At 35.6% G+C, this 140016-nt stretch overlaps 19 protein-coding genes and 3 long non-coding RNA genes across 35 annotated transcripts in view; 16 read left to right on the forward strand and 6 right to left on the reverse strand.

The window, feature by feature from the left end:
• Positions 1-4120: 4120 nt before the first annotated feature.
• Positions 4121-6021, forward strand: LOC6640227 (probable cytochrome P450 6a14). Its single transcript, XM_002063184.4, has 2 exons — positions 4121-5249; positions 5313-6021. The coding sequence occupies exons 1-2, from the start codon at positions 4136-4138 to the stop codon at positions 5726-5728; spliced, it is 1530 nt and encodes a 509-aa protein (XP_002063220.1). The 5' UTR covers positions 4121-4135; the 3' UTR covers positions 5729-6021.
• Positions 6022-6338: 317 nt separating this feature from the next.
• On the forward strand, positions 6339-7902 carry LOC6640226 (probable cytochrome P450 6a13). The gene has a single exon (XM_002063183.3). The coding sequence runs from the start codon at positions 6351-6353 to the stop codon at positions 7833-7835; it is 1485 nt and encodes a 494-aa protein (XP_002063219.1). The 5' UTR covers positions 6339-6350; the 3' UTR covers positions 7836-7902.
• A 1203-nt stretch (positions 7903-9105) lies between these two features.
• Positions 9106-10901, forward strand: LOC6640225 (cytochrome P450 6a22). The gene is made up of 2 exons (XM_002063182.4): positions 9106-10336; positions 10395-10901. The coding sequence occupies exons 1-2, from the start codon at positions 9271-9273 to the stop codon at positions 10826-10828; spliced, it is 1500 nt and encodes a 499-aa protein (XP_002063218.2). The 5' UTR covers positions 9106-9270; the 3' UTR covers positions 10829-10901.
• A 176-nt stretch (positions 10902-11077) lies between these two features.
• Positions 11078-12660, forward strand: LOC6640293 (probable cytochrome P450 6a23). Its single transcript, XM_002063181.3, has 2 exons — positions 11078-12175; positions 12245-12660. Exons 1-2 carry the CDS (start codon positions 11086-11088, stop codon positions 12658-12660), a joined length of 1506 nt encoding a protein of 501 aa, XP_002063217.1. The 5' UTR covers positions 11078-11085.
• Positions 12661-13364: 704 nt separating this feature from the next.
• LOC6640292 (probable cytochrome P450 6a23) lies at positions 13365-14976 on the forward strand. The gene is made up of 2 exons (XM_002063180.3): positions 13365-14463; positions 14533-14976. Exons 1-2 carry the CDS (start codon positions 13374-13376, stop codon positions 14946-14948), a joined length of 1506 nt encoding a protein of 501 aa, XP_002063216.1. The 5' UTR covers positions 13365-13373; the 3' UTR covers positions 14949-14976.
• Positions 14977-15624: 648 nt separating this feature from the next.
• Positions 15625-17279, forward strand: LOC6640291 (probable cytochrome P450 6a23). Its single transcript, XM_002063179.3, has 2 exons — positions 15625-16722; positions 16789-17279. The coding sequence occupies exons 1-2, from the start codon at positions 15633-15635 to the stop codon at positions 17202-17204; spliced, it is 1506 nt and encodes a 501-aa protein (XP_002063215.1). The 5' UTR covers positions 15625-15632; the 3' UTR covers positions 17205-17279.
• A 290-nt stretch (positions 17280-17569) lies between these two features.
• Positions 17570-19158, forward strand: LOC6640290 (probable cytochrome P450 6a20). The gene is made up of 2 exons (XM_002063178.2): positions 17570-18662; positions 18728-19158. Exons 1-2 carry the CDS (start codon positions 17576-17578, stop codon positions 19156-19158), a joined length of 1518 nt encoding a protein of 505 aa, XP_002063214.1. The 5' UTR covers positions 17570-17575.
• Positions 19159-20435: 1277 nt separating this feature from the next.
• On the forward strand, positions 20436-26186 carry LOC6640289 (cytochrome P450 709B2). Its single transcript, XM_047009966.1, has 4 exons — positions 20436-21522; positions 21585-22014; positions 24536-25632; positions 25692-26186. Exons 1-4 carry the CDS (start codon positions 20436-20438, stop codon positions 26120-26122), a joined length of 3045 nt encoding a protein of 1014 aa, XP_046865922.1. The 3' UTR covers positions 26123-26186.
• A 1043-nt stretch (positions 26187-27229) lies between these two features.
• On the reverse strand, positions 27230-28881 carry LOC6640442 (probable cytochrome P450 6a21). Its single transcript, XM_002063175.4, has 2 exons — positions 27749-28881; positions 27230-27684 (listed from the first exon to the last, which is right to left on the reverse strand). Exons 1-2 carry the CDS (start codon positions 28836-28838, stop codon positions 27266-27268), a joined length of 1509 nt encoding a protein of 502 aa, XP_002063211.1. The 5' UTR covers positions 28839-28881; the 3' UTR covers positions 27230-27265.
• Positions 28882-29620: 739 nt separating this feature from the next.
• LOC6640440 lies at positions 29621-36063 on the reverse strand. Its single transcript, XM_047009967.1, has 4 exons — positions 34953-36063; positions 34467-34884; positions 30224-31395; positions 29621-30155 (listed from the first exon to the last, which is right to left on the reverse strand). The coding sequence occupies exons 1-4, from the start codon at positions 36052-36054 to the stop codon at positions 29737-29739; spliced, it is 3111 nt and encodes a 1036-aa protein (XP_046865923.1). The 5' UTR covers positions 36055-36063; the 3' UTR covers positions 29621-29736.
• Positions 36064-38436: 2373 nt separating this feature from the next.
• Positions 38437-40280, forward strand: LOC6640439 (probable cytochrome P450 317a1). The gene has a single exon (XM_002063172.4). It carries the CDS (start codon positions 38600-38602, stop codon positions 40163-40165), a length of 1566 nt encoding a protein of 521 aa, XP_002063208.3. The 5' UTR covers positions 38437-38599; the 3' UTR covers positions 40166-40280.
• A 5-nt stretch (positions 40281-40285) lies between these two features.
• On the reverse strand, positions 40286-61333 carry LOC6640438 (KN motif and ankyrin repeat domain-containing protein 1). Of its 5 annotated transcripts, XM_047010181.1 has the most exons (11): positions 61167-61333; positions 57313-57356; positions 50722-51032; positions 49461-49968; positions 44420-44814; positions 42928-44363; positions 42074-42532; positions 41765-42011; positions 41489-41701; positions 41162-41362; positions 40286-41093 (listed from the first exon to the last, which is right to left on the reverse strand). In XM_047010181.1, exons 1-11 carry the CDS (start codon positions 61316-61318, stop codon positions 40923-40925), a joined length of 4137 nt encoding a protein of 1378 aa, XP_046866137.1. In that variant the 5' UTR covers positions 61319-61333; the 3' UTR covers positions 40286-40922. The 5 variants fall into 5 exon arrangements, with proteins under 5 accessions (XP_046866137.1, XP_046866135.1, XP_002063207.2 ...); XM_047010179.1 differs by lacking the exons at positions 50722-51032; positions 57313-57356; positions 61167-61333 and adding an exon at positions 50059-50364; XM_002063171.4 differs by lacking the exons at positions 49461-49968; positions 50722-51032; positions 57313-57356; positions 61167-61333 and adding an exon at positions 46664-47176.
• On the forward strand, positions 57936-58429 carry LOC124460031. The gene is made up of 3 exons (XR_006953988.1): positions 57936-58098; positions 58186-58227; positions 58298-58429. It is a non-coding gene; the product is annotated as an uncharacterized LOC124460031 (long non-coding RNA).
• A 20946-nt stretch (positions 61334-82279) lies between the features above and the next one.
• LOC6639937 (alkyldihydroxyacetonephosphate synthase) lies at positions 82280-87963 on the reverse strand. 3 transcript variants are annotated; one of them, XM_015178765.3, is made up of 6 exons: positions 87916-87963; positions 84497-84936; positions 84315-84401; positions 83067-84255; positions 82899-83003; positions 82280-82834 (listed from the first exon to the last, which is right to left on the reverse strand). In XM_015178765.3, exons 2-6 carry the CDS (start codon positions 84610-84612, stop codon positions 82445-82447), a joined length of 1887 nt encoding a protein of 628 aa, XP_015034251.1. In that variant the 5' UTR covers positions 84613-84936; positions 87916-87963; the 3' UTR covers positions 82280-82444. The 3 variants fall into 3 exon arrangements, with proteins under 3 accessions (XP_015034251.1, XP_002063206.1, XP_023037749.1); XM_002063170.4 differs by lacking the exon at positions 87916-87963 and adding an exon at positions 87824-87897; XM_023181981.2 differs by lacking the exon at positions 87916-87963 and adding an exon at positions 87573-87601.
• Positions 84982-85690, forward strand: LOC111519840. Its single transcript, XR_002724503.2, has 2 exons — positions 84982-85361; positions 85418-85690. It is a non-coding gene; the product is annotated as an uncharacterized LOC111519840 (long non-coding RNA).
• A 1620-nt stretch (positions 87964-89583) lies between the features above and the next one.
• Positions 89584-93991, forward strand: LOC6639936 (protein lap1). Of its 2 annotated transcripts, none has more exons than XM_023182039.2 (6): positions 89584-89734; positions 89878-90190; positions 90273-90408; positions 91171-91460; positions 91518-93326; positions 93383-93991. In XM_023182039.2, exons 2-6 carry the CDS (start codon positions 90038-90040, stop codon positions 93557-93559), a joined length of 2565 nt encoding a protein of 854 aa, XP_023037807.1. In that variant the 5' UTR covers positions 89584-89734; positions 89878-90037; the 3' UTR covers positions 93560-93991. The 2 variants fall into 2 exon arrangements, with proteins under 2 accessions (XP_023037807.1, XP_002063205.2); XM_002063169.4 differs by having other exon boundaries at positions 89881-90190.
• Positions 93992-97360: 3369 nt separating this feature from the next.
• On the forward strand, positions 97361-100822 carry LOC6639935 (fas apoptotic inhibitory molecule 1). Of its 2 annotated transcripts, XM_023174778.2 has the most exons (5): positions 97361-97670; positions 97895-98082; positions 98172-98237; positions 98340-98612; positions 100481-100822. In XM_023174778.2, exons 2-5 carry the CDS (start codon positions 97945-97947, stop codon positions 100670-100672), a joined length of 669 nt encoding a protein of 222 aa, XP_023030546.1. In that variant the 5' UTR covers positions 97361-97670; positions 97895-97944; the 3' UTR covers positions 100673-100822. The 2 variants fall into 2 exon arrangements, with proteins under 2 accessions (XP_023030546.1, XP_002063204.1); XM_002063168.4 differs by lacking the exon at positions 97361-97670 and having other exon boundaries at positions 97876-98082.
• A 2126-nt stretch (positions 100823-102948) lies between these two features.
• Positions 102949-124302, reverse strand: LOC6639934 (atypical protein kinase C). 4 transcript variants are annotated; one of them, XM_015178763.3, is made up of 10 exons: positions 124196-124302; positions 122397-122697; positions 122200-122320; positions 106896-106946; positions 106706-106791; positions 104896-105855; positions 104638-104832; positions 103399-103514; positions 103150-103276; positions 102949-103091 (listed from the first exon to the last, which is right to left on the reverse strand). In XM_015178763.3, the coding sequence occupies exons 2-9, from the start codon at positions 122595-122597 to the stop codon at positions 103189-103191; spliced, it is 1818 nt and encodes a 605-aa protein (XP_015034249.2). In that variant the 5' UTR covers positions 122598-122697; positions 124196-124302; the 3' UTR covers positions 102949-103091; positions 103150-103188. The 4 variants fall into 4 exon arrangements, with proteins under 4 accessions (XP_015034249.2, XP_046866138.1, XP_015034250.1 ...); XM_047010182.1 differs by lacking the exons at positions 122200-122320; positions 122397-122697; positions 124196-124302 and adding exons at positions 109297-110284; positions 111064-111531; XM_015178764.3 differs by lacking the exons at positions 122200-122320; positions 122397-122697; positions 124196-124302 and adding exons at positions 109297-110287; positions 111064-111531.
• Positions 124303-125356: 1054 nt separating this feature from the next.
• Positions 125357-138759, forward strand: LOC6639933 (ras-specific guanine nucleotide-releasing factor RalGPS1). 3 transcript variants are annotated; one of them, XM_002063166.4, is made up of 8 exons: positions 125357-125562; positions 133109-133197; positions 133257-133564; positions 133627-133954; positions 134019-134470; positions 134535-134741; positions 135042-135152; positions 137544-138759. In XM_002063166.4, exons 2-8 carry the CDS (start codon positions 133138-133140, stop codon positions 138151-138153), a joined length of 2076 nt encoding a protein of 691 aa, XP_002063202.1. In that variant the 5' UTR covers positions 125357-125562; positions 133109-133137; the 3' UTR covers positions 138154-138759. The 3 variants fall into 3 exon arrangements, with proteins under 3 accessions (XP_002063202.1, XP_046866139.1, XP_015034209.1); XM_047010183.1 differs by lacking the exon at positions 137544-138759 and adding an exon at positions 136896-136917; XM_015178723.3 differs by lacking the exon at positions 135042-135152.
• Positions 135867-136381, forward strand: LOC124460032. The gene is made up of 2 exons (XR_006953989.1): positions 135867-135940; positions 136002-136381. It is a non-coding gene; the product is annotated as an uncharacterized LOC124460032 (long non-coding RNA).
• A 463-nt stretch (positions 138760-139222) lies between the features above and the next one.
• On the forward strand, positions 139223-139706 carry LOC6640052. Its single transcript, XM_002063165.4, has 2 exons — positions 139223-139395; positions 139487-139706. The coding sequence occupies exons 1-2, from the start codon at positions 139286-139288 to the stop codon at positions 139686-139688; spliced, it is 312 nt and encodes a 103-aa protein (XP_002063201.3). The 5' UTR covers positions 139223-139285; the 3' UTR covers positions 139689-139706.
• Positions 139707-139866: 160 nt separating this feature from the next.
• LOC6640051 overlaps positions 139867-140016 on the reverse strand; it is a 3982-nt gene continuing 3832 nt past the window's right edge. The window contains exon 7 of the mRNA XM_002063164.2: positions 139867-140016. This exon is cut by the window's right edge and continues 230 nt beyond it. Coding sequence (XP_002063200.1) covers positions 139902-140016 — 115 coding nt within the window. The 3' untranslated portion in view covers positions 139867-139901.

Raw genomic sequence — 140016 nt, forward strand, 5'->3', positions numbered from 1 at the left:
TACTTATGCTAACTTTAAGAAACTTTAGGGAGCAAGCTTAAACTTTATAAGATGAATTATAGTGAAACTTTTAATCAGAACAGCGACTCCAAATATCTTATTATTTAGTTGATTCAATTAGAAACAGTTTCAGTCGTTTTAAATATGTAAAATTCTGTTTCATGATAGAGTGCATATGCCTTATGGTTTTGTATATTCGAACCTTTTGCTATGAAAATTTCTCGTAATTACACCTGCATTTCGCCATCTCACGTTGATGTCTTCTCCTTAGTGGTACAGATTGTTTGTGTGTGTGTGTTTGTCTGTGTGTGTGTGTAGGTGGTGTATAGCAGCTTGGACAGGAACCGACACTTTGACCTTTTGGCCACAATGTTCGCTCGTTAGTCAATGTTCAGCAATTTGTTATGAATCAATAATAAATGTAAATAACATAATAAGTGACTAAGAGCAACAAAAACAACAAGACGACAACTGAGAATGATTATGTTGATGACGAAGATGATGATGATAATGACGATGTTGATGATGATGAGGGCATCATCTTTGTGCAAGAAATAAAAGAATTTCCGTGAAGTGAAATATAGCAAAACGTAACGAAAACACGCGCTCATTCAATCTAATTTTTCCGCCACATCATGGCAGATGTTTTGTTCACCAAATTGAGCGAAAATCAATGGCCAATGGCAAATGGTATGGTCGAAATTGTAATCTAGGTTTCAGAGTCATCAGCGTCCAGTAGGAAAATTACGTTTACTTCCTTTTTCTCCTTTTTTTTTTTATCTGTCTGTCTTTTACTTTAAAAGCGACATCAGCAAAAACCAAACAAAAAGAACAAAAAGTTCACTCGAAATACAAATGCTTTGTAATTTAACAACTTAATGGAGATGAAGCTGCCGGCAGTCAGCCAGGTGCTCTTCCACCTGTTTGACCAAGTTTTTGTTCTACATAGATCCCGATTACTGTTGGCCTTCTGCCAACAGTAAGTTGTTGGTCTCTCAGTGTGTTAGTCGGTTAGTTTGTTTGGTTCATTTTCCTGGCTAATTATTCCATTTGTTCTTTCTTTATCTTTTTTGGATTTTCATTTGGAATTGAGCCCCTCAAGGGTTAAAGTTAAAGTTAAGCATATTTGTTGTTTAGCAGTTGGCATACCGTGACTGCACTACACAAAATATACACAACAAAGAACTGGCAAAAAGCAAAAAAGTTGGCAAGGCCATCGAGACATATGTATGTATGTGGAAGTGGGTGACTTCTATTAAAACTTGGCCGCAGTGATGACTGTCAAGCTAACATGGGCATGGGCTGCGAGTGAAAGTTGAATTTGTACACAAACTTTTGTTTGAATGAAAATGCTAAAGAAATAGTTCAACTGGGTTTAAATGCATTTCAATAATTTTGTCACACAACACTGAGCCATGTGCTGGCTGCCACATACACAAGTGGTAGAAGAAAGACCTTTTTTTTCGCCCACCCCCCAATCCTCGAAGCCTCAACTGGGGACAGTCTAACGACCAATTGCTTTTGGCGTCTCATTGGCTTGATTTGTAATTTTGCTGGCTTCCAATTCAATTTCATTTATTGGTAACAGTTTCTTCTCCAAGCAGAGCCAAAGAGACATATTATATATCTGTACTGTATCAATATATAGATTCTATGAAATTGCCACACATTGCCCGCTATAAATTACCCGAATAGAAGAAATGTCTGTACGAAAAGTTATTTCCCGTTGTCGAGAAAGAAAAAAAAGTAAAGGAGTTGTGTTTCACTATAGAAAACTCAACCAATTTGATTACAAACTTGACCAACTTTCTGTTTATATATAAGTGTTAGATTGTGTTTGCTTTTCCCCCCAGGCATTGTTAAGGGAGTTGAATGATTTTTTGTTTTGTGGGGACATCACGCTGAGAATTTTTATGCCTCATACTTCATTGCAAAGTTGCTATTTTTTTTTTGGTTATGTCGCGAGTGGGGGGTATTTTTATGTCCATTAGCGGCATAAAATAGACCGTAAGCATTAGGGAGCAAAATCCTTTAAGTATCGACCGAATCACACATACGAGTTAAGCAATAGAAGATATTCGTTCTCACCACAGCTCTGAGGCTCATTGGTGTTTTATTATTTACCCGGAACCTCAGCTTCTCATCTTCTTTCCTCTTGCACGTGCCACAGCATCCGCTAATGGAAGGGGGGGAAAAGCAGAGCCTGAAGCCTGTCTCAGGAGTAGACTCTTTAAATTTCCCGTCAACACTGGCCATCAACATTTGGCATTTAATGTGCCTCTAATCGCTTTCGCATAAATTTTCTCGAGATTTTCTAATAAATTTGTTAAGGCTGTGGATGGGGGGAGGGTAGTAAATAGTCAAATGGGGCTCACGATTTTATGTTAGTTTCATTGACTTCTGCATGATTCGATTCTGGAATCACTGGCTTCAAGTTTAATTAAAGCAAAACGGCAAAGAGTACAGAGAGCCAACAAGAGCTGCAAATCTGAATTTTGCTTTGGCCTTTGACATTTCAATTAGGGGAGGCAAATAAGACTAGGGTTTAATTGAAAAATTGCCACTAGAGGGGACGGCTAGGGGAATGATTGGAGTAGCACTTAAAGCAAATATTGGATTTTAAAGGTGCCCAAGGAATGCCATAGTGGATTGAATCCAAAGGAATTGATAGGCTGTGAGGTAAACAAAAACAAGTCAAATTGGAAATAAGAAATGCAATGCAGTAAACAATGAGATGTGGCAAACGTTATTCGATTCTGAATATTAAATGTGCAATCTCATAAATTGTGGCAGCTTTGAAGAGTTAACAATAAGATTTTTAATCTTTCTTTTTTGGAGCATTAAAATTTGAATGTTGCAAAAGTTTGAAATTTTCTTATGACAGAAATAAAAAGCAATATTTTAATTAAAGCATTTGTCGAGACACACCTGCTACATTTGGTGAATATTTCTAAAAGTTCAAATAGTTGAGATAGAATTGTATGACTCAATATATTAAAAAAATATATTCTAACTCTATTTTATTTAAGGAATGTTTTTCATAGTCTATTATAAATGGATCATTGAACATTTAGTACTTGCTCTGCTTTATACCAATAACTGACTCTATAGAAACCTTTCCAATCATTTTTAATTAATGGACTAAATTACGAATCCAACAAAAGGCATTCTAAGGCAGGATAAGAGTAGTGTATAATATCTTATTTTGGAGACTTTTCCAATCGGGTTTTTTCTGATTTTCTGTTATATTTTTCTCTTTTCTTTTCGAATTCGAAATGTCTTTAGCACTCGACCTTTTTCTGTGTCCCACAATAGTCGAAACATTAACTTTTAGTTTTAGATCTTAGAAAAATAACTCCTTAGCACTTATGTATGTCGCTTAATCTAGAAAATGTGGTAATCCCCTACACCGACTTTAAAGAAGCTAAATAAAAATCGTGACCTGTTCCTGAAACATTACAGGGATTAAAAGAAGAAAAATATATCATTTTTTAATGACATAAATCAATAAAAGAATCTACATATTTCAGATGATTCTGTGTAGAGTTTTTCTAATGATATATAATTCGACCAAAAAACAGAGCAGCATACACATTTGCTCCGATAAATTCAATTGCCCTTGATGTAGCCATAAGCAAAATAAGTTCAATGGGTATGAGTAGAGATTACGATATTCAATACGATATGCGCCATATAACAATATAACAGATTGTTGCTCAGCTAGAATTAAGAGTAGAAAGAGAAAAATATGCCTCTTTTTGTTGCCTTATTTACAACGATTAAAAATATTCTCTCAATATTTGGAGAGTATAAAGCAAACATATTTGTTTAACAAGCTTAAATTCTTTCGAACTGTTTACATTCTATCATAATGATTAAACAAATTCTATACTCTTTCAAGCATGAAACGGCATCAATTGAGCGAGCTTTTTTCTCAATATCTCTCATTTGTTTCTCTGCCTTGCAATAAACAAAACATTTCATTATACCAAGCTATTTTAACATCAGAATACATCATAAAAGTATAAAATTAGACTCTTATCTATGGATTCTCCAGCTTTTTTGGCTTTAAAATTGGATGAAGAGCGAAAAGTGAACTCAGTAATCTTTTGACGTTTGATCAAGTGATTCCATTATGTGGTTTACTATTTTTCTTGTTGGGGCGGTTGTGGCTCTTGTGTATCACTATTTCCACAACACCTACAGCTATTGGGAACGTCGTCATGTTCCAAATGAACGGCCACTACCCCTCATTGGTAACATGAAAGGGATCGGACGAACGAAACATTTTCGTGATGTGAACCAGAGAATATATGATACATTTAAAGGCAAAACTCCGATTGCTGGAATGTTTTTGTTTTTCAAGCGAGCAGCTTTTATTATCGATTTGGATTTCATTAAGCAAGTGTTGATAAAAGATTTCACCGTGTTCCATGATCGTGGCGTCTTCAGTAATGTGGAAGATGATCCCCTAACGGGTCACCTCTTAACCCTGGAGGGCGATGAATGGCGTTCCATGCGTAATAAACTATCGCCTGTGTTTTCCTCCGGCAAAATCAAGCATATGTCCAAAGTGGTAGTCGATGTCGGTCGTCATTTGATTTCCGTCATGGAGACGGCTGTTAAGGCAGCTGCTGTCGATGATGGCGATGTGGAGATCAAGGAATATTGCGCCCGCTTCACCACCGATGTCATTGGTAGCTGTGCCTTCGGTCTGGAGTGTAATTCTCTAAATGATCCCGATGCGGAATTTCGTAAGAGGGGTCGCATGCTATTCGAACAGCCTCGTTACAGTCAGCTAGTAACCTTGTTTATTTTTACAAATCCCAAACTGGCCAAGAAATTGCATTTGAAAGCACTTCCCGATGAACTATCCTCATTCTTTTTGAAAGCTGTACGCGATACTGTGGACTATCGTATCAAAAATGGTATTAAACGAAATGATTTCCTCGATCAATTGATCGAGCTTAAAGCAGCGAACGAGGAGTTGGCCAAACAGTCCAAAGGCATTGATCTTACACTTGGTTTGACTATCGAACAAATGGCTGCCCAATCGCTTGTGTTCTTTGTAGCTGGTTTTGAGACTTCTTCAAGTACCATGGCCTTTTGTCTCTATGAATTGGCTCTGCATCAGGATATTCAGCAGCGTTTAAGAGATGAAATTGAAACAGTTTTGAGTGGAGTTGAGAATCAAGAGTTGACTTACGATGCCATTACGCAAATGACTTATCTGGATAAAGTTTTAGCAGGTGAGTAATAACAAGTTTTGTCCAATATACCTATGCTACAACAATTTCTTCAAATCTTTTTAGAAACTCTACGTAAATATCCAATATTATCTCAACTAATACGAGAAGCCAGACAAGATTACAAATTCCCAGAAAGCGAATTCGTTATCGAGAAGGGCACTTCAGTTCTCATACCCGTACATAATATCCATCATGATCCTGAATTGTATCCCCAACCCGAACGCTTTGATCCCAGTCGCTTTGATCCAGAGTTGGTGAAAAATCGCCATCCTTGTGCCTATCTACCCTTTGGCGATGGTCCACGGAATTGCATTGGCTTGCGTTTCGGCAAAATGCAGGCCAAGATTGGTTTAATCTCTTTGCTTCGTAATTTCAAGTTCAGCGCTTCAAAGAAAACTGAAATTCCATTGATATTTAGTAAGAAAACACCTACTTTATCTACGGAGAATGGCATATATCTTAAAGTGGAACGTATTTAATTGCTCAGCGCTCTCTAAAAGTTTTAAGTTTATCACATTTAAATGGGTTAGAAATTTTATTTAAAAAAAAAATTTTGGAAAAGCTAACTTTTTTATGAGGGTTAATATTCTTGAGCCAAAAGTTTAATAAAAACATTTTCTGCTGAATATAGATTTCCTTGTCGTGTGTCCAAGATTTTTATACTTAGTTTTACTTGTCTTGTGTTGTATTGTTTTCTGTAATACTATATAACCCATCTTATCCTATTTCGTAACACAAATAAATAATTCAATGTTTTACTGCACCTAATAAATTGAGAACTTAACTGAAGTTTTCCATTTTAAACTAATAGGTCTGAATCCGATTTGTGGCTAATATTTCTCTTAGCCTTTTCACAGTTTTGTTTGTTATGATATATTTTCATATATAAACCGCAAATAATTCCGGTGGTTTCTGTTGAGAGAGGGAAAGATATAACATAAGTCAACTTAATGAAGCGGTTTTTATAGTATTGCAAGCATACATGAGTGTGCAAATTTGTCAATAAACAAATTAATAGAAATTGAAAGCTTTCGAGAGAGCAAGTTGTCGTAAAAGCATTGCCAAGTATTTTAGTTGCATTTTATTCGAGCGATAGACACAATGTCTGTGATTTTATTACTTCTAGTTATCAGTATAATTGGGCTTATCTTTGTCTGGTTACATCAACACTATGGCTATTGGCGCCGCAAAGGTGTGGCCCAGGAGCGGCCTCTGTATTTCTTGGGTCACATGAAAGGCTTTGGTCGTAGTCTACACTGGACGGATATCAATCAGAGAATCTACGAAAAGTTCAGTGGAACTCAACGTTACTGTGGCTTTTTCACTTTTCTAAGTAAAGCTTTATTTGTAATGGATCTGGATTTGATAAGGCATATAATGGTCAGTGATTTTGGCAGCTTCGCCGATCGGGGTCTCTTTCATAATGTAAGAGATGATCCTTTGACTGGAAATCTACTGTTTCTTGATGGTGCCGAATGGCGTTGGCTGCGTCAGCATTTGACTCCAGTTTTTAGTTCAGGTAAAATGAAATTTATGTTTCCCACCATGGTTGAAGTGAGCGAGAAATTGATAAAAGTTTGTCAAAGCCAATTGGGTGACATGGAAGCCAAGGATTTGTGTGCACGGTTTACCACAGATGTTATTGGCAGTTGTGCCTTTGGCTTGGAATGCAATAGTCTCAATGATCCCGATGCACTATTCCGTCACATGGGTCGTTCGGTGACAGAGAAACCTCTGCACTCTGGCATAGTGATAGCTTTGATGTTTGCTCAGCCGAATTGGGCCAGAGCATTGCGTTTGCGACTCTTTCGACCCGAGGTGAGTGAGTTCTTCCTAAACACTGTGAGTCAAACACTGGAGTACCGAAGGCGAGAGCATATACAACGTCCGGATCTAATGCAGTTGCTTATGGAATTGAAAGCAGAAGATAAAACCAGTGATGGCTTATCCTTCGAACAAATAACAGCTCAAGCTTTAATGTTCTTTCTGGCTGGTTTTGATACCTCCTCAACCACTATGTCGTTTTGCCTCTACGAACTGGCTCTGAATCCCACTGTTCAGGAGAGACTTCGTCAGGAAATAATTAAGAAATTAGGATCAAATCAACAGCTTAATTATGAGATAATACAACAAATGCCTTACCTAGATCAGGTTATATCCGAAACTCTACGCAAATATCCCATTCTGCCGCATCTGCTGCGTCGCTCGACCAAAGAATATAGTATACCCGATTCGGGGCTTAAGATAAAGCCCGGCATGCGAGTAATGATTCCTGTACATAGCATACACCATGACCCGCAGCTATATCCGGAGCCAGAGGTATTCGATCCAAGTCGCTTCGAGCCGGAGGAGATTAGGAAACGTCATCCATTTGCCTATTTACCCTTCGGGGAAGGTCCACGCGCTTGCATAGGTGAACGTTTTGGTAAAATGCAAGTGAAAATCGGCATTATTTCGCTGATCAGAGATTTCCAATTTTCCAAATCGGAACGTACACAGATTCCTCTTCAGTTTTCCAAAGTCAATTTTCTTATTGGCAGCGAGTCTGGAATACATCTGAAAATGGAAAGACTATCAAATATATAATTTATGTATATACCAAATTAGTAAGAGCCCAAAGAAACAAAGATAAACTTTTAAATAAAGCATAAACAAATTGCAGTTATTTTTATACATTTCTTTTTCCTTCGTCCATTCGTTGTTTTTGTGTATACCCTAACAATGGGGGGTATATGAACTTGGATGTTTAATTTATAAAATCATTAGGCAGGTTACATATATTAAATATGCACGATATGATAAGATCCTTAAGACTTCTGACGATGTATGTCTAGATTTAATAGTTAAAACCTTACGTATCTGTTAATTATGTATGATTGTATCGAACGAAAATAAGATTTTAAAATCAAAATCAATCAACTTGAGATTTAATTTGATTTTTGTATTTAAATATCGAATAATTATTGATTTCTGCATCAGGTTTAAAATATCTAATATAAATCTAATATAAATTATATGTATTTAAACCAGATTGCAGAGTTCCTATCGCTTGAAAATATGTTTTTTTTTTCCTTTATCATTATGAAACTTATAATTTGTGTGTTATGTTATACCAATTTATGGATTCAACTTACTTTACTTAAATGCATCACTCAACTTGAGCACTTTTATCTCTGCACTTTGAACGCTTCAGATTAAGTTACATTTATTCAATATTAAAATGCAGACTTTGATATACCCTCTAATAAAAGAAAGAGGCTTTCCAAATTAGTTAATTATTAATTAGTTGCACAAGACAAAACCTGTCGCTTAATAGTCCATTTCGTTTTTCTATATAACTTGGCTATTTCGATTCCGATTTTTATGAAATTTGATAAATTGATAGATATTATTTATACATGTATATTGCGTTAAGTACCGAGGATCGAAACTAATTTTTTTTAAATCCGCGAAAGCAATATACTTAATCAGTGTATTTACTAAACCGACGCATTTCAACTTTAATAAATCCGATCTCAAAGCTCATTAAAACGAACAACTGAACTCAACTTTTCGAATCACACTGATCAAGAATATATATTCTTTACTTTGCAGAAGGTATACGAACTTCGTTCAGAAGTTATCTCGCTCTTCTCTCTTTCATTGCTTAAGATGATGAGCGGCAATCAGCTGTTGTTTACTGGCATGCCGTTATATATAAAGTTTGCTTTGATCAAGTTCATGGTCGGCGTCGCTCTCTCTCTCTTTGCTTGGGGTATTTACTTGCTCTCCCACACACAACTAAATCAGCATCGATATGGAGAGAAAGAGACAAAGAGAATTAGATTGAATTCTAGCGATGTTTCATTTTGATTCCATTTTCCAGTTCGAAATTATATTATTGTATTTAATTAAACGAGGTTATCAACAATTTGCTTTTTATGCTTTGCTTGTTTACATTCGTTATTGCACTTTGCTCTGGCCAGCCAGTTCGCATCTTTAAGCAGTTGTCAGTTGAAAGTGAAACGCTGTGGGATCGAGAATGCTGGATGTGATCGCTTTGTTATTGATTACATTGGCCATTGGCTTTTGGTTTGTTCGTACCCGGCTCAATTATTGGGCACGTCGGGGTATTGGCTATGTGAAACCATCGTTTCCCATGGGAAATATGCAGGGATTCCGCACTACAAAGCATTTCAAGGATATCATAACTCCCCTGTACGAACTCTTCAAGGATAGCGGGGCTCCATTTGCTGGAGTATTCATAATGCTACGTCCCGTGGCTGTGATTTTGGATCTGGAACTGGCTAAGCATATATTAATTAGAGATTTTGCCAATTTCGAAGATCGCGGCATGTATCACAATGAGCGTGATGATCCACTTACGGGGCATCTGTTTCGCATCGATGGACCCAAGTGGCGACCCTTGAGACAGAAAATGTCCCCCACTTTCAGTTCGGGTAAGATGAAGTATATGTTTCCCAGTGTTTGCGCTGTCGGTGAGGATTTGGCTGTGGTCTGTGGTGAACTGGCCGACAATGCCATTTGTGGTATACTGGAAATAACAGATCTAATGGCTCGCTATACTACGGATGTGATAGGACGCTGTGTCTTTGGACTGGAGTGTAATGGCCTTAGGAATCCAGAGGCTGAGTTTGCTGTCATGGGACGAAGAGCCTTCACCGATAGACGGCATAGTAAACTGATCGATGGTTTCATAGAGAGTTTTCCGAATTTAGCTCGCACTCTAAGAATGTGTCAAATCCATCAAGATATTACCGATTTCTATGTGGGCATTGTTGAGGAAACTGTGAAAATGCGTGAGGAACAAAATATCGTTAGAAATGATTTTATGAATCTTCTTATCGAAATGAAGCAACGTGGTGAACTTACGTTAAAGGAAATGGCAGCTCAGGCATTTATATTTTTTGCTGCTGGATTCGATACTTCCGCATCAACACTGGGATTTGCCCTCTTTGAACTGGCAAAACAGCCCGAATTACAGGAGAAGCTCAGGCAGGAGATAGAGGCAGCTCTACAGCTCCATAATGGAACATTTACCTATGAGGCTATGCAGGAACTACGCTTCATGGAATTAGTAATAGCAGGTACGAATAATAATCCAGTGATAAGTCCGAATTTTCATTAATAACTTCTTCCATGCAGAAACTTTGCGCAAATATCCCGTTCTGCCACATTTATCACGGATCTCACGTCAATATTATGCTTGCAAGGGGAATAAACACTTTTACATTGAACCCGGTCAGATGGTCATCATTCCCGTCTATGGCATTCATCACGATCCTGCTGTATATCCAGAGCCACATAAATTTATACCCGAACGATTTCTGGCCGATCAACTGGCTCAAAGACCCACAGCTGCCTGGCTGCCCTTCGGTGATGGTCCTCGCAATTGCATTGGCATGCGTTTTGGTAAAATGCAAACTTCCATTGCTCTAGTTCAACTCTTGAGACGTTTCCACTTCAGTATCTGTCCACGGACTGACCCAAAAATTGAGTTTGTTAAATCAAATATTTTGTTGTGCCCTTCAAAGGGAATTTATTTAAAAGTTTCAGAGAATGATAAATTATCGAAGTAAGCATGACAAGGACACAATACGTTTAACACATAAAAATAAACAACCACGATAAGAAACTCGTAATTGTTAGCAACCACAACTTTTTTTAATCAGTTTTGGAAAGGCGATTGCTATTAATTTCAATATATACAGGGCAAATTGCAATAGTTTCTTCTATGCAAATAGTGAGAGAGCGAGCTTTTGCAGGCATTTTTGATTCGTATATAAACAACTTTTGACAACATTAACTATCCAGAATCAAACGAAATATCATCGAAATGGCATTGGTTTTGGCGCTCTTCGCGCTTTTAGTGTCGCTTCTATTGTTTTCCGCCCGACGACGTCATAGCTACTGGCAACGTCGCGGTATACCCCACGATGTACCTCACCCAATTTGGGGCAATATGGGCGAATGGCAAAAGACGAAACACTTCTCCTTTATATTCAAGGACTATTATATCAAATACAAGAACTCAAAGAGTCCCTTTGCCGGATTCTACTTCTTTTTCGGAAAAACTGCCGTGGTCACCGATTTGGATCTGGTCAAACGTGTGCTAATTAAAGACTTCAATCATTTTGAGAATCGTGGAATATTCTATAATGAAATTGATGATCCTCTCTCAGCCAGTCTGTTCAGCATTGAGGGCCAAAAATGGCGTCACTTGCGTCATAAACTGACACCCACGTTTACGTCAGGAAAAATGAAACATATGTTCCCGATAGTCGTAAAAGTGGCTGAGGAAATGGAAAAGGTATTTAGGGAAAATATAGGAAGTGCCAAAAATGGAAAAGTTTTGGAAGTCGTTGATCTAGTTGCACGTTATACATCCGATGTAATTGGCACTTGTGCATTCGGTCTGAATTGCAATAGCTTACATGATCCTGACGCGGAATTCGTCCAAATAGGTAGGAAAGCCATCACTGAACGACGCTATTACGGTCTTCTGGACTTCTTCATATTCGGATTCCCCACATTGGCACGACGCTTGCATCTAAAGTTTAATGTGCAGGAGGTCAGTGACTTCTATACCAGGATTGTAAGGGACACAATTAACTATCGTCTTAAGACCAAAGAGAAGCGTGGTGACTTTATGGATAGTTTAATTGAAATGTATCAAAAGGAACTGGAAGGAGATTCAGAGGAGGGACTTACTTTCGATGAACTCTTAGCCCAGGCTTTCATTTTCTTTGTGGCTGGCTTTGAGACGAGCTCGACAACTATGGGCTTCGCCCTCTACGAGTTGGCTCAGCATCAGGATATACAAAGCAAAATAAGAAAGGAAGTCAACGAAGTTTTGGCTAAGCACAGCAATGAATTCACCTATGATAGTATCAAGCAAATGAAATATCTCGAGCAAAGTGTTATGGGTAAGTGATTACCAAGAAAATCAAACTCTTTGTTGGGACTATTTATCGAATATATGTATTTCTCCACAGAAACTCTACGAAAATATCCTGTTCTGGCTCATCTAACACGTCTGACCAACACGGATTATACGCCCGATGATTCAAAATATCATATAGATAAAGGCACAGTTGTAGTTATACCTGCTTTGGGTATCCACTATGATCCCAGTATTTATCCACAACCTGAGAAGTTTCAGCCAGAAAGATTTACCGAAGAGGAAATTCAAGCTCGACCTCCTTGCACTTGGTTGCCATTTGGAGATGGCCCTCGAAATTGCATCGGTCTGCGGTTTGGTCTCATGCAAACATGTGTGGGTCTGGCTTACTTGATAAAGAACTACAACTTTAGTGTGGCTCCAGAGACCCCAATACCCATGAAGTTCGTAACTAAGAACATTCTTATATCAGCCGAGAATGGCATACCCTTGAAAGTTGAAAAACTGTAAAAAATATTACAATAGTAATTCATTTGAAAAAATTATTAGACCTTCTTGTTGTTTATTTGGCGATGAATGTTCGATGGTTGTGTAAATAATTATCTTACTCTGATGTGATGTTTCTACATCAACGCTGGTTTGCCTTCTTTAAGCTTAGACAGGAAATTAAGGCAACTCTACACAGTCATAGTGAGAACTTCGATTTCTTGAGACGTTTTCACTTCAGTATCTGTTCACGGACTGGCCGAAAAAATGAGTTTGTTAAAAGAAATTCATTGACAAATTGCAGAGATTGAAAAATTATCAAAGTCAGCATGACAAGCACTTAAACAACCACTCAGTTACTTATTTCGAATCTATGGACAGTCTGATAACAAATTCATAACTATTTCACCACGTTAATTTTTAATCTTTTTGGGAAATATTTTTGATTTTAATTTCAAAATATTCAGGGGAAATTGCAGTATTTTCTTGAATGCAAAAAATACTTTTCTGTTACCTTATTTCAATTTGCAACTTGTTTTAAATTTAATTTAAATTACTAGTTTATATGAAAATTAAACTTGGGTGTCTGGATGTAAGTATGAATGATCAGTAGTCAAGTAGAAATTGCTAAAAAGCTTTAACTTGTGCGAGAGCGAGCTTTTGCAGTAATTTCTGATTCGTATATAAACAACTTTTGACAACATTAACTAGTTAGTATCAAACCAAATATCACCGAAATGGCGTTGGTTTTGGCGCTCTTCGCGCTTTTAGTGTCGCTTCTATTGTTTTTCGCCCGTCGACGTCATAGCTACTGGCAACGTCGCGGTATACCCCACGATGTGCCACACCCAATTTGGGGCAATATCGGCGATTGGCCAAAAAAAAAACATATCGCGTACGTTTTTAAGGACTACTATAACAAGTACAAGAGTTCAAAGAGTCCCTTTGCTGGTTTCTATTTCTTTTTCACAAAAACTGCCGTGGTCACCGATTTGGAACTGGTCAAACGTGTGCTAATTAAAGACTTCAATCATTTTGAGAATCGTGGAGTGTTCTATAATGAAATTGATGATCCTCTTACAGCCAGTCTGTTCAGCATTGAGGGCCAAAAATGGCGTCACTTGCGCCATAAACTGACACCCACGTTTACTTCGGGAAAAATGAAACATATGTTCCCGATTGTCGTCAAAGTGGGAGAGGAAATGGAGAAGGTATTCCAAGACAAGGTGGGAAATGCCAAAGGTGGAAAAGTTTTGGAAGTCGTTGATTTAGTTGCACGTTATACATCCGATGTAATTGGCACTTGTGCTTTCGGTCTGAATTGCAATAGCTTACATGATCCTCAGGCGGAATTCGTTCAAGTAGGTAAGAAAGCCATCACTGAACGACGCTATTACGGTCTTCTGGACTTCTTCATATTCGGATTCCCCAAATTGGCACGACGCTTGCGTCTGAAGTTGAATGTGCAGGAGGTCAGTGACTTCTATACCAGGATTGTAAGGGACACAATTAACTATCGTCTTAAGACCAAAGAGAAGCGTGGTGACTTTATGGATAGTTTAATTGAAATGTATCAAAAGGATCTGGAAGGAGATTCTGAAGAGGGACTTACTTTCGATGAACTCTTAGCCCAGGCTTTCATTTTCTTTGTGGCTGGCTTTGAGACGAGCTCGACAACTATGGGCTTCGCCCTCTACGAGTTGGCTCAGCATCAGGATATACAAAGCAAAATAAGAAAGGAAGTCAACGAAGTTTTGGCTAAGCACAGCAATGAATTCACCTATGATAGTATCAAGCAAATGAAATATCTCGAGCAAAGTGTTATGGGTAAGTGATTACCAAGAAAATCAAACTCTTTGTTGGGACTATTTATCGAATATATGTATTTCTCCACAGAAACTCTACGAAAATATCCTGTTCTGGCTCATCTAACACGTCTGACCAACACGGATTATACGCCCGATGACTCAAAATATCATATAGATAAAGGCACAGTTGTAGTTATACCTGCTTTGGGTATCCACTATGATCCCAGTATTTATCCACAACCCGAGAAGTTTCAGCCAGAAAGATTTACCGAAGAGGAAATTCAAGCTCGACCTCCTTGCACTTGGTTGCCATTTGGAGATGGCCCTCGAAATTGCATCGGTCTGCGTTTCGGTCTCATGCAAACATGTGTGGGTCTGGCTTACTTGATAAAGAACTACAACTTTAGTGTTGCTCCAGAGACCCCAATACCCATGAAATTAGTGACTAAGAACATTCTGATATCAGCCGAGAATGGCATACCCTTGAAAGTTGAAAAACTGTAAAAAATATAAAAATAGTAATTCATTTGAACAGATTATTAGACCTTCTTGTTGTTTATTTGGCGATGAATGTTCGATGGTTGTGTAAATAATTATCTCTCTCTGATGTGATGTTCTCTTTAAAATAGCAAAACAACCCGATTTGTATGAGAAGCTTAGACAGGAGATTAAGGAAACTCTACACAATAAAAGTGAAAACTTCCATTCCTTAAGACGTTTTCACTTCAGTTTCTATTCACAGACTGACCGAAAAATTGAGTTTGTTAAAAGAAATCCTTTTTGGGGATTGAAAAAATATCGAAGTAAGCATGACAAGGACATAAACAAACACTCAGTTAGTTGTATTATTTGGGCAGGCTGATAAGGAATGGATAACTGTTTCACTACATTATTTATTTAATCAGGTTTAGAAAGATTTTTGGTTTTAATTTCAAAATATCGAAGGGAAATTGCAATATTTTCTTGAATGCAAAATATGTTTTGCTGCTAACTCTTTAAACTTGTAATATGTTTTTGAATTATTCCATTTGTTTGTCTGGATATATGTACGAATGATTAGTAGTTGGGAAGCATTTGACAAATAGCTTTAAATTGTGCGAGAGCGAGCTTTTGCATTCATTTTTGAGAAGGTATATAAAGAACATTTCTCAATATTAACTGTTCAGTATCAAACGAATTATCGTCGAGATGGCGTTGGTTTTGGCGCTCTTCGCGCTTTTAGTGTCGCTTCTATTGTTTTCCGCCCGACGACGTCATAGCTACTGGCAACGTCGCGGTATACCCCACGATGTGCCACACCCAATTTGGGGCAATATCGGCGATTGGCCAAAAAAAAAACATATCGCGTACGTTTTTAAGGACTACTATAACAAGTACAAGAGTTCAAAGAGTCCCTTTGCTGGTTTCTATTTCTTTTTTACGAAAACTGCCGTGCTCACCGACTTGGAATTAGTCAAACGTGTGCTAGTCAAAGACTTCAATCATTTTGAGAATCGGGGAGTGTTCTATAATGAAATTGATGATCCCCTCTCAGCCACATTATTCAGCATTGAGGGGCAAAAGTGGCGTCACCTGCGCCATAAGCTGACACCCACGTTTACATCGGGCAAAATGAAACATATGTTTCCAATTGTCACAAAAGTGGCTGAGGAAATGGAAAAGGTGTTCAAGGACAAGGTGGGAAATGCAAGTGGCGGTAAAACTTTGGAAGTCGTCGACTTGGTTGCACGTTATACGGCCGATGTGATTGGCACTTGTGCTTTCGGTTTGAAGTGCAATAGCTTATACGAGCCTAAGGCGGAATTCGTTCAAATCGGTAGGAGAGCCGTAACTGATCGTCGATATTACGGTCTCTTAGACTTCTTTATCTTCGGTTTCCCCAAATTGGCACGACGCTTGCATCTGAAGTTAAATGTACAAGATGTCAGTGACTTTTATACCAGGATTGTAAGGGACACAATAAACTATCGTCTTAAGACCAAAGAGAAGCGTGGTGACTTTATGGATAGTTTAATTGAAATGTATCAAAAGGAACTGGAAGGAGATTCGGAGGAGGGACTTACATTCGATGAACTCTTAGCCCAGGCTTTCATTTTCTTCGTGGCTGGCTTTGAGACCAGTTCAACCACTATGGGCTTCGCCCTCTACGAGTTGGCTCAGCATCAGGATATACAAAACAAAATAAGAAAGGAAGTCAACGAAGTTTTGGCTAAGCACAACAATGAATTCACCTATGAGAGTATCAAGCAAATGAAATATCTCGAGAAAAGTGTTATGGGTAAGTGATTACCAAGAATTTGAGACTCTTTGGGTTTATTTAACGAATTTATGTATTTCTCCACAGAAACTCTACGCAAATATCCTGTTCTGGCTCATCTAACACGTCTGACCAACACGGATTATACGCCCGATGATTCAAAATATCATATAGATAAAGGCACAGTTGTAGTTATACCTGCTTTGGGTATCCACTATGATCCCAGTATTTATCCACAACCTGAGAAGTTTCAGCCAGAAAGATTTACCGAAGAGGAAATTCAAGCTCGACCTCCTTGCACTTGGTTGCCATTCGGAGATGGCCCTCGAAATTGCATTGGTCTGCGTTTTGGTCTCATGCAAACTTGTGTGGGTTTGGCCTACTTGATAAAGAACTACAACTTTAGTGTGGCTCCAGAGACCCCGATACCCATGAAATTAGTGACTAAGAACATTCTGATATCAGCCGAGAATGGCATACCCTTGAAGGTTGAAAAACTGTAATTAATTTTATTATTATAATCATACTTATGTATTACATATGCTCAGATTATTAAACCTATCCTAATCACCGGTAAAGCAATGCTTTTATTTTTCGTGGGAGTAAAGTTGAAATAAAAGTGATATCTGAATATTGGCGGCCGATTAGATAACTCAACCATAACGATTTTGGGTGCTTTTGACCGTGAACTTATTTAAACATCTTATCAAAAAGTGTGTGGCTTTCAGTAGCTCGTGTGGAGAAGATTTAAAAATACCAACTCCACTAGTCGATTAGTGAGGTGAAAAGCCATAGAATTGTTTATGGATAGATTTGCTAGATGTACTTATACATAAGCAGCAGTGTGGCAGTTTCTAAATTTAGTCTAATCGAAATGGTCGTGCTAATCGTATTGCTAGTCGGGGTCGTATCTCTCGCCATATGGTGGGTACGTGAACAATTTAGCTACTGGGAAAAACGTGGCATACCCCATGATCCTCCAAAGATTCCTGTGGGAAATGTGGCAGGAATGATGAGAACTATTCAAGTTTCGGATATTTTTAAACGTTCGTACTTCAAGTACAAAAACAAAGTCGATGGTCCTTTTGTCGGCTTCTACATGTTTTTCAAACGAATCGCCCTTGTTGTGGATATAGATTTCGTGAAGACTGTGCTAATAAAAGATTTCGAAAAGTTTCACGATCGTGGCATATTCCACAATGAAACTGATGACCCTTTTTCAAATAATCTGGTAACCATCGAGGGAGAAAAATGGAAGAATCTCCGTAACAAATTGACACCGACATTTACATCGGGGAAAATGAAGCACATGTTTCCCATATTCCTAAAAGTAGGTGAAGAAATGGTTCAAGTTCTTAATGAAAAAACCTCAAATGTACCTCAACCATTGGAAATCACAGACTTAGTGTCTCGTTACACGGTTGATGTGATAGGCAATTGTGCCTTTGGTCTTGAATGCAATAGTCTGCATAATCCCGAAGCGGAATTCGTCAAAATGGGAAATGCAGTCTTTACTCTGAAACGGCATGGCAGGGCTATGGATCTGTTTCTATTCGGTGCCCCAAAACTGGCTGCAAAATTGAGAATCAAGGTAACATCTCAAAAAGTCGAAGACTTCTATATGAATATCATAAAGGATACAGTGGATTATCGTATGAAAAATAATATCCAGAGAAATGATTTCATGGACATGCTGATCGATTTTAAGAGGAAGTACGATGAAGGCAATAAAGAGGACGGTTTGTCCTTTAATGAGTTGGCTGCTCAAGCATTTGTGTTCTTTTTGGGGGGCCATGAGACGAGTGCAACCACCATGGGATTCGCTCTCCACGAACTGGCTATCAATCAAGACATTCAAAACCGATTGCGAAACGAAATTGATGAGGTGCTAGCCAAAAATAATGGAGAATTTAACTATGAGAGCATGAATGAGATGAAATATCTGGAAAAAGTTATTGATGGTAAGTGAAAAAGTACTACAGGAGAAATGAAAATGTATAATCCAAAGTGTATTCTTTATCCGCAGAAACTCTACGTAAACACCCAGTGGTAGGACATCTCATTCGAAAGGCTACACAACGATACGTTCATCCCGATAATCCAAAATACTATATTGAGGCAGGAACTGGTGTAACAATTCCAGTTAGGGCCATCCACCACGATCCTGAGTTCTATCCAGAGCCAGAGAAATTCATACCAGAGCGCTTTGATGAGGAGCAAGTGAAGCAGCGACCTCCATGCTCCTATTTGCCTTTTGGCGATGGTCCCCGCAATTGCATTGGCCTGAGATTTGGTCGGATGCAAACCACAATTGGACTGGCGAAACTCATACACAATTTCAAGTTCGAGGTGAATCCTACTCTGACCTCAGTGCCAATGAAATTTAAATTTGAAACCATATTGCTGAGTGCCGAAGGTGGAATAACTTTGAATGTTAGCAAAGTAACAAAAAAATGATAAACCAAATATTAAAGCTTCCGTTTGACTATAAAATTTTACATATTATTACAATCTTTAAAGTACATACATCTATTTTTTATGTTCCAAACTCGCTTGAAGATTGTTGTTTGCTTGCTTTATTTCCCCCTTAAGAATTAAGTTATATTCATTAAAGCGTATAAATTCATTATATACAGGGGTTAGCTAAATGATTTTTAAGTGGGATATTTATTTAATTTAGATGTTAATTATGATAATTCAATAATGTGAGAATATTCTCAATTGGAAACTTAATCAGAATCTGCTGATTCCAGCTTAGAATCTGAAAAAATATATTTATAGGCTCTTTTTAAATCATGTCTCTATTCAAAGGATATCTTTCTTAAACTGTGAGCCCCAGTCAAAAATTACCTTTAAAATTTGTTTAAGATCATTCAGGCATTTACGTGAAATGGGAAATGTACATCAAGTCATTGAGTTCTAGACCCTCCCTCGAATCTTATCGACTCGTATATACAAATGGAATTCAACTATTATCAGGTATAGTCGGAGGTATTCGACAATAATCAAAATATCTTATCGGGGAGTTAAATACTTTCGACTAGCGTCTATAAGTGGCCTAAAAATAGGTTTTGTATAACTAGAAAATGTGGGCGTGACTCTTAAGTGATTTGGTAACAGTTTTCTAAGTATATTTTTGCTTTTAAATAAAATTTTAAAATCAAATATTTTTATCGCTTTTTGTCAATCAATGACCAAGATAGTAAAAATCATTTAATCTCAATTATTCTCAGAAGTTATTTTTAAATTAACCATTTATAAACAGTTTAAATTGTAATTTGCATATTTTGCTTAAAAGATGTGTATTTTAAGAAGAGAAATCTTAGAAATGCTTATTGCATAATACACTAATGTCCGTAATAATAGTTTCATGTATCTCAGTAAACTAAAAGCGTCTTATTTGTTTAAAGCAAAAACTAACACAGGATTTTAAATATAAATCATTTTGTAAAATTCGTTAACAAAACTTTGACCAGTGCTTAAACCATTTGCTAGCTCTAATCATTTACGTTAGACCGTTAAATGATTTCAATGTCTTGACAACAAACAAACATTTTTCAAAGAGTACAAAGAGCAAAAGCTGTGACTAATCGCATAACGCAATTGGCTGTCATTCGACGAAATGAGTGCTCTCTCTCTCTCTATATTTATGTTTGTTTGTTAGCGCACTCAAAATAATAGGCAGGTATATATAAGCGATTGGTGTAGCAAACATCACACTCAGTTAACTCGTCATGGTCGTACTCATCGCATTACTACTCGGGGTCGCAACCCTCGCCATATGGCTGGTACTTAGAAATTTCAGCTACTGGGAGCGTCGTGGTATTCCCCACGATCCCCCGCAAATACCATCGGGAAGTCTATCTGGAATGATGACCACAATTCATATTTCGGATATCTTTAAACGCACGTATTTTAAATATAAAAACAAAGTCAGTTCGCCTTTTGTGGGTTTTTATGTTTTCTTCAAACGAGCTGTCATTGTTGTGGATATTGATTTCGTGAAGACTGTGTTGATAAAGGAATTCGACAAATTTCACGATCGCGGTGTATTCCATAATGAACGTGATGATCCCTTATCTGGTAACCTGGTCAACATTGAGGGTCAAAAGTGGAAAAGTCTGAGACATAAACTGACACCGACATTTACTTCTGGCAAAATGAAGCACATGTTTCCCACTGTTCTGGATGTGGGCGAAGAATTGGTTAAGATTTTCAATGCAAAAACATCAAGTGAACCTCAACCTTTGGAAATCACGGATTTGGTGTCTCGCTATACGGCTGATGTGATTGGAAGCTGTGCCTTTGGTCTGGAATGCAATAGTCTGCATAATCCAGAAGCAGAGTTTGTCAAAATGGGAACAGTAGCACTAACCAAGAGACGTCACGGTAGAGCAATGGATCTGTTTCTATTCGGTGCTCCCAGATTGGCTGCAAAATTCGGGATCAAGGCCACATTACAAAAGGTCGAGGATTTCTACATGAAGATAGTTAAAGATACTGTAGAATATCGGACTAAAAATAATGTCAAACGAAATGATTTCATGGACATGCTTATCGATTTGAAGAAGAAGTACGATGAAGGCAATGGAGAGGATGGTTTGTCTTTCAATGAGTTGGCTGCCCAAGCGTTTGTGTTCTTTTTGGCTGGTTTTGAGACGAGCTCGACCACCATGGGTTTTGCTCTTCACGAACTGGCTATCAATCAAGACATTCAAAGTCGATTGAAAAAGGAAATTGATGAGGTGTTAGCCAAAAATAATGGAGAATTTAACTATGAGAGCATGCATGAGATGAAATATCTGGAAAAAGTTATTGATGGTAAGTGAAAAAGTACTGACCGAAAAAGGGAAAAGAATCAAAAGTATTTTCTTTCTCCACAGAAACTTTGCGTAAACACCCTGTGGTAGGACATCTCATTCGTGAGGCCACACAACGCTACGTTCATCGCGATAATCCTGATTACTATATTGAGCCTGGCACTGGTGTAATTATACCTGTTAGGGCTATTCATCACGATCCTGAATTTTATCCTGAGCCAGAAAAATTCATACCCGAACGTTTTGATGAGGAGCAAGTGAACCAGCGTCCGGCTTGTACATTTTTGCCCTTTGGCGATGGTCCCCGCAATTGCATTGGCCTGAGATTTGGACGCATGCAAACCACAATTGGATTGGCGAAACTCATACACAATTTCAAGTTCGAGGTGAATCCTACTCTGACCTCAGTGCCAATGAAATTTAAGGTTGAAAATTTGCTGTGGAGTGCCGAAGGTGGAATAACTTTGAATGTTAGCAAATTTGCTAGAACATAAAATATATCAAATGGAAAATACATTTCTTTAATAATCTTCACACACGGTACATTTAAAGTTTATCTTCTTAATTCTAAATTAAAGTGACTTATGTACATACATGTTCCATTATCAAAAATCTGACATTTCGCTCACTCTTCTCAGAACTACAATACTCTTTGGCCAGCTTTGGTCTCTTTTCGCGTACAATTCAGTCCGATTTTTACGACATTCATTAAGCCGATTAATATTGATAACATTTATTGCAATGTCACTTTAGATTATACTTAAGGTATTGCAGAGTAATATAATAATAGTTGATTTGGGATTCATAGAACGAAATTCTAAACTAAGTGGTTGTAAGTATTATCGCTCGAGATGGCACGACTTAAAAGATTGAACTGGTTTTAAATTAGAATCGTAATATATACTTAATGGTCATCTATGCTCACTTTTTAATAATACTTAAGTTTTGACGATTCTTATGTACCCTTTACAAAATTCATATGTACAGAGAATAAAAATTTATACTTAATTATGTTTAAAGTGCGCAAATTCTTTCTTAACTTTAGTTTATATTTGCTCAAAGCAAAGAGAGGCGAGTAAAGAAGATAAAGGAAATACAAAAGAGAAAAAAATAATACGCAAGAGATTTGAAGTCATTAAAGTTGTAGGCGAAAAGCGCTTAAGTCAAGCCAAAAACGATCCAACCGTCTTGTGAATTAAATCCAATTGTTTTTCTAATTTTCATTTTCCATAGACTTAAATTAAACTCTTTAAAACCCTTACACATATGTACATGGGAAATAAATCCCTAAATATGTTTGGCTTTTTCCTTTCCCAAAGTTGTACAATGTTGACACTTTAATCACTGTTTAACCTAAAGACAACTTTTAATAATTTGTTTCAATGTTTTACTCACGTACTTATATATTATACATCACATAAACAATTTGCACTTGACTTTTCCCATGGAGCGTTATTAATTAGTTCGTCATTAATTAAATAGTCAATAAAACGGTTAAAGCCCCTAAAAGTTTGCTAATTTTTGGCCAATCCGAAAATACACCTATTGCAAAGGTAAAAAAGTGTTATCTAAATACAAATGTATGTAGTACAAGTTGTTAAACCTATCCCAATCGCAGTTAACACAATGTGTTCACATTTTATTAACTGAGATTAGATAATGGTGGTCGAGCATTGCAGTACTCTTATCAGAAATTTTAGTAAAACGTCTGGAAATTATCTACAAACTCAGAAATTATCAATATGATTCGCGTGCAAGTTGTTCTCGACTATACAGGGGCGGATCTACCCAAGCCAGGACTTAAGACGCCCTAATATTTTAGGGAAGTTTTTTACAAATTAATAATAGGAACAAATAAATAGATAGGAACGAAAAAATAAATTAATTTAGGTGTGTCAAAGTTAATATACCCATGTAGTACTTGCCGTTTTAAAATCGTTAAAATTTCCATGAATAAATTTGTATACTATAAGATTTTTTGGTAAATTTTGACAAATTTTTGAGTAAGCCTACTTTAAAAAGATTTTTCTATATTTCATCCTCCATTAAGTAAGGTTTTCGAATGGTGGTTTCTATGGTAACAATATGCTATAGTCTGACGGATCTCAATTGAGTAATAAAAAGCTAAAATAACAAATTTCATTCAAGGAGCTTTCTAATTGAAGGCATAAAGTTAATAAGGACGAGGCTAAATCGATTTGGTTCGGATCAAGAATATATGTATATAGCTTTGTTACAAATATATGCCAACAATTCCAATACCCTCTATAAAAGACGGAAAACTATTGTGAATGCTCGAGCATGTACAATATGTTCACGACTAAAACTTATAGCGTGATAAAACTTTATAGGTTAATGAAACTTTATAGCGTGATTAAACTTCGAATAAAATTTTTGTACTACAACTATACTATAATAACTACAGTGATCTTTTTAACTATAACAATTTTGGGGTTTATTTTCAAAAATAAATTCGGATTATATACCGACATATATTCAAAATTTTCTTTGCAGCTTATTTTTTGGAATGTAATTTTATTACAGTTTTGTCACGATGACTAGGTCAATTCTATTCGTTTAGTCACGATGACTAGGTCATTTCTATTCGTTTTTGATAACAAACATTTCGAACATTTTTCCCAGTTGTAAAGCATTTTACAGTATATAACTTTTAGGTGAAACTTGGCTAATACGCAAATGTTAATTATAATGCTAAAGATTCCATAAGATAGATCGGTCTATTACAGAAATAAACTTTACCTAAAACTATAGAAAATCTATAAAACACACCAATTATTTAACTTGATTTACATTAAAACAACAATTCATTTCCGAGACTCATAACCGGTGTATACTGTTGAGTCAAACATTATTAATGACTTGCAGAAAAATACAATTTAAGAGTGGGTCCAAAGAGCGACAAAATTATCAAGAGAACGCATGAGCTGATATTGAAACGAAGTAAGAGAATTCGTGGGTATATAAGCAGCTAGTGTTACCTACCCAAAATTCAGTCTGTTCACAATGGCGGTATTAATTCTACTACTTCTTGGTGTTGTATCCCTCGCCGTGTGGTGGGTACATCAGCAATTTAACTACTGGCAACGACGAGGCATTCCCCATGATCCTCCCAAAATACCTGCGGGAAACATGGTCGAATTGATGAAGACAAGGCACATTGCGGATATTTTCCAACGTACTTACTTTAAATACAAAAACAAAGTCGATGGACCCTTTGTGGGTTTCTATTTCTACTTTAAGCGAGTAGCCCTTACTGTGGATATCAATTTCGTAAAGACTGTGCTTATGAAGGATTTTGATAAATTTCACGATCGCGGCATATTCCATAACGAACGTGATGACCCTCTTACTTGTAACTTGGTTGGCGTTGAGGGTCAAAAGTGGAAAAGTCTTAGGCATAAATTGACACCGACATTTACATCGGGTAAAATGAAGCACATGTTCCCAACATTACTTAAAGTGGGCGATGAAATGGTTCAAGTCTTTAACTCAAAAATCACAAGTGATACGCAACCATTGGAAATCACGAATTTGGTGGCTCGTTTTACGGCGGACGTGATAGGCAGTTGTGCATTTGGTCTGGAGTGCAACAGTCTGCATAATCCTGAGGCAGAATTCGTCAAAATGGGAAATGCAGCCATCAATGAAAGAAGGCACGGTAGAGCTCTGGATCTGTTTCTATTCGGTGCCCCCAAATTGGCTGCAAAATTGCGCATGAAACAATTGGTCCAAAAGGTCGAGGATTTCTACATGAACATAATTAGGGATACGGTGAATTATCGTGTTAAAAATAATGTCAAGCGTAATGATTTCATGGACATGCTGATCGAATTGAAGAAGAAGTACGATGAAGGCAACAAAGAGGAAGGTTTGTCCTTTAACGAGTTGGCTGCTCAGGCATTTGTGTTCTTTTTGGCTGGCTATGAGACCAGTTCGACTACCATGGGATTCGCTCTTCACGAATTGGCTCTTAATCAGGACATTCAAAATAGATTGAGAAATGAAATCGATGAGGTGTTAGCAAAAAATAATGGAGAATTCAGTTATGACAGCATGCGTGAAATGAAATATCTGGAAAAAATTATTGATGGTAAGTGAAAGAGAACTTAACAAAAAGCAAATGGGAAAGAACCATATTTTTATCCACAGAAACTCTTCGGAAACATCCTGTTGTGGGACATCTCATTCGTTTGGCCACGCAACGTTACGTTCATCCCGATAATCCTAAATATTATATCGAGCCTGGCACTGGTGTTATAATACCTGTTAAAGCAATCCACCACGATCCTGAATTTTATCCTGAGCCAGAAAAATTCATACCCGAACGTTTTGATGAGGACCAAGTGAAACAGCGTCCGGCTTGTACATTTTTACCCTTTGGCGAAGGTCCCCGCAATTGCATTGGCTTGAGATTTGGACGCATGCAAACCACAATTGGACTGGCGAAACTCATACACAATTTCAAGTTCGAGGTGAATCCTACTCTGACCTCAGTGCCAATGAAATTTAAGGTTGAAAACATATTGCTGAGTGCTGAGGGAGGAATAACTTTAAATGTCAGTAAAGTCATTAGAAAGTAGTTATAGCAATTAAAAGTGTATATAATATTTATTAATAAAAATTAAGCGTGAATAATTTATACGACGTTTCTGACCTATGCATTGCAATTACTCGTCTAGTTTTGAGATACAAAATCTCAACAAATGGTTGAAAAATTTAACTCTGATTGCGACTTCTACCCTTTCTTATGTAAATAATGTATCGTTCAGTTTTTTGAAAATGAAAATGAATTACAAGTTTAATTTTTTAATCTTTAATATAACACTGAATATATTCTAAAAGGTCTGACTGTTAATGATATTGCTGCCTAGTTGTAGTTAATCTAGCAGCTGGATTTGAAACCGCTTCCACTGCTCAAAGTCTGCGCCTCTATTAGTCCACTACGAATGGAAAAGTCTGACCTAGGTCAATTCAGGCCGAAAATTGCTTAACTACTTATAAATGAAAGGCATTGACTGGAATAACAATGTGTTCGCGATTTGATTTAAACGTTTTTCTGATTTTAAACGCCGCATCTGTTTATAGGTACCCACCATATGCTCTAAGTCGACATCTTTAAACGGCCTAAGATACTAATAGAAATGTTATTAAATTTTATATTTAACTCTCGATGCATTGGAAAGATTGCCATAGAAAAATATGACAATTGATGCTGTTGATTATTTGGAATTCTCAATGAGACAATTGAGTGAACATTGTATCATTTTTTTAGCATACTCAACATGACGAGGCAATATTAAAACCACAAACTGGTTAAATACTAGATATCACAATAACTGACGTAATGTTAGTCATGGGTAAAAATTCACACTGCGCAATAAGAGAGAATAACAGAGAGAGCTTTTGCCGGCAAATGATTACCCACAAACATTGATAAACAACTTTGCCTCTTCCACATAAGGCGAGTATTCTGGCAAGCAATTCCAAAAACAATTTGTATACTATATGCTTCTAAACATGTAGCATTTAGGAAATTGTTTAAGGTCATTCATCCAAAACAAACAACTTTCTCAATTAAAAATAAAATTCTCTCTGGCAATTAACATAAAATTATAACAAAACCAACCTATAATTATTGTCAGATATGATGTAAGCTCATTGTAAAACAAAAACAATTAACTGTGGAATATATGCATAACAAATGTTTATTTTTAGTTGGAGAGTTAAACTCGTTCCACTTTAAGATAAATGCCCGATTTACTAGCAATTAAAAAGCTATCCATTTGTTGTTCAATTGGAATTGGTGTGTCCTTGCACACAGAGAATTTAAAGTTCTTGATGAGCAGAGCCAGACCAATACGTGCCTGCATTTGGCCAAAACGCATGCCAATGCAATTGCGTGGTCCATCGCCAAATGGCAGCCATTCCACGGAATCGCGTTCCTTAACACGCTCTTCACTAAAATTATCCGGATTAAAGACATTTGGCTCGGGATAGTATTTCTCATCGCGATGCAAAGCTCCAGCGGGAATAAGCACGGGCATTCCCTTCTTAATCACGAATTTGGGATTCTCAGGGACCACAAAATCTTCAATACATTGACGATTTAGTAGAGGCAAAACCGTATATAGACGGAGGGTTTCTAGAAGAGAATAAATATTCGAGGATTACTCTATTTACTTTGGGTATATAAATCTTGCACTTACCCGAAATAACTTGATCGGTATAAACCAAATCCTTCATACACTCATAGGTGAATTCATTATCAGCCAAAACCTTTTGACATTCATCTCTCAAACGCTGTTGAATATCGGGATGTTGGGCAAGTTCGTACAAAGCGAATCCCATGGTAGTCGATGAGGTCTCAAAACCGGCATTAAAGAAAACAAAAGCCTGTGCTGCCACCTCCTCAATGGTCAGATTCATGCTTTCTCCTGTTGCTGATTTCATTAGGCGATTGTTTTTCAATTCGATCAATTGATCCATAAAATCATTTCGTTTTATATTATTCTGCTCTCTATAGGCCACAGTTTCCCTGACAATGCGCATGAAGAATTTCTCTATATGCTCAGGGGTCATTTTCATGTGCAAACGTCTGGACAATTGGGGAAAACTATTCAAGAAAGCTATGCCAATGGCACCGTGACGTAAATCGGTAATGGATTTGCGACCCATTACACGAAATTCGGCTTCCGGATCCTTGAGACTGCTGCACTCAATGCCAAAGGCACATGTGCCAATCACATCTGTGGTAAATCTTGCCAATAGTTCCTTAACTTCGATCTCTGAGGACTTATTCACCATTTCGCCAAACACATCAATAAACTCATGGGCCACTTTCAGTACGGTGGGAAACATGTACTTCATTTTGCCCGATGTAAATGTCGAAGATAATTTATTTCTCATGCTCTTCCACTTGTGACCATCGAGCAAGAATATTTGTCCAGACAACGGATCATCTTCTTCATTATGAAAGAAGCCGCGATCCGTGAACTTATTGAAATCCTTGATCAACACATGTTTTATCAGCGATGGCTCCAAAATAAATGCTGCCGGCCGTTGAAACCAATAGAAGCCAGCAAAAGGTCCAGTTCCTTTGAATTTATTATAGTACTCAGTCCATACCTGTGGAAAGGAGCGCGTAGTGCGCAATCCTCTTAAGCTGCCCAACAGCCAATGTGGTTCCTCACAAGCTATGCCCAGATCCTGCCAATAGTTGAATCTACGACGAATCAGTACAAACACATAACCAATAAGTCCAATCAAAGCTGTCACCAGCAAAGTGCAAACAGCCATTATACGAGTTTACTGTAATTATCGTTGGGTCTGTGTGTCTGAAACTTTGGAAGCTTGCTGCTATACTGACTATTCCACCGTTTTGGTTAGGGCATTATAACTATGAGAGAGTAAAAGCTTTTTATTGCCTCACCTATGTATGCATACGAAAAATGTGTCACATAAATGTTTGCAACAAATCTAATCACCGCTACAGCTCAAATTACTACTTATAAAGTATTTATTTATCAACGTTTTTTTTTTGGCAGAAATATCTATATATTTGTAGTCAAGTGCAAACACCTGCTTGTGGTCGATCTAATCACACTTTCTTTGTAAAATTCATTCACCATTATACAGCAAATTTGTATTTTTCTCTCTTCATGAGGTGACAATTAAATTATTGGGACCAGCCTTCTTTTTATCAACCATAAACCCGACCTATCCCAATAACAATCTGTTTTACTCCAGAGCTTAACAAATTAGGTTAATGATCTGAGACATTTATGAACTTTGCTCTTAACAATTCAGATACAATTAAGAAACATTAAAGCAAATGGAAATTCTCTCCCTGGAAAAGCAAAAATAATATTCAAATTTGTTCTTAGGCATCGTCATTGGACTCTACTGAAGGTATCTAATGACCTCAGGATGACTTTTGCTTATATAGTTGCAAGTAATCAACTTAACATAATATTTTAGATGACATTTTCAAAGAGATTATTTTGGAGGGTTCCTTAAAAAACTTGGAAATTTATGGTCAAATTAAGAGTTTGCCGTATTCCATGTGCCCGAAATTAGGATATTGTTCTTGATAAAATTTATATATGCATCACATTTAATTTTTATATCATCTTATCTTTGGCTCCAATAACTTTAAGTTTTCTCTATGTACAAACTTAACAAAAACTTTTCACCCTTAAATTGCTTCCACCTTTAGATTGATTCCACTTGTCATGCCCAGCGCAAATGACTTTGGATTAAAAACCAAGGGATCTGGAGTCTCTGGACAGGTTGAGAATTTGAAATTCTTGATGAGAAGAGCCAGACCAATACGTGCCTGCATTTGGCCAAAACGAAGACCAATGCAATTACGTGGACCATCGCCAAAGGGAAGCCAAGCCACTGATTCTCGATTGGCCGACTCTTCTGGTGAGAAACGTTCTGGTCGGAACTCTTCTGGATCGGGATAGAGTTTCGGATCACGATGAATAGCTGCAGCGGGTATAATTACAGATTGTCCAGCTTCAATTATGAAATTCGGATGTCCTGGCACTTCATAACGCTTCAAGGCCTGACGATTGAGATGAGGTACAATCGTGTAGAGACGAAGTGTTTCTATTAAAACAAAATACAAATTATGTTACCAAATCTATGTGAGCAAATCTATGCTAGAGTAAACTTACCAAACATCACTTGAGTCAAGTACTTGAGATCCTTCATGCACTCGTAGGTAAACTGTTGATTGTGTTTTTCGAATACCTCTTCCACCTCAGCTCTCAGTTTGTCCTGAATGTGTGGATTCTTAGCCAATTCGTAGAGAGCAAAACCCATGGTGGACGAAGAAGTCTCAAAGCCAGCAATGAAAAATACAAAGGCTTGGGCAATAACTTCTTCCATAGTTAGACCCTCATTGTTATCCGGATTTGAATTCTTTTTGTTTTTCAGTTCGATTAGGAGATCCATGAAATCGTTTCGCTTGATATTCTGCTTTTCACGGATTGCCACTGTTTGTTTAACAATTCTGGTGTAAAACTCCTCGACACGTTTTGCAGTGCGCGCCAACCTCAAACGTCTGGCGAGTTTTGGGAAACTTTCCATAAATGCAATTATAAGATTGCCATGACGTTTCTCAACTAAAGTTAACTTGCCATATTGCAAAAACTCGGCGTTTTCATCACGTAAACTATTGCATTCAATTCCAAAGGCACAAGTTCCTATCACATCAACTGTAAATCGACCCATCAAGTCGCGTATCTCCAAAACTGAATTCTTCTGAGACTTCTCGTGCATTACGGCGATAAATTCATTTGCCACCGATACCACGGTGGGAAACATTAACTTCATTTTGCCCGATGTGAAAGTGGAAGACATTTTGTTCCTTAATAGACGCCATTGTGGACCATCCAGGGTGAATAAATGAGCCGATATAGGATCATCTTTTTCATTATAATACAAGCCCTTGTCGGAAAAGTTTGAAAAATCCTTGATCAGAACATGCTTGACCAATTCCAAATCCGTAACAAATACAGCCGGCTTCTGGTGTACGAACAGTCCCACAAAGGGAACTTGGAGAGTCTTGAACTTGTTGTAGTAAGCTCCAAAAATGTCATGAAAATTATGTGTACTCCGTAATCCTTTTAAATTTCCATGCAGCCAATGTGGAGTTTCGTGTGGGATATTCCGGCGTTTAAAGTACGATAAATTCCGATATATATAATATGAAGCGATGGCGAACAAAGCCACAGCCACTTGAAATAGTAAAAATGTTAGTCCCATCTTAATGCCCCAGCACACTGACCGTCGACTACTGAGGAGTTCCCCGAGGCAAAAGCCTCTATATATACATATAGCGTATTGTTATCATGAAGGAAAAGCAATCTACATGCTCACAAGACAAAATTTTGGACCAGACAATACACGAGACTCGGCATGACGATGCAACTTTATGTGAAAGAACCAGTCTGAGGCGTTCCCAATAAGAGAACGTAACTCAGTTGCTTACTACTCAAACACGAACGTTATCACTAAACAGATTCTCGTTTCTCACGGGTTCACCATGAATCGGCATGATACGATGGCAAATACAGTGAAGCTTTAATAAGAAGTAGATGCTAAAGAAAGTTAAGCAATATTTGGGGTAGAAGCAAGGGCTAAATATTTTTTAAAATAGCCATGAATATGGTAAGTCTCATTCTCTAAGAGAAATTACTAGTCAAAAATCGGAATATTCATTTAATTATTAATTCTTACTTTTACTACAAGAATGTTTAAATACAATAGATAACCATTATTGGCTAGTATTTAAATAACAATTTATATTCTTCCACATATTTAAAACTAAACAATAAATAATCTAAGCAATTTAACTTTATTATATTTCGCACATCACCTAATGAACACTGTAGTTTAATACACAGTAGTCTTTGTTGTCCGTATATCAACTGAATTAAAATGTTTCCTTATTACTTTCTGCTAGTCATGTCAACATTAATTTACAGTTGACTGCGTCTTCGTCATATGTTTTCATTTGTGAATTTGGCAACACTTCGGATTACCCCCTTCATAGAGATTAGTTCTGAACTAAGAACAAAGTCTTTTTGAACTATGATTCAATTTCATGAGCGAATTTAGGCATGTATAAACAAAAACAATCAATTGAACAAAAACCGGTCGTTTAGCTGAGTTTGGATTTATCTCTATAAGATATTAGCTTGATCAACTTCTACCCACAGGTAGCGACGTAAAAAGTGCATGGAATTAATAATGTAAGCCGAAGTAATGAGTCATAAACTATAATACATTACATGATTTGTATCTATATGACTTGGTTAACAATAAATTCAATTTATAAGTAAAAAGAAATTAATTAAAGACAGAAATTGTAGGACGTGTCGAACTAAATTGGAGTAGTATTATTCTTTTGGAGCCAATTAAAATTATAATTTTGTTCATACACTTTATTTATTTTTCTGTTTGTTTAACGAAATTCCCTGAGACTAATCAATTATTTTCAATTACAAAAAAAAGTGTATATAACTTCGAGTAGGTGGCATATTCAAAGGAGGCACTTAAATTAATGCTATGTAAATGCACTTTATTGACTTTGCATACCATGCATATATTATAGCCGGCAATATGTAAGTAACAGACAGAAGGCAGTTTTTCGAACTCCATATAGTATATATATATAAAATCTTGATCAGCATCAAAAGCAAAGTCGATCTAGCCATGTCCGTCGGACAGACCGTCTAAGGAACTATTAGAGCTAGAACCACCAAATTTGGTATGTACTTAGACTCGTGTTGTGTGTAAAGGCCATCTAGCTTAACACATCAAACTTGGCATACATACTGGCTCAGACGTCGCGACGTGCAGATTTTTTTTGTTTAAAAGATGTACCATGCCCTAATTTGAAAACACCGATTCACTCCCACAATTCTTTTGACTATCAAAATCTAATTCGGTAAACTAATTAGTCTTAATAATATCTACCAACTTACCAAAATTTTTTTAAAATCGGACTGGAAATAATAAGATTATACATGTTTTATAACGACGGTCCATAATGACGGAGTTGACCGTAGGTTGATGGTGGCGCCACAGTGCTCGTATGTTTTTAAGAGTGAGCAAGATAACAAATGCATGCTATAAGGCATATAAAAAGATCTTAAACATATATGTATAAAAACATTTGGTCTTCGCTATTATAAAATATTTGTTCCACTTAATGCGTGGTATACCGAAATCGTATAGATGACTTACTTTTTTTGTTTATGTCGCCTAACTATTTTTATACCCTTGCAAAAAGGGTATATTAATTTTGGTCAGAAGTGTGCAACGCATAGAAGGAAGCATTTCCGACTATATAAAGTATATATATTCTTGATCAGCACGACGAGACGAGTTCATATAGCCATGTCCGTCCGTCCGTCCGTCCGTCTGTCCGTCTGTCCGTCTGTCCGTCCGTCTGGATCAACGCAAACTCCTCCTAGACCGTAAGAGCTACAGAGAAATTTTGCATGTAGGCTTGTATATACTGCAGGCGTTGTATATCTCGGATTCAGCCGGATCGGATCACTATATCATATAGCTCCCATACAAATGGCAAAGTCACGAACAGTGACTTTTCTCAATAACTTCGTTATTTTCTGAGCTATTGTCGTGAAATTTAATATTGGTGAGTTTATTACACATATAAACGACTATGCCAAATTTGATCAAGATCGGGTGACTATATCATATAGCTCCCATAGGAACGATCTTTCGAAAACAGTGACTTTTGTCAATAACTTCGTCACTTTTGACGCGATTGCTTTCAAATTAAACATTTGTTAGTTTAATATATCTGTTAATAATTGTGCCAAATTTGATAAGGATCGGGTAACTATATCATATAGCTCCCATAGGAACGATCGGTGGAAAACTGTGACTTTGTCCAATAACTTCGTTATTTCCTATGCTAAGATTGTAGGCCGTTCTTTCGGAAACATTAGCCCTTTTAGATTAAACGTTTTTCCACTTGGATGGCTATAGGTAAGGAAAAAGTGACCAAAAAAGTTGCAAGGGTATACAAACTTTGACGCGGTCGAAGTTAGCCCCGGCCCTCTGGTTTTTTTTTTTTTGTAAAATTAAAAGAAGATTACAACCAAAAGAAAACATTTCGTTCAGTCATAAACATCACTTTTATTGAACCAACTTTACACAATAGTTGATAAGAATATTCTTTAGTTCGCCCTCAACGAATTAACTTCGAGTAGCGAATGGTAAAAACTCATTCTGGGGGAATTGTTAATGAACAAAAAAAACTTCTTGCTTACAGTTACTCAGGCTATACACATTAAACTTACATAAAAAAAAAAAATAGAAACTAATAACTAATAATATTGATTTTCACGGGTTCGTGATGCTGGTGGAATTTAGCTTCTGGAAATGGCTTCAACTTTCAGCTGAATGCCGCCTTTAACGCCAAGAACAAATGAATTGGGATCATATTCCAAAGTTTTAGGAGTTTCGGCACAGGTTGAGAACTTGAAATTCTTGATAAGGAGGGCGAGACCAATACGTGACTGCATTTCACCAAAACGAAGGCCAATACAATTACGTGGACCATCTCCGAAGGAAAGCCAAGTCACTGAATCTCGTTTGGCACATTCCTCAGGGGAGAAGCGTTCTGGTTGAAACTCTTCTGGATCTGGATAAATTTCAGGATCGCGATGAATAGCTGCAGCCGGTATAATTACAGCTTGACCAGCTTCTATTACATAGTTCGGATTTCCCGGTACCACATAGCGTTTCAAGGCCTGACGATTGAGATGAGGCACAATGGTATAGAGACGCAGGGTTTCTGTCAGAATTAAAAAAGGAAAATCATATTGTTAAAAGATGAAACACTTTTATACAAAACAAACTTACCCGATATCACTTGTTTTAAATACTTGAGATCTTTCATGCACTCGTAGGTAAACTGTTGATTGTGTTTTTCGAATACCTGTTCGACCTCAGCTCTAACTTTATCCTGAATATGTGGATTTTTAGCCAACTCGTACAGGGCGTAACCCATTGTTGATGATGAAGTTTCAAAGCCCGCAACGAAAAATATAAATGCTTGGGCTATTACCTCCTCTATAGTAATGCCCTTGGATTCTTCTGCATGATCTTGATCTGAATTCTTCTTATTCTTGAGCTCAATAAGGAGATCCATAAAATCACTTCGCTTGATGTTTTCCTTTTCACGTATAGCCACTGTTTCTTTAACAATTCGGCTGTAAAAATCTTGAACACGTTTTGTAGTTCTTACCAATCCCAATTTTCTACCCAAGTAGGGATAACTCTCCATGAAGGCAAGTACTAAATTACAATGATTTTTCTCTTGAAAGGTTGCTCTGCCCATTTGCAAGAACTCGGCGTCTTCTTCACGTAAACTATTGCATTTGAGTCCAAAGGCACAAGTTCCTATCACATCGATGGTGAATCTGGCCATTAAATCGCGTATCTCCAGGACTGAATTCTCTTGAGACTTCTCGTTCATTACGGCCATGAATTCATTTGCCACCGCGACCACTGTGGGAAACATGAACTTCATTTTGCCTGATGTGAAGGTGGAGGACATTTTATTTCGCAGAACACGCCATTGTGGTCCATCAAGGTTGAATAAATGTGCAGAAATCGGATCATCCTTTTCATTATAGTATATTCCTTTATCGGAGAAATTGGAAAAATCCTTAATAAGAATATGCTTGACCAATTCCAAATCCATAACGAAAACAGCCGGCCTCTGATGTATAAATAGACCCACAAAGGGTACTCTGAGTTTCTTAAACTTATTGTAGTAAGCCTCGTAGATGTCATGAAAGTTGCGAGTACTGCGTAATTCTCTCAAATTTCCTTTCAACCAATGTGGAGATTCATGTGGAATATTTCGACGTTTAAAGTACGATAAATTGCGATGCACATAATACAAAACGACTGCAAGGAGAGCCACGACCACTTGAAAGAGCAAAAATGTTACTGCCATGTTGAGGCTGCCGATTAACTTGGACTAAGCAGTTGCTCTAACCACAACTGGTATATATAGAGTTGTTGTTATCAAACAAGCAATCCAATCTCCAATTAAATCTTTTTGAGGACAAAGTCTAATAGAAACTTGCAATGACCAAGCATTATTCCAAAGAGAGCTTCTCTCTCGATGATAAAACTCACTAAGCTAATAGTAAAACAGCTCAATAACAGGTCTTTGCTAAATTAAAATGCACTGCGAGCACAGTGAGTATTCGATAGTGTATATGCCAGAGAATATTCAACTGAATAATGATTAATATTTATTAAACAACTGAAGCCATTTGACTGACCATACAAAATTATATTTATCTAAAGCGATTGCAAACAAATTGGAAAATACAATGAAACAAAAATCGAACCATTTAAACGCAGCGTATTATATTCTTATAATACATATTTCGTACATCATACAATAATGACTGTATCCCGACGACTTTCATCCATTCTTGTCACATTATCAGTTGTTTGTCCACAGTTTTACATCACTCATTATTGTTTTATTCAAGTCATATCAACACGAAATTGATGTTTACTCAGACTTTTAGTAAATGTTGTCAAAAACTATATGGAATCACGCTGCACAGTGGTTCATTTAACCTAAGTTATTAGCAAAATTCTTGAAATTTTGAACTGCATACCTAGGTAAACCTGCATTTTTTGCAAATAAAATTGTTAAGATAAAAAGAAAAAGAATCATGTAATTCAAATTTTCATCTTATCAGCTAAATACTGTGGCTTAAGTTAAGCGAAAAAATATAATAATTATTTGTATTTTTTCAATATAAATATTGTCAAACAACTTAAATGATGAGAATTTAGTAAACTTTTTCAAAAGTTGGACTTATGCATATAAATTAACTAGTTTAAAAAGCAAATGGTTTTAGTTTCGGTCTAAAAAACTCGGCCTTTAAAAACTTACCTCAACTTTGACCAAACAAAAAGTGGAAAACTTTTTTAAGTGTTTACTTTTACATTTAATTTATTGCCAATAATGTATAATCTTCATTTAAGGTAATAATAAAGTAAAAGTTAATATAAACATGTGAAATAAAACAATTTGTTAAACTAAGAACTAGTCTTCTGTAATTTATATGTTAAAAATTAATAGAAAACATTTTAAGTTAATGAAAAATTAACTTTTTTGTGGAATGAAAAAATTTAAAATTTAATGAAAGCAAATAACGTTTAAAAAAAATTAGTAGAAAACATTTTATATTTATAAGTATCAACATTTATGTGAAATAAAAAAATTTTAAATTTAACGAAGGCAAATAATACATTTGAAATGAACCACTGTGCGCTAGAAAATACGTCAAATTCAACTTGATCTTCATTTAGCCAACAATCACTCTTAATCTAGGCTGGCAGCACTGTTACTAACCTTTTTATTCCATGATCATTTTTAGCAGGTCTGGCAAGGCTTTCTAGTTACCTCTACTCACTCACTTTAGTCTTGTTTGGAATATGATTAGATTTTATGACGCGGATTCCGATACGTAATAAGAACAAAAAAATAAACAAAAACAAACAACCAACAAATAATACAAGTTGACAGCTTTTTTTTCGGCTCATTTGGTTTTTTGTTTTCATAGTGGGCGAGCTTTTTATTTTTTAATTTTTGTTTTTTGTTTTGCCATTTAAACGCTAATTTGGCATAGAAAATTAACAGGAAATACATTGAAAGAAAAAGCTTGTAAGATAAACATATGTATTTTTACTATACCCATAAAGATAGTTAAATACAGACCCTTTGTTTTTTTGAACTTGATATAAATAATTTGGCTCAGTGCAAGCATGCCCCACCCCAATGGACAAAAACGAAATCCCAATGAGCAATTTTATCTACAGAACAGTAAAAAAAACCAACCAAATACTAATAAAAGTCTATTAAAAACTGATAACAAATGAAATTGAACTCTCAAGTGGCTAGAAGTGAGCAGGATGGGGAGTAACTGAGAGTGAGAATATTGATATTGGTTACACCAAGGCGACCCAGATGTTGGCCTACAATGCAATTGGTTACAAGTTTCTCGAATTTTTCGTTAATCATATGATCATTATTTTCAATTACCGCATAAACCCTTGGCACTTGGAAAGCATTTAATTGAACCACCAACATGTGGTACTTAATAATAATATTCATCCGTCTGGCTGGCCTCAGTCGAACGCCCACAAATCGTAACTTCTACTCGCAATCCATAAGCTTACAGTGTAGCGCACTCTTAACTGACAAAAAACAAAATACAAAACCAAAACCAAAACCAAAACTAAAAAAAAAAAGCTTCCAACGGGGTCTCGGAAGCGTATCGTAAATAGTCATTCAGTCGAACAACGCGTTTCGGTAATGAACGTAACGCACTTGTTGCCTAGAATACGCTTCGTGCGTTGCATTAGATCATAGTAAGCGACGAAAGGTTTTCGACGGTAATTTCGTTCAGTTCCTTAAGAATATAATATTTAAATATCGTATATATATATATATATATACAAGTGAATACAAAATGAAGAATATGTGGATAATATTTTTGATTATCGGTCTAATCGTACTATGCCTGCTGATTCTGCTAATTATGGCAGCCCGTTATCAGCGTGACTATTGGCGTTACCTGGGCATTCCACACGAAAGACCTAAAAAATTATGGGCCATTATCAAGCAATTGGTGACGCAGTCTTTAAGTACTGAAACTATGAAGGCGGCCCATTACTCGACTCTCTATACAAAATTCAAAGGAAGTGGTCCATTTTGCGGTTTCTATGCCCTGTTGCAGCCACGAGCTTTAGTCTTGGATCGTGAATTGATACGTCAGATAATGATCAAGGATTTCTGGAATTTCAATGATCGTGGCATGTATTGCAATGCCAAATCGGATCCATTGTCGGCCGATTTGTATGGTTTGCGTGGTGAGAATTGGAAGGAGATGCGTCAGAAGTTAGATCCCTCACTCGAGGGGGATCGCATGAGTAAGCTGTATGGCAACCTGTACGAAGAGGCTGAGAAATTATTACTCACGGTGAGCGCAACACTAATGAAACAACCGCATTCGACACTTCATATACAAAAACTAATGAGACGCTACATCCTATCGGCATTGGGGAATTGTGTTTTCGGCTTGGATGCCCAGCAGCGGCAGAAATACGATCTGGATCAATTCGAACAAATGACAGAATTGGCATTGAGTAAACGTAAACATGGCTATCTAATGAACCTGATGATGATACGTTTTCCAAATTTCTGTCGTATTTTGAGAATGCGTTTGACACCCAAAGAGGCAGAGACTTACTTTCTCAATTTACTTAAAGATATTGTGGAACAACGTGAACATTCTGGTGTACGTCGTCAGGATTATTTACAACTTCTACTGGACATCAAAGCCTTAGAGTTGACCACTCACACTTATGAGACGGACAAAGATTTGACGGCTCATTTGCAAAATGAATTGGCAGCTCATGCGTTTGTGTTTCTAAAAGCAGGCTATGAGCAAACAGCCAACACTTTATCCTACGTCCTTTACGAGTTGTCACTCAATACTCATGTGCAGACAAAAGTGCGAGAGGAACTCAAATTAGCCCTGCAGAAGAATCAACAAAATCTCAACTATGAGTGCATACAGTCTCTGACTTATATGAATCAAGTGATATTGGAAACCCTGCGAATGCATCCCATTACACCCTATATACTAAGACGTACACTGCAAGACTATCCAGTGCCAGACCATCCCAAATATGTGCTGTTCAAGGAGCTATTTGTTATTATACCCACTCATGCCATACACCGCGATCCAGATATTTACAGCCAGCCGGATGATTTTCAACCAGAACGTTGGGGTGGACCGCGAGATTCGCTGCGGGAGCAAGGCACTTGGTTTGGCTTCGGTGTGGGGGCTCGCAATTGCATTGGCATACATTTTGCCCAATTGCAAATACGTCTGGCCCTTGCCCTGCTTCTAATGGAGTATGAATTCACATTGAATTCGCGTAAACCTCTGCTAACCATCGAGGATGGCATAGCCTTACAATTGATACCGCTGGGTGTCATCGAGCCAGGCAATGAGGAGAGAGCTGTCTAAGCAAATTAGTCAATGAATTTACACAAACTGAACAAAAATCAAAACAAATGAATGGAATGTAAAAGCAATCAAATCGAAAATAGGTGAATACACACACACACTCAGTATGAATAATTTCAGTAAAATTTATTTTTGTTTTACCTTTTAAATCTATATTAAAGACATTTCCTTTATATTTATTTCTTTTTTGTATAATAATAATTATGAATTTATGTTGAAGTTTTTTCTTCGTGTTTTTTTTTAAATATAGTTTCACAAATAAATATTAAGTATATATTTGCTTTAATTACTATTAAATACAAATTGATTGATTTGTTTCCATTTTTAAGTATGTCAATCGGATTTAGTTTGTTTTGTTTGTGTTAAAATTTAAATCGTTTTTTGTTTTGTTCTTTTTTTTTTGCATTGTCGCTTTGCATTTGATATGGTTGATTGGTTTACAAAAATATGTCAGCTACTTGGAGTAGCCACCACAGGCTTGTTTGCAGTATTTAGTTGTAAAAAAAATTAATCATTAGTTATTTACTCGTAGATGTAAAATAAATTAAAAAGAAAAAAAACACACACATGTGTGTGTGTTGTTAACAACAATTTCTTTTTGTTTTTTTTTTCTTTTTGGAATGGATATTACACGAACTACTTCTACGTATACAGCTCTACTTTCATCTAAAAATGCTAGTCGAAAATTTCTATGATTAAAGTTGTTCAAAAATATTGTATATAATTATTTTTGTTAATTATTTTCATTTGATCTTGGCTATTTCTTGGCTTGATGTTGTTTAAGACTTTCTGCTGTCACTGGATCGGTTGTTGAAGAATCCCCACGATTTGGCAACTTGCTGCGCAGCATCTGCTCATGGACATAGAGCAAAAGTCCGACGTCACGATGACCTGCTTGCCAGGCAATTTTAAATGCAGTGCTGCCATCCTATAAAAACGAAAATATTATTATTAATATAAGATCGAAGGGTGGTTTTCTTTTCAGATAGTTCATACCACATCTTGGATAATTGAATCGCAGTCTGGATTTGATAGTAAATACTTTACAATATCCAAACGTCCATGTTCGGCGGCGCACATAAGAGCAGTACTTCCATCCTCATCCTGGATATTAATGTCGGCTCCATTACTTAATAACAAATTGACCATATCGCTATTACCATGCGACACAGCGAGCATCAGTGCGGTTTGGCAGTGCTGTGAGAAAACAAAATGTACCACAAGGACATACAGGATGCATTGTTTTGGAGAAGGGAAGTTAGTAGGATCGAATGGACGTGTTGCATGTCTTTTAGGTGTGTGTGGGGGCAGCACCTTACCTACCTTTTTGGCTCGTATATTGACATCAGCCATCTGAAACAGTCGCTCAACGACTGTACGATGTGACGGTTGTTTCAATTTCGCCAACGAGACGAGCATCACAGACGTGTATCCGGCGTTATTCATTTGGTTTACATTGCAAACCTTTGAATCCAGCAAAATGGATACCACATCGAAATTGGCATGCGAAACCGCATAATGCATAGCTGTATTGCCCTGAAATAATAATAATTAATTGATAAATTTGTTTATTTTGTCTTTTCTCGAATGTTGACTCACATTTTCATCGGTCAAATTCACACAATACTCAAGCAATGGCACTGATAGCGTTTCAAAATAATCTAAATAGTCTTCAACTTCATTGGGATCCGATTTACCCGTACTTGAATTACGGAACCAATTATCTTGTATGATTGCCTTGGATGACTTAAGGCTAACCGATGAGATGGGCTTTGAGCCCAACTTTTTGAGAAGCGAATCGTTAATCACTTTGAGAGCATCCTTAAACTCTTTGCTTAATACAGTTCTAGAAAAAGAGATTGGAATTAATTAAGTTAATATATAGAATTTGTTATTATCTTTACTTACTTTTGCCTTGGCTCGGATTGGGACTGGGCCAGCTGATGTAATTGAGCCTTGGTTGGCGGTCTCTCTATCACGGTGATCTGGGACTCTTCGCTTTGACTAGATTTCAGAGGCGTACTGGATTTCTTACGCGCCCCTTGAGCTATCTGTGCCTCCAGGGAGGGGGAGGCAGTAGCAACAGAGTGATCTGTTTCATGTTCTTCTTCCTTTTCCGGTGACTGTTGCTGCTCCGGTGAAGTCGATAATGTGTATGAAGCACTCATCAAAGGAGCTGGTGAAGCATCCCGAGACCAACTAATGCTCACACGTTTCTCTTCACGTACCACCAACTCATCATCTCCCAATTGCGAGAGATCTAACGAAGGCTGCTTATTGGACGGCTGTTTGATGAAACTCTGCGACTCTCCGGAGGAGTCCAGTGTCTGGAAGCTAGAGACATTTGGTGGCTTCTCCTGCAACGAACTACAAACAGAGGAAAGTTAATTTTATACTCAAAGTGAAAGACTCTAGTTTACAGACGTTAAAACTAAGGCTGAGCATCCGCTGACCAGCAGCGGATAACAGGTAAAGCCACTCAGACTGGAAAACATTGGCACAACCATTCAGAAATTAAGGATAAGCGATAAAAAAATAAATCAAAAAAATCCACAAAAGAAAAGCAACTGAAGCTGCCAAATGAAAAATCAAAACTGGGCCTGAAGGTCAATGGCAGATTTCACATTTGAGATTTTTTTTCCACTTTGGCCTGATTCGTTTTTCAATGCGCATGACTAAATGGTTTGTGTCTTGACTAAAAAGCTCTTTCTTTGACCCACGTACAGTGGGACAAGGTTGATTGAAATAGTTATGCGACTCACCTCATTAGCGCTTTTCTCTCCAATTTGGGACTGGGGGTGGTCGATGGTGTCACCAAAGTATAAGTATTTTGCCGCTTCAATTCCCTTCGCGCCGGACTAGGACTTGGGAGTTGCTTGGGCCTTGGTATACGCGAATCCGCCGAAGTGGAACGACGAGTTTTTATTGCCGGCGACGATTGTGTTCGACTGTTGGTCCTTGTAAAGTCTTTGGCCAATTCCTGAATGGCCTCCTTGCACGAGTCGCAGTAATTTGCCGCACAGGCTATGGATATATGGGGCTTAACTATATCACCACAGCCAACATCACGTTTATCCACTTTTTCGGTATTGCACGCCGAGTGGCTGGTTGAGCGACGTTCCACCTTTTTGGGCACGACCATCTCATCCGTATTACTGGCCGTGTGACTGATACTCAGCGGTTTTTTAGGCTCGGCGATTTGTTCGGATTTGGTAACACTTCGACTGAGACGTTGTTGCAGGTCTACAGTATCGGTTTGGCTTGTTTTCATTTGCACCACACACTGCACGGCAGCGGGCTTTTGCTCTGGAGTGACTTGAGCTCCGGTTGAACGTACTGTAGTTGCAGATGTTTGAGTGCCAGACGAATGAACATGCGTTTCAGGTGTCTGACAGCCAATGTGCTTGCGCTTTTTAATGGCACTTGAAAGGGATTCACTTTCACCCAAACTAAACGTGTTGCTACGTCCTGGCATTTGGGGAGGACTTGCAGCAGCTGCTGGCTTTGCTTTCTCCGCATTGATAAATGCCTCTTCTGGTCCAGAGGCTACACTACGTTTACTCACTGCACATTTCTCACAGAGCACATCATTTACACGATCCTCCGAGCTGGCAACGGAGCGGACTTCTGGCTTACAGCTGGTAAAGTTTTCCCTAGTCGCCGGTTTGACATTAACGCCGACATTGTAAGAAAGCTTTGGTCTCTCTGCCTTGGTTTGGCTACCCATCTCGCGTTGTTCACGTTGCGGTATATACATTTGGGTTCCCACTGAGATTAGCTTGCTAGTATTCTCTTCCTTTTGCTTACTTAACACCTGTTCGATCTTCTCCTGCAATTGCTGTTGCGAGTAGATGGCTTCAGTTTGTTGTGTGCCCACATGGCGGGTGTTCAATGTACTACTGCCCACTGCTATATCCCGAGTGGCTATCACTTTGGCAGCTGCTTGAATGCCCACATCCCGTCTTATAGTGGGTGAGGGTGAAGCAGAGTTGGAGGTGCTTCGTATCCTCGATCCAAGACTTTCGAGAGACACAGGACTAATACGCTGAGGGGTAAACTGTACAGGAGATGGCACCGTTTTGCTATTGCTTACACCACCCGGACTGGATGGCGAAGGTGTCTGACGTTGACCACGCAACAGCTCTTCGTTCTTCCTCACAAGCTGCTGTTTCTCTGAGCGCAAAGTAGTTAGTTCCAGCTAAAAGTAAAAGTGTGTTAGTCTGTTTTTATACCGTATAACTGGATCTTACTCACTTCCATATCGGGTATAACTTTTACTTGCTCCTCCAAATCCTTCAATCTCTTCAAGCTCAATGCCATTTGTTCTCTTATTTGATATAAGGCCTGAGCATCGGCTTGCGTCTGGCCTCCTTCAGAGTTAACTGGCGAGACCAAAGGACTCTCAACTCCGCCATTCTCTTTGCCGACTTTAGGCTTGTCCTGATATCGTCGAGGTGGCGGCGGTGGTGGAGTCGTTGTCTCCAAGCTTTGTTCCACCGGCGATTTGGCATTGGCTGCCACTGTGGCCTGCACATAACTTTCATATTGGACCTCCGCCGGACTGGGTCTTTGTTGCAATGGCAAAGTATTTGATCGCATAAACAAACGCGGCGTTGTCGATGGTGAACGATTGCCAGCTATACAAGAGTCTAATAAAACGAGAGGATATAAATTTATTATACATATAGATATTAGATTTTGTCGTTTACTTGGTCTTGCTCTATCATTTCCCTTGGTTAAAACAGTTTTAATTTGCAAACTTGCCATTAAAACAGACTATTTACAACTGTAAAGGCTCAGTTCTGTACAAATCAAAATTTAACAATTGTGCTAAAGTTCGCATATATTTTGGCACACCAAATATGCATAATAATTGTGAATATAATAATTATAGACAAAGGAAATATCAAGAAATTATGTATATACGATCTTGCCGATGTTTATATACTCTTACTATTTAATTTTATTTGCTCTACACAACAAATCATCTTATATAAATAGTTAATCTTGATCTAACTCATACTTATTAGCAAGTTGAACTTATCTGATTCCTCTCTATACTACTTACTAAGAACCAAATAATTGTTACTAATGTTTCAATTTGTTATTTTATTAAGATTAGGCAGAGCAGATTAAGAAAGAGGAAAAAGGCAATGGTTTCTCTCCTTTTTATAGTTGGTTATTCAAAGATATTTCCAGTGATAGGTTATAATAAAGAAATATGAAGATCTCCGGAATGAGATTGAAATATATTGAAAAGCAATTATACTTATTGACCTTAAGCCGACATACGAAAGGTGTAATGAAAATATAAATATTATTTTCCGTTTCGTTTCACATTGTTTCTTAAAACTATTTGATATATTAGTCTGATCTGGCTTAGTCAAATACTTTAACTACTAAAAACAGTCAACACAAAAGTACTAAAATATAAGACGACATTGTAAGCTGTTCAAATTAAAGATTTTTTCAGAAATAATTTCGAGATAAACTTGATTTAAAGGCAATTTTTTACTGCTGAACTTGAGTAAGCAATTAGTGATTGATTAAAGACAATTATGCGTCAGTCTAATTAACAATTTGTTCTTTAATTATTAAAAAATTTTTTTTTTAAATTTCAGACTTTTTGCTCAGTTACTGAAAAAAATGCAACAGGGATACTCAAAACTTACAAACCTCCAACAAAGATTAGTTAAATTGGCTCCACAGACTATCTGAGCTCTATCCATTTCGGCTCGACTAATGAAGCTGATCAATATAATATATGACAAACATCTTACTCAATTTACGATGCCCTCTGTGAGAGTATTAAAATGTCATTCTATGAATTGTTTTTTTTTTTTGGAGCAGGTATTATTGTTTTGGTTGCTGCTGTTGCTGATAAAACAAAGTGAAGAGGCAACTGAAATGTTACTTAATATTGATTTTGTTTATCACCAAGTTTTCGGCTTTGATTATTTAGCAGGAGAGAGGGAATGAGTAAGAAAATTGCTACTTGAGTTGAAAATTCTGTCTGGTCATACGCACAGTGCAAAGGCAATTACTCATCAGCAACAACAGCGACAACAGCAACAACGGCAACAACAACAAGAGCAACAACAGCAACAGCAACAACATTGTTGTCAGCCTTGCCCAAGTATTTTTACACATTTTTTTGTGAGTTTGCTGTTGTCACTATTACTTAATACACTCTTGATATATACATATGTATATACCATATGTTCTAGGCCTGTGCAGTGAACTTTTAGTCTAGTCAAAACAAAAACGAAAACGACAAACATTTCTATTTTTTGCCAATTGACAGTGCCAAGTTGGCTGAGAGCAGCAACATTAGCAGCAGCAGCAGCAGCAGCAGCTGTTTTTGTTGGGTTGGTCAAGGCAGAGAGAGACAGACACAGAGAATTAGTCAATGGCATTGACCGCTAGCATAACTAATTAATCAAATGACTTATAACTATAACCGTTAGCTAGTTAGGCTAATTGGAAGAGAGAACCTACAATCATTCCACCAACTTTTTCCAGAATTCGATTTAGTTTCCGCTTTCATTTTAATGGTCCTCTTGTGACGTCTTCGCTGTGGCAAGGTATCATTAGATGTGGCAAACATTTTTCAATTATGATTTCAGCTTTGCGTTAATTATATAAAATAAACAGATCAGATCAAAGCGGTTATCATTGGCGCTCTACAGTGACAGCAATAACAATTCGAACACGCGGCAAAACGTAACACTCACTTTGTATGAATTCATGTTTAATTTTTTGCAATATATTTAACATTATATCATTATCCATAGATCGGGTATCTCTTTTTTTGGAACGTTTCCTTTTTTTTTAAAAAATAAATTAAGTTTGTTTATTATTTTTGGAGATTTTCAAATGGTTTGCTTAGTTTTGAGCGTCGAGATTCGCTTTCCTTTTGGCTTGTCATTTTTGAAGTTTTTTCATTATTTTCATTTTTTTTAAAATGTATTATTTTTCTAGACTAGACAGACATTTTTAAGCGTTTCGTTCGAAAGTCGTCGTCAAACTGCTCTGAGATTTCTCACTTTGGCCATCAACAACAAAAGGCAAAGAGCAGCTAAAGCTAAAAATCATTTAGCAGTATTTAACCTAGCTCTTCTGTTACGTATTACTAACAAAATACAAAAACCAAAAACAACAACAACAAAACCATCGTGTTTTTCTTCCCCGAGAGCCATACTAGCGATAAGGTCGCCGGTTCGCCTCTCAGTAAATACAATTTGTTTTCTGTTTTCGTAGATAAGCTAAATGCACAATATTATTAACAAACGTTGATAATGTTTATTACGAAAATGACGTTACCACAACCTAAGGGGAGAAGTTCTTCTTTAAGGTGAGTCTTTCATGAGTCCATCAGACAGTCAGTTAGCATTTGAATATTATTGATTTTTTTTATTTATTTGTATTGTTTATTTGCTCAATCAATTTGCATATAATGTTTGGTTTTTGTCACGGTTTTCTAAATTTGAGTCAAGGTTATAAAATGTTTGATTTTCAAGTGGTCGAAAAATTTTCAATGCTTTTTCTATTCTGTTGGTCTTAATCTTATCTTAAGTAATTCATTATAAGTGAATTTCTAATTAAATCAAGTTTTAATTTTTCTGCCTAGTGTATTTTTTTTTAGTTTTTTTTGTTGGCCTAAAACAATATTTGATTTAATGATTTATGAGGCTCTGTGATAAAACGTTTTGGTTAACTCTTGTCTAGACTAAGCCTCAAGGTTGCCAAAAGAGAAAAGAAATCAAAAATCAGAGGGCTAGACCAGATTTTTGTCATATGGCGAACTTTTTATACTCTTATTGTATGAAGACTCAGACAGCTTAATATAATCTCTGTACTTGAAAATCAGAAATATATATATTTTAATAGACATTTTTTATGATAACTAAATCTAAAAGAAGTTAGTTTAGGTTCATAATGAGTAAAATCGAACTAAAGTCGATTTATCTATAAAGCAATCGAAAATGCATTTCATTTTATCAAGTTTTATCCCTGTTTTGGCTTCCAACTTCTTCTCTTAAAAGTAAATACTTATACTCTCCTGACAATTTATATTTGCCTAAGTCCACACACTCTAAACGCATTTTGGCAAGTTTTGTAGGGGTCTCCTCCATTTCAGCCACAAGAAAAAAAAAGGGGTCTGCCATATACCATTAATCAATGCCTAAGTAAATTGCCTGTTGGAGCTGTACGCAAAAAAAAAAAAAAGAAAACCCCTCAACAATTTGATTTGTTTGTCTTTTAAAGTTATATTTTTTTGACTTTTTTGCTGCATTTTATGGCAAATTTATGGCATAAACAAATATCAACAACAACATTTGCATGCAAATTGAGCGCCAAATGCGCATTTCAAATTGATTTCAGATATGAACGATCGAAAGAAAAAATATCTATATTTGTTTGCCTTGAAGTTCGCTGTAAACTTCCAATTGAGTTGCAAAAAAAAAGTAAACACAAAAACGAAAACAAAACTTGCATGAGTTTGGCATTTGGCTGGCAGAGTAAATTGAATTATGAATTGGCCCGAGCCGGAGCCATGAAATTGTTGTTCCCTTTGATCTAAAGTTTTTGCGTTTTGGCTAGGTGACAACTTCGTGAGCAATGTCGCCAGAGACAGTGGTACAAAATCAATTGAATTGTTGTAGAAAAAAAACCAGTTTGATATTTGAAGTAAATAAACATAAGTTAATCAAATTTTTAAATTGAGATTGGGATGAAAAGTTCTCTAAAAGTTCTCTCAAGGGTAGCCCTCTTTAATTTCAATTGCATATTTCTATTTCAAGGCTTAAACCAGTTGAGAATCATAATCTCAATCTTCAATTTGTATGTCATTCTTTAAAAAGAATGCTGTAACCAGTTGAGAATTATAACGTTGCAACTAATCGTTGCAAAACCGAAAGGCGTCACCAGACTAGTGTAATATAATATTGTTCTGTCTTCCTGATTATGTCTAATGCTAAAAGCATGTCAAGATGCAGACAACCTATAGCCCTGTGTGCCTCCACTTTTACTTTTACCATGCCCATTGTAAAGTAATTTTAAAGCAGTTGCCTTGGCAAATTTTTCACACTTTCGTGCGTAAAATAAAAAATTGTCACTTGTGCCGCAGCAGCGCTAATTGCTAAGAATAAAATGAAATGAAACGAAAGCAAAAGTAAAAGTCTTTCCAACGGATAGATGATGTCTCATCGTTGGGATGAATCATCATAGGGATAGGGAGAGAGAGCAAGAGAGACCGAGCGTAGACAAAAAAAATTATCTAGTTATGCCTCACCTGCAACATCAAAGTGACGATCCCAGGTAGCATGGCCCAAACGACGATCTCTCGTTGAGTCTTTGTAGGGATCCCGACCGTAACCATTGTTTAGATTGTTATTGTTGCGATCCATGGACATGGAGCCAGCATTATAGTTGTTGTTGTTGCTGTTGTAGTTGCCTAGCGCTTTGCGTCTCTTTACCGAAGTACGCTCCAAAGTACGCTCAAAATCGCTACACACTTCGTCGAGAGCTTCATGGAGGAAGGCTCGTGTCTCTGGTGGACTAATGGCTGGTTTATGCGACTGATAGACCGCAGCATCGCTCTCAACTCCCCCACGTAGCGATGAACAGGTGGAAGAGGCTGTGCCAAATGGTGATTCCGATCGTGGGGGAATGCTGCCATATGTGAAACGAGGCACAGAAGATGAACGTGGCCTGTAGCATGGCGTAGTAAGATATGGCTGGGCCACTCCCCCTCCTGCTGCAGTTAAGCGTGGCGAATCTGGTTCACTTTCATGTACGGCCTGCAAAAACGGTGACAAGTTAATCGCGTGTAAACTCAAAGGAAATCAAGTGAAATGATCAAAAGAGGACCACCCAAACTACCTACTCACCTCTGTTAATTTTGGCTCCACACGGGCATCAGCCTGCCAATCGCCACCGAAAAGACTCTCGAAGCCCAGCATAAATTCCATGGATTTTCGTGATCGACGACGATCACGTCGTCGTATTTCATCCTCGCTGGGCTTGGCCTGGGCCAGAGATTCACAGTAGCGCACAAAGTCCAGATCAATGTGATAGCCATATGGACAGCAATTGCAACTGCGTACTGAACGGTTTTTGCCAATTGATGATGCAGAAGGGTTACCAACTCCATTGCTGTTGTTGTTGTTGTTGTTACCGCTGTGGTCGTTGTTGGAACGAACTGCAAAAAAAACAAGAAAGGGGGAGAAGAATCAAAGATGAGTATCTTCCAAAGACAATCTAAATGTCATGTCACTATCAAGGTCACGTCTGTGCAGTGAATGCGAATGTCAATGGTGATCGATCGTGGGAATGCTGCCATATGTGAAACGAGGCACAGAAGATGAACGTGGCCTGTAGCATGGCGTAGTAAGATATGGCTGGGCCACTCCCCCTCCTGCTGCAGTTAAGCGTGGCGAATCTGGTTCACTTTCATGTACGGCCTGCAAAAACGGTGACAAGTTAATCGCGTGTAAACTCAAAGGAAATCAAGTGAAATGATCAAAAGAGGACCACCCAAACTACCCACTCACCTCTGTTAATTTTGGCTCCACACGGGCATCAGCCTGCCAATCGCCACCGAAAAGACTCTCGAAGCCCAGCATAAATTCCATGGATTTTCGTGATCGACGACGATCACGTCGTCGTATTTCATCCTCGCTGGGCTTGGCCTGGGCCAGAGATTCACAGTAGCGCACAAAGTCCAGATCAATGTGATAGCCATATGGACAGCAATTGCAACTGCGTACTGAACGGTTTTTGCCAATTGATGATGCAGAAGGGTTACCAACTCCATTGCTGTTGTTGTTGTTGTTGTTACCGCTGTGGTCGTTGTTGGAACGAACTGCAAAAAAAACAAGAAAGGGGGAGAAGAATCAAAGATGAGTATCTTCCAAAGACAATCTAAATGTCACTATCAAGGTCACGTCTGTGCAGTTGAATGCGAATTCTTGGTATACAGAAATGAAAGAAAAATGTATCTTTTATATACATCTTTTATTTTTTGGTTTCTTGTTGTTAGTCGCAGCAGCCACACCTGCCTGCTTTCTTGCCTGCCTCAAACACGTTTTTTTTTTGGTCTGAGGTAATCTGAGCACCCCAGACGCAGTTCTCGGAATGTATCCATAAGATACAGTCCAACCGCAAAAATACATATATATGTATGTATTTTTTTTTTATTTGGGGTGCCATATTTATGTTTAATTACGTCATAAGCTAACTAATAATGTTCAATTTAGATAACCATCAAAATTTATGTGATTTATTTTTAATGATTTGCGAGGATCAAAGCAGTTCTGAGCAAGTAATTATTATAATCACTAGCAATAATTTAAAAGAATGAACTTCAAAATGTTACAAATATGTATGTAATTGGTTGAAGATAACGAGATTATTATTCACAATAGCTCAGAGAAGAATAATTGGAGGATACTTTTTTTAACAACCAATATAAACTTATTAAGAACAAGTTAAGCTCAATTAAAAATGTACAAGAATATCTACAAATCTTCAGAACATTAAAGTTTAACAAGACTATGTAACAAGATTTTCGTCTATGGGTTGAATTATAATTCATGCAAATTATCCTTTATTCCTTTTCTTATAATCTTTTTCCTAACATAAGATGAATAGCTTATTCAACAATTTCAGGAAGAACGAAATTATGTGAAATAAATACATAAAAGACAACTTAGTAAGATAATAACTAATTCTCAAAAAATATAACATTTTCCTTAAGGAAATAACTTTGTGATCTTGAAATTAATTGATCTCTGACAACTTCCTTGCATTTTATTAGAAAAATTGTTTACTTTAACTTATTGGGCAAACTAAACTTAATCTTTAAGATATGGTATACATGTATATATGTATATATGATCACTTTCTTTTATATAGGTACTTCTTACATTTATTCTATATAGATTATCAAAGTTCATACTATATATCATGTTCCGTTGCAAAAAGTTACCACAGATAATAGATAGATCTTTAATATTATTAATGTGTTTTCTACCCTTTTTTTACCGACTTTTTTTTTTAACTTTAGAGCTTTTGAATCTAAATATCTAACAAATTTAGCAGTTTATAAAATAAACACAACGTGCACACTTTGGATCACTAAAATTTATACTATCCTTTATACTCATAATTTAAATTCAAACGATATTTACAACTAAATATAATAACATTCTTAGGACCCAGACAAAGACTAATTTCATCGACGACAATAAATTCATAAACAATTGCTAATTTTTTGCTTTAAAAGAGAAACGATAAACTCAAGTTTTCAACTTATTTGTTTATCTTAAAGATGCATTTACGATAACTTTTATATAATATTCATTTTCAAGGTCTTCACTCACTTTCTTCGTTTGGTTTTTTCGACTCATAAATAAGCCATAAAACACCCAACCAAAATATATTCCACATTTTTATTATATCCTTTTTTGCTTTTGTTTTGTTTTCACTTGGTGTTATTTCTTCAAGACAACAAATATTGACTAGGCTGACCTCAGCTCTACCATAAACATCACGGCCATCGCGTTAAAAGAATTCCGATTGTGAATTTATGCCTCCCTCAAATCGTTATGGACGTCCTCGACGATCGACCACCGCACTCTTAGTATATCAAAAAGGGGAAAAGAATCCAAATCGAATTTCTATGTTTTATTCATCATGCAGCAAAATGAAGCGATAAGATACGCAAAGCGGCGTTTTGCCATTTGCTTATCATCAAAACACAGTAACGAAAGATAAACTAGAATCAACTTTAAGCTTTTCAACTAGCCATCTGGCGCCATCTATTTGTTGTGAATCGAAACCGAAACAGTTTCACTTTTCATGACTTTTCATTGATAAAACTGAAAATAGTCAAAGTACGAGTCAAATGTGGGCGTAGTGTCTGGTTAAATGTTGTGAAAGTGTTTTTGTTGTTGGCCACGCATATTGATGAGCAAGCTCATAGACCCATAATTAACAACAGTCAGGGTTATGGCCATAGTCAGTCAGAGCAGCTTATCGGCTTAATTACACCCACGCCCACACACAAACACACACACGTTAACACAACCGCCTACTTAGTACAATCTTGCCACACTAATCAGTGTTTGAGGGCGTCACTCGTTTTGGGGGCAAAGAATGCGGTTTACTTAATGATCCCTAATTGGCACTTAACAAAAATGTTCTAGCAACATTTTTAGCAACAAGTCCAATTATAGAATGTGATAGGTAAGTGACTTCTTTTAAAAGGTAATGCATAAAGTGTCTATTATAACAATCACTATAATAGACACTTAATGCATGAATGTTACAAAAAGAAAGAAGACAAGTAAGTACGTTAGCACATTGGGCATTTCGAAAAATCTCTCTTTTGAGCAACAAAGTTTGTTCAAAATGTTTCTATCTTTAGTTAGCATCCTCTAAGGCGCTATGCAAATGTTTGATTCGTATTAAATACTAGAGCACTTAAGAAACGAATTGCATTATATGTTTGTATTAAAATTCTTATTCCCATGAGTGGGCGTACATAGATGTACTTATAGTTTTTAGGTTGAATTGGGTCAGAAAGGAAATTCGGCTTTGGAAATTCTCTAAAGAATTCCAAAATTTTTCTGCAATTTTTTAAAATAAACTAACTAAAGACAAGTTTCTATGACTGGGATTCAAAAACTTAAAAAATTAATCAACGATTTTAAAATGATTTCAAAATAAAAACAGATACTTAAATTCTCTATAAGTCCCTAGTCTGTTACTTAACAGCATTTTGGGCACTAAATTACTAAATCTTTACTGACTTAGCTTTCTCTTCGCAACAATTACTTTAAATCTAAAGACGAGTTTTAGGGTTTTTAACATTCACAATCTCTTCTTATTTTCTATATTAAAATATAATTAAAAATATGAAAGTAGCTACTTTCGGTTATGCCGAAAATTATATAACCTTGCTGTCATTAAAATTGAAATCTTATTGTAATTCCAGCTTTTTCACCGATTTTTATATACCTCTTGATGAATAGTGGTCCGATTCGAAGACGTTTCACAATTTATTTCAGAAAGGTAATAAAAAATACGAAATCGAACTGAGGGTGGGCAGACAGCTAGGTATTACTATATCGACTGAGCTGATCAAGACTACCTATATATACTTTATGATGTCGAAAACACTTTCTTCTACAAACATCTAACCAATTTTATTATACCCTCTACAAGAGTACACTAATTCTGCCATTTACACCAATTTTTCTCGATCTATGAAATAAATTCCCCTCAAACTTCAAGTTTTACATTATTTAGAAATTCATCCTCATTGCCTTATAACTAATTTGACCGATATTTTCCTCCAATTCGTTTCATTTCATCTTCATTCACCAAATGCTGTTTATTATTACTCGTCTTGATTTTACTGCAATCCCCAAGCCTTACTCTATATTTTAATTCGTGGGCGAAATTCCATTTAAACTATAAAAGTTAAACGGAGTCCAATCTAAAACCACTTTTCCGACCCAAAGACGATTAAGATTTTTATCAAATTGAAGTTCCCCTAGTTTCCCTGCCCACGTTTGCTTGATGTCAGCTCAGAAATTATCTCACCATCAGTCGCACAACTTTATTTACACAACATAACCCCCCACTTCCTCATCTCCCCTTCCGTCCTCTTCGTCAGTACCTGACACTATTTAGCCCTCTTTGCACGGTTCGAGCCATAAAAGGCGCCTACTTACAGTGACATAAATCGTGTACTCGACTCACATAAAAATTAAGAAATTAACCCAACTTCAAGCGAAAGACTTATGTATTACGAGTAAACACAAAATTATGTTCCAAGCTGGGCACGTTGTCATACAATAAAGGGGTAAACCGCCAAAAAGACGGCGGGGGCACGGCGAGGGGTGTCCACATTGCAAATGTAATAATGACTACATTTTTAGCGTAGGCAAAAACTACAACAACAACAAATTTAAAGATACAGAGAGAGATACACAGATGCGGCAAAAACGGCGGCGGCATACAAAATGAAGCCGGGAGCTTCATGAATGAAATGCCGAGTGACAAAAACGAATAAAACTAAAAGAAATACTAAAAACATACGTATGTATGTATATATAACATAAAATTGGAAACTGGTTGTCGGCCGGCATACTATATATGCGACAGATGGACCAACAGACCCGGGCCTGACTGACTGACACATGTGTAAATACAAATTTGGCTCATATGGCGACAGACGGATTGGGCGGGGGACTGGGAGGGACTCAGAAGGGGACTGGGAGGCTGAAACTAGAGGTTGTCGCACTGTTTGGGTAGGCGGTAAGTGCAGCTGCAGCTGCTGTTGTCCCCAACGGCTAATGAAGCTAACGGTGCAACACCAACAACAAAAACAGCCACAAATTACCGTAAAGCGCAAAAAAATATTTAATTATGCAAAACACGTGCAACGCTGTTCGATCTAATTGCATGTACCGACTCACATGACAGACGAACAACAACAACACATAAAACTACTACATACATATACTAAAAACTAATGAAAAGTAATGGAAAATATATCTCCATCTTGCCGAAAGGTCATTAATTAGATACTCTATCTTAGAGGCGAGTTGTGATTTTTGGCTTACAGATGGAAATATGTTTACTTCATGTAGGTCCATAATATTTAATTGAATCAATCGACCAAACTAGTGAGAAAGAATTGCCAAATATGTTGAAGTTATCTTTTTTATTTGGTTTTTATAGAAGAATATAATTTTTTGAAAAATGACGATCGAAAAGATGGATCCATGATAAAAACAAAATATGTCTACGCATACCTCATTCCACTTTTTTTAAATTGAACAATCAAAATATATGATTTATCAAACTAAGAAAAAGTACTTGAACTAATTATAAAATTTGTGTGTTTAATCATATCAAAAACGAAATCAATCAAATTATAAACAATTGCAACTCAATGTTGTTTAGATAGCGTGTAGTTCAAGGTCTAGCCCAGCCTTCTCTTAAGATAGTTAGGTTTAGGTAATTACCGCCAAAAGAAAAAATCAATCTGAGATAAAAAATACTAAGACTTTAGTTGACGGCTCTAAGAGCATCATTGTATTGTATATTTTTAGAAATCACATATCAAATTATATTTTATTTAATAAATATATTTTCAACTTTTCATTTACTTTTTCTGAGATTCAGTTACCAATTGTTTTTTCCTTAACGAAGAAAAAAGGCTACGACAATTTAACTACATTGCTATTAGCTTTATTATGTGTTTTTCAACAACTTGCATCCTCAAAGATTTTTCTTTGATTTGGCTTTTAATTGGCTCCTCTTTGACATTTTTCTCTCCGCATTTATGTTTTTATTGCCCAATTAATGTGGGGGCCCTTTGCGCCTTGCGGTTTCGGTTTCGTTTTCGTTTAATGACTTTTCAACGCCTCATGAAGTTTTGCTACGAAGAAATGGCTAATGAATTCGGTATAAATGTATATGAATGTTGGCTGTGTGCTATTTGCACGCAGTTTAATTGATTCAATTAACGCCAAATAACCGGCCACGCCCACATGCCTAAAATGAAACTGTCAACTCATATCCGCCTGTCATAAAAAGAAAAACAAATTGCAATCTGAACCGGATTTTTTTACCAACTTTTTCTTATTTTGGTTTTAATTGAAATTTGCAACTGTTGCCAAAACTGATTTGGCTTAAAAGAGTTCAACATTCCAGCTTTTGCGTGGGTTTGGCCCAAATGGTTTGGGCCTGGTCAGAGAAGGAACAGCACACACACACACACACATGAAAAGTGCGTTTTTGGTGTTGAAACTGGCGCCAATCTTTAAGCCAGGCGCTGTGACAAATTTTGTTTTTTGCCCAGCATAAAGTTAAGAGCATTGTTAACACAAGCACTGACAGTGGGTGTTAACCAACCAAAAAAAAAAGACACACACACACACACACTCACATATTCATGTGAGGGCGTCAAGTTGACCCACATCCACACATCCGATTCGGTTACTACTCGCTTACTGCCTGTAGAATGGCACATGTGGGCATATATACATTGATATGTGTAAAGTCATGGCTATAAAATAGCAACCCACGACAATTCTCCTTTTTATTTGCTAGTTTTATTTACTTACCATTTTCCTCAATGAAGGCGCGTTGACTTCGCAAAACCAGCGACCTGGAACATGCCAAAAAAGAAAACAGAAAAAGTGAGATTTTTTTTGCATTAGGAAACGAGTAGATAGCATTGTTTGTTGAAAGAGTTTTCCAAGATTAATTTTACTGGCTGCATAAAATGAAAGTGTTTGCTAGTAACATTTAAGGGTCTTTTTTAACTCTATTGATATGTCAAATTTTTTAGCATTAAAAGGTACTTAAAATAAACTTTTCAAAGACATCTTTGGTTCTTGAAACCAAAAAACGAATATTTGCCTTTATGGCTATGTAGAATAAAATGAATTTAAAATTAACATTAAAGCCTAAATGGTATAATCTTGAAGCGGATTGATAACAACCCTTTTTTAAATTTGGTATTAATTTAATTTAATTTGGTATTAATTTTATTTGGTATTATTTTAATCATATTTATTAATCCATATTCTGTTGAATAATTTGAAATCTTATTATTATTATCGTAAAGCTCCATTTCACAGAGTGCGGATGTGATAAAAAAGTTCCCTGAAGATGGGTGGTCGAAATATATCGGAAATAGAAACAGAAAACAAACTGTTTTTAAAATTTGTATTCCAAAGGATTGACCTCGAGCCGGCGAAGCATATATTATAACAATTGGAAAGCTGCAAAAACACCCATTATTAACAACCTTTTTTTAACTTTAATATTTTTATCTTTTTACTAATCCAAAATAATGTTCATTCAAAAAACGAAACAAAAATATTCTTGCAGTCGACTATCAGTAGGTACATATACATTCATGGTGAAAAGAATTTTATAATCCATATCCAACTAAAGGCCTTTTCATACTTTACTTGTCCCTACTATCTTAGAGTATAGATCTACAGACTAGGCCAAAATCATTGGGCTTTAAGGTGAGTTAAGATTATATTCACTATAACCGAAAACAAGAACTCTCTAAACAGTTTTTTTCATATTTTGTAGGATTAATCTTTCCGCTTTCTTTCAAACTCGAGGCCATTTTCGGAAAGCAAAAAAAAAATGAGAAGATTGTTTTTATAGCATTATTTTAAGCAATACAAAGTTCTCAGCAATCTTTTCTACACTCTGGAATTAAAAAATGCTGCCTAAAATCTTACAAGAGGATATTTTAGATAGTTGTAAAAATATTTCACATAAAATCCAAATGTATTTTTTATTAAAATTTCAACACTATAAAAGTTTAAATCGTTAAATTCCCAATCATCGATCACCAAAATTTTTATCGACAGATAAACAATATAAATATTGCAAAGTTGCAACATACACACACACACACACATACACACACACACAAATACTTATTAAAAGAACCTCAGCTCTAAAAAGAACTTGGCCAACACAATTGTAAATATTTATTTAGCCATTGACAAACTCTGACTGACTGTTCAAATACTAGGAACAGATTTTAAAAATAAATCAATGCAACTTACAGGGGCATGCCACCAAAAGTATGTATGTATATAAACTACTCACAAAACACACACACACACACACACTTGCTCTTAGAAGAAACATGAGACTCAGATATTTGGCGGTGATGTGGTAGGGAAGAAGAAGGAGGAAATTATAATAAAATATATCAAGCTGTCAGCATTTTGTTGTGAGTTCTTTTCACTATTTCGTTATGCTTGTCGCCCCTTTTGTTCTAATTCCATGTTGTTGTTGTTGTTGTTGTTGTCGTCGGCATTGTGGAAAGACACATCATATGACATCTTTTGGGGTCCAGCACCACCATCACCACAATAATCTGGAAAAGGGAGGAAGACCCCCATCATCCCTAGCCCCTTAACAACCAACGATCCCTCTCCATCCCTTCTCACCATACGGCACTCATTAGTGCATTTTTAGAAAATGGATTTTTCTTGGAAATAACATGCGTGAGGCATTTTTCCCGCCGAGCCGAACAGAGAAGAGCCGAGCAACGGAAGCTGCAATTATATTTTGTAATTTTGTTTACAAGGAAAAAACAACCTGCAACAAAAACATTTGCCATATCTTATTAAATTAATTGCTTGTCATGTTTGCTGATTTCTCATGTTTTCTTACTCGAATTTATATGATTCTGTCTCCCTCTCTCTCCATCTATCTCTCTTCTTTTTTTTTTTTAACAAATGAAAATTTTGACTTTGTCTGGCAATTTGCTGCCATATTTTTCGTCCATGCGTTTCGAAAATTTATGTAAAAATGAAAATTTATGCGTCAACTGATTTATGCGATTTACCAAAACAGAATGAAAGATCGAGAGAGACTGTGGAGGTGGTTAGACTGTTGCTTCCTCCCCCCCTTCCCAGTCAACCCCCTGCATCCCCTTGAGTTTAGTTGAGTTGCAACCAAGTGGAAGAAATGTTGCTGTAGCATCGCATCAAATATTTTTGGAGTGCAAGACCAAATTAATATACGTGTTTATGATTATGATACACGCATCTATATTCTCTATATGATTTTTCAGATTTTATGTTTTTCATTTTTCTTGACTTTTTCGTCTAGCCACAATTTGATGTCAGAAGGCGGGGCAGAGTCCCATTAGTTTTCTCTCTGTTTGTGTGAGATTGTTTGTGCTGAATTTTTTTTTGTTTTCAAAGTTGTCATAATTAGGAATTAAGCTAATTGGATTTGCTTCATGTTTTTCGGTTCTTGGCTGTTGATAGTTTTTGTTGCCTTTTTTTGATAATTTGAAATATTAAAAACCTCCCACATTGCAAATTCAAATTAAATGTCAAAATCATTAAAACTAAGTAAGAGGTGTGGCAGATTGTTGGTCCCATCAAAATGCTTTCCAGAAAAGATGAAAGAGAGAAATATCCTATATGACAACTTCGTTTAATTAGGAACTAAAAGATCTCACAGTTTGGCAAGCTTTTTGTTTAACCCTTTCCTTTCGAAGATAAGTATTTTGGCATTATTTAGCTAAGCTTAGCTCTGGTTTTAATCAATTCACATATCAGAAATGCATCACTGAAGATCTTGGTAACTGTTGATGGGAACAACTGAAATCATTGCAAAAAGTCAAAGCAAAAACTTAGTCAAAACTTCAATATCTTCAAGTTGAATTAACTACAAGCAATTGTTAATGGTTTTTTAATCCTCCAAACCGCTTACAAGTGGTGGAAAAGTGTTGTTCATGGAGTGTTTAAAAGAGTTTTAAATTACCAAACTTCTTCGTATAACATAAAACATATAAGGTGCGCGAAATAAGTAAGTGGGACACTTCGTTGCTATCTATACCAACTTATGTATGTACAAATAGAAATTTTGGTATCGCAAATGACACTTACACAAATCATATTTATATTAAAGTTAAAATTATATTCCCTTTGCAATTTTCACAAGAAAGCAACAACAACTTTTTGCTTCTGTTTCATTCTGTTTCATGGAGTTTTCGAAAGAGTTTCAAACTACCAAACTTCTTAGTATAAACATAACATATGTACATATAGAAACTTATGTTTTATGTTATACTAAGAAGTACATATAGAAACTTAAGAAATGCAAATTCAAAAATTATATCTACATTAAAGTTAAATTTATATTCCCTTTTGCAGTTTTCAAAAGAAATCTACAACAACTTTTTGCTGACAAAACAAAATGCTATTCGATGACTGCGCACTTGCAACTTGTTTTCAATTAACATATTGGCTAAATAAATTTTGTTTTTTAAGCTCATCTCTCACAATTAACACACTGGGAAAACAAGTTCACACCTATCAACACCTTCACCAATGACTGTTCAAGCTAGTGTGCTTAAAACAGTGTGTTTCTGTAGACTCTAGTTTAGTTTGGAGGCATTAACATTAATATCAATGATTATTACCTCCAAAAACGCTTGACGGCTTCCTGTTCGATGGGCGTCAGGTGCCTTATCTTCTCGGCAAACTTTGACTCATCATAGCCCAATATGAAATCGCTGGTATTGAGGCTCATGCCATCGACAGCGACACAACTTTTATCACTGAGACACTGCATACGTAATTCTCTAATGGCCTTTTATTGGATGGCATTCAATTAGTTAGCATTTGGTCATTTATACGAATATATATATTTTTAGCTAATTAATTAACTTTTTCAAGCCATTAGTGACCATGGCAACCACAGAGGAATTGGAATACATTCTTGCACTTTTTCTTTCACATATATATACGCCCGATATCTATATATATAGATTTATTTTTCTCTTTCTTTTTCTTGTAGCTGTAAGCGAGGTAAACGCTCCGCGCTCGAAAATCGCTCGAATCGAACTGAAATGAAATGCGTTGAAAGAGAAAAACTTCACGAGTTGCCGCCGCCAACAGCTGAACTTTATGCTATATATGTATGTAACTGTGTGCACAGATAGATGATGTATATATACATATAGTTTTATATATACCTATACATGTGTGTCTATATATTTGTTTTGGTTTTTTTCTTTTTGTTATTTGCTGAGCACCAGCAGCAGCGACAGCAGCAACGGCATTGGCAATCACAGAACTCCAAACAAAACTTGGCTTAAATTGACACAGAGAGCAAAAGACAGACAGAGATGGCACGAGGCTTATCGATATGATAATTAATATAAAAAAAAAGACTGCTTAAATGGCAGTTTAACTATGTATGTGTGTAACACAAGCAAACAAAACCAGTTCCCAACTTTGCTGTAACACCTCTTGCCCGATAAGCCAAGGCACTATCTCTGTGAATGAACTTCGTATACGCAACATTTAATGATCGATGGTTGTAACACTGAAGAAACTAGGCACAAACTAAACCACAGAATGACGTAGTTTCTATACTCTAACTGAAGTTTTTTAAAACTAAATAACATCCACGCGTCGAGTATGTTTAAAAAAGAAAACAATAATTAATTGATTAAAACCATTTAAGAAAAGAGTTTTTCACATAAGTTTTCTTGTTATTATATCACAATTTTATTGTTAATATATTTAAAATTACGAATATCTAAACACGAATTTGTGATAGAAAAAAGCGTAGTCTCTAGCTGTTCTAGATTTATTTAATTATTATTAATATATATTTAAGATCTAGATTTTAAAACGTAAATAAGAAATAAAATAAAATTAAAAAGACTAACTAAATTTGAATATGACTCCAATTCGAATTCAGCAAATTTTGGATGGATCTAGGGAAGAGAGCCTGGAGGGTCCAGACACCCCACGAAATATCAATATTTAGTATAAATATTTACTTTTACGCTTGTCCTTACGTCAAACTAGTGCTTCTTCAAACTGACAAAGCTGTCTACGAATCTTAATTATTTGATTGGATCTTTGGGTCATTTAATATTTAAAAATAAATTTCTGTATTACATTCTTTTTGATTTTTGTCCAAAATTTTAGTTTGCTGGCTCGATGTTAATAAATGAAAGCTTGAAATGTTTTCCTTTTTGTTTCATTTCCAATTTCAAAATTTTTTAATAAACCATCTACTATAGTTATATCTACCCCATTTGAAAGAGTATAAAATAGTAAGATGTCATCTGCCTTATAACCCACAGCCCTCAGCCGACTTGTACTAAATGAAAACATGGGGGACAGAAAAATGTAAACTAAACTGAGACATCACAACTAATGAAATTGTTTATGAAATAATGTCAAGTTAATTAAATGTTTGCTTGTAAAAACAATTATCAATTGTACTTATTGATTGGCTTATTGACAATGGGGAGAGAGAATGAGCGGGTGGGGGGGAACCAAAGCATAGGGGAGTTCCGTCAATTTACACAGTTGTCGTCTTGTCTATCGGCTTGGCCTCACCCCAATTGGAAGTCGATTGAACTCTCTCTCTCTCTATGTGTCTCTATTGTAAGTAGCCCAAAGTGCCAGTCCATGAAATGATATTGCTGGGCATTGATTTTTATAATTTATGTTAATTAATTTTGATGTCATTGTTGTTATTTTTTTGTTTTTTACTATTTTTCGTATATTGTTAATGAGCCAAACATACAAATTTCATGCTCCTCTGTATAGAGATATATATTTCTATAAATTATCAAATAGTAAAGTGGGCAAAGCCGGTTTCATATCTAACATTTTGAATCCATAAACAAGTTTCTAACTAAGTTCAGCGGATTTCACGGCTTTTAATTATAGTTTTTTTAGAATTCTGCACAATTGTTAGGAGAGACAGAGAGAGAGCGGAACACACACATAATGTTTAAATAAATGGCTACAATTATTTATGCGTCACACCCAATCGAAACGTTGTACAAAGTTTTTTTTTTGCCGCCTGGAGGTAAATGTTTTATTAATGTGTTGTAGCTATTATTATTCCTTTTGATTTGAAAATGTTTGCTAGATTTTTTATTTGCCGTTGTTGTTGTTGTTGCTGTTTCTCTATTTTATTTTTTCGTCTCTCGTTTCGTATTTTATTGTAACCATTAAATTAGACGACCGCCCGCGTTGATAGGAACTTTAATGAAGAAAATCGAATTTTTTATTTGTATTGTCTTAACTCATGCTGAGTGCTTAACTACTGTTTGCATCTTCAGTGATTAGCTATTAAATTTACTACAAACAACTCATCAATTGATGGTAGAAGGAATAGAATAAGGATTGGTATACATTGGATTAAAATTTTAAGAGTTTTCAAATTATGAATGCAGTAAAATTTTCATTATTTCACATTCCAGTTCGGATACCAAGCCGAAATTTTTGTTAAAAGTTAAACTGTCATTTCTAGAGTTCAGAAACTTAACTTTAACTAAAAAACCAATTTTAAAATATTTCGTTTTGGAATAAAGACTTTTTAAAAGTAATAAATAGTTTCTATTAAAATGATTCAATCAAATAAAAGAATCATCATTTTTGTTTTTTCGTTCTTTTAAACGTTATTTAGATAAATTTGTAGTTCTTTTCTAGAGTTTATTTTGCAAAATGAAACTTGAAGAATTCGATTTAAAATATATTTTCTAACCCAAGGTGATAAGCGATAATTTTACTGATTATACCAAGTATATGTGATATATCGCCTGTATGAAGTTTGGATTAAAGTTAAAAAACAGAATTCAAACAAAATACAGAAAATGTTAAAAATCTTGAAGAAAAATGTTCTTGCTTTATCCCAACAAGAATTAAGTTGATAAATAACAGATTTTTCTATGGATTAAGAACCAACTGAAAAGTTCAGCTTGAACATTGAGAAAAATAGCCTCCAAGTTAAAATAAAAGCATGAAAAATTTTTATGATTAATTTGTTTGGATCTAAAGTTACTTTCAATCGATTTAATAATGATTTTCAAGCCTAAAACGATGAATATTTGTTTTTATTGTTATTTATATACTTCATACTTTCTATTTTGGAAGTTCATTGATTGGCCTTGCTCCCACTTGAAAGTTCTTCAACACATCATTTCTCTATTGAGTTTAGATGTCGGTAAACAGTTTTTGAAGTGCATTCAAAAATATCAAAAACCCAAACTCAAATTTCTGATTTCAAAACCAAGTCGAATCAAGTTGAAACTTGCATGACATGCAGTTTGACACATTGTAATGACTTCAAGTGGAAAATTGTAACTATGACTGAGTTTCAGTTAAGTTTCTTATCTTATCGCTACACAGACAACGGATGTACTTTGGTGTGTGTGCGTATGTATGCGTGTGTGTGTGTCTGTGTCAGAACAACCAATATGTTTATTTATATGTCTATAGTTTTTCGTTTTTTTCACATTGACAATGTTGCTGTTGGCGGACAACTTCACTCCACAATTGCCATTCGATATTTTTGTTTGCTTTCTTTCCCCCCACACACAAACATCCATCACTTTGATGAAGTTCTTTTTGGCTGGAAAATGTTCACCCAGCTGTGGAAAAGTGTGAAAAGCATGTCTGCATTTTAGTTTTGTCTTTTCGTTTTTTTTTTGGGTCGCGTCTCAATCAGCACCTGTCAGATCTCTTGGCGCTCGGCTCTAGCAATGTCGGCATTGTGGAAATTGTAAACTCACACGGCTGTTGGAAATCAATTAAAAGAAAATTGCTTTCCACCTTCTCAGCTTTGGCTTCGACACTTTCGCTCCTTATGTTAGATACAGAAACTTTTTTTTTCTCATTTCAATCTTTTCTTTCCTTTTGCATATCGATAAACGGTTGTGGGCATAATTTATGCGATTTGCCGCAGTTTATGACAGGCTAACAAATTTTTCTTGACTGTAGTTTCTTGCCGATAAAAAATGCCGCCAGAGGCAGTACATCAAGGCCAAGAGATGGAAGCAGGAGATTATTTCGCCTGAAATTGCCATGAGGCGCATAATCGAAAACAGAATCGAACAGGCCCCAAACAGATCCAAGACCAAGGAGAGGAGATCGTAGAGCGCGTGCTCTCAAGCCTGACGTCGGCGAAACGTCAAACGTTGTAAATTATTATAGAGTCATGGAAATGCCAGCGGGGGCAAGGGGAGGGAAGGAAGGTCTATAAATATAGTTTTACTTGTTGATTGCTAAAAAAAAACGACAGCAACAAAAAGGTGAGCGACTGGCTAGCAATACTGATCATCATCATCATAATCATCGGCAGCTTGACCTGATCCACCCACCCACGTTTTCCATATAGAATGAATGCTTTTGAAGGCTTCAATTGTTGTTTGAGGTTATCGATATGTATCTTGATCCGTAAATCATCTCGCACAAGTTTATTTTTCACATATGGCATCACTAGACAAATATTTCTCGGACTCACTGCATGCCAATTATCAGCAGAGAGCAAAACGATGAACGATCGTCAGATCGAAGATCTACTCGAAACGAAGTCGTTGACGACGACAACGACGACGACAACAAACACGTCAGTCAGTGACAGATTGTGAGAGCTAAGCTCACATTTGGTTAACAATTTTAATTAATTTTGTTTTTGTTTTCGTTTTGCCATATTTTCATTCCGCCATTGGGGCGTTTACGGAATTTGCATAAATGCGTCAAGCTTAGAAAACGAGATTCATTCAGAAATGTGCAAACTTCTATTATTAATTCACTTCCACGATTCCTTATAAGTAATTCCCATGAAGAACTTTTGAAATTAAGCTTAATACTTGCAAAAGTTTACATATTTCTAATTGTTTCACATGTATTTCTTTAATTGAGAATTGAAATTTATAATTACAATTATACCTTCTTTTTTTTAGATACTTACTTATGTTTAAAATATGGTAAGATCAAATACCAAACGAAAAAAATATTTTTTCCACTACTGATGGGTCTACGTTAAGTATTATCCAATTAAAAGTATTTCATCTGAGGTGAAACTGATTAAAATTATATGAAACTACAGTTAGAAAGAAGAAAAAGATAGCCAGAAGAAGAACTGCCAACGGCAAGCAATAAATCTATGAAATTTAATTAGAAACGAAGTGCACTTACTGAAGATTTCTATGGCAGCAAAGCCAATAAAAAAATGAACATAAATTATTCCGACACCAAAAGTTATGACTTTTTTTTTAAGCTGAATTCATAATTTTATAGCAATTCAAATGGTTTTGCCAATCCCAGTTAATTTTGTAACCTATCAAATAGACACTTAAACTTCATCTCTTTGCTCTCTTTGCTTCCTGGTTTTTTCTTTCATTTTTGCATTAAGCCTTTAGCTGTGTTTTTCTTTGTTTTCCGCCGCCAATTAATTTTATTTTTTTTTTTTTTTTTTTTTTTTTTTTTTTTTTTATTTTTTTTTTTTTTTTTTTTTTTTTTTTTTTATTTGATGCGATATCAGGTTGATGATCGATTTCTTTATATTTTTTTTTTTTTTTTTTTTTTTTTAATATGATTTCTTTTGCTGTGTCTAACCGATATGCCCCCAACTTTATAGGGTGTCTGGTCACCAGAAATGTCTAAGTGTGGCTTTTATATGTGAGAGGGTGGTTCACTTTCGTTTTTTTTTTTTTAAAAATCTTTATTATTTGTATTGAAAATTTTCTTCTCTTCGTTGAAAACCACCTTTCACTGCGCGCACACTTTTCCCAGGAGTGGACTGTATTTGCACAAAACCTTTATTTTTGGATTTAATGTAGCACTGGATATGTTTGTAATTTTTGTCACATTCACACACTCTGCTTGCATATACATATATATCTTATATGTAGGAGATCACTTTTTTCGTAGGTTTGATTCACTGCATACATACATATGTGTTAATATTTTTTTGAAATTGCGAAAAAATATATATTGGAAATAGGCAAATAAAATATGGCGCCTTATATACTTGGCCTATATATGCCAAAGTGCGAGGAAAAAACTTGAAGTGGGCGAACCAATATGGCGCCTTATGTACTGGACACATATATATGTATGAAAATTTGGGGACCAAAATTTTCTCTCCTTTGAGGAGGAAAAATTTGCGCGAAAGTAATTTTTACTTGGATTAGGAGAATCAATGGCAACAATTATATGTATGTGAGTATGGGTACGGATGCTGGAGGCATGTACATGTACTCATATACCTATAATTTGCAAAAAAATTACTTAGCTTGAAATATGGATGAAATTCCACCGATGCTAGTGGTTCGAGAGGATCTTAGTATCCGGCTCGAAGGACCAAATGTATTCGTAGGGGGGTTGAATTTCCTAAGTAGGCAGCTAAATGAATTTTTTCCTTAAAATGTCTTCCTTCAAGAAATTGGGCACTGCAGCAATCTCACTTCAATGTTCTTTTTTATTCACTTGTAAGTTTGACACTAAAACTAGCTTAATTAAGAGCAGGGCACCAAGCCCCGCTTGGAGCGAAGTGTGGGGAGTTCTTTCGTGGGGAGAGCGATGGGACATCAAGCGGCGAGTGAGCTTCGCCTTTAACCTTGTTGCCGTTGGCAATTAATAAATATTAACGCTTTTTCCACTACCTTTATTTATTATTATTTTTGCATTTGCCCCGCCAGCAGTTCGATTGCTTTGCATTGACTGAGGCGTATTGAGTTTCATAATTGAATTTCAATTTGAATTTTTTCAAAAATGTAAGCCGGTGAAAGTGAATTGCAAATTTTCAATTCACTTAAGACTATTTCCACATAAGCCACACTATTTTGTTTGCCTCTTTTTTTTATGGGCACTTCGTGAGTATTAAGAAAACAAAAATCATAAAAATAAAACAAAAATTCGTTGTGCTTAGTTAACGAATTTCCTGTGTTGCGCAGTTATAGCAGGTGCACTGAGCACTGAAGGGAAGTGAGTTGGGGGAGGAATGCTTCTAAAAAAACACACACACAAAAAGCACCGAAAAACAATAATGACCAAAAGATTATGCAAATATTTTGAAAGCCGAAAACGGCGTCATATATGTGACATTATTCTGATACTCATCAGAAGGGGAGTGTATTGGTTGGCCCGAACGAGAAGAGGGTAAAATTTTTCCTGTTTATGTTATTATTTTAACACTTAACACTTTGATTTATCGTTTGTTAATAACGAAACTTTTAAAATGGAATTATTATTATTATTTTTTTTGATGAATATTTTGCATTTTTCCCTTACTTCTATAAGACTAGCAAAGTATTTTAAGAACAAACGCCAAAAGTTGTACGTTTTTGGTAGCGATGACACAGTTTCGATGGTCAAGCGATAGGCAGGCAAAATTGACCGAGAAATCAACTTATCGAATCTCAACTTAAAACCAAAAACATTTTTCATTACAACAGACACGAAAGTTAAACAATAATCACATCTTAGAAAGATTCAACCGATAGAGATTCAATAAACAATTTCGTACCAAAAATTAGACCTTTTGGTTATTCCTCCCATGTGTCGTTCACTTAATCGCGAATCTCTTAGAAATCTCTCAGTCTTCAGAAAACAATATAAATTTTCTGTAGACGGAACTCGGGAGACTGAAAACTGTACCCCAGCCAGGGGAAATAAGCCAATCAAAAGACAATTTGACGGCTATAGCTCTAAAAATTAGAAGAATTTTCCAGGGTATTAATATAGCATCGTTAACCAAAACGAACTTGGTTTTCTGTTCTCAGACTTAGTTTTTTAATGTTGAACGGCATCGTAAGAAGTTGTTTTTTTATTTTGTGTGTTTTTCTTTGCGTATTTGTGTCATATGCAAACGAGATTTAAGCATAATGTGAAAACGAAATACGATAGCCCAAAAAAAATAGCAACGGACAAAAAAACAACAAACTATATAAACAGGCAGAGAAAAATGTTTAAACAAAAACATTTGGAGTGTAAATAATGAGTTTTGCCGTTGACAGTTCGAAGCGGTTTAACTGGAAATTGAAATCTATAAAGCTATCAAATAAATTAAGTTCAAATTTTATACTTAATTTGTTTTCGCGTTCTTCTTTTGTTCATTCATTAGCCATTTGACCGCAGAAACCACAATCAAGCAAATGGTTTCCAAGTATTTAACTTCATGTTCAACATTAAGATTCACACCTGGCGAATACTTATTACAATCGCCCAAAGGGCATCATGATTATGCCATTAAAATTACTTCAGCTTCGCCGACATTTGTCAGTTATAATGACACATTAAAACGAAGAGAGACAGAGAGACAGGGACGGAGACAAACTGACAGCGAAACAATCAACATCAAGTGGCAACTCAGACAATTGTCCGAGCTCGACTCAAAGTCACAAACGGAAGTTATTCACACAAGGCTGCCAAGTGCTGATTTCATTCATCGCCAAAACAAACAAAAACAGCTAAGAAAGAGAGAAAAAATATGAAACTTGACTTGAATTACTACTGCCAATTGGCAAGTATGTACATATGTGTGTACATTGAAATATTCTGCCAAAAAAAATAATAACAAATTCAAATGGCAAACCAATTTAACAACTTTCTCACCATATTTCAAAATTCAACAGGTTAACCAGCCACGCAGGTTAAAACCAAAATGCATATTGATATATGATTGAGATTGAGTCCAATTGAAAATGCCCTTAAATTTAAATCAGAAGACGAGAGAGTTGGTAACCTAAGAAGCATAAAAATCAATTTATTTTAATCAATTATGTGTTAGCCTGATTTTTATGGCCTTTAAAGAACATTAAAGACTACAAGTTTGAAGCAGCTCAAAGTATTCTTTGTTCAAAGCTAAATTTGATATGACAAAACCTATAATAAAATTGTGTATATACATATGTAACACAATTTTATTTCATTGTTTAGCAACAATGGGATATAGTTAAGGTTTTTAGTCCTCTGTTAATTACTTTGTTTTAATAACCTAAACGTTAACGGCTTAGTAAACCTGAGCACGAGCTTGATTATGTTATAGTCACCCACTTTTTAAAACTTCCTTTAAATGCAGAAATTTTAATTTTTTTAGTAGTTATTGATTAGATATTAAAATCTCCCAGCATCAGCTTCAGTTATACGATAGTTTGTTTTGCATTAACAAAATTACAAAACCACAGATTCAGCGGCACCAGGATATAAGAAGGTAAGGCACACTGGACTCAAGACAGCGACTTTATAATACTTCCTGCACCTTGCTTTACCGGAGAGTTGGAGACTGGGTCCAATATATAGCAGCTGTACAACGAATTCCGCAGCATTCGCGGCCATAAAACTAAAGTTTTCGCCCACAGAACTCAAGACATCGGCTGTAAGATTAAGCCTGTAGCTTTTAGTTTAATATGTCAACAAACATTGTACTGTTAGATAGTTTAATAGGGCAGGTTCATATTTTAATATAATCCAATTTGTATTGACAGCTCAGACATGCTTACATAATAGCAATTAGGTAGAACATGCTATCGATTGACAGTGACAGCTGTTAAAGCTCAAGTTTTATTGTCTTAGATGAATGGAGCTTAGTAAGTAATTTTTATATTGTCAAAGGCTTAAATTTAACATAGTAAATATGAGAAGCTTAGATAGATTAGAGATAACAAGTCTTATAGACCTAGTCAAAAATTGTGAGCCTACATCATTAGGCCCATTATTCCGAAAAGTAAATTTCTACCCTAAAGTCTGATACTTTGCTCAAGAATTGAATCTTGAATTTTTGAATCCTTTTTCCTTTAATGTTTTTTCTATTATTATTTTTAGTTTTTTCTATACTTTTAGACTATGCTTAAGAGCTTCCCAGATAGCATTTTAAAAACAACAGCTTCTTTTAAAAACTAAAGCACTAAATGTCATGTTTCACATATTAAGATACGAACTGTTGGCTTTCCTCTTACTGAATAGTTGAATTACTTCTTGGTGATTGTTTTTTAAAAAAGGAGAAGATTTTTTCAACAAATTATACGAATAAATAATTAAGGAAAATACATTTTTATAACAATTAAGGTAAAAAAGAAGAAGCAACGAATTGGCTGGTTGTCAGTCTCGTATTAAGTTCTACATATTATAAATATCTTCTTATTGCTAACATCTGAAACATTCTTAGAAATAAGGTTTAACAATAAACTATAATAACTTTAACCCTCTATATATGTATTTATAAGAAACATGAATAAATTGTCGTTTTAGTTTGCCCAAATTCCCCAAAAATTTTGTAAAAATATAAAATAAGTGCAACAAGAAATATCAGAATACAATACCCTTAACAATACCCTTAACTTTGCCAACTGCATAAATCAAAATAAAAAAGAAAAAACTGAAGCTCGAGTTACCAAAACGGACAAAAAAGTGCAGATTCAAGCTGTTCTTTTTTTTATTAAACTTTTTTTCCCCCATCTCTCGTCTTCATTTCTGATGACTGCTGAAACCGGCTGGCATAATCACAGAGAGGCAAAGCCAGAACTTGGGGCACGACGGCGCAAAATAACTTGCAGCGTGACTGGATAAAATGCCAAGCCACACACAGCAAAAGTATAAAACGAAAACCAAAAAAAAGTAAACCTAAAGCTGGCTTCTTCCCTAGTCTCAGGCCAATCGTCGCCAGTCGGCGAAATTCAAACAAATCGCTCAAACAATGCTACAAAAAAACAAAAAAAAAGCAAAACAAAAAACCAAATCGAATACAAAGCCAATTTTTTTGACACGACTCTCCATGCAACTTTGTAGCCCAAACTATTGTTGTTGTTTTTTTTTCAGTCAGAGATATTAGAAAACCGCACAACGCACAAGAGTTTCTCAAATCCTTCGATTTCATTAAATAGATTAGAAAAACGTGTATTCTCAGACGCTTAAAACTTGATTTTTTTGATCAAGCATATTAACACGCAATTTAAGCGCTCTTAATCATTAGGAAAAAACGCATTAAATTACATTTACTTTGAGTGCAAAAAGTTTTTAAACTGAGAATAAAATTTCAGTTAGGTTTAACTTGTTTATTGTATTAATATCCAAAATTAATAATTATGTTGGAGCGGCTATTAACTCCTTGAAGTTTCACAGAACAAAAAATATTGAAATAACCATTATCTTAATATCATGCTAGATTTATTTTACAAAATTTTTGAAACTTGCTTGCGTCAGAGTCTCAAAAAACCCCCTTAAATATTTTAGAAATGTCAAAACTCTTTGAAAAGTTTAATATTTGGCTGAGATTATAAGTAGAACGGATTTATAAGGCTAAAAATGGCGAAAAGAACTTGATAAAAACAGCGAATCATTTGGTTTTATTAGCTCAATTTATACCTTTAAATTTTGATTTTGTTTAATGAAATAGAGACCAAAATCTTCGAAGTTTTGTAAGAAAATTAAAATTTTGAGTATGTACAAAATATACAAAGTAATTTATTTCAAAATCTGTTTCATTATAATAATAAGATGAAGTGTCGAAGCACAAAGGAGGCTAAAATGATTGACAGTCGATCTATAGTAAATGTAAACTTTATTTCTAAACCAAATTAAATAAAATTCGTTCCTTTACTCAAGTTATTTGTAGTGCAAAGCATTATTGACCAAAATAGACGCAAAATTAAGAATTTTGACTTTTTGCAACATCCTCTTCAATTCGCGTTGGCAAGAGTTTGTCTCGCCTATTTCACACAATCGTTTAATTTCTTAATTTGGCAAGACTCAACATTTGCCATTTTATTCAAATATTTAAAACTTTTTAAACATATCAATCAAAGGTTTCTGTAAAAGTTTCTTCAGCGAACTATAACCTTTAATCCTTAACAGTTTAAATTAAGTTGGCATTATGACTGAAATGTCAATACAATCAGCAAATCGTCATAAGTCAAGTGACTTCTAGCACTCAGTGTAGCTGCATTCATTAAAGCCTTTTAGCCAAATCCACTTAAATGTTGTTGTTAATGTTGTTGTTGTTGTTGTTGTTGAGCTACTGGTGTTCATAACTTGGCTAATGAGAGTCACTAAAACAAAGCAAACACCAAACGAGAGAAACAACAAAAAAATGAAATTGTTGACTGCTCAAGTTTTAGTTGCAGCTAACAAATTTGTAAGCATTAAGTTTTTTTGATATTTTGTTGCAGTTGTTGTGGCTTGTATTGTTGTTGTTGTTGTTGCTTATGTTTTTTGCTATTGCTTTTTTGTGTCTCTGTCTATTTAAGTTTATTATGATGGCCTTTTTGCACTCGTCGGACATTTATTGGCTTGTCTTGTTTATTAGTATTTTTTGTTTTCTGTGGTTTTATTTTATTAGCCAAGTTCATGTGGTCCGAGGGTCAATACTACCAGTTTGTTGTTGTTGGTGTTGTTCACTTACTTATAAACAAGGCGTGGTTAAATGTCTTATGAATGCTTTTCTGATGTTTGATGGATAACACTCAAACTGAAAGGCAAACTAGGTGTTGTTGCTATTGCAGTTTCTCAATCGATTTTTTAAACCTCTTAAGCAAACTTAAGCAACATGAGTTCCACAATTATGTGAACTATGTGGGTACTCGGACGGCATAAGTAGTGAGAGACAAATTGCCAAATGCTTTAAACGGTGTCCAAGCCAAACCCAAAAAAAAAAAAGAAAAACAAAAAAAATGTTAAAAAGATCTTTGGATCAAAGAAACCGCCGCACAAGACAATGGCTGAAAACACAAAACAATGGCAATTATATTCATGAACAATGGATATATGTATATCTATCCAACAGTTGGTCAATTTGAGACAATAATTTGATCGATCATTAATGGTTCTTTAAGCCAAATGTTGAAACTTATGATATGCTCAAAAGCAATCGATCTTTTTTTTGAAATCTCAAAAAAGTCAACCAATCGACAACTTATTTTAATAGGATTCTTAAAGACAGTTATACAAAAGTTTTTCAAGTCTTAAGTTTTTTATTGCCCTGCTGAAAACATTTCGAAACATTTTTTGAATCTTATTATTTATGTGATTCTGACCGAAAAAGGTTAAACATTATCTGAAATATAGATATATTTGCCTTGTGTAAATATATCCCCCGAGATTCGGTCTCTCGTATACACTGAGATATCTGATGGGCCGTTGGGGCGGACTTCGCCTATCGCTTGTCAACGAGTTTCATGATCAAACTTAACCCATTGTGACCCATTGTATGCTTTTGTCAGATTGGCACGCGAGTCAGCCCCATCTCTCTTTCGCATAGCTTGCGTGCTTTTGCTGGTTTGGCGGCAGCTACTTGAACAAACAAACCAAAAGGAAAGAAAAAAAAATAAAACCTACAAACTCGCCAAGCTTATTAAAATGCAATCAACTTGGAAACACAGGAAGCCCCTGGCACAGACAGCCATGATACAAAAGATACAGAGAGCAGCAGCAGCAGCAGCAGAAGTTGGAGATCTACTTAGCTGGTTTTGACCATAAGTCGAAGTGGGGCCAAACCGCCTTCAAAACTATGCGAGGCATTTGTGTCAAACACGCGACCCAGTCTTGGTCTGTTTTGTTGTCTTGTCTTCCCGGCTAAAAAGATACAAAAAAAACAACAATTGGCGACAACATCTCGATGCTGCCAGTTGCCAAATGTGCAACCACAACTATAACCACAACCACCAAGAAGCAGCACCACCAAATTGGCAACTTGCTTAGAAAGTCGATGACAAGACACAGTATCAGTAGCCTTTTTGAAAAGAAAGTCAATGCAGTATCTATAGATAGATTTTTTATACCCTATAGTCCCACAGCTCTTAACTTTCAAAGGTTACCTTTGAATGGGATTGATCCATTGATTCATCAGTTTTCAAATACACCTTCTTTTTATACCCTTGCAGAGGGTATTATAAAATTGGTCAGATGTTTGTAACGCACAGAAGGAGACGTTTCCGACCCCATAAAGTATATATATTCTTGATCAGCATGAGAAGCTAAGTCGATATAGCCATGTCCGTCTGTCCGTCTGTCCGTCTGACCGTCTGTCCGTCTGTCCGTCGGTGCGTACGCGTTTTACTCAGCCATCTTAAGAGCTATCGGGATGAAATTTTTTTTGGGAGCTTTTTTTTACCCGGGTGAGATAAAGTATGAAAATCTTTGGGATCGGACCACTATATCATATAGCTCTAGAAGAAACATTTTTGCAAAAATTGGAGTATCCCCATGAAATTTACCAATATGATAGTAATAGATATAAAATCTCAGATCCCAAAATTTGAATCTGACCCGATAAATAGAACACAAGTTACAGTCAATATAAATCGGTTCAAACGCTGCCGGCAGCGCTGCTTGCTGCCTACTACTGCCATCATCAAATCAACAGAGCACACGCATACACACACAGACGCAACGCTACATGAACTGTATGTGTATGCGTGCCGTGCTTTGCTTAGAAAATGATGGAAGAAGAAAAACTTGTGGTAAAAAGAGAAATAATATTTTGTTTGTGTATTGATGAATTGAGTTGCAGGGAAAGAAATTTCAAAAAGGAAAAATATTATTGCCAAGTATACTGCAAGGGTATATAAACTTCGGCATAGCCGAAGTTAGCTTCTTTGATATTTTTAAATTGAGAAGATTGATTTCGAACTAAAGAAACGAGATTCGATTAATTTATTTCTATAACATAGAGTCATCTTTCAATCCATCCTTAAGAAGGACCCTTTTCAACTTCTTTTAAAATCAAGAAATATAAAATATAGTTTCAACTTTCAATCCATTCTTAGGAAGACCCCTTTTCGACTCATTTTGATATCAAGAAATATTAAATATGGTTTCAACTTGAAACTGTAACCTCCTACTTCAAAGATAGTCTTAATAATGCTCAATATTTACGTATATATGTAAAATTCCTTAAGTGACCCACCTATAAATGGCGAGTTTTTCCAAAGAAAGGAGTCTTATTCGGTTCTTAAAAACGACAAAAATTCGGAAGATAATTTTTGAGCGTTATTTACCTTTACCCGTATTCATTCAGCGATGAGTTTATCTAATATTTATTGTATGTTGACTACTTTTTGGGAAATAAGATAGGTAATCAATGTTGTCATTTAAGAAAATCACCGATTCAATAGTTTTTAACCAATTTTCTGTTATCAGTGACATATCCTCAATGAATAAAATGGTTGTTATTTCGTCATACAAGAACTAGGTGAACATCTCTCTGAATAAAGCTAAAATGTTGATATCCAAGTACGATTTGCCACGTGAAGCGAACCATTTCACACACAAAGTCTACGTCTAGATTCCGCATTGACTATAATCGAATAATTTTGACTGTTTCTTCCGTCTGTTAAGGTTCCCAATGGTAAGTTTACAATAACTTGCATTAGATCTTAGTCACTTACGGAATTAACCACACCAAGAACTTGGAAATAAGTTAATATATTGCAAATCCCACCATTTTTTGAAATTATGCTATAATCTTTTAAAATTATTTTTTCTAAAGGTCTATGTGAAGTGGGCACTTCAATTATCATTATTATGACAATCTTAACAAACAAATCAGACGGCTGGTTTTATTTTTAAATTGATTCTTCTGATTCCGTTGCTTTTAAATGTAATGTATAATTATATATAGCAATATCAGAACTTTAAACTCTCAAAATAATATCAAACACTTTTTATCAAAAATACTTTAAGCAATATTACTAGATATCTAGCAGTCGTTGCTCTGTAGAATATAAGGAAGTCATTTCTGCGCTCTAAGGAATAACTACAAAAGAATCTTACATATTTTGCACAATTTACTTACATTTTGTTGAAGTTTTTTTTTTTGGAAAACTGTTGTTAGTTATTGCTGATGTTGCTGCTGCTGCTGTTATTGTTGTTGTTGTTGATGTGCTGCCAGTGGTTAGTTAGTTATTGCTCCTCATTGCCTCGTTCAATTAGCAGCCACTGTGGCCTCCGCATCATTAGCTGTTCAGGGAGAGATAGAGACAAACTTAGTAGACTGCTGGACGTTGTGCACCTAAAGGCAAAAACTTTTTTGAAGAACTTCAATTGCACTTTTTGTTTTTTCGAACAGTTGTTGTTGTTAGCTTGTATGTCTGTTTTGTTGCTGTTGTTGTTGGTAAACGTTGCCAGTTGCATGTTAATTAAGCGCACCTTGACTGCATTTTCCCTGCTGTTGTTCACAGTAATTGTTGTTGTTGCTTTTGTTGCTGTTGTGGTTTTTAGTCATGGGTCCATGCTTCATTTATGCTGAGCAGGCAACTCGGCTTAAGCTTTATGGCATAACATTTGTTTTATGTCAACTTGATGAGCAGTTCAAGTATCTATTAGATAAATTGTAGACACGTTTTAGCATTCTGCCTTTTCATTGCAGCCGCAACGAAATGCAAATCAACTAAAATAAGAAAGTCTAATAAGTTTCCCCTTCCTCTCTAGAAACACACACAGCAAAATAAAAAATAATAATTTATTACTTTTAACTTGCCCATATGTTACTCAAATAGTTTTTCCCTCTAACATTGCTTGAATACTCTTCTAAAAATTTAATTAAGTTCTTATTTCAAGAATTTAAAATATTTTTTAACGTTTCTAAAACATTTTCGACCTATCAACTGTTCCATTTTAAATGGCTTTTTAATTGTTTTCTGTTTCTATTTCTAAACATTTTATTTCTTTATTGAATTCTAAAATAAATTAGCTAGAAACTGAAGAAATTTTCAAATATTTCTAAAGATTTATTTTCGATTAAAAATACTTTTTAAATAGTTTTAAATGCGTTATTGATTTTAAGGAATCCTTTAAAACTGAAATATAGAAAATAACATCAAAGGCTCTTTTATTTATTAACTAAAAACTAAAATATATTTAAATATAATTATTTAAGGAGTTTGATAATTCAAATGTCGACTAAACACTTTTCTAAATTTCTGTTATATTTCTAAGCATTTATAAATGTTTTTTTAAATTGAATTAATTATATAAGAAAAGGGAAACATCTAATTGGACTTTTTAATACAATTCTTATGTTGTTTTCCATTTTTATGAAATTTTAAACATAACAGCAATTGAAAAATAGCGAAATTAAGAATTAAACTTTTTCAAGAATCGAACAACAAACTGATTTGAAATTTCTTTAAGTACTTTATAAGGCAATTAATTTAATAACAAATTTTATTAAATCATTTTTTTTACTTTAAGCATTAACTAAGTTTTTATGATATTAGTAAAATTCTAAACTCTATTTTTTTTACTATTGCAAATGATTGAATATTTTTTGATTACTTTTCAATGGAATGCATTTAATTGAAAAATATTTCCCCTACTCTTCTTGTCAGAGAATCTTTAGAACTCTTAGAACTTTTGAGGTCCAAAACTTGACTACATATGGTAAAATTTCATTCCAACATTTATGGCCTTGCTGTTTACCATATCTAACCCATATGCATATACATATCAGTTTAATATGTTTCTGATCTTGGTTTTGTTTTTTCTCTCTGTATTTGAAAAAATTCTTGAAAAAGACAGCCCACTCATAAGTCAAGCTTAAATCAACTAAGAATTTTTGCGTTGGTGGCTTGAAACTTTGGCCAAATGCCATTTAGATTTCAGTTTTATTTGGATGAGTTGAAAACCAAAAACAAAAAAAAAACACGCTCATACACTTGATATAAAAAATACTTCAGTTAAGCCAGAACTGGCCGTGTCGTGGGTTGATTTTAGTGCGAAAAAATAAAAAAAAATTTAATGACTTAAATGATGGCTTAATCTCACGAGAGAGTACGTTACGAAATCCAAATCCGAGAACGATTTCTTACTAGTCATTGCAGGTGCAAAGCTACTGAGTTTGTCTGACAGTCTGTTTGTCTCTCTGTCTGTCTGTCTGTTTGAATGAAGGAGAAAGAGAAGGCCTTTTTTAGAATTTCCGAGATGAGTTTCTAATGCACTTTTAATGATTGCTTGCAGCTTTTTTTTATTTTTTCTATATATTTTATGTTTTTTATTGGATTTTTCTTTAATTTGTTCACGCACCTGTTTCACTTTTTACGGCTCAAAAGCATCTATCCGACCAATTACAAAAAAAACACACACACACATACAATCGAAAAACGTTTAATGATTACAACGAAACCAAAAAGCCGGATAATTTGTGCCACACAGTTTTCCCACACACAACCAGCACAACCATCCGAAACAACACAAACACACACACTCCAACACACAGTCTTTTTGGAAATTGATTGGATTTTGAGGGAACTCCGCGAAACGTTGTGGCAAGCAGCGCGTCCGAACAGCAACTGCAAGTTGTTGATGTTGCAGCCTGCCACACAATCCGTGATGCTGCCAGCCTCATTCACATTCACTACGAGAGAGCATCTCTCGGCCAACTCTTTCCGTGTTGCTAGAGTTCTAACAGCCAATAGGCAACTAAGTTTCTATGTATGCGTTTTAATTAACCTTTTATTATTTCTAGTTTGTATCGTGTAGTATTTAATTTTATTTTGTATATTTTGAAATGCGTCGCGTTTTGATGTTATTCGTTGGCCGCATTGCCCACTACTGAAAGCCAGGTGCGACGACAACGACGATGGCCAACACACGATGACGATCAAGAGCAATTGAAACGCGACTTGGGCGAAACACGAGCGCGGTCAACAGAGCGAATCAAAATTGTATATCAATGGGTTAACTTGGCTTATTTAACTGAGCCTGGCAACATGTATGACTCCCGGCAAAAGCAAATGTTGCAGCAACATGTGGCCAGACAATGTGTTGCTGGTGGAGGAAAATTTGCTTCTGCATTTGTTGAGTTCTCTAAGAAAATTGGAGTAAATAAGAAACATTGAATTTCTTTAAAACAAATGTTTTTTAAACCTATTTAAAAGAACTATATTTTTATATACATAAATGCAAATTGTAAAGCCATCCAATACAAGCCGAAGGCCTTAAGAAAACTATAGTTTGAAGGATTATACCATAGATAATGCCAAAACTACATTACCTCAGATGATCAGCAATAAATTACCTGAGTATTTATGTCTCAGCATCTAAAAATATACCTAAGTTTAATATTTCACCAAAAATGATTTATCTGGTTCTTTAAAATGATTTAAACAATAACAATGTATAAAAATGAGAAAAGACAACTGGAAGTAGCTAACTTTGGTTAAGACAAATTTCATATATCCCTTGTAGTGCGGGGCATTTTAAAATCTTTAAATTACTCAAGAAATTTGCTTGAATAAGTTTCTTTTTCGATTAGTTTTGTATTACATAAGATCAATATACAGAGATCTGTTAGGTTAGGTAACCTAAGACTTTTTTTTAGTTTAGTTTTCCCGGCTTCTAAATAACTTGATGGAATAATTCCTTTTGTAATTTGTTGGTTATTGTATTCAGCTGATGAACCGTAAAAATGGTCTTCTTAGTTTATTCCGTTTTTTCCACAGGCGCATTTGAAGAAGGAAATATATACCAAATTTCATATAAACCCCGCTTTAATAAAATATACATGAAATTTTTGTATAGCAAAATCTGCTGATGAACAAACTTGGAGGTTTTTGAACAGACAAGCCCTTGAGGAATATAAAATGTTTTAAATGCTTAAGGCGTTTATTCTTGGCTAACTCTAATATGATCGTAAGAATAAAAACCTTCTTGGTAAGTCTAATATGCTCCTTACCAACAAATTCGAATGCCATGTCCACTTACCCGCACATAAAGCATATGTTCTGATAATTAATCGTTTTAAATTGACCGAGTGCCATTAATTGCATACATATATTTTAGGTTCTTTCGACTCCTTTTAGCAACATGTTGCAGAGTTCATTCTCTCTTACTGTTTCTCTATCCTCTCACACATCTTCTCAGTTAGCAACTCTCTTTCTCTCTCTCTGGTTACACATTTTCATTCACCCTAATGCAAATGAATTTGATGGCAACTCAGGTAGACGCATTATTCCTGGAGTTCTATGCTTCAACAAGGCCAAATTCTTTGAGTTTTAAGAACGTGCCAGGATTGCATTTAGCTTGTTGGTTTATGTTGGGCTCGTCTTCCTTTGATGCTTCTGAATGGACTGAACAATAAATATTCCGCCTTGATTGTGTTTGACTTTAAGGCCCAAAAGATCTTATGGCATAAATCACACACACACACACACAAATTAGGAAGACTCTTGGAAGGGGAGAGAGAGAGAAAGAACAGGATCAGCACTGACCTGCGGGTTAATTGCTGACAATTTTGCAGAACCAAGTTTTAGTAGTACATAGTGAGAGGATTTTCTTACTTTTTTGTTTTGATGATGATGGTAATCTTTATTTATAGTCTCTACATACAAGAGAGACATACATGTGTATGTGTGTGTTTGCGTGTCCAAAAGGCGCTTAGTCGGCCAGAAGGAAGCATGGGTAGGGGCTTACCCCTATGGGCAATGCCAATTGCCATGGTAACAAGACTCGACAGTCCGACAGTAAAATTCAACTCGCAAAACCATCAATAAGCAGCTGCCTATGGGCCAGACCAGGTTTAGATTAACGACAAGAAGAAGCCAGAGCAGCACCATCAGCAGCTCTAGATGAGGTGGAGCAGGAGAGACAACAGCAACATCGGCAGGAGTTGAGAGACTTAACCATGTTTGTTGCCAGCGGCATGCTAACGAAGTTGACAACTTGATGACATTTGATCTCTTCTGTGGAATCTGTGGCAAAACAGCCACAAAATGACTCCAATGAGCAGATGAGACAACATATCTAGCCACAGATCCAGGCACATGCAACATCAGAATGCGAATTTTTCTATTACAAATCTTCCATTTATTTATATCAAAAAATTGCAACACCCATGATGTAAAAAATGAGCCTCAAAAAAAAGTTAAGGCTTAATTATTGAGGATTTCGACTAGTATATGAACTAAATATATGAACTAGACTAAATACTCCAACCCCCTTCAATAATTTACAGTTTGGCTTTTGCTGTCACAACCTCTGGCGCTCGGGCCTTCTCCTCTGTCTCCTGCACTTGTGGCAAAAGATTGCCCAAAGCAAAAATATTCTTTGGATCCAAATGCTTTTTGGCTGCCCCAAATAAGGAGCTGCCCGTTTCGGTAACTGCATCGCGATACCAATGACTACGTATTTTGCCCACACCATGATGATGGGATAAGGAACCACCGCAGGCAAGAATCTCATCGCGTGCACTGTGCTCAATGGACTCGAATAGCTCTACCGGATCCTCCACATCAATGGAGCGAAAACCAAAATAGAAATAAATACAAGCTCCGGCATCATAGGTTTGTGTCACGCGACAGGACACGGTGTAAAAATTAATCTGACGTTTTTGGCACTCCTGCAAGAAAGGATAAACATAAATGAAAAATTCAATTCAATTGTGATCGACTGTTTGGACTCACCGACATCACACGCTGTTTGACCGAACGACAAAGCAAGCTGCAACGATCCCAGGGCACTGAAGTTTCAAAGGATTCAGCCACAATGCCCTGATGCAGGCCAAAGTCCTGTGAACACAAAGGTAAACAATTAAATGATGACATACACATTTCATCTCTTTACTAACTCACCCTAATGTAGGCTATGACAAAGGTCAGTATATAGCCTCTCTCGCCATTCTGACCACCTGCCGGAAATCCTTTAAATTTGGCTGCTATTTCATAGATCAATGCCTCCTGCCGTTGCACATCTTTCAAATCACCCTCAAAAAGTAGCGTGGCAGCACAAATTTGATTTAGATCTATACCCTTCCATGAGGTAACATAGTGCTGCTTTAGGGCATCGACACAGCTGTCGAACCAACTTTTCTCGGGCTTCAGAGCCTGACCGAACATAAACTGTTCATTGTCCATTAGACGCACCGAGGCAGGTTGACATCGGCGTAGCGCCACTTCGCGCATAAACTGGACACCCAACTCAAAGTTGGGAAAGGCCAAGGAACCATAACGCTTAACCGATGGCAGGGGGCGCACTTTCAGCACAACTTCGGTTATGACACCAAGAGTGCCTTCCGAGCCGAGTATCATGTGATTAAAGTCGGGTCCAATACTCACACGCGGTGCACTACACTCGCGCTCTAGTGTGCCCGTCGGGGTAACCATACGCACACGTACCACAAGATCCTCAATATTGCCATAGACATTTTTCTTCATGCCCGAGGCACGAGTGGCCACCCAACCGCCTAGAGTACTGAACTCATATGAATCGGGTTCATGACCGACAGTCAATCCCTGTTCCTGGAGCACACGTTCCAAATCTTGACCCACTACGCCAGATTCAAAGCATACGGTGAGGTTTTCACGATTAAGCCAAAGCAAACGATTCATTTGAGATGTGTCCAATACGCAAATCATACGCTTCTCTCCTTGCGGACAAGTAATAGATCCAGAAACACTAGTTCCCCCGCCAAAGGGCAACAGCATCACATTGTGCTTATGGGCCAAACCCACTAACTGTACGACTTCATCGTGGCAGCGAGGCCAAACGACCAAGTCAGGTATACGTTGGAATTTATGATGCCACAGGCTATAGATGTCACTCAAAGTCTGGCCATGACAGCGCACCAAACGATCAATGCCCTCCTGAGAGTAATCCACCTTCGTAGTGCCTCGCAGTTCATTCAAAAAGGGAACATTCTCAACGGGCCTGGGATAGGTTTTGGGTAGCTCGGGAAACGGTTTACTCGGATCGACAGTCAGTTGAAATTTCTGTTGCACCCATTTGGTGAAAGTGCGCAACTCGCAACCACCCAAAGGATATCTGCAATACGAAAAGGAGGGGATGAAATTTCAGTCGTCGTTTCTCTTTCCTCTACTTACTTTTCACCGCGAAAACAGATGATGCCATCCTGTCCATAGAACTGTGAATCATTGTAGCCCCAACCGAACCATTTAAGTGCTTCTTGCCTACATATAAACAGATAGACAATGTTGAGTACATATAATATTATTGATAGCCTCGAGAGATAGATAAGCCTTTACGATAAAAGTAGTTTTCTCACCTCTTCTTGGGTATAACACTTTCCACATGTCGCGACAAACGTGAATCTAGATTATGGGCTGACCCCTCTCCACCCGCCGGCAATGTGGTATTCCCTGTATTCCGTCTTGCAGCCATTTTCACTTAAAAAATATTTCCTTTTCTACTAGATTTTTTCTTTTTGAAAACTTTTCCTTTAATTGTACGCACACACACAGACAGAAGACACAGAAAAGGAAAATCGATTTTCCTTCTGTACGGCCTACTAAATTACAATATTTTTTCTATTTAAATTGACAGTAAAAAGTCGTGCCACTTTGTTTTATCTAATTATTTATGCATTTCTATATCAACTACAAAAATTGAATTACAACAACTTTGTCTATATGATTTTGTTTTTAGGTTTTCCTTCCCGGTCTCTTTGCGGCATTTGGTGCACGCTGTTTGGCTTTGTCCACACGACTGCGAATGAGAGAGAAAAAATAGAATGTACATGAGTTACCCAAACACACACACACACACAGAGATAGAGAGAGCTAAAGCCCCCCCACTTAGGGTGGCAAACACCCTAAACAGAGGGTGGTGGGGGAAAGAAGACAGACAGAGTGTGAGAGAGACACCTAGAGAGATAATAAAGAGACTATCGCACGATTCGGAATCGTACATATGTGAAATGATAAAAATTTATGAGAATCTTAAAATCGAGTAGTCCTCGATTTCAAAGTTATCAGAAATATATGTAACAATGCTTCTCGTTCCCCCATAAAAATTCATTATCAAACTTGTTTTGTTGTCGACAACATAAAAAAAAAAACTAAAAGTTTCGATATCTAAAAATTCGGTTTTTTTCTTAGCTATATATTTTTTGTGAACTTTTCCCCTCTCAAGTAAGTATCCTAAAAAGATAAGGAGAAATCCTAGTCACGATCCTATTGTTAAATAGAAATGTTCCTCAGAATGCCTGCCATAAAGAAGGGCTCCAAGGACAGCAAAAAGGTAGCTACCCCTGAAGCTAATGCCCAGCCGGGTATAATCGATCTCTCTGCATTGCCAACGGCCGGCTTTATACCCAGCAGATCGGCCAAGAAGACATCCAATAAGCCTAAAGCGAAGAGGGCAACAAATTTTAACATCTAAAGGATCGCAAAGGATGGATGGAGAAGAAACCAAAAAATGTAGAGTAAACTGCAATAAAAACCGTTATCGAAACTAAAAACTGGTCTCTTCGCATCTCTCTTGAGGACTGATTTGGTTCTCTTTATTGTCCTCTCTCTTTAAAGGGGTGCAATGACACCAAAAAGGAGGGTGGTTAGAAAGGACTCTCTTTTCTGCCCAGTCCTCCCCCAAATATTGTCTCTCACTCTTTCTACCTCTCCTCTTGTCCTCACTTGACAGGTGAGCCCATCTACAGTAAAGTTTTTAAGGCCTTGTTAAGTAATTATGAAAACCCTAACAGCTGACTGTTAATTTTTAATATACACTGAACAATTAAATTGAGTTAAAACACAAAGGGCAAAAAGTTAATAACTAGACCATATTCAATTGCAACAAAAGCAAATTTAGACGGCTAAAAATTGTTCATTACGTTTTTGTTTGACAAATAATTTAATTACAAGTCAAGCAGTTAACTTCTGTATAATGTGTTTTCTTTTTCGTTTTCAGAATTCTATACAACAAATATTTTCCTAATTATGTACTATAAACTCAATTGCTTTCAATTTTATATGAAGTTAAAATGAATAAAGATGAAAAAAATTCTCCAAGATTTCAAAGAAAAGCAATGTACAATAGTTTTAAAAAAAGTGCAAAGGACTTATAGAAAATATTAAAGTTTCTTAAGTGTTTTTGATATTTTCTATAAGTCCTTTGCACTTATAGTGTTTTTATAATTATATAATTTAGTTTTTTTTACTGCTCCCGTGAAACTTTATTGTAAAGTTGTTGAACTGTATTAGATTCGCCTCCGTTTGCTCATTTGCGGTTTCAAAGATCAATGTAGTTTTTATGGCCAAAACTAATGAGAAGCGTTTACACTGTTTGGAATGCAAATCATATTTGCACAAATTAAGTGCTACAAAACCAATATGTAAAGTATTTTTTTATCCATCTTAAAAAATCAATCGGTTTCAGCAGGTTATGGAATTGGTTTCGATGTTTTCTTCAGTTAGAGACCAAAGGGGCCGACATGGAAATTGATAATGGTATGGTAATAAAATATAAGTTTGTACATTAGAGCGGGTCAATTTGTATGGAGCAAAAAAAAAAACTAAAAATTATCCACTACAATTCTAAGGTCTAAAATGGATTGGTAGCCTGCGCTGAGAAGCCTAAAATTTGAAATTGAGGGATTTATTTTGTCATTTTTTTATATTTAAGGTATTTAATAAAAGTAACATATACATTTTATATACATACATATAGATACATATGTATCAGCGTTAACTACATCGTTCAATCACTTTAACTTCAATCACTTACTGTCTCAATTCAAAAGCATCTTAAATCTAATCAAAAAAACAGCATATATCATTGTTTTATAGACGTTTAGGAATTGAATTATTAAAAGCAACAAACGTCCTTGGTATTAGTAATGGAAATACTTTAGAACTACAAATCAAAATTTCACAATAGTTTCATTATAAATGAAATTAAAAACACTTTTTCCAAATTTTCAGATGTCCTATATCATAATGGTGATTCTAGGACATGAATTTTAAATATTAATAATTGCATTAGAATATTTCATAAAAACGTTGTTAGATTATATAAATTTTTAAAAATTATTTTTCAGTGTTTTTATTTAGAACAATGGTTTTTTCAATGATTATAATCACAATTATTTATGGGTTCTTAAGAACTGAGTCTTAAAGTTTTTATTATCCTGATTTTTTTAAATTATAATATTAAGTATTTATATATTTAAAAATTTCACTTAAATTCCACATAAAAAAATATATTTATTTCTTATCCTTTGAAAGTAAAAAATTAGTTTTCTGAGATTCTTTCACTTGAATTCTCGTTTAATGAAAGTGCACTTGTTGACCAATTTTCCATTTTATTATTAATTTAAAATATTTTGTAACTTAACGCAAAATTACCACATGTTTGAATTTTGTAATTTAAATTTATAAATTTATTTTCGGAAAATAAAAAGAAAATTCAAACGATTGCCAACTTGCCAATATTTAAGAATTTCAATAGAGCTTTACGAGTTGAAAAATTTCTTGACACAAATTTGCACTACTTATTGTCAGTTGCATATATTCTACTGACATTTTTTCAACACGTTCTCCTATTTATACAGAAAACAACACAAAATTGGTTAGAAAGTTTCCCTTGACTATATTACCCATCAAGTAAGCTGTAGTCAGTCTGTATGGATGAGACGGATGATGTCAAGCCCCGACAAGCCCAACACCGGATTGAGATAGAGTAACTCACAATAACTTTCTGACAATCCCCGAGCGCGTCAACTGCAATGTGCGACATTAAAATCCGAACTGAGCTAAGCCTCAGCTAGCCTATCTTCCCCCAAAAAAAAATCCATTTTTAACTCATCTACATCACCATTGAGGTAGTAAAATTTTTTCTCTTGCAAAATTCCAACAAAAACCAAAAAAAAAAATATTGTTTATTACGTGCTTATTTGCACTATGCTGTATAGTCTTACAATTGTTTGAAGTGTAAATTCGTCAATGCTTCAACGAGCATTTGAACGAAAGAAAGAAAAAAATAAACGACTACAAAAAAGTAGATGCTATTTGTATAATTTTCACACAACGACAGTGACACTCAAAAAATATACACCTGACGACACTGACAGGTCAAAGTCTTTTGGATAATGTGTTAGGTTACTTGAGTGTCTCCGTCTGTCTGTTTTTTACGTTTTTTTAATTGTCAAACTTGGAGAATTGCATTAAAATTTGCATAAATCTATTTGCTCTCGGTCTCCATGTGTGAGTGTGAGTGTTATGGGGAGGCCGTTAATATTAACGCCAGTTTCCTACTCATAACTTTGTACCTGCCTTTTGCCATTTGTTATCAACAATTGCAACAAAACACTATGAAACGATACTCAACACAAAAAGCACACAAAAGGCAACGAGGCCAGGAAGTTAAAAACAAATACCTATTAATTAGCGAGTCTTTTGCATTGCGACGACACTCTTGGCACACGTTTTTCTTTAATTAACAATTGATTTACCATTTAAATTTTAGCGCCAAAATTGTTGTTCACTGAGAGAGCGGAAACCAATGCCGGCTAATAACTAAATTTTAAGAAGGTTATTCAAATTTACCGCCCAAATCCAGTGGCGCCATCTTGACGGCTGATAAATGTAACTGTTTTGTTCATAAGGCCAGTTATAAACGGCTAAAAGAAATTTAGCTGTAAAACGGATAGATATGGCAACCTTGTGCGGCCAATGTCCGGCAACATTCTAAATGCTTGATGTTGATGGTAGTTTGGCAGCGATGGAAAAAAAGTCGATAGTATCGATGGTTTGATTGGAAATTTAAAAGGGTTATTCGGTGCAAAAACTGTTAAGCCACGCAAATAAAATACAAAATGGTTAATTATGTTTTTAAATCCATTTAATTAACAAAATAACATTAAAAAAAACTTCATCGTGATACACTTATTGTGCTATAAAACAAAAAAAAACTTTATTTAGATATTTCATAATGATAATGGCAACTAGATACTTTAAAAGTATAGAAATCTTTTACAGCTATGAGATACACTTATTGTGCTATAAAACAAATTCGTCAATAATTTCATTTAGATATTTCAAGGCAAATCAAACTAATATCAAATACTGTTGAACAGCTATATTGTTGCAAGATTCCGATATTGACTTCGAAAGTAATTTAACGTACCTAATTCTAAAAATGGCAAATTTTTGGTTTACTTCGAGATATTCAAGTAAAGTTCTTGTTCTTTTGAAGCAACATAGCTTAAATAAACAATAGATTGGTTTGAAACTTCGTTTTCTTCCGATTTTTTAATAGTTGCTAACTAATTAAAACTATTGATCAAGTTTAAAACATCGCCGTCGAAAAATTTACATTGATCTATCGCACATCATAAATTCCATCGATACTATCGATGGAGCCATCGATGGATTTCCCAGCTCTAGTTGATGGCCCTGCCAGAAACAAACAAAAATCGTAAAAACGTCTACAAAAGGCTTTAAATATGTCTTTTAACGGGACACGGGCAATGAAATTACAAAATCCACAGCGATGAATCATAGCGGAGGTAAGCAAATATAACAACAACCATAGAAAATGGGAGAAAAACAAATGCTAAATTCTTATTATGCGTGTATATATGTACATACATACATATGCACTTAATGTATCGCAATGTGTGTGTGCGTCTTGGTCTTCTTTTATTTACAGCAGAAGCAAGAACGACAACAAACACAGCAACAACTGCAACGGCCGTGCCTTAATATCGAACGCCAAGCAATACCACAACAACAACACACACCATACACTCGCACATCCGAAACCCAAACACACACACACACTGACACTCACTCACCAACATAGACAAAAAATGCCGCTGCTAAGCAAATGTTTCCCATGCTTCAAGTTTAAACGGCAAGAGGTCATCCAGATCTTGGACTACAGCAACACTCCTTTAACCGACTTCCCCGAGGTGTGGCAACATGAGCGCACCCTGGAGGAATTATATTTGAGCACCACCCGGGTAAGTGGCACATTAACCGCATTTACCCTATATACGTTTAATTTAAATAAATTCATTTACTTACTCCTTTTTTTCGTACCAGTTGCAAACTCTGCCCCCGCAATTGTTTTATTGCCAAGGATTGCGTGTTCTGCATGTGAATAGCAACAATCTGGAGAGCATACCCCAGGCCATTGGCAGCTTAAAGCAATTGCAGCACTTGGATCTGAATAGGAATTGTAAGTGAAACATCAGCAGCATCATCACAAAGAAAGATATATCTTATATAGGATAGAACTGAGGAGTGTTTCGGGGATTAAGAGCAGTATATTGTTCTACTTAGAACCCTAAATTAGAAGCGCGTGTCCAGGCCATTTGGTTAGACAACGATAATACCTGATTCATGTGTTGAACTAGACTCATTAATATCCTGGGCTAATTTCCCACATAGGGAACTCTTCCTGTTGATTGTAGTTTTCATATTTGTGACTCATGTAATTTCCTCTTATCAAAAATTATTACTTATATTTCAATTTAAAATAGAATATTTCATGCTCAATTTCTTTGTCAACCGAAAACCCATTAATAGTATTTAATTTCAAAATTAATATATAATACCAATAGAAAGTAGTATAATCATATAGGCTATTGTTATTGTTAAGCTATTGTTGTAGCGATTAATGCCATAATCCAGAAATAGGATAGAGTAAATAACCAACCATTAAGCCTTATGTTAATATCGATTGAGGTCACGTAACTTTTTGTTAAACCGTAGTTAATCAGAATTTAGCCAGTTAATAAGGGTAATTTACTTCAACGGAATAAGTAACAACTAGTTAATCATGAAATTAGGTGTTGCAATTAAGATATAGAATATATGTTTATATAGGACAGATCTTACATATAGGGAAAAGATAAGAAACTTCTCAGTCCAAGACTAGATTTCGATTTTCTGTGAAATTATTTCTAATAACTTTGCATTTTCCCTCCACCAAATATAGTAATTGTCAATGTACCAGATGAGATTAAATCTTGCAAACATTTGACCCACTTGGATCTTAGCTGCAATAGTCTGCAACGTCTGCCAGATGCTGTTACTTCGCTGATATCCCTTCAGGAGTTGTTGTTGAATGAAACGTATTTGGAATTTCTACCAGCGAATTTCGGTCGTTTGGTTAACTTAAGAATTCTCGAGCTAAGACTCAATAATTTAATAACATTACCCAAGTCAATGGTGCGTTTAGTGAATCTTCAAAGATTGGATATAGGAGGCAATGAGTTTACAGAGCTGGTAAGTAGAAGGAAACGAGATTCATCGATTGAAACTAATAGAATCATTTGTTTGCAGCCCGAAGTTGTGGGAGAGTTAAAGTCGTTGAAGGAACTGTGGATAGACTTCAATCAGATAAGACGTGTATCGGCAAATATTGGCAAATTGCGGGAATTGCAACATTTTGAGGCAAATGGCAATCTATTGGACTCACTGCCCAATGAACTTAGCCAATGGCGCAATGTGGAGGTACTTTCCATATGTTCAAACAATTTGGAGGCATTTCCCTTTAGTGTGGGCATGCTAAAGTCGCTGGTCACTTTCAAGTGTGAATCGAATGGTTTGAGTGAGTTACCCGACAGCATAAGCTATCTGGAGCAATTGGAGGAACTGGTGCTGAGTCATAATAAGCTAATGCGTCTGCCCAGCACCATTGGAATGCTGAAACGCTTGAGGTTTCTCTTCGCGGACGATAATCAGCTGCGTCAATTGCCCGATGAGCTGTGCAGTTGCCAGCAGCTGAGTGTACTGAGTGTGGCCAATAATCAGTTGTCGGCATTGCCACAGAATATTGGAAATCTGGGAAAGCTGCGTGTCCTTAATGTTGTTAATAATTATATAAATGCCTTGCCCGTGTCCATGCTTAGCCTGGTGCAACTTACCTCACTCTGGTTAAGCGATAATCAGAGTCAACCATTGGTGCCCTTGCAATATTTAGATGCTTCAACCAAAACCCAATTGACGTGCTTTATGCTGCCGCAAGTGACATTCAAAATGAATAGTATACAAGCCCAACAGCAGGCCCAAGAGCAATATGAATTTGTCTATGCCAATCAACAGCAGCCGCCACATGTGAGTCCCTCACGTAGGATATGCTTTGCCGAGGAGGCAACCATATTGAGCAATGTCAAACAGAATCAAAGTCAGGCCCAGCCTCAGGTGGTGGCAGTTGCTGTTGCAAGCACACCAACTGCAGCGTCCTCTGGGGCAGCGCCACAATATCCCACTTATCCCACGCCCGAACAAATGGCCGGTTCGGTGAGATTAATGCGTTCGCCCACTCCCTATCCCAAGGAACTGCGGCAAATGGCCAAATATGTTAGGCAATCTCAGGCCCAGGCCAACGAGGTGCGTGAAGCTCGTGTGGTAGTGCCAAATGGACAAATGAATCACTGTGATAATGCGGTTGCCCAGCAAATAGGTGGAATGGTGGAAGATGTGGTCGATCGGGGCAGTGCTATCTATGGTCATCAGCCACCGCAGCCGCAACCTACGCAAGAATATTATCCCTTGGTCAATTATGAGTCACACTATCAGCAGCTCTACATGGAGGCCACGCATACGCCGCTGCCCACAACACATTTGAATGGCCAACAGGAATATGAATTGCAGCCGTTGCAGCAACCAACCGCAGCGGGGCCTCCTCCACCACGTCTCGAGCCACCGCCATATCATATAGCTCGTGTTTATACCAAGAAATCCCCCGAGGATCTAACCCTCTATGAGTCCATGCGCCAGCGTAAGCAACAGCAATTGGATGCCTTGAATAGTAATTTCAAGACGACAGCCATTGGGAGCCAGAGCAGCCCCGATGGACAGCAATTAGATTACCAAAACAATATTAGCCTAACGGAGAATGGTTTAGATGAGGAGCACAGCCAACAACATTTGGAATTAGAGAAGTCTGCTGCTGGTGACGATTTGGATATGGAGGAAACCCTATCACAAAACTCAATGAACTCAACGGCCACGAATAATACCTCCTACAGGAGTGGCGGCAAAAAGTCAACATGGATATTTGGTGTGCACAAGAATCCCACAGTGAAACAAGTTACCCTTAAATGGGAGCATAGTCTAGGCTTTGATATAGCCGAGCTGATCAATCAGGTGAGTTGCTCAACCGAAATTCTTTATAGACTTTACTAATGAATCTTCTTTTTTAGGTGGGCATATTTGTTAGCTCTATAACACCGAATTCGAATGCCGCCCGACTATTGAGCCTTAACGATAAGCTACTGGAAATCGATGGATATGACCTGACCAATGCCAATCTGAGCGATGCCAAACGTATTTTACTCAACTGCGGTAGTGTTATCAACATAATGTTGTCAAGGAAATGAGATGGACCAAATTTCCCCTTCCCCCAATGAAAAACAAAAAAGCAGTAACAACCATTTGTACTAGAAAAAAAAAGAAATATCTCCCTCCCCCCCATCACGAGACCGAAGACTTTTTGTGCATTTCTTTTCTAACCAAGCATTTTCGCTAAACAAATCCAAAAAAACAAACAAAAACCCATTTCAAATGCCATAAAACATATAGATACACTGGTGGCTCAAACATTAAACATAAATGTATTATTTAACTTAATGGCAGCTATTTATTTTTTTGATTAAGCGAAAAAAGTATTTAAACAATAAGACTCAAACAATTTGCCTTCCTCCAATATGTTATTAAATGCCTTACTTGGACTGTATTTAGTTAAATAATTATTTTCTATGTAAATACTTAAGTAACGATCAAGCAATATTAATTTGTAATTAATTAAATTATTATTATATAATTTTTTTTTCTGAAGTTAGCTAAGTTATAACAATTAACAGTATCTTCCAACAGAAACCGTCTTTCATTTAAGCTAATGAATCTCATCGGATCAGATAAAGAGCCGCCAGTGTAACAAAAACAAAAAAAAATGGAAACATAATAGTGCAATTGCAATTAGCGTTGATTATATATATAAATATATATATATATACATAAATATAGTTATTAAGTAAGGTTTAGATCATCTACATGCATATACCTATAAATAATGTCGATTTATCTAACATACAAATTTACTTCCAACTAGCGCCTACATATAATATATATATAAATATATATATTTTACGCCCAGCGTTGTTCAAATTTGTTCCCAAAATTGATTAATTAACAAAAAAAACAAAACAAAAAAAGGAAGTAAGAGAAAGATATTAGCTGTTTATGTTAGTTGTTATATGGTGCAGCACATTTAATACATATATACATACATCTGTATTCAAGTTTCAATCATTATCATTATCAGTTTTGTTAAAGAAAACACAAAAAAGAAAATATGAAATTATCTTAACTATTGGCGTTGTGAACAGTATTATTATTTAGCCTGGTTAACAAAACGATAAAATCCCAATTGCCTAAAGTTGATTCGTACTAAAAATATAGATATATCTACAGATTATATATATATAACGCACACTTCCCACACACACACACACACCACACATATTTTGCAAATTCAATTTTGTTTAAGAGAGAAATAAAAATAATAACTTTCACTTTGTCATATCGCTTTAGTTTAGTTTTTCTCTTGTTTATCCATTTCCCAAATTTGTATCTATCATCTGAATCCCCTCCCCCCAACCCCATGTACCCTCATATTCCGCATTCTCCGATTTAAGCCAACATTTGATTAATGTTCCGGCTAGGCATTTCTTTTGCCCGCTTTGTTGTTATCGACAGGCAATTATCTATGGAAATTAATTGTTGGCGACATTCTCTAGTTTCCTTCTCTTGTTCTTTTCTTTATTTCCTTTTTTTTGTTATGTGCCAGCGCTTTTGACACTAAACGGCAAACACGCAATTTCGCCTCGGTTTTAGGTGCCACGCAAAGAGACAAAACACTTTTTTGTATGGGTTTTTTTCTTCTTACTTTTTCCAGCACAAAACTTTAATATTTGCATAAAAACTCTATATAGACCCAACTGCTCAGAATAGTCGTCATAAATTTAAGCGGCAAAGTGGGCTACAGCCATAAGGAACACAAAAAAAAGGAAAAAAGCCACACAAAAGCCACCGCATACAGTGGGGCAAAAAGCTGTAATGAGAGTAGAAACTATTCTATTGGAATTTCAGGTTTGGTAATTAGTTCAAGTAATTAGAAAATTTTCCTAAAACTAAAACACTTTTTAAACCAAAGTTGATTCTGGTAAAGATCTTCTAGACTCTTTCAATCATGGGATCATTTGTTAACTCTTTTATATATGTCGGATCCGCTGTGAACTGAAATAGATTAGTTATATTGGAGTTGTTTTGTAGTTTCGATAAAGAAATGTTCATATTAGGTTCGATATTTTAATATACTATCTTTTTTTATGATCATGCCATATCTCATAAAAGTTGATATATGTTTACATATTAGACAACGTATTAAACTATTGGCTAGGACTATTGAATCAATTATTCAGATAATAATAAAGTTTTAACATTATTTTGAATTTTTGAAATGGATAAAATAAAGACAAGTATTGTACTCAGTCGCGTCAAGTTCAAGTATTACTTTCACTCACTCTAGTTCCGAATATTTGAAAAAACCCTTTAAAAATTACAACAATTATAAAAGTAAAAAAATTTGAAACTGTTGGGCCAGACTTAGAGAAATTGAGGCTCTGGGAAATTTCATTTCAAAAAGTTTTCTCAACAAAAATCTAAAGCGAAAAAGAAAAATTAAATTTTTGGAATTCGAGTCTTTAATGAAAATAACATCAAATGCATAAAAAATTGGACAGACAATTGGGGTTTCCATACTGTATATAGAATGCCTTCTAGATAGACATTACTTAAATAGTTCTAGATATTTATGTTAAGTATAAGTTATCCCTTTAACGTTATATCATTGAGAGACAGAGATATTTGGATTATATAATAGGATTCAAAGTTAAAAAAAGACTGAAAAGACATTTTTATAGTATCAAGATTTTTATATAAATCTGACATGTCTTCTTTTATGAAAATTTACAGGAAATTTATATCGTTGATGTATTATAGCAACCTTTTTGATTTTTATCCAACCTTTTGTTTAGCGGCTCGAGGCCAAACAAAAATTTTCATATACATTATTATTGGTACAGTATTCACTTTTCGATCTGCAATTTTGCGAGGCAAGGTTTAAAACCTTAAGAAAAGTCAAAAAAGAAGAAATCGGTCTTTAAGTTTTCAAACCACTACTTGAAGCTTCTTCTACCCACTTTTGTTACCATTTTCATTTAACTTTTGTCCACTGTGATGAAATTCGAAGAGTTGTAGCGTCAAAAATAAGAATGTCTGTATACAGGACTAATAATTACAGTGACTAACACATGCATACACAGACACATTTGCTGACACTTTTGGTGAATGGAGGAGGGATGGAGGGTAAGAACGAGGGGCGGGTGGATTGAAATAGTGGCTAAGGATTTGTATAGGAGGTTGGGGGGCAAATGACAGCGAATCAAAGAAGGGGATGGAGATGGGGATTGCCTTGTCTTGTCCTTGTCAGATGTTTGGTTATCTTTGTGAGTTTTGTTGCTAACAATAACTATAACTGTAAGCGACTTCAAAAGGCGGCAGCAATGACGGCGGCATGCTTTGCCAATGACCTTCGCGTGTTCGACTAGGCGATGGGGCATATGTTCCTGCACCCACACCAGCACACACACACACCAACACACACACACACAACAATTGAAGTGCTAAGGATTTGACATATGATGTGCCTGGTTCTCCTGCCCAAAAAGCATTTATCAATAGTTGTTGTTGTTGTCGTGAATTGAAATACTAGACGAAAAACGGTCATTAGCATTCATTTATGGCCAGAAAATATTACGCCATAAACAACAAAATGCGACAAATTTGCGACCAAGAGGATTGTGAATGAAGAGGTAGAAGGCAAATGACAGATGGGAGAAAGAGAGAGGGAGAGAGGAAAAGGGGGAAAAAAGAACAAGTGTTCCCAGGGGCCATATAATTGTCAACCCTAAAACGAAATATATATAGCATATATATATATATATATATAAAATCATTCTGTATATATATATATAATATGGTTTATTTGAGCTCAAGGCAAAGTCAAAGCAATTGCAATGCAAAAAACAATTGCATACTTGGAGGGGCCACAGGCAAAGTTTATTTTTATGCGAATGCGAGGCGGGAGACGACGACAATGCGGAGCGGTAAAGTGTTGAGAACTGGATACACTCATACACACTTGCACACACAAACACACTCATACACACACACACTCATACACACACACACACCACCCATTCACTCAACTCTGTGTTTGGCGCCATGCGGTGGGGCCAACTAGCATTTTCTTTTAGTTCTTTTGTGTGGCTAACAACGTGCGGTTCGCTTTTGCGGTCGGTTGGCCAACTTAAATACATCAAGCTAAACGCTAAAACGAAACTAAACGAAATAAATAGCGGACGAAAAGTACATAACTAAAATTAAAATTTAATAAACTATTTTCTAGCACTTTCAAATAGAGAGCGATTAAATGCACATTAAATGCATTCGAAAAATATTTAAAAAAAATAATAATTAATTCTTAGTTCCTGTTGTGTAAGCTCCCCCCGTCTCCGCATGGGGGATTTGGTTGCATTTTTAATGCAATTATTAATATTATAATTTACGTTTTATTGATTTTCTTACTTCAGTTGATTTTTCGCAATTTTTGTTCGCACTAGTCCTTGGTAGTCCGTAGTCCATGTCCTTTCTATCGCCCACATTACGCTTGGAAAATCTTTCGACACAACCCATCATGACGCAGGATCATTTGCCGGAGGCCAAACGCTATAATAAACAGAATATAGTTGCCCAATGGTGTACACCCATCAATGGAAAGGTAAATGGTAAAACTTGTCTTACGACAATTTCCTTTTAACCTGGTTAACTTTAATTTTTGTTGTTGTTGTTGTTTGTTTTGGCTTGCAGATGTATCGCATAGAGTTAGAACATGGCACCACCAGTGGGAGGCGCATGATTTGGGTCAATGGTCGGGTAAGTACACACACACACCCACACTCACACCGACACACACACTGATGAATGTTTGTGGTGGGGCTGCACTTAATTTAATTTTTTGTTCTTTCTTCATTTTAGGAAGTTTTACGACGCGATTGGATGTTCAAATTGGTGGGCGAAGACACTTTTCACATCGATCAAGCACGTTGCATAATACGTGTGGATCCTGCTCCAGGTTTTAAATATGAATATACCCTGCATATCGATGGCAAGTCACATGATCAATACACCGAAGAGGTGACACGCCAATATAGGCTATGGTTAAGCACTTGCGGTGATCAGGAATATCGTATAATGCTCAAATTGGATACGCTCAGTCTATATGTCAATGATGAACTCAGACAAGAAGAGGTAAATACAAAACACAATTAAATTTTGAATTAATTAATTTGAAGTCGTTCCATTAAAACAACGTATGGACTATGATTGAATCTATTTTTGTTTGTTTTTTAAGTCCCTTTTGAGTTGGTTAAGCCATTAAATATATATGATTCTAAGCCTAAACATAAACGATTGAAATAAATAGGTCGCTAAAATAAATTTCAAAAATTCACAAACTTTTCTAAGTTTTTACCATCACCTACCGAGATTCTTTTACACATTAACGTCTGTTTTGTCCGGCGTAGATTTTTTAAAAAATCAATAAGATCACTATATAAATTTCTAAGATTCCAAAAGTTTTTGAACGTTTGGGCAGTGCAGTTATTATAAAAATCCATATAAAAGTTATGGCACTTACAGCATCTTAATTTAAATTAAAATTTTCTTGTCAATTATTATTTAAATGAATTATAATTCTGATAATTATCTGAAGTTTTCAATATTAAATTAAATCACCTTTTTTGGAAGCTTGATTTCAAAATGAGTAACAAGGAAACACTATTATTCTATTATCAATATTTAATTCAGAAGATACTACTAGGATTGGAAATCCAAAACTAGATTCAAGTCGAGAAATAAGCAAGAATAATGCAAAACAAAGTTTTATTATTCTATTATCAACTTAGAAAACACAATAATATGAAATCTAAACTAGGTTTCAAACTTTTATTATTGCTGAAGCTAAAATTTGGATTGATTTCCATGAATTAGCTTTAATTAGGTTTTAGTTTCTGCAAAAGCCCTTTCGCCGAAAAGTACGCCAAAAAGCATTTAAAACTATTCAACCCAGGCTTTTTAAAATCTTTAAAGACTATTAAAAGTAACTAAGAAAACCAACTTTATACAAATTATTTATAAAATATAAATTTGTCGTCTCGATTGAATCTGCTAGGAACTTGCTCTTACTGTAAATTCAAAAACATTTAGTTCTCTAATCTAAAGACAACTTAGAGAAATTTTGGTACGTTAGAAATACTTTTTAAGATTCTAAAATCAATTGCTTTATAACGTTTAAATTTTAATGTTAAGTTTTTCAATTGGAAATCTGGAAACCTCTCTTTAAATCCCTTGTTAAGGGTAATTTCAAGCCGCTGATTCCGATTATGAACTTATGATTGATGTTGGTGTCCTCTTCAAATCCTCAATTAAATACTGGTAGGACTTGACAAAAAATTTCATGTTTCAATTCTAAATTAAATCAAATTTTTATTTGTTTCCAAAACTACAAAAATATACCTATGTCCTTTGTTACCACTACTATTTTTTTGAAACCATATTGTCTTTGCGAAAATAAACAATTTTCAAATTCATTCAAAAGGTTTCCAATAACTCCGTTTCAAAAATGATTTCCTAATTTAGCTGTCCTTTTTTTTAAACGACAAAAAATGTATGCAATATATTTTTAAACGTTAATCTGTTACCTTTACTATTAGAAACGTTTTTAATAAAAATTTAATTTTCAAAAACAAATATTTTTCAATTTCCGTTGTGCTAAATACTGTTCCTTATTTAAATTTGTACTAGAGTCCATCAAAAAAAAACCTACTTAATATTAGGAATCAACTTGCCCAAGTTACTCTAAAAACAGAGCCTTACCACAAAGTGCCTGTTGTTGACCTTTGTTATTATAAGAACAACAAAAAACCTTTTAATTCGAATAATTATTCCCCAAAGAACTATTTGTCACAAAATGGGAATGAGTTCAAGTAGACATAAAACTATTTATGGTAATGGTAATTGTTAGACCTTTTTCTCCCACTTTACATGAATAGTTTCTACCATGTATTGATTTTACCCATATTAAACAAATACTTGACAATTTTCTCTTGAAATTTCAGTCAGTCTTTGTCGAGGATGGCACAGATACGAAATTTATGCTACAGGACACCGAATTCATACTGCAAGCACGCTCCAGTGGCAACAAACACGATGGAATCGTTCATAGTTTGCTGGCCAATGGTGAACTAGTGCCCGAGGCGAAAATCCAACAGTTTATGCAGGAGCCCGTGTCCATTTTGCAGACGAATTGAATGATTTGTACAAAAAATTAGAAATGTAAACCATTTTAGAGCAATGTTTTTGTCTTATACAATAAGTTTATTCGTTTATGCATAAATTGTAACGAAAGTGTTGTTGCAATTTTTTTGTTTTTTTGTATTTTGACATTTTTAGTGCACAAGGAAAACAATAAAAACACTAAAAATGGAACGCAATGTAACGAAATGATATGAATGTTTTACATTTTCAAAAAATACATGAATTAAAAATTTTAAAAATAAAATATGTACGTCTTTAAATTGTGTGTGTGTGCCACTTACAAACGAAAAGATTGCTTAAAGTGTTTAATGTAAAATGTTGCATTTCCTTTTTGTTTTTGTCACTTAAATTGATTGTTTTTTGCTATTACTTGTTATTTGTTAATTGAAATCTGTCTTTAGTGTGTATTGGAGTTTTCTTGTTGTTGTTCTTGTTGTTAATTTGCATAATTAGTTTGTAACAATAATTTTGTGTAATTTTCGCCTTTTTTGCTTTTTCTTGCTTTCTTTTTGCTGTTGTTGTATTAACAATTAACATTAAGTTTTATAAATGGTTGCTTAATTATAAATGTATATTTTGGTTAATTAAAAAACACTTTTATTTTCATTTTCATTGTTGTTGAAGCAAACGATGTTCTTTCATGTTCTAATTCTTCTTTTCATTAAACAATTTTTTCAATAGATTAAACATAATATACAATTTCTTTACTAATCGTGTATATATATTTATTTTATATATATATATAGATGTATAAACAATTCCTTAGAGAAGATTAAAAGAACAGAATTTTGTTTCAAATTTTGTAGTTTGTTTTTTAACTTTTGATTCTGATTTAGATATATAATATATTTTTTGTTAATTAATTGTTAACATTCAGTTTTAGTTTTTTTAGCCTTTAAGTAAGTACATTTTGGAATGCTGTTTAAAAACAAGAGAAACAAAATACATTTTCTTTTTCGTTTTGTTGTTGTGTTGTTGTTTCATTTGAATCAATTAATACTAAGAACAACATGAAAAATATATGTAAGATGCCAGTAGACGGATTTTTGTTTTTCACTTAAAATAAATAATACAAAAAAAAACCGCAAAATGTATGTAAATAAATAAATTTTTTGCCTTTTTGTTTAATATATCAGAGCTTGCACTTTACTATAGATGTGATTTTTTTTATCCATGTTCTATGTTTGTTCGTGTTGTAAATGTTTTCATTGTTGTTGTTGTTTAAGTAAATATTTCCCTTTCACATACATATATATTTCTAGCAATTCATTACTCAATTCAATTTGCTTCTTTATTTTTCTTCTGTTAGTTAAAAACCATGCTGCTCACTAATACTAATACACACACATTTTACATAGTAATTGTTTTGTTTTTTTGTTTTGTTTTTAAATATTTATCTTTAATATATATATATATAAGATGTATGTATATGTAGAGTTGCTTATAGATTATTAGATTGATTTCTTTTTCCTTTCATGTATTTGCTGTCTTTTTGCATTTCTTTTGAATGAATTTAGTTTTTTTTTTATTTGCTTTTGGAAAATGTCTTTTTTAAAATTAACTTTTTAGTTGTTAGCTTAAAAGTTGTTGTTGTTGCTGCTGTGTCTTTTATTGAAAAAGAAAGTCTTGCATTGAGTTTTGTTTTTTGTTTTTGAAATTTCATATATTATTAGAAGTAGTAGTAGGTAAATAGGGAAGTGGAGTGAGGGAAGTGCTTATATAGTAAAGTAATCGATCGCTTGTTTCTGTTCTCATGTTGTCCTAGTCTCTAATACTCTCAACTTTTTCTGGTTTTTTGTTTGTGACAGACAGTTTATCTTTCTCAGTTGGTTTGTTTTAGGTTTTTGTTGTATGAAAAGTTATATTGTATATTGATTAGAAGATTATAGTTCATTTTCATTTTGTTTTTTTATTTTTTCTCTCTTTTTTCTATGTATTGTAAGATACTTTTTTTATGTTTCTTTTATTTTGTTGCTAGTTGTTGATGTTGCTCTTTATGGCTAGCTAGATGTTGCTGTTGTCTTTTTATCTAATTCGTTATTTTAATTAGTTCAATGGAAGGCAAAACATGTGCTGCAGTAGACTTTTATTATTATTTGCTTGCATTTGATTATTATGATTATTATTGTTACCATTATGATGAAGTTGTTGTTGCTGCTGCTGTTGTTGTTGATGCTGATGTTGCTGCAATTGTTGATGTTGCTGCTGCTGTTGCAATTCAAATTGCTGTTGCTGCTGTGAGTATGCTGGATGTTGTTGATATTGTTGCTGCTGCTGACGATAATGTTGTTGCTGCTGTTGGCTTAAATTATTATTAGTATTGGCGGCGGCCGATACTCCTGCGCTATTCAAATGCAAGAGACTCAAATCATCAGCCACAGAATCATAATCACTGGAGTCCTCGCCGTAGAGCTAAAAAAAAAACCCTTATTATATATAAATTCATTGAATTTAATCCCATACAACTTACCCGCATATTATACGGATGCAAATCACACATTTCGTGATGTCAGACGCAATCCTCCAATGACATCAACAATGGGTTCACATACTCAAAACCCTCGAATTCCGTTTGATCAATATTATCAATCACATGACTGTGAAACAAAATGGAAAAGTTATAAACATTAGTCATAAATTGAAAAGCAAAACAATGCAAGACCAAAAAAGAAAAACACATTTTAACTGCCAACAAAAAGATATTTGGGTGTTAACTTACTCATCATCCGGCGTAAGCTGTACGGCTTCGCCTGTAAACTCGGGCGGGAAATTGGCCAGATCGCGATCTGAGTCTAAACGTGGCTTAAATGGTGGCGTGACCTGTTTGCGCTCAAGCTGCATGATTGTTTTTTTTTTGATGTTGAAGTGGTGCGTGGAGGCGGTTGTGAATAAAGAGAGACATCGAGAGAGAGAGAGAGGAGAGTAGGCGAGAGAAAGAGCAGAAGAAAAAAATACGAAAACATATAAATTATAATAAAAATGTTTAAAAATGCAAAATTTCTGGTTTAGCCAATTCGGCAAAAACATATAAAAAGGATATACACAATTTTTCATTTCAAAAACATGAGCTTGAGCTATGGTTATCTCATGATATGATCTCAATGATGATGATAAAGTACATATAGAATCAATTTTTAAAGATATAGCGAGATTGAACAAATATAGTAGGTACTTTGGAACTTGAAGGTAAAAATGATTCCAGGGAAACTTGCGAAAATGTACACACATTACCTGACAGTTAGTTAGTTACGTTTCGCTTGGACCACACAAAGTTTAGGAATTAATCTCATGCTTTGGATATCAAACAAAAGGAAAATACAATAAATAATACGAAGAAAGAAAAGAAAAAACTAAAGGGCAAACTGCATCTAAATACTCTTCCATGAAACTTACGGATCATCTGGCGTTAATTCAGGCGGCTCTCTGGTAAATTGTACATCGAAATTGGTTGTCATATATGGATCACCAGGATCCAAGTTGGGTATATAAGGCGGTTGTACCTCCTTTTGTGCAATCTTTACACACACATTGATTAAGTAATTAAGTAATATTGTTATAGAAATACATATATACTATCTATTAGACTACGACCTTGGTATAGATTAACAAATCAGCTGAGGGAAATAACTTATCTGTGTGTTTAACTCGTAAGCATGAATTTCAAATATCTTTCATCATATATAATTGTGCTTCTGATCAAATCTATATAAACGATAAGCGTTTAACGATTGTGTGTTATCTCATCTAAAGAGATATATGTAAAGAGGTTATAATTTTCTTTTTTGCTATGATTAAGACTTTCAAAGTGACTCATCCTTTGAATTAATCAATATATATTGCTTGAAATTTTGTTATCTTCTAAGAAATTGAAAGCAAAATTACTTCTGAGACTTTTCCACGTACATTATCATCATCATTATCTTTAACGTTATGAAGCCAAATCAAGTTACAAACTTACCAATTCCCAGTCCATATTCTTAAAGAACGGATGACTAACAATATCCATGAATGCAGACTCTCGATGGCAACCCAAGCGATCTGCGGGATTTTTATTGAGGAAACCTTTTAATACAGAGGCAGCACGTACACTCAATGAGCGTGGAATACGTATGGCTTTCTCCAAAATCACTTGGAAGAGATAATCTTCAGTATTCTGCAAGAGAATTGAACAAAGAATTAAACAACAATTTAAAATAAACTTTAGAGCAAGTCAAACCTGATCGGGATTTTCAGAGGCACCAGCCAAATCGAAGGGACTGCGTCCGGCCAACATTTCATAGAGTAGAACACCAAGTGCCCACCAGTCCACAGAGAAGCCATAATCCTCGCCACGCAATATCTCGGGAGCAATATAATTTGGTGTGCCGCAGAATGTGGATGTGGTATCGCCAGATCTTATGCCCTCTTTGCACATGCCATAATCCGTCAGTTTAATGTGTCCCTCGTGATCGAGCAGGACATTGTCCAGCTTCAAGTCCCGATAGATAATGCCCTTCTCGTGTAGGAAATTCAGGGCCAAACTGATTTCCGCCGCATAGAAGCGAGCATGCTCCTCGGGCAGACGGCGCTGCCGTTGCATGTGATACATCAAATCGCCGCCGCGCACAAACTCAATGACAAAGAAGAGACGCGATGGCGTCTGGAAGCATGAGTGCAGTCCCACCAAGAACGGATGATTCGAGGCCGTCTCAAAGACATGCTTCTCAGTTTGCACCCAATCGATATCCTCATCATCGGTGACCAGAGCCTTCTTGATCACCTTCATGGCATAGATGCGACGTGTTCGTCGTAGCTCCACCATCAGCACCTTGGCATAGCTACCACGTCCGATAACCCGAATCAGTTCGAAATCGCTTAGCGAATACTGACGCTGGGTGCCAGCCTCGAGTGCATCTTCATGTGGTGGTGGCGGCGGACAGGCTATGGTCTGTTCATGTGTACCCTCACCCGTATCCAGAGAGCTCAGGCCTTCGAATGGTATGGGGGGCAATGGCACCGGCATTGGATCACCGGCATCCTCGGCTCGCTCCTTGACCAATGGTTCGGGTTGATCGGTACAATGCTTCTGAACTAACTTATGACACTTTTTGTGCACCAACAATTTACATTGAATGCACTTGAAACCCTGTCGACCTAGTCCCCAGATTCGATCCCGACAGTAGGCACAAGAGGCACGCTGAAAATAAACGTAAATCAAAATTAATAAACATCCTTGTATCATTATTTATTATCTGGTTTAAAGCTATTAGAAAAATTTCGTTCGAAATGGGTTGTTTGGTATCTAAAACTTTTAAAAATCTTTAAATTTTAGATAGATTTTGAATCTAGCCTAGATTTAGCTTTAAAATATTTGAATAGGGATTAAGATATCTCAATTGATATAATTATCAGTCGTAAGAAGAAAGAAAATCCAAAGAATTAGAGGGAAGAACCATTCTTCTTTGGGTATCTGGATCAAAAGTATTCTGAGTTTGTTCGTAGCCTCTTCAATAAAAATATATAGTTTTTATTTGCTTGACAGTTTTTTCAAGTGATCTAAATTTAATTACTAAAACACAGACTAAAGTTGATATAGTTGTCTATACTTTTTAAAATTTTGAAATTTACATTTTAAACCTAAAAACATGAATTATGACGATACATAATATGATTTTCCATATCGCCAGCTTTCTATTCTTGTTATTCTAAAGTAAATGTATTTTGTCATGTCTAGATGAATTTATTTTGCAAAAAGTAGTTTCTTTTCTGGTTAAAAACACAAAAATCTCCTATAAATTACATTACCAAACACATGAAAAATAGGCTAAAAGGACGAAAACCCTTGTAAAACCAGAAAGATTCGAATATTAAAGATCTTAAGACATGACTGGGTAAAACTAACTACACGGAACACTCTAAAATAGGATTAAAACAAAGTTTTTGTTTTTCCCGATACTACGAACACTTTTTCGACTTACTGTATGAAATTTTATCTATGGCATCAACACAAACCATAATAAATGACCAAACACTACTGAACTACTTACACGATTGAAACGCTTGGCCTGGAAAATGTGTCCATTAACGCGATACAATTTACGCCAACGTCGTGCTCCGCGTCGGTAGATGCTACCTAAAACGTGATGAAACAAGTGAGAGAGAGAGAGAGAGAGAGAGAGAGAGAAAATGTTAATTGAAACATGTTTTAGCATGTTTATCTCAAGTCCTAATACTTACGATCTTCACCATCGCAGGACTGACCGGGTGCATGAGGAACATTGGGAAATACTATAAATAGAAAGAAACGGCGAAATATTGGATTATATTGAAAATTATTTAAGTTTTGTTTTGGAGTTTTGTGTGTAGATCGTGCATGCTTACGGCCAGTTAATTTGCCCATTTGCAGGCCTGGCCTTATCAGTAGTTAATTGCAAAAAAAAAAATAACCCCAGTAAAAGTGATTTCAGTTTTTTTTTTTTGTGTTATTTTACTTATAAACGGATTTTTGCCCAGCCACATTGAATTTTGACTTGTTGTTGGGCTTGTTAACATGACAGAGGCAACTCCATGACTGAGGCAATCTAACTGTCAATGCAGACCCAGAGAGTGAGAGTGACAATGCAAGAGAGAGAGAGAGATAGAGGAAATCTTATCTTCAGCCACGCACCAAGTGAAGAATACAATCAAGCGAAGTACACATCGAGAGAGAGAGAGCAAGAACAGGAGATACAAATGCATAACACTGTGGGTGAAGATGGACTCCACTCTCTTGCTCTCTCACTGAATTGCTTTTCCTAGTAATTTTGTGTGTGGTTTTTTTTGCGCTCTTTGCATGTTAATTAAGTTTTTCCCGCCCTAACGAGACAAGTTGTTCCTTCTCATCAATTGAGCTCAATTGTGTTCCTATGGCAGATAAGTTTTTCTGTTTAACTCATCAGTCAAATTCAATTGGGTTCATCGTCCACAAGGTTAATAATTTTTAAAATCCACACAACACTTGCATATTATGGCACACCCATTACATTGACCTAGAATTTCTTGATGGGAGGTGTTGGGGTGGGTGGGCGTAACTTCTTATCAGTGATCGTTGTATGTGTGTATGTGTGATATGGATGACAAAATTTCTTGTATTTGGTTTGTTTAGCCGGCAGGGCATACACTCTGTGACTAGCGATAACAAATTAGAATTTATAGTCCAATGTGTATAGAAATATTGGGAAACACACACTAAAAGTATGTGTATGTGTTTGGTTGTTTAGGCTTCATTCTTAGTCATTATTTCTCATCAAGGTCGCCACTTGAAGGTCCGGAAATACGCATTTGGTAAAGTGCAATATTTGGAACCACAAACAAACATGGGTTCCACTCTTGGATTCCACCATAAACCGTAACTTATTAAAATGCTTTCGCAACCCTAATTTTGACCTCTAACAACAATTTAAATGACAATTTCGATCAATAATTGATAAAAATTGCAAAGAAATCAAAGTCAAATGAACATTTCTTTCAGGAATTGATGTTCTATCTTCTGTCTCTCTCTTTTTCTCTGTTTCTTGTCATAATTGTGCATCTCTTTCGTGCTTCCCTACTCAAATGCAAGTCTGAAATTACTACTTGGGACTAAGTTTATTTTATTATGTATTTTAGCAACTCCAACTTCCGTCTTTTTTCTCTCCCCTTGCTTAACATATTTGTATCTCTTTCATACTAACACGATGCACCGCCACTCATAAATGTTGCCGTTTGTGTGCTATAGATCTGCGCCGCCTCACAAAAACCACTCCAGATGATCATCTCTCGACGCGGTCAAATGATGGGGTCAAAAACAAATAATGATTCAAAAAAACACTTGTGCTTTCAATTAAAATACTTAAGAACCAGACAAAGCTAATAATTTCTTGTTCTAGTTAAGTATTTTTTTCGAGTTAGTCTTTTTTGGCACGCGTCGCGAGGCGTCGTTACCGTTCGACTTTCAGCTAAGAACTGAGAGAGGTCCGAAAAATTCATAACAGAAAAAAAACAACAACGCCAAAGAATAAGAGAAACAGGCGAAGAACCAAAAGAAATCACAAAAGCACAACAAAGAACACAAAAAAAAGAACAACACGGCTTCAAGTGGCCTATTGAATTGTCACAAGAATTAGAGAGAATTGTACGGACGGAGGGGCAATTGTTGGCACTTTAATTGGGAGCAAGTGAGAGCGCAACGAATGTTTTATTGGGCGATAAGATCAGGGTTGATAGAAGATCTAGGAATGGAAATGAAATGCGAAACTGTCAAAAGAAGAAATTGACAAATTTATTAAAACAAATTTAATATCAATTTAAGAACGATAAAAAAAAATCCGTATGAACTATGTACATATGTAGTTCCACATTGCGGTTGACTAGTTCCGCACGAAATTATAAATAAAAATTGAAAAGTTTGAACTTAAAAATTATAAGAAAATTATTACGAGACTAACTTTAGGCTAGTTCCTTTGATCAACTGGTGGAAATATGAATCCAACTGAACTAGAATGCATATTTGCCTCACTTATAAAGTTATTTCAGTATAAGGAACCAGTAATAGCTAGTGAATTAAGCTCCTGGGACTAGTTCATTGCGAAATGAAACTCAATTCCCACATGTTAGTTACCTGTCGCATATGCTGGCTCAATCTCTTCCTCCGACTGCATTTGATGCGGCGGCACCATCTGCTGATGTCCCTGTCCCTGAGGACCGCCACCTACAGTCATGGGAACAGTGGGAATCGGCACTGGTATGGGCAAACGTTCATAGTGTATGCACTCATGATGATATTGCTGATGATGATGGCCATGTCCATTGTGTATGGTGCCCAGCACACTGCTGCGTCCGCCAATACTTCCTCCGCCCGAGATGCTGCCTCCACCGCAGCCATTGAGACCACTGCCCGCACTGCCGCTGTGTCCGTGTCCATGATGTCCGTAATCCATAAGCATGCCGGGTGCTCCTATGCCGACGCCGCCACCGCCTCCTCCACTGCTACCGCCACCCGAATCATCTGTAGTCGTAGTATTTGTATTGTGACAACGACTCGAGCAGCGACCAAGCGAACCACTGCCCGTACTGTGATGTCCCAAGCTGCCCATATGTCCCGGATGGCCACCCATCACCAGCATGCCGCCCATTATGGAGCCACCGCCTCCACATCCCTGACTTGAATCCGAGCCTGAGTCGTGACCAGTGCACACAGCTCCTGCCGATCCCGGCCTGCTCAGTGTGGCATGAGGCGGTGTCACCGATGCCGTCGTCTGCATATAATGATGTGTATACGGATGCGGATGTGGTACATCATAGTCGCCTGTATCGATATGCCCTCCAGATGACATCATTCCAATGCTTCCAGTACTGCCCGTTGCCACGCCCATGCCCACACTGCCGCCGGGAACTCCTCCTTGCAGGCAACCCAACGAGCCATGTGCACTGCCATGGTGACTGTGACTATGATGACTCCCATGGGCACTGCCATGAGCACTGCCACTCCGGCTATGCAGAGAGACGCCTCTGGTTAAAGTATTATTCGCCGATTGTATGGAACTAACCACAGCTCCACGGCACATGATGTCCGACAGTTGATTCGCCTGGATGTCAAAGTATTTCGACTGCTGAGATTAAGATAGAAAACACAATTCAAATGATTCAATTCACAGCACTTACAAATTGAAGAGACCTCCGCTTTGAATAGTCAACGAATACCTAACGAGTGGGTCATATATTCAGTCTACATACCAAACTGTTCAGAAATTGATATAAAATATAGGAGTTGTTTGATCAGATCCGATCATAAGACAGCTATGGAACATAAATCAACTCAATCAGAGTTGATCTAAACTGTACATCATATTAATTTTCTTTTTTTACATCATAATGTTCTATTTTGAATCACGAATTTAGGTTTGATCCTACATATATCATCTATTATTAATCATCAACATTTATTTGATTGGATACCAAACTTTTACAATTGGTTTTGAATATGTTAATCAAAGAGAACAGTTTGGGAAACACAGAAAAATAGAATTGATTATATTTTTAATCGCAAAATAGTTCATTTTTGAATGGTGTGATTAACGATGTTATTCTACTATACATCATATTTGTTTTTTGGTTTGCATATCATGAATGTTTGCACTTGAAAATCAACAATTGGTTGTTGATTTAAATCATCAGCGATTGGAAACAGTTTGGAATATAATGAAATAAATCTGTTCACATTTTAAATCACAAAATACTTGATTAAGCAACTATAAAACTGTGAACAAATAAAATTATGAAAAGTTCTGAGTTTGAACATTTTCCCTTTGCATTCATTGACCATTCATTGTCAGATTCAAGCGAATGTCTTTCCTAGATTATGGATATATCTCGAGATTTCAAGTACCTGAGGACTATCCAATTGATCCAGGGATTGACGACGTGATGCATAATCCAGATGTGTCATGAGTTGCTGGGCTGCTGGGCAATTCTTGTTCGAATGTAGATGCTGTTGCGATGAGGTCAATAGTGGTGGTGGCGGTGGTGTTATGGAGCCGCATGGTGAACCCGGACATGGGCTCGAACAGCGGGAACGGCAAGAGGGACTGTAGCAGAGATTACCGCTGCCTCCTCCGCCTTGTTGGTTTGGTGTGCTTGGGCAGGTTTGCGATTGCTGTTGTTGTTGTTGTTGCTGCTGCTGATGTTGTTGTTGTAGTGGTTGCTGTTGTTGTGGTATACATGGTGGCTCCTCTTCCTCCTCACGTTGCACTAGATTAACGGGCAACGGTGTGCATTGGGTTAAACGGCGCGGCGAACGACCACGATCCACAGTTGTGGCTGACCAATAGCCCCAAGCCATAATGAGATCGGTTTTTTGTTGTTCTTGTTGTATGGGTTACTCTGACTTTTGTTGTTGTGGGTTTTTGCACTTGACTTCGTTTTCAGCGTTTAAGTGACGCAAATTTCCATTAACACAGAGATACACACACGCACACACTCAACGCAACGCACGCACGCACGCACACTGTTACAAAATAGAGCACAGTGGGTTGAGAGTGGGCGTAATTTCTTTTCGATTTGCTATAATTATTAATTTTAACTCTTAATGTTGATATTTCCGTTTCAATTGATTGCTTTCGTTTGAATTCAATTTTCATTACATTTCATTCATTGCATTTGGCAACCACTGTGCCTTGTCCTTAAAAAAAAAACGAAGGAGCACACTTTCAAACAAAAGGACATAAAACACAAATGGAGCACATGGCCGGGTCTCGATGTCGACGTCGTCGTCATCGTCGTCTTCATAACAAAAACAAGGTCCCCAACCGATTCTAAAGGACGCGCCGTCGCCTAAAACTATGCAAAGTGCAGCAGCAAAAACATACAAAAAGAAAAAGTTTCAAAGCCAAAGCGATAAACCTTCTCATTCAGCTCAATTTTCCCCCGCTCCCTTTACTCCACACTCTGAGAGTTATAGTTTTAAATGATTGATTAAAAAGAATATAAAACAAGCACCGGGCGTGGCCGCATAGTGGGCGTTATAGCCGCAGAGAAACCACACCTAAAAAAAAAAATATATAAGCAAAAATAAGAAGGAAAATTTCTACATATATATGTGAGGATTGTGTAATAATGGGAGAGAACCGAAAGCAAAACGAACGGGGCAAAGGGAAAGGGAAGGAAGGAAATAGATTGGGTGGGTGGGTAATGCAATGCAAAACAGCTGACAACTCTGTCAAGGCACTAGGCACAAGGCATTTGGCGTTGCCTGCGACAATCACAAACAATTTAACCCAAGTCAAACGAGCGCACAAGTTGCTGCAAATTGTCAAAGGTGTGAGAAATGAGACAGGGAATAAGCGAGAGAAAGATAGACAGAATGAGAGAACTATGTATGCTCTCTCGAGACGCGCGCAGGGAAATTTTCTCATCATCGCCTTTTCAGAAATATACATAACCAGCCCAACATCATTGCAGCAAAACTACCTCACCATAACCCTAGACAGAGGAAGGTCTCCTCCTCACTTTTTCCCCTGGCCCCTCCGTTGTTTTTCTTTACACTTTCCTTAGGTCCCGTCGCTCGTGCATTCAAGTGTAAATAGGAAAATTTTCTTCAAGTGTATTGGTAGGTCACATCGAAATTGCTTGACGTTGGCCTCTCCCCTCCTGGCCCGCTTGTCTCCCGCCTTGCTGTTGTTGTTTAGACAATTGAAATTAAGTACTCCACTTTCATGCATAATTCGCATGATTAACGAGGGTCTAAGAGGACGGGTTGGGAGGACGGGCGGGCGGGGGTAGGAGATGTCCGGGAAGGCAACAGCATCCACTCGACACTCGAGGGCTTTTCGTGACAAGGCAAGACAAGTATATCCTTTTGTCTGTCGTCCTTTCTTTTTTCTATTCTGCTGATGATGCAGTCAACCAGTTTTCCCCCCAGTAGCAGCAGGCAAACGGATGGACAAACGGACAGACAATGCATTTTGGTCTACACGCCCATCCCATCCCATCCCAACTTAACTCATCCTCTCAGCATCGTCGAGTCAGTCGGTCGGTCGGTCGGTCGGTGCCTAAAATGGGGTTTTCGAACATCGTTTGCTAAGTATAAACACATTGGGGCACCCGCCGTCGGGCGCCCTCTAGCATTGTTTTCGCTCTGCAATTGGAGCATGAATATTGGTTGTTTGGTTGCCTCCATTGTCCTGTTTTGGTCTGGGATAACACATTCCAATACCCCAACCACTTTATCTCCCACATTCTCATTCCCATATAGACAGCTAACCTATAGCCAGGGATTTTGCTATAAATCAATCTATGGGGGGGAACATCTATATATACATATACACATATATATGGTTGTTTGAAAATAAACCGATTTCATTTTCTTTTTTTTTTTTTTACGATTGATACATTGGACCCAGTTGATGATTAATGGTTCAATGGAAAAACCTTTCCATTTTCAAATGTTTCAATTTGACACCAAAACTGTAGCATACTTTCGAGCTAACAAACTACACAAACAAACAGTTAAGGGTTCTGCAAATTGGCTTTAAACTAATTAAAACATGACAAACGATGAGTTGTTAAAAGTTTAATGATTCACAAGGAACCTAATCAACTCTTTTGGCGTCCATATAGGTCTTTGAACGTAGATCTAAAAGTTAGTAGGTTATCAACAGAAAGTTTCTATATAAATTATTTTAGTAAAATACTTTTGAGTATACCTATAAACAACTAGGGTTATGTATAGATAGAGAGAGAAATTTAAGTAAGGGCAAGTGGAAAAGAGGTTTTCTTTTAGGCAGCATATACAGTAAAAGCTTTAGTCGGGGACAGCTTCAGCAGGCCGACATCCCTCGTATATAGCGGAATTTTACAATCGCAAGAGCATGATTTTCATACAAGTTCCGTTTCCGCATGCAGACAAAAATACTGCAAGCGTGGTATTTCATTGTGGTTGAATTTTCACATCGATAAATATTAAAAGATTGTCTACTTATTTGAAACCTTGACTTATTTACTTACATATGTATATGTTGTAGTAATAATTAAGCAAAGTATAAGTAGGTATACCTCATTAGGTAGAAGTTTATCATTTTAAACTCCAATAACATGCACTGTGCAATACATAGATCTTAAGATAAAAATAAGCGCTCTCTAGCAAAAAGAGAGAGATAATCTTCAATCACGGAAGAAATCAAATAAAGACAGAATCTGTGAGTGACAATCGTTGTGAATGGACGCTTCTTCCCAAAATATGTAACATTATATGATTTTTAATAAATGTCTTTGTATGGAATCTTTTTTAAACCTTGCATATAACTAGATTGGGGTTATCTTTAAGCTTATTTCGAAGACCTCAGAAAACGTTTGATCTTGATTTCTGTATAGGTATTATAAGAACCATCCATAGCTTTAACATACAGTTTAAATTGAGACATAGATATTATTCTCAACCAAAGTATACAAAATGTCAAGAAAACCAACGTATCATTCATGTATGTACATAAGTCATCACCGAAGCCAATTATGTTTAATACTCTTTCTCTCTTTTAAATATACAATACATTTGTTTATTTCCGTGGGAGAGGAGTTTGAACTTAAATTCATTTGCTTCAGAGCAAAGATGTTATCAAGTAAATGATCCAAGACACAATTGTCAATAGCGCTCTTTGAACTTTAAGACTTTTACTTCTTAGAAGTGATGCCCGTTCAGTATTATATATTTCCCCAGGGTGCTTGCCAATTCGTCTTTAAAACAGTTGAACTAGTTTTTTTTCTACCGGATTTTTTCACAAATAGCTCTAAAAACATTCAGTTCTAGAATTGTTACCAACAATCTAAATCTATTTTGAATATTTTCACCAAACTGCCAAATGTATTATATAAGTATGTATCTTTTGCTAGAGCATAAAACAGAATTATAAATCTTGAACATTTTTTGTATAAAAAATTTCTATGCGTTTGTTAAAAATCAAAAAACAAATTGGAAGAAATAACAAACCACATTATGTCTTAGTATTTTCTTGTTTTTATGATGTTTTTCAAATGTGTTTCTGAACACAGTTGTGCAACTGTATTATCTGGAAATTTGAAAGGATTACGAATATAGGAATTTATTGGGAGAATACCAACTTATTTGGGAGAGCAGAACAACAAGCATTTGTTTCAGAAATAGTTAGAATAGCGAAAAAAGTTCTTCTGCAGTGCTTGAATTAAAAATGCAAATTTGGTTATTCGAAAAGGTCACAAATTTAAAGAGAAAAAAAATCTTAGTTATTTAAAGAGTCTTGAATAGTTATCTCCAGGTCATTTGTCTTGCAAATATGTTCTTTTAAAGTATTTATTCTATATTATTGATGAACTTCATGATAAGACAAATACTTTTACTATGGTGAGACAAATATAGTTTTATTATATATTCTATAAACTTAATGTACTTGATAGTAGAACAAACAGAAACAGAACTTAACTATTTTTGGGATATAAAGTTACTTTTCCTTATATATGTATGGTTTTAATAAAATCCTTTTCCATTGAAACTAAAATAAATGGAACTAATAAAATAGAGAAGATTTTCATTAAGATAACAAGGCTTAATAGTTATTGTGCAAACACTTAAGAAATTTTAGTGTCACAAGGCAAATTGCATCACTTGACCCTTAAATGAACTTGACAGGCAAAGTTAGCCAAAATATTAGTTACCAATCTAATGGCAATCATATAAGCAAAATCGAATTTGACTTACATCATATGGCAAAGTCATTGGGGTCTTTTTTGTTTTTGTCGTTATTTAGCAAGACACGCCCCAATCATTGACCATTTGATGCCTTCTCCTACTTCGTCTCCTCCCGCGTCTTGGCCAACAACACAAAATTTGCCATGGTTGAACAGTTTGACTCAAGTTTCAAGCCGATAATAACAATAAACATCAAGGAGAGAGAATGACGAGCCAGGACCAAGGTGGAACACAAAACTGGAGGATGCACAGAGGCTATCAATAGTTAAACATCAATTTTTGGCCTTTTGCGGAATGACGTCAAAAGGTTACCTGCTCTCACGCTCTCTCTCTCTAAAGAGTTATCCATAAAACGATGCTCAGGACTGTCAGTCTGTGTGCGGTCGTCATGTGCATATTTAAGTGGGCGCAGCCACGCCCCCACCCCAATCATACTACCATTTCTTTGACTCTTGTTGGTTTTCCTTGTCTTTTTTTTCCTGTTTTTTTGGTAGTTTGTTTAACTAACAATAATTTCATTAAGACCCAATGGGATCATTAAAATATGCCCAAAAAATAAATGAGAAATCTCACCCAAAGGGAAGCAGCACAGAGGCAAACATGAAATGCGGGGGAAAATTTTTTGGAAATGTTGATTTAACTTTTACAAGTTGAAAACCATGGCAAAGGAGACCAAAGGAGGAAGATACAGAAGGCGAAAGTGGCGGGGGTTGGGGGTGGGTGGGAGGCTAAGGGATAAGGAAAAAAGTTTTAATGGCCGCAGCGACAGCTTGTGTGAAGCATGGAAACGAGAAATGGAAAGAAAAGAAAAGAATAAAAGAAAATTGCTTTGCCCTGCAGCTTCTTGGCAACACACTGACTGAGATATACATATTATATACACACACATACATACATATAAATATATATATTTATATTGTGTATATACATATTTACATTTCTGCATATGTATGTAGCATGTGTGACTATTGGATTTCTATTTTTTTTGGATAGTGTAAGTGCAAGCATCGCTTGATGAAGTGCAAATGCCTGGGGTCAAGTTTAGGGTGGGGATTCACACCAACTTGGCACACACACACACACACATCAACAACATGATGATTTCGCCGCCTGTCTGTGTGTGAAATTTTTGTTTGCTCGTGTCTGCGTGTGTGTCTGGCAGTCAAATAGCCAAAAAGTATGCAAAAGCAAAAAACAAAAAAAAAAAAACCCAAATATAATAGAAACTAAATTGTGGCAGTAGTAGCAAAGAATTGGCTAAAACTACAACCAAACAAATGGAAATCAATGATTTGATTTGGGTTAATATTTGCTTGTTTCAATTCAATTTTTGTGCTTTCATTGTGTTAAGTGCCCAAAAAAGTAGGCCACACTTGTTGAAATTCTATGAAAAAGCTGAAACAAAAAACTTCTCTAAGGCAAAAATCATTAATTTGTTTTACTAAGCAATCAAACTTTTGTTTGTCCAACAGAAAAAATGATGAGTAATTGATGTATAGCCAAAAGACAAACAGAATTTGATTATTAACTTTATTTATTTAAAAAGTTAACTAGAAGGCTTTTTGGTTCTGCTGGTAAACTCAACAAAAAATGTTTAGAACCAAATAATCATAAAGTAATAAAAAACAACTTTTAGACACATATTCCCATTTTCCATATAGCCATCAATCTTTATAAATTTTAATGCTAAACTTTAAAGTAGTTGATGAAAAAGTTTGTTACTTAAAATTCTTACATACGCCCAAAAGTAGACACTTTAAATTTTTAATGAGATGCTGAAATCTAACTAAACTTTTGGGAAAAGAAAATCAAAGATGGCCTAAACCCTTCTCACTCAGCTGTTTTGGCAAATTAATGACTTTAATTGGCCAAATTTACTTTATCCAATTGGCACACAAGCCCAGGCAAAGAACAGAATCCGAAAATTTGTAATGCCCCTAAGGGTAGGCAATTGATTTTTTTTTTTTTTGCTTCCTTTCTATGCTTTGCGGAGTCAGAATTCGCTTCGGTTTTACTTTAAATTCTTTTACACGAATACAGATTTGCAATGAAATGGAATTATGAAAATTGAATTCTTTAATCCTTTTTTTTATCGTCACCAAAAAAAACGTACCGCACCGTTACACCGTTTATCGAATTATCCATACACATATATAAATATATATATATATTTAATATGAACCGTGCGTGTGTTTGTGTGTATGCGACGCGAGGTTGAACCTGGTATAAGTTGTTTTTTTTTTTTGGGCTCTTTTTATTCAGTTGTGAAGAATGTTTCCCGATTAATTTACTTATCCGCACGGCACTTCCATACAGGCGAGCGGCCACGGCGCGAGTGAATAACGAAGCAACCGAAAAAGTATGCTAGGGATATTTTCCATTTAATGAGAGAGCAACATAGAGAGAGAGAGAGAGAGAGATAAAGAGAGTGAGAGACGAAGCGAGTGTGCGACTCCTGTTCAATGTCAGGTGACGCAGACATAACAAGGACTTCTCCCATAAACTTCGCTTATAGAAAAGCCGCAGGCCGGCCTAATAGCATTGCCAGCATCAAAAACTTGTTTTCATGCCCAAATTCCAGATGGCAACTCATTGTGCTCGGCTCAGCTGTTTCTTACCTACTTGTGTGCGGGAAATCCTCTCTCTTCCGCTCACCACTTTCTACTCTCCGATTTTTTGGGTAGTGGCATCTCGTTCTAGACTAAAGGCATCCTTTTGTGTATCGACCTTATGTACTCCAAAAAGTTCTCAGGCCTGGGTAAAGTTTTTTTTTGCACATTCCTTGTCGTTTATTTATTTTTATTTTTTTCTTGGTTTTAGCAGCGTTGCCATATTGCAGTCGCATAAATTATAACGGTAAGTTGGGTAGGGTTGGGTTAGGGTTCCTAGCAACCATTGTTAGCCGGAGATGAAGCCGGAAGGTAAGAGCTGAGAGCATACAAAACAACGGCTTATAAAAATGCCATACACACACGCACACATATACACGTCCATTTACTAATCAACAATAACAGCATCTCACACACACACACAAAGAGAGAGAGTCCTGCTGCTCTTGTTGTCGTGTAGTGCTTTTAAATGTATCCGTGTATCCGTGTGCGGTAACATTATACCTTGACAATCACACACACACACAAACACTGCCACACACAAAATGCTTTTAATACATTTTAAGCCGCATTTTTTCACACGTGGCCGCAAAACAACAGGCAAAAAAACCGCACACATACAATCACACACATATGTGGGGAAGCACAGAGAGTATTGCATACTTTTTTGGGGTCTCAACCACAAAAACCAGGAAACCTGCTACGCAAACTGTCCCAATGTTGGCGGCATTGCGGAAAGCAACGAAAAGGAAACTCTCAACTTTGTTTAGTGTTTGGCAGTTATCATATGTGAGCATAGTTGTTGGTTTTTTTTTGCCCCTTTTCTTTCTCTTTCCCTCATGTTATGCCATACTCTATCTGAATAAGGTAAACTAAAAGTTCTGTCCAATCAAGAAAAACAAAAAATAACGCACCCGATAGGTGAAATAAGTTTTAGTTTTTGTTATCCTCTCATAATGGTAATATAATTATATTATTCTGCTTTACGGTATCTCGATTTAAATGAAATTTATAATGAAACTTTTTCGGTTAACCAGTAGAGTAGTGCAACGAGATGACTAAAGTATTTCTAAAGTCTTAGTCTAGTAGCTTAAGACCTGTTATCTTAGCTAAGAGAGTAATTATGTTGATTTAAGTTGTTCTTTGCATACTTTTGGGAACTAAAAAATTCATATTTCGTTTAAAATTTTAGATTAGTTAGATTAGTTGCTTTAGCGTTAATATTTGGAATTAAAGAACTCGAAACAGATTCAAATTATGCCTTAACGTTCTACAGAAGACAAAATTCGGCTTAAATAAACAATAATTTTAGTAGGTCATATATTAAAAATTTGCATCCAGTTTATAAGTTTATTTTTAGAAATGTTCAAATTGGCATTTTTTAAATCGAAATTGGATTTTTTTAAAGCGAAGTATGCTAATGAAAGAACTTTAGCAAAGTCTGCTGATTATAGAACTGGTGGTTCTTGAAACAACGATTAAAAATCTTATAAATTAGTAAGATATATTGACCTAAAGCTGGCTAAAACCAAGTTTTAAAAAATCTAAAACAATTTAGTATTTTTAAATTAAAAAGTCGAGTTTAAGTCAAAGTGTATCATGTTATTTTGAAATAATTGTCAAAGCTAAAGATTGTAGAAAATAAATGAAGTAATTATTAGTTTAGATTATGTATAGCAAGATAGGGCTCTCCTGTTTTATTTCTTTCAAATGTATCTCAAAATAAGGATATACACAGTTGATTAGATTTTAACTTCATTAAAATCGCTTATCATATATATAAAATTATATACCAATATTAATTAATAATTCTAGAAATCCAGTTGCCCTTTTATTGAATTTAATTTATAAGATTTATTACCCGCTGCCAAGAATGGCGAATGGGTCCCCCACATAGGACCACAAGATTTAATTTTAATCTCTATGTCATTTTATCCTACTATTAAGATGCCCATAGTAAGCTTTAAAATTCCTATAATGATATTAAATCGTTTGAGATAGTCCATGAACTTTAAGGGTATAAAAAATTTGCCAAAGTTAACATTTAATTGGGAGGTTTTTTTTGCTGTCATTTGAACAAATGTTGTGTGAAAAAGGTTTTTTTTCCTTTCAGTATTTTTTTTGGGCGTAAGCATAATTAAGCTTAGACAGTTAACTAAACATATATTCCACATATTCATGTCTGTGGCTTTTACCCAGTGAAAACCGCAGCAAAAATATTAAATTTAACCCACAAAGAAAAAAGAGGCAAAGCCAAAAAAAATAAAGCAAACAATTTAATTATAATGAATTATAAACGAGGCCGCCGTTAACCGGTAAAAGAACCAAGCGGAATCCAGGGAGATGAAAAATCAACAAAATTGTAAGAGTAAGAAACATAAGATATGTATGTAATATGTGTGTTCTGTGTGTGTGTGTGTTTCTGTGTGAAATCCTGCACAAGTTAATTAATATTTTATGTTATTAACATGGGTGCCCACACCAGCCGCTTGGGGATCTGAAAGTTTATTGAGCTAATAAAGCAAGCAAACGAGAAGCCAGAGAAAAATCCAAAAAAAAAAAAAAAACAAGGACCCAAGAGCCAAAATTTCAGTCGGGAGCCAGAAGCAACTTTCTCTTATTGTTTAACCAGACTTAAATGGTACATCAAATGACACCAACAGAAGTAGATGAAAGTGTAATTACAACATGTACATATGTACATATATACATAAATCTACATATACACATGGTAAGTAGACAGATTAAAACATTGTTTAAGAAAATAAATATGTTTGAATGAAAGGCAACCTAGGAATCCTTTTTCTTTGTAATGAGAGTAGCAAATTGAAACCATGTTTCATTTTTATGAAGAATTATGCTAAATGTGGGTTCTTATATTCACATTTGTTTAGCATCTACAAATCAAGCTTTCTTTTGGGTGAGTATTTCATATCTTTTAAAGCTTATAATATAATAAGCTTTTTAGATTTTAAATTACTTTATGTCCAGGTAAAGGGAACTAGGAGGTTTTGTCAAAACATATTTAAATAGATAGGCGTGACTAGGACTATTCTATTCTCTTAAATTAAATGAATTCTTAACAAAATGTTCTTAATTTAACTATCTAAGGTGGTGAGAAGCTACCTTTCCCTGCTCATACCTGGCTGCACCCTTACATCGAATATTTGAACAATTCTTTATGTAAAAAGCGAATTTTTGAGGAATCAAAGTAGTCCTTCCCATTTCATAGCCCTAGATTCGCCTATGTATTCAAATATGTTTTAACAAAAACTCCAGAATGCGATTGCCAATAAAAAATACATTGCAAATCATCAAGTCTATTCATTACAATCTTTAAAACGAACGTTTACTTTTAACTAACTAAGGCTAACTAATTGCCATATTTTGACTCGATTGCCATACAAATCAAAGACTTAAGGGGCAAAAACATCTCAATGTGAGTGATTTATGTAAGTGGGTTCCACCCATTTGTAAAATGATCAATAGTTTAATGTGGTTAACATTGCAAATTTCCTTTCTTAACTTAAAATTCACTTTTTTCATACTACAATTTTATAATTGAGTAATCAGAATCATTTGGAAAATACGCTTTTAGTTTATAATCTTTCTGAGCTTTTTTTGCACAATTTTTCTTATCTAACTTAAGCTAGAGAGACTTCCCTCTCTCTATAAAGTAACAATTTTCTTGACTCACCATGTATGACCAACTGAGAATCATAATTCATTTCATATAATCGTATGGCCTCATTTAATTCCATGTTCGTGGATATGGTGCAGGGGTCATTCTCCTCATCGACCCATTTGATGGTAAAAGGCTGTAAAAAAATACAACTCAGATATATAAATTGATTTCTTAATTGTATTCCATATATATGTGTAAGTATTGCTCACCTGATCCAAGGGAAATCGACAAATGTTTCGTATCTCATAGCACAGTTCTTCATATGTAATATTCTTATTGATTGTGGTTATAATTATTTGGCCATTGTAGGCTGTCTTCACTGTGATTAGATTTGGTGAATTATCCAATTGAGTGCCTCCGCCACTGCCTCCGCTGCCATCGTTTAAAATTTGCGAAGGCATTTTCTGCATTTGATGTTTTCTTTTCGTTCGAAACTCAGTGATAAATGGAATTTTATAATGCTAAATCATGCAGGTAAACACACAGAACAAAACTTATGATAAGACCAAACTGAAAATAAAAAGATAAAAAGGTGGCTTATCATAAAATTTTGGAAAGATATTCAAAGAGTATTGTGAATTTGTTATAACTTTCGATGCACTAATTTCGATGGACTAATTAGTTACAGTCAATCTAATTAGCCGATTTATATTGGCTGTAACTTGAGTTCTATTTCTCCGATCTGATTAAAATTTTGGAATCTAATGTTTTATTTCAAAATCTATTATTTTCATCCCGATAGCTCTTAAGATGGCGGCGTGAAGTTGATTTGTACAGACGGACAGTCGAACATGGCTATATCAACTCGACTTCTCTTGCTGATCACGAATATATACATATACTTCTGACAAATTTTATTATACCCTCTGCAAAAATAATTGAAGACTTCGGTTATAAATAAATTTCAATAGATTAAGTAAAATATTTATATCTTATAATGGTCATACCTTGGAATTGCTTTAAAAATTTAATGGACTCTATCATAGTAATGAGGATAAATTATCATTATAAATGTTTAAGATAGTTCTTAATTAAAAAAGATTTGAACACCTTTATTGAAAGAAAGAGCATAGCGAAGTCGGTGCTGTTGAATCTACATATGTATGTAGCAATAATGAGATAAGTTAAATATATTAGTTAATATTAGTTAAATCTACAAAGTAAGGGTATAAAGACATCGATGTTGACCTCTCTGGTTATGCCAGACGGTAAAATGTGATTATATCAGAGAAAAAACATAAGCATAAGAATTTCTCTTAGAACTATCTAACAAAAAAAAATTGTTCTCACAGAAAATCCTATTAAAAGATTCTATTTGAAATCCCGCCAAAAGCTGTCAAACATTTGACATTTGAAACGCACAAGAACACGCACGCACACACCCATACATAAACCACACATTCCACAAGTGGTTGTTGTTGCTATCCCTCAGCTGCACACACAAACACACACACACACACTATAAAAGAAATCAAACATTTTGAAGCCATGAATCATGACAACAACACAGCAAAACAAAAGTAACAGCTTAAAGACAATAATAACGCCCTCAATAGTTAAAAAGCAAACAAAAGCCAAAGCAAATTAGTACACTTTACTTTGCCTTTCCCCCCCCTGTTTTTTGTTTTATCTTTTTTCTGTACTTCTTCTAGTTTATAATTAATGCCGTTTACCGTGCATTGACCAACAACACAAACGGCTAGCCAAAGGAGACAACAGTTAGAAATAATAAGAGAATTAAGAGAAGGAGTGAAAGAGAGAGATCGAATAAGACGCAGTGGCAGAGGAGAATCGACAACCTGTTTTTCCTCATTTGCATTTTTCAATTGTGCCGCGTTTGCCTTTCGCATTTTAATTTCTTTTTATCAAATGGTGTTAACAAAATCCGCAACAAATTTTCACCAATACTTCTCTTCTTTCAATTCCCATGCAATTTTTTCTCTGTGAAATTATTTAAATGTTGTTTTATGACATCCGCACACGCACAAACACACACACATACACATACATTGTCAATTAAATAAAGATGCTTCCGTGGGCCAAATTGAATAAATAGCTTTGACTGATAATTTAATTTGTTTAAATAACTTAAAATTAACATTAAATTAAAAAAGTTTAACCAGTCTAAACACAAAAAAAAATGAACTAAGGCCACAAACAAGAATACCGCATAACCAGTGTTGGAAAGGGGATACAGTGAGTATTTAGTATTTTCTTGGCATGCACGTAGCATATAAGGGGGGTGATGTCAACATAAATGAAATTACATGAATACTTGGGAATACTAAAAACAGTATACAAAAATGCAATTTTCATAAGTGATGTTTTTATAAAATTGAAATAGTTTTAACTTGAGCCAAAGCTTAGCGCTGCAGCTAAGTAGGGTTCTCATAAAAAACTGCTGCAAACTTACATCTTTGAGCCACAAATAATTTTGAGTTAGGCCTACAACAATAGCAAAATACAAGTTATTTATCAACTTGCGGAATTATACAGAGACCTGTTATTACAAAAATTGCTTTATATTTCAAGATAAATATTATATTTTGGCTAAAAATGCTTTATGCCTTCTTTTTTTTTCTCTTATTTCACTGTTACAATGTTTGCTGGGTTGTCTACATTTAAGAATAGCTGCTAGAGCTGGAAAAACATTCATGTTTTCGATGTTTTCAACGTCAAACATCGATGTTTGCGCGGTATTTTTAAAATCATTAAATTTTTTCGCGAATCTATATGCTCTTTTGAAGCTTTTACTTTTTTTTGTTAAATTATTGTCAATAAAAAAAAAAAAAAAAAACAAGGATTGGGGATCATTTTTGAGATTTTTGTTTAAAAACAAAAGTTTGTTTACGACACTAGATTTCAAAGATATTATTTGGCCTACCGTGCTAAATAATCGTTCAGATTCGCAGGACGATGCAGGCACACATAGAAATTTGTTGGACATTTTTTTTTTCAACTTCCGTGTCCGATGAACAACCCTAAAGAAACTTTGTAAAGAAGATAATATTTACTGTCAATTAGAAATTCCACTTTCCAATTTAAATTGCAAAAAAAATAAAAACATCGATAGTGCTGGCCATCGATATCGATATACAAATACAAAACCATCGATGTATCGATAGTACCATCGTTGTTTTTTTCAGCTCTAATTCTCATTGTTGTTTTTGTTTTCGGCGTGAAAAAAACAACTTGCGCGCGGTCCTATTGAACACACACACAAGAGAAGCAATAATAATTAAACGAAGCCAATAAGTGTATTATAATTCTAATGGTATATTAAGTGTGCGCGTGTGTGCCTCATGTGGAAATTAAACAAAATTAGAGGCGTGACAAAAATTTTGAGTTAAGAATATGCCAATAAAACGAATTTGAGTAAGTGTGTGTGCGATAGAGCGAGAAAGCAGTACAGTGGACGCCCGAGGGGGTAATGCTTGGGCGACCCCACCAACTATAAATAACAAAATGCAAAGTCTCGTTGTTGTTGTTGTTGTTTTGTTCTTTGCTTGTCGTAGTCTTGTCTCTCCGTCGAGGCATTTAAAATAATACAAAAAAGAAAACCATATCAAGTGCAATTTTCATTTGGGGCCAACGACGCCGCCGCTGCTAATGATTACGAAACTGGGTAAAGAGGTGGACTGAGGGTGGTTTTTGTGAGGGGCTGGGTGAGTAGGGGATTAGGGCGGGTGCCTCCCTCACCCGAAACTTTGCATACAAAACGGGATGAAAAAAATTGCGTGTATGTGAACAGTGAAAGAGAGAGAGGGGCAAGGAGGGAGGGGAAGAGGTGAAGTATATTTCATGGCTATCGATTTAGTTAGGGTGTTTTTTTTTTTTTTTGGTGTTTGATTGCCCCATCCTTGGTTCCTTTTCTTCTTCCTTCCAATTACCGGCTAACATGGTGTATGAATCATTCTTAATGCTGAGTGTGAAATCGATAAAAAATTAAAAACAAAAAAAAAACAATAAAATAGAAATCAGTTACGCATAACTCTAGATCATCTGATAAGTAAATTTGTTATCAGATACACACACACACATATAGAGATAGAAAGAGGGACCAAGTGAGAGCGAGATAGCTACAGCAACGCCCCTTGACGAATTTGTAGGTTTCTTATTTCCCTTGTAAATGTTTTCCAGCTGTTGCTGAACGACCCAAAAGAAGATGATGAAGAAGAAGAAGCAACAGAATAGCAGGATGTAAAGACAGATGTTTCTCTGAGCAAGGCCAAGGGCGTAGTCAGGATCTCATTGGGAAGGGGGAACAAACATATGTGTTGAGCTCTGCCCCTCCAACACTACGCCCTTGGGTCAGACAAGGCTCAAGGCTCTCCAGTTCGACTTAAGTACAGCATCCACTTGAAAGAAAACCAGAAAATGTTTAAATGATTTGGTTTCATTTGGCATTTCTGGGTTCACTCTAATCTTCATCATCAGCATCATGATGATCATTGTCTTGAAGAGTGACCCACTTCTGCCATCACATCACACACACACACACATAGAACGTAGAAAAACTACAAAAACCTCAGCTCACTTTGGCGGCCTTCCTTCTTTGCTTTTCTAAGCTTTTGTTTTGTACGTAGTTTCTCTTATTACCCAGAGTCTCATTGTATGCAATTACAATCGCATATATACATATTAAATACGGACACATACATAGTATCATTTTGTTTGTACATATGTACATAAACATACATACATATGTATATATAGATAACGCCGTCAGACGGCAATTGCACTTGAAATGCTGATAAGTCGAAAAAGTGAAAAGCAAACCGCAGTATTCTTTAGTTCTCAATGAAAAAATAGTGCTCCGAACTCATATTCAAACACATGTATATACATATGTATTGGCTATAATCTTTAATAATCATAGGCGGAAGGTTAATAACACTGTGCTACATAGTTTTCGTAACGAGCAGCAAGTAAATCGAAAGTGCATACAATTGACATTCAGCTTGATTCTACTTATTTATAAATGTTCTTTGTACTTGACAAAGACGACCAAATAAAGATCATTCTAAAAATACATATACAAAAGTTGGATTTTCCGTATTGAATAATTACATATTTCATTTTATAAGAGACAAATAAGTAAATGAAGGAATAAAATATGAATATATCGATTTCGAACATTTGGGAAAACTTTAAAATAAAGAAAATCCCTTGGTTTTAATTTTAATAGATTGAGAGGAATTCGATCAGACTTAATTATTAACTTAAGCAGATTTTTTAACAATTTCAACCAAAAAAACCGGGAGTCAAACAAAATCCTTATACAATTTTTACTATGATACTTATTTGAAATCAGGATAATGCACCCACACATACAGCAAAACTCATAGAAGCTTATAAAGTCTCTCAAATTCTTTTTTTAGACTGTTCAGCAAGTAGTTCGGACCCAAATCTGATATAAAATCTTTGGTGCATCTTGATTTAACGGGCTTATGCCAGTTTGAAAATTTTAAAAGGCTTATAAGAACATTATTCAATAGGACAAATTGGATATTCAAATGCTCCAAAACTTGTTGATTTAAATGGCAGATCGTATGTTGAAATAGGTAAAAACCAGAAGGGTTTCCACATAATTTCTATAGTGTAAAGTAATTTAAATTAAACCCCAAATTATAGGTACATTTTTTTCCAGTTATTTACTTCGTTTGAAATTACTTTGTTTCTTTTTTGTTTGTCCGAAACTTTTTCCGATTTAAATGGGCTGAAATAAATTTCTAAACATAAAACAAAACACAAATACTGATGGCGCCCAAGGGTAGGCCGTTCTTTTTTCGCTTTATGTTGTTTAAATTCCCAACTACTTTTAGCGTTGAAGATATGGTATGGCCATTACAACTCTGGATTCTTTGGTTCTTGAAATAGATATTACAGACAACCTGCTCACCTTCTGTGCTGCCTATGATTAGAAATCGTATAAATTAGTATGATTTTTTGACCTCCAGCCGGCTAAAACCCAGTTTTGATAAAACAAAAACTTTTTAGAAACCAATTTGTTTTATTTTTATATTTTAAGCGGTTCAGTTCAGTTGTTATAACCACTTAGTGTTCCACTTACTTATTTCGTGCACCTTATAATCGTTTTGTATTATAAGTATATAAGTATATAATCCCTATAATAGGGAAACCTATTTTTTTTTTAAATGATTAAGCTCAAGATGGTTTTGATCCCAAAATCCCATTTAATCATAATAAGTAATGCAAGAGCGGTGCTCTGATTATAAATTTTTAACAACGTTCAAATAATTGTGTAATTTTTTTTTTAAAAAGTATGATTATTTCTGATCTGCTATACTGAGTCACTTGTCATTATACTGCTGATAAGACTGAGAAGACAAAGCTATACACTTTGAGGGTAATACCCAACTTTGTGATGGTTTTTGATCGCTCTAGAAGAGGATTTTACAGAGAAATACTCCAAATGAAAGATAAGTTAATCCAAGGAAAAGTCAACTGTGAAAATTGCTCACATAAGTAAAAAACTCTTTCAATGTAGATCTCATGACTATATGACATGTTGACTAGGATTCATTTTAGAGAGTTGTAATGACATGAGGTCAATCAAATCAATAATTAATGCCTTTAAATCATTTAGATATCTTAAATTTCCAATTGCTATTTCCCAATAATATAATGAAATTCACGCATTAGTCAATAAAGTTCATGAATGTAGGGAACAACTCATTACTTAAGATGAATCATCTCACATTGAATGAAACAAACAAGGTTTTAACACTTAATTATCTAATTAAATATAGAAAATGATTTCAATAATTTGGAAAATTAACGTAAAATTGCTTACGGTTTTTAGAAAATTCCTTTGCGTGGGGAATTCAGACACAAACATGTTGGCTAGTCTCCATATTTTTATAATCTTTAATAAACTTAAGCAGAAGGTTAATATTACATATATAGAAAATACAGTAAATTGTGTAGAAATATTTCTGAAATCTCAATGGGTTAATGAACTTGACGACGACACTTGCTGATGATAATGAAGCCAACCCCCGAGAGCTGACCTTGCCCACTCTGTCAAAAAAAGAAAGCGCTCTTCCTCTCTCTCTCTAAAGCCTCTCAGGGTTAACTGAAGTCATTTTGGCAAAAATAAGATTAAAGTAAGCACAAAAAAAAGGGCAAGAAAACAAATAGATTAACATTATTTCCCCCCCGGGAGATATGGGACGATTGAAATTCCTTAATGGTCAACCCACGCCGAGATTTATCAATGGAAAATTAAACGCCAACACAGAAATGTTGCGTTTTCTACATAGATATGTGTACATATACATATATATATATATATGTTTGTATTTTATTTAAATACAATTGCCTGAGATTCTGATAAACAAATTGTGCACGCAATACGCGATTTCCTCGAAATTGTGAACTTCTTCTTCTCCTTGTTCTGTTCGGCAGCTGTTTTGTTTGTTTTCATTTCAGGAAATTTATGTAAAAACAATAAACATACTAGTATTGAGTTGTCTGGTTAGGTGGGCGTCCCTTCTTCCCAAAAAGAACAAAAATGAATGTTCTTGTTGACCACAAATACCTTAGCCACCTACTAATACCAACTAAATATATATCTATAAGGTGTATCATCCAGAAAAAAATAGCAACATCAAAGATTACAATGAGCTAAAAAAGGAAGGAAAGCTATAGCAAGTGGGTTAAATTATTTACATTATATATGTATGTATGTGTACAGGAACCGAATCGAATTTTATATGCCATAACTCAGAGCCAAGAACACATGATGTGAGTTAATTGTTTTGGCTTTAATTGCATTTGATATCTCTCCATCAATTTTCGGTTTCTGTTGTTGTATGTATCTTTTCATCCAGCCAATCTGTATGCGAATCTTAATATATTGCACGAGTATATTCCATCTAGTCAAATATCTGTCTGTATATATGGACATATGCTCAGCAATGTGAATAGTTCAAATAGTCAATAAAGTCCATTTGGCCGAAAACTTGAGGCAGTCTGTCTGAGGTTTTTGCCTTTTCTCTCAGTTGGAAACGAATTTATTTTGCGCTGTTTGTTTGTCTGATTTGTGTTCGCTTTTTGTTTTCCTTATTATTTTTATCCATGTACATACATATGATGTACACTAAGAAACATATGTACATATGTTTATATATGCATATATATATATGTATGTGTATAGGTACCTGTATCAGATCTGTTTTGTATATTTTTTCAAATGCACTGCAAATTGAATATTTCTTTGAGGCATATGTGGAATTGAAAATACTTTTCTTTTGTAATATTGAAATGGAAATTTTTGCCAAGCGTTATCTCTACTTATTATTTGTACACTTTTGTAGAGTATTTCAGAAATATGCGTTTCAAATTGTTGATGCTTGTTCTTTGTTAGCAAAATTTTGTATTTAAAACCAATCAAAAATTAATTTTTAATTTTATTGAGATTTTAAAAGTTTTTTTTGTGGACTTTTTATCTATTGTATTTAGATTTATAAGCATTTTTCTGTAATATTTGTGGTGTTGTATTTGTTTTGAGCTTTATTTTAAGCTTTGAAGATGTTTTTGAAAAGTGGAGACTTGTGGAGAGTTTAAATATATTATGGTTCAGTGTGTACTGTGTCTATTAAATTTCCTAAGCAATAAACTTGACCTTTTTATAATTATTTAGACTTTGGAGAGTTCATTTAAAAAGTGGAGATTAGTTAATTTAATTGACGGAGATTGTTCTGTAAAGTTTAAATAAATTTTTTTGCTTCATTTTGAACCTCAATGACTTTGTAAAGATATTTTTTAAAATTGGAGACTTATGTAGAGTTTTAATTTATAATATTTTTTGTAGTTTGTGGATTAAGTTTACATTGTTACACACTTGAGCATCATTTTCAATATTTGAGACTTTGGAGAGTTAATTTAAAAAGTGGAAATTAGTTAGTTTAATGGACAGAGACTTTAAAGTGACTCTAATCTTTTTGTCGCTTTATTTTGAGCAATAATTACTTTGTAACAATATTTTTTAAAATTGGAGACCTGCGAATAGTTTTAATATATCATACTTTTTGTGCATTTTAAATATGCAAATTTTGAATATTGAAGATTTTCGAAAGTTAATTTCAAAAGTGGAAATTAGTTCAGCAAAAAATAAGAGACTTTTTTGTAGAGTTTTTATCTATAATTTGCTTTCTTTGTAAAGGTATTTTTGAAAAGTGGAGACTAGTGAACCATTTTAAATAGTTCTTATTTTGAATACATGTTTTGGAATATTTCGGTCTATTTCGGCTTATTTCGGTTAATTTTAAAGGTGTAGAGTTGGGGCAAATATTAATCTGTCATCGTCATTATGCAACACTAAGTTAATGTATACTTTAATGTAGCTTATAATCTTTTAAAAGTTCAATTGGAGAGTTTGATTAGAGAACTTAACATTTCTTAAGTTTTAAAGATGGAAAACGGTTTAAAAATTTCGTTAAGAAATAAACAAAATATATAAACTCAAAAAAGGGATAGATACTTTTGAAGACTTACAAGTTTGAAGACTTCGTAAATTAAGCTTTAAATTATTATAAAGTTAAGAGAACGAGTTTGGAATACTCACAATCAGAACTTGCATATTTTTAAATATTATGCTGTATTTAAAATTGTTTCCAGTAAAACAGTTGACAGAGTGCTGATACTTGAGGGGCTATGGAGTATAGAATAAACCATATTATATGTAGTTTTCTTATCTCAAGATATAAGGGACTGGAGAGCTGGGTTACATTGCGTTTGGCAGAACAGAATTCCCATTTTCTCATAAAAACAATGCAATTTTATCAGACAGTTTCGGGAAGTCGTAAGAAAATGTTGCTTATTTTAAACCGTCCTCGTAATTCATATTGAATTTCCGCCACATAAAAGTCATTGAAAGAAAACCAACTGAAATTAAATGGGATTATTAATGCATACCATATCATCTGGTCTATATATACAGATAGTATATATATATGTGTGTGTGTGTGGGGGACTCTGTAAACAGTTTAGTCTGCTTCTAATGTGTGTTTGCGTTTTAATTGGATATATATTTATTGGTCTTGCCATTTTTCTAAAATCGAATAATCAAGAGAAACAAGAGAGAACTGAGGAGAAGATGGGGCAGAAAAGAAAGATGGACGTCATTGCTTTTGATCAGCTATTTTCTTTGAAAATGATTATGTCTTAATTGAAATTAATTAGACGAGGTCAGCTCAGTCACTATAGAATGTATGGCATTCGTGACAAATACAAAAAAAATATATATAGGTATCTACTTATATATAGATTTATTGAGAAAATGCATATGTAACCTAGTTAACTTTCTTGTCAATGCATTTCACACTGAAACAGTCGGAAACTGGCGCTCATCGTGGGTCGAGTTCAATGAACTAAAATGTTGTTGTTTTTTTTCTTTCGTTTTTTGTGTGTGAAACAAAACAAAACAACACTAAAAACTTTCCGCTGACCGCCAACAGTCCAATCGACTGCAGTTCAGTCAGTCAGTCCAGTTGCAGTCCAGGTTTTTGTGTTTTTTTTTCTTTTGTCAGTCTAAACCTCCCCCTCTCTGTGTCTGTGATGATGACGGGAAACCAAACCCATTCGACTGCTACCATAAAAGAGCAGACCACCGAGAGCTAGAGTCCAGGTCTTCTGAGTCTTATTGGTTCGTGACTCATTCGACGAGGCAACGAAGCGTGCCAGAAGCTACAGTTTGCTGCAATACAAAAACCACAATGCAGAACAAACATAAAAACAACCGAAAAAAATTTCATTTTTTATTTCAGTAAACAAAAAGCCATCAGTCTATTGTGCGGAACACAACGCACAAAATGCCTATATAATAAAGCCAAAAATTTATCACCAGAAAAAAAAGAAAAGTTAATAAATTTATAAATTTTTGTGTTGCTTGCAGTGTGGAGTTGATTGTTGGATTTGCTTGCCATGATGCGTTACTCGGAAATCTCGCGCGACTTATCCACGGATAATCTGCGTTACAATGAGGTAAGACTAAGAAATTCATTTTCCTAGTTAAAGTAAATCAACTTGCTTGTTGTTTGTAGTTAAGCAGAAAACCCGCCGCTACAGATTATAATGGTTATACAACGGCTAGCACAATGCCAGTGTATGCAGCCACACAGATTGCTGCTGCAAGGCCAACCAAACAGCGTAGTCCACCTCTAACGAATGGCAATGCTCATACCATGTCCTGCATCAGGGACATGGATAAGGTCAAGGGTCAAAAGGATGCACTACATGCTGGCGAGGCGAAAACTTTAAATATTAAAAGTACACGACGCAAAAACTCTATAGGTTGTCTCAATAGTTTCTCCTCATCTCCTGATTCTCCGGGCTGTTACTATAGCATGGCGTAAGTATAACGTAAATTTTCAAATTGAATCAATGATTTAATGAATTTTTCGATATTTTCAGAACAAATACTCCGCTGCCGTCCAAATCTCAAAGCCTTCCAGCTCATGCCTCTATAAAACAATTGGATAATGTTATTTTGAGTGCTTTGCGTGTGCCCGCCGATGTTCTGGCCAATCAGATAACTTTGCTTGATTTTCCCGTCTTTGCCATGATACAGCCCGATGAGCTAAGCAGTTGTGCTTGGACCAAAAAGGATAAACATGTTGTGACACCAAATATAGTGGCATTTACCAAGCGTTTTAATCACACCAGCTTTTGGACCGTACAGGAGATATTAAATGCCGAACAACCCAAACAGCGTGCCGAAATAATGACGCATTTCATCAAAGTGAGAAGTGAAGGAGAATGAGAGATGAGAAATATGTATAAATTTTTGTGTTGTTCTTTTTCAGGTGGCCAAAAAACTACATGAACTTAACAATCTGCATTCATTATTTGCTATCATTTCGGCCATGCAGAGTGCAAGTATCTATCGTTTAAACAAAACCTGGGCATGTCTTTCCAAAAAGGATCGTCAGAGTTTCGAACGATTAAAGGATATTTTTAGCGAGCAAAATAATTGGGCGAATTTGCGTGCCTATTTGGAAAGTTTACGCCTGCCTTGTATACCATATTTGGGTCTATTTCTCACCGATCTAATCTACATTGATCTGGCCCATCCCCATAAGGGTGGCCTAGAGCCAGAGCAGCGACGAAATAAAATGAATAATATACTCCGTGTCATCTCGAACTATCAGCAATCTGATTATAAGCAAATTCAACCGCATGATATAACCCAAAAGTATCTCACATCGATACGTTACATTGAAGAGTTGCAAAATATATTCGAAGAGGAACAATATAAGTGAGTTTTGGGATTCAAAGAATGAGATTTATTTATTAATTCCATTTGTCTCCACATCTAATAGACGCTCTTTGAGTCTGGAGCCCACTTCACCGTCGTGTGGGCCCAGTTCGTCGTCATGCAGTTCGAAGGAATCGTTCAATGTGGAAACTGTGACACCAGCCTTGGGCTGTTTGAATCTCTCGCCAGCTAAAACAATTGGATCTATGCGCATGGCCAGTGGCACCAAATTCGTGCCAGGTCATCGCAAATGCCGCAGTCTGGGCACCAAGTAAGTACAAACCTTTTCCTCACATCGTTCATTCATTCAACCCCTCAATCTCTCAAATCACTGCGTCCAAATGTATTGGTTATACACAACCCCACGCCCCGCCCCACCCATCATCGCCCAAAGATCATAAAAAGCAAAATCAAGAATCAAGAATGGTCAACTATTTTAACTGACTTTGCATTTTGTTTTTTTCTTTGGCTTTTGTTTTCTTTTTTTTTTTGTGTGTGTTGTTTCACTTGTAAAATTCTCGTTCTTTTCACGGCATCATCTAAAAACATAAAATAAATCTATATTATATAGATTTCGCAGCAGCAGTTTGCCACGCAATTTTGCTCAAAAATGTCAATGCTGCATTGTGATGATTGCGCCGGGCATTGGCACAATCTCCAACAAGCGTTGCAGATGCCGTCGGTGAGTTCCAGAGTCCCAAAGTCCTATGTGACATGTGTACATACATACATATTGCTCAAGCTTGTCGTTATGATTTTCTTAATACAAAATGTGGGAAATATTTTACTCTTAATTAGGGAATGCAACCAAAAATTCTGCATTAAAACACTTTAATTATTTTTTTATACCTTAATATAATAGATAAAGGGATTTTATACAAAATGTTTTTATTTTTTTATTTTAACGTTTAATATATTTGTTGAATCAAGAGTAGAGTAACTTATAGCCTAACAACAAGTTTGAGATATATTTCTTAGTCTAGTACTTAAGCTTAATCCTGGGGTTGGTTCTGCCATTTCTAAGACAAGTTCCCATTCCCATTCCCATTTTTAAGACAAGTTCTATTATTGGTTCGCGTAAGGGAATTGGGAAACGGAATTTACAAAATGTAAAATAAAATGCTTTTAATTTTTTTTTTTTCTGATAATCAACTCAGAAGTAAATGAATATTCACTTTATTTCTTTTAATGACTAACAATAAGATTAAAGGAAAGTTTAAAGGCTATCTCTAGGGTGTATCTTGTGTGTTACAAATTTATATTATTTATTAAAAGCGTTAATCTGTCTTTTTATCAACTTTATTCTGTTTTCGATTCCCTTGATTTTTCGAAAATAAATTAAGAAAAATTATAATATTATCAGCAAGTCAAAATGTATAAAATGTAACCACAGGTTCAACACATTAGAACAGTTCCATCGAAAAGCTTGGCGAATACAGAGAGTCGGTAAAAGTCAATTACAAAATGAAGGTAGCAGTTGAATTTATACAAATAAATAAATTTATTATTGTTTTCTTATTTTTCTTCCTAGTTCATTATGTTTTTTTTGGTTTATGCCATCATAAGCTGTTTTGTCTCTTCAATTTCCGCACAATATAGAATATATGATCATGTGTGCAAGAAAAATGTAGATTCTTCCAGAGAATGTAATGAATTCTGTATGATTGAGGAACATTGTTTTCACGGTAGTTGTGTTGGAAGGAATTGTCTCTGCCGCTGTGGAAAAATGGACCCTAATTATCCTCGAAGAAGTTATTAGAATAGATTATGCGTGGCCAAATGCTTGCATGCGATCATTGCAATGGAACTAACTGTCTGTGCTACTGTCCAGGGCTGGATTAATTTCTATATGTTGAACTATTTTGTTCTGATTAATGTTTTCATTGTTAAAAATAAAACTTGCCCACATTATTTGATTTTGGCTTGAAGTGATTTAAAAGGGGCCTCGTAAACATCATCGCCAACGTCTAGTCTTTAGATAATGCTAAATATGAAGGTGTTACTAAATTGTTTTAAATTGGTTGTGCGGTTTTTTTTGCTATGGGCAGATAAGAAATAGTATGTAATTTGAAATATAAATTGAAAAATTCATGAATTAATGACAAAGCTATAGTTCTTCACTTTGGATCTGTGCATTTTTGTTTGGATATTACAAACTTATACATTTATTTAGTAAAAACCTTTGAGTATCATGTTTTTATTTTCATTTATTAACGTTAATATATTATTAAAAACTATTCGGTTGTTCTATTGCGGAGAAATTATGTTAATTTTTTGATATCTTTTCTTAAATTCATTGAAAGCAAACAGTCATTTGACATGAGTGTTTTTAATTGATTTTTATTTAGGAGGAGTTTGTTAAGAAGAACTTTGAAGATCATTTCCAAGAAATATACATTTAATTAATATAAATATTTTTAAACAGCTGTTAAAAGGCTATGGACTGCTGTAGGATGTGGAGAGGACTTCGGCCACGTCCTCGACGTTTCTTTGAAGCTCAAATTTTCTTATTAGAAAGGATGACAAATAAAGGGTTAAATTATAACTATACCTTATTAAAGGCAATAATTATTGACATATAATTATTTAGTTTATCAGTCGCTAAACACAGCTCAATTAGCTTCTATTGGGAGAGTAAAAAAATAAACAAGTTTAGCTTTTAAAAGGTTAAATAATTTCTAAGAATTTTGGTTGCATTCTTTAGTTAAAGACTAAATTCGTTTTCCACTTTTGTTCATATATAAATATTTCATTGGTAAATGTTAAAAGTTATAATTTTGTTTGTTGTGCACGGACCCAAGTAAAAAATGCTTCATACCCAAAAATATAAATCAATTACACCTCAAAATAAATGAAGAAAATATCAATTTTTTATTTAGCTAAATCACAACTCACTCATTCCATTCGAGACAAAAAACACACACAGACACAGTTTATGTCTTTGGTTGCCATTAAATTGATTGTATACACTTTCAAAACGTATATAGATTGTCTGCATGAAGGTTATGAAATAATTGAAACTGAATATCTTTGACTAATCCATGGCATTTCTCTTCCCACTTTTTTCATTTAGCATATTTGGCAAGATTGCTCCCAATCATAATCATAGCGATGTTGGCCATTTGCATTTGGAGCATGATCAAAATCAACAATTGCCACGTCATCATCTACTCGACGATTCTGTGCTGGAGCACAGTGATGCCTTGTCCAATGCCGATCTAACATCGTTGGAGAGTGCCGAGGGCGTGTTATACGATTTTACGGGCAGCGATTGTGATCTAATGTCACCGGAGGCGGCAGCTGCCATGCAGGGATGTGTACGTCGCAAGACAGTCCAGAAGGAGGGACGCAAACCGGCCGTGGCCTCATGGCAACGCTATTGGCTACAAATCTGGGCGAATTCTTTAGTTTATTTTCCCCCCAAATCGTTTAAGGGTAGCGATCGCAGTGATTTCAAGCGAGAACCATGTAAAGTATGCCCTCTGGATGGTTGGTATGCCCATGTCAGTGATAATACGAAGCATAAGAATACCTTTGAGCTGTATCATCGAACATTGGGCACTATTTATAAATTTCGCACCGATAGCCCACATATGACGCATCTGTGGTCGAATGCCATTTGTAAATTGGCCACCATAAGGGTGCCAAAACCATTGCCCACCAATCTGATGTCCTTTGAGTGAGGCAAGCGCAACAACAACGAAACGTCTCGAATCTAATTGTATTCATATTGTGTTTAGTTTAGATTATAATTAGCTTATACACCACACTGCTCCTTCCTACTACACCCTACAAGAACTCTCCACTTCACTCAACTTGAAAAGTCATCAAGAACAACGAAGCAAATCAGCAAAAAATAAAAAAAAACATTCCCAAACGAAACCCAAAAACACACAAACATTAATAAAGAACGAACAAACGAACCGATTTGTAAAACAATTTCAAATGGTATTTCAAAAGACTGACACTGACCGGATGAGCAAGAATAATAATGTATAAAGATCGAAAAACTATAACACACACACACACAGACTAATAACTATCAGCTCAAGCTTGGCAACTTTCATTTTATGTTTATCTTTTGTCTATTTAAATTTACAACAACTAAAACTTAAGTCAATTGTAATTGTAAAACATTTATTCATTTCGTTTTCGTTTATTTTGTTTTGTGTGCCATAGTTAAGCTTGAATTAAATCGAATTCGACTTCGAAATTTCCTTTGTAACAAAGAATCAAACGAAAATTATAGGCTTTAAAAACAAAAGAGAAATAAATAACACTATCACCAATTTTGTATTTGCCTTAAGTTCTCTAAGCACTCTATGTAGTGTAGTGTAATAGTTTATAGAAACAATGAATTATACAATATCTATATACATATATATATTTAATATAAGTTGCATGCTATATAGACAAAAAAAAAAACTAAAAAACAAAAAAAGGAGTTATGTTAACTAAAATTTTTTTTCTTCATCTGAATTATAGCAATATGTTCGATAGAATGTCTATATACATATATGTATTACTATATATATATCATATATGATTTGCAGAGTTTTTATTTTTAGGCATATTAAAGTCAAAAACCAAACTAAAAAGAAAGAAAAGAAAACGAAAAAAAAACACATAATCTTATATAAGTTGTCTTTGTTTTTTACTCTATTTAACAACAATTTTCACGCTCAGATCGTGCCAAGTGCGGGAATTTGCAATTCATTTGTTGACATTTGCCGATCTGAATTCACAATTAGGCAATACAGAAATTGCTTAAAACTTAAATGAAAACGTTGAAAAAGTATCATTCGATTGCGAAACATGATGGGGGCCAGAAGGAGCATGGATCACAGAGGCGGCTTCATTTGGCTCGTTGTGCTAGTGCTCTGTGTGTTGGCAGTGACTTGTCTGGGCGGCAAAACGACAACCATGTGAGTTTGTTGTTGTTGTTGTTTTTTCTTCTCTATTACATAAGAGACTACTTTCACTTATCCTAACTAACTAACTCGTACCCAACTTCAGAGTGCGGCATACAGATACAGTTGATCCACAGGCTGATGGCTTTTGGACAAACAAAACCACATGGAATGCACGCTGGGTGAAATATTGGAGAGCCAAACGCATCTATGAGCCTGTGTGGAAGAAAGTCTGGACACCCACAATACATAATGAATGGGTACCCCTGCCGAATGCGCCCAAAGAGTGGGAAAAGGAGTCCCATTAGTGAAAGGAATTGCTAAAGACTGTTAGTTTATCTATTTTGTAATTGTATTTATTATTTATTTTGTTTGTTTAATTAAACAGTGTTTTAAGTCTAGAGATAATTTAAAGAGCTAGCCAAAAGGCTAAGGTTTATGAACTAATTGACTTGGATTTTACAACTATTTACAAGGTTGTTACTACTGATGCTGATGGCTACTTCCAGGTTTCCTGCGCTTTACGCACCCGGAAATTTGAATGATTGCGTGGCGGCGGCTGGTGATGTCTTTGTGGGTCGGAAATCGGCACTATCGACTGCCTTCAATTGGGTTGGTTTCACTGGCGTTGGCTGT

Source organism: Drosophila willistoni (assembly GCF_018902025.1).
Source record: "Drosophila willistoni isolate 14030-0811.24 chromosome 2L unlocalized genomic scaffold, UCI_dwil_1.1 Seg196, whole genome shotgun sequence".
NCBI lineage: Eukaryota > Metazoa > Arthropoda > Insecta > Diptera > Drosophilidae > Drosophila > Drosophila willistoni.

Coding starts and splice junctions, on each gene's coding strand:
- LOC6640227 (XM_002063184.4), top strand. CDS start 4,136: ATGTGGTTTACTATTTTTCTTGTTGGGGCGGTTGTGGCTCTTGTGTAT. Junction 5,250..5,312: donor TCTGGATAAAGTTTTAGCAG/GTGAGTAATAAC, acceptor AAATCTTTTTAG/AAACTCTACGTAAATATCCA.
- LOC6640226 (XM_002063183.3), top strand. CDS start 6,351: ATGTCTGTGATTTTATTACTTCTAGTTATCAGTATAATTGGGCTTATC.
- LOC6640225 (XM_002063182.4), top strand. CDS start 9,271: ATGCTGGATGTGATCGCTTTGTTATTGATTACATTGGCCATTGGCTTT. Junction 10,337..10,394: donor CATGGAATTAGTAATAGCAG/GTACGAATAATA, acceptor TCTTCCATGCAG/AAACTTTGCGCAAATATCCC.
- LOC6640293 (XM_002063181.3), top strand. CDS start 11,086: ATGGCATTGGTTTTGGCGCTCTTCGCGCTTTTAGTGTCGCTTCTATTG. Junction 12,176..12,244: donor TCTCGAGCAAAGTGTTATGG/GTAAGTGATTAC, acceptor ATTTCTCCACAG/AAACTCTACGAAAATATCCT.
- LOC6640292 (XM_002063180.3), top strand. CDS start 13,374: ATGGCGTTGGTTTTGGCGCTCTTCGCGCTTTTAGTGTCGCTTCTATTG. Junction 14,464..14,532: donor TCTCGAGCAAAGTGTTATGG/GTAAGTGATTAC, acceptor ATTTCTCCACAG/AAACTCTACGAAAATATCCT.
- LOC6640291 (XM_002063179.3), top strand. CDS start 15,633: ATGGCGTTGGTTTTGGCGCTCTTCGCGCTTTTAGTGTCGCTTCTATTG. Junction 16,723..16,788: donor TCTCGAGAAAAGTGTTATGG/GTAAGTGATTAC, acceptor ATTTCTCCACAG/AAACTCTACGCAAATATCCT.
- LOC6640290 (XM_002063178.2), top strand. CDS start 17,576: ATGGTCGTGCTAATCGTATTGCTAGTCGGGGTCGTATCTCTCGCCATA. Junction 18,663..18,727: donor TCTGGAAAAAGTTATTGATG/GTAAGTGAAAAA, acceptor CTTTATCCGCAG/AAACTCTACGTAAACACCCA.
- LOC6640289 (XM_047009966.1), top strand. CDS start 20,436: ATGGTCGTACTCATCGCATTACTACTCGGGGTCGCAACCCTCGCCATA. Junction 22,015..24,535: donor AGCAAATTTGCTAGAACATA/AAATATATCAAA, acceptor CCCAAAATTCAG/TCTGTTCACAATGGCGGTAT. Junction 25,633..25,691: donor TCTGGAAAAAATTATTGATG/GTAAGTGAAAGA, acceptor TTTTATCCACAG/AAACTCTTCGGAAACATCCT.
- LOC6640442 (XM_002063175.4), bottom strand. CDS start 28,838: ATGGCTGTTTGCACTTTGCTGGTGACAGCTTTGATTGGACTTATTGGT. Junction 27,685..27,748: donor TACCGATCAAGTTATTTCGG/GTAAGTGCAAGA, acceptor ATTCTCTTCTAG/AAACCCTCCGTCTATATACG.
- LOC6640440 (XM_047009967.1), bottom strand. CDS start 36,054: ATGGCAGTAACATTTTTGCTCTTTCAAGTGGTCGTGGCTCTCCTTGCA. Junction 34,885..34,952: donor TTTAAAACAAGTGATATCGG/GTAAGTTTGTTT, acceptor TAATTCTGACAG/AAACCCTGCGTCTCTATACC. Junction 30,156..30,223: donor CTTGACTCAAGTGATGTTTG/GTAAGTTTACTC, acceptor TTGTTTTAATAG/AAACACTTCGTCTCTACACG.
- LOC6640439 (XM_002063172.4), top strand. CDS start 38,600: ATGAAGAATATGTGGATAATATTTTTGATTATCGGTCTAATCGTACTA.
- LOC6640438 (XM_047010181.1), bottom strand. CDS start 61,318: ATGCAGTGTCTCAGTGATAAAAGTTGTGTCGCTGTCGATGGCATGAGC. Junction 57,357..61,166: donor GCCGTCAAGCGTTTTTGGAG/GTAATAATCATT, acceptor GGCATGTTCCAG/GTCGCTGGTTTTGCGAAGTC. Junction 51,033..57,312: donor CGCCTTCATTGAGGAAAATG/GTAAGTAAATAA, acceptor TTTTTTTTGCAG/TTCGTTCCAACAACGACCAC.
- LOC6639937 (XM_015178765.3), bottom strand. CDS start 84,612: ATGGCTGCAAGACGGAATACAGGGAATACCACATTGCCGGCGGGTGGA. Junction 84,402..84,496: donor AGTGTTATACCCAAGAAGAG/GTGAGAAAACTA, acceptor GTTTATATGTAG/GCAAGAAGCACTTAAATGGT. Junction 82,835..82,898: donor TCAAACAGCGTGTGATGTCG/GTGAGTCCAAAC, acceptor CCTTTCTTGCAG/GAGTGCCAAAAACGTCAGAT.
- LOC6639936 (XM_023182039.2), top strand. CDS start 90,038: ATGCCGCTGCTAAGCAAATGTTTCCCATGCTTCAAGTTTAAACGGCAA. Junction 90,191..90,272: donor TATATTTGAGCACCACCCGG/GTAAGTGGCACA, acceptor TTTTCGTACCAG/TTGCAAACTCTGCCCCCGCA. Junction 91,461..91,517: donor GCAATGAGTTTACAGAGCTG/GTAAGTAGAAGG, acceptor ATTTGTTTGCAG/CCCGAAGTTGTGGGAGAGTT.
- LOC6639935 (XM_023174778.2), top strand. CDS start 97,945: ATGTCCTTTCTATCGCCCACATTACGCTTGGAAAATCTTTCGACACAA. Junction 98,238..98,339: donor TGATTTGGGTCAATGGTCGG/GTAAGTACACAC, acceptor TCTTCATTTTAG/GAAGTTTTACGACGCGATTG. Junction 98,613..100,480: donor ATGAACTCAGACAAGAAGAG/GTAAATACAAAA, acceptor TTGAAATTTCAG/TCAGTCTTTGTCGAGGATGG.
- LOC6639934 (XM_015178764.3), bottom strand. CDS start 111,516: ATGGCTTGGGGCTATTGGTCAGCCACAACTGTGGATCGTGGTCGTTCG. Junction 106,947..109,296: donor TGAGCCAGCATATGCGACAG/GTAACTAACATG, acceptor TTCTATTTATAG/TATTTCCCAATGTTCCTCAT. Junction 105,856..106,705: donor AGGCCAAGCGTTTCAATCGT/GTAAGTAGTTCA, acceptor GTTTATTTTCAG/CGTGCCTCTTGTGCCTACTG.
- LOC6639933 (XM_002063166.4), top strand. CDS start 133,138: ATGATGCGTTACTCGGAAATCTCGCGCGACTTATCCACGGATAATCTG. Junction 134,471..134,534: donor TTCGAAGAGGAACAATATAA/GTGAGTTTTGGG, acceptor CACATCTAATAG/ACGCTCTTTGAGTCTGGAGC. Junction 134,742..135,041: donor TGCCGCAGTCTGGGCACCAA/GTAAGTACAAAC, acceptor TATATTATATAG/ATTTCGCAGCAGCAGTTTGC.
- LOC6640052 (XM_002063165.4), top strand. CDS start 139,286: ATGATGGGGGCCAGAAGGAGCATGGATCACAGAGGCGGCTTCATTTGG. Junction 139,396..139,486: donor GGCGGCAAAACGACAACCAT/GTGAGTTTGTTG, acceptor ACCCAACTTCAG/AGTGCGGCATACAGATACAG.